General features: G+C 45.2%; 4 protein-coding genes across 5 annotated transcripts in view; 2 read left to right on the top strand and 2 right to left on the bottom strand.

Moving 5' to 3' along the window:
- The window catches only part of LOC142582774 (uncharacterized), an 8,044-nt gene extending 1,578 nt beyond the window's left edge, over nt 1-6,466 (bottom strand). Inside the window, exon 1 of the mRNA XM_075692801.1 lies at nt 6,116-6,466. Coding sequence (XP_075548916.1) covers nt 6,116-6,460 — 345 coding nt within the window. The 5' untranslated portion in view covers nt 6,461-6,466. The remainder of the gene's footprint in view (nt 1-6,115) is intronic.
- Nucleotides 6,467-44,887: 38,421 nt separating this feature from the next.
- Nucleotides 44,888-54,751, top strand: LOC142582773 (uncharacterized). Its single transcript, XM_075692800.1, has 4 exons — nt 44,888-45,074; nt 45,440-45,516; nt 46,185-46,741; nt 47,103-54,751. Exons 3-4 carry the CDS (start codon nt 46,222-46,224, stop codon nt 48,242-48,244), a joined length of 1,662 nt encoding a protein of 553 aa, XP_075548915.1. The 5' UTR covers nt 44,888-45,074; nt 45,440-45,516; nt 46,185-46,221; the 3' UTR covers nt 48,245-54,751.
- Nucleotides 54,752-68,029: 13,278 nt separating this feature from the next.
- Nucleotides 68,030-119,853, bottom strand: Nct (Nicastrin). The gene is made up of 15 exons (XM_075692799.1): nt 119,771-119,853; nt 119,356-119,469; nt 119,004-119,127; nt 118,779-118,900; nt 118,389-118,537; nt 112,124-112,271; nt 109,018-109,124; nt 105,916-106,077; nt 104,635-104,862; nt 94,239-94,417; nt 92,561-92,726; nt 90,141-90,228; nt 88,341-88,498; nt 87,362-87,470; nt 68,030-76,193 (listed from the first exon to the last, which is right to left on the bottom strand). Exons 1-15 carry the CDS (start codon nt 119,820-119,822, stop codon nt 75,988-75,990), a joined length of 2,112 nt encoding a protein of 703 aa, XP_075548914.1. The 5' UTR covers nt 119,823-119,853; the 3' UTR covers nt 68,030-75,987.
- Nucleotides 119,854-129,136: 9,283 nt separating this feature from the next.
- LOC142582771 (antizyme inhibitor 2-like) overlaps nt 129,137-144,179 on the top strand; it is a 25,653-nt gene continuing 10,610 nt past the window's right edge. The window contains exons 1-4 of one of the 2 annotated variants that reach the window (XM_075692797.1): nt 129,137-129,403; nt 131,016-131,105; nt 133,040-133,136; nt 142,990-143,066. In XM_075692797.1, the coding sequence (XP_075548912.1) occupies nt 131,022-131,105; nt 133,040-133,136; nt 142,990-143,066 (258 nt within the window). In that variant the 5' untranslated portion in view covers nt 129,137-129,403; nt 131,016-131,021. Of the gene's footprint in view, nt 129,404-131,015; nt 131,106-133,039; nt 133,137-142,989; nt 143,067-144,179 lie in introns of those variants that run through there. The other variant, XM_075692798.1, reaches the window with a different exon arrangement.

Below are 144,179 nucleotides of genomic sequence, written 5' to 3'. Positions count from 1 at the left end.
GTAGTTCGCACTTTATAAACAATCGCATCGTTGTGGCTTGTTGAAAGTACCCCAAAGCGCAGTTCACTTGCCACAAACATTCGAATTTCGTTGAAGTGGTTTTACCACATTTTTATCTGATGATGATGACGTTTATTGACATCTCCTTTGAAACGGGTCGGGACAAACAGTGACCTAGCCTGCTTGATTTAATCAGATTTTACTGCATCTATTTTTGTCTGGCCTTTTCCCTACCTCATCTCAATCTTAGCCTTGGTATTTAAAATCTCTATCACTATATTGTACTGTTACCTACTCTTGCAATGACTACGGTTCTATAAATTTCTTTCCTGCTTTTTTTTTTACCGCCAATACTTTAATCGTCTCTTACTTACTCGACCGCTGTAGAGTCAATCCTTTCGTCTTCTTTGAATTGCAATGTGTATGGAAGGCGGACACTCGCTACGGGTCTCGCTATGTGAATATTTTGGCATTCCATTACAATGTCCGATTACTGTTGCTAATTACTGTTTTACTTTATTTTCTACACAGATGTGGAAAGGGGCGCAGACCCTTGTCAAGTTGAACTGGTTTTGACTTTTTCTCTCTGCCGCCTACATCATGCATGGATGCGAAATAAATTTGACTTGATTTGATCTTGATGTGCCGAGTCGTCTCCGGGTTAATTCTTGCAGTGCACACATGCCTCGTCATGTGCCGCATATTTTCTCCGGTATGTTTTTTGTACTCGGGCAGCCAGTTCGGATACAAAGAGCAAGGCACTCCCCTTTGGGTTATCATACAAGTTTTCCTTCCTGATTTCTTTCTTGCCGTTTCTTTTTTGTAAATCTTCATGGTATTAAGTTTTGTTTCCCTCATTTGCATCCAATTTATCGTCTCTGTTTCTCTCGCTTTCCTTTTTATCATTCGTGGTAGTCTGTTTGGTTACTGCATGACCATAGAACCATCTCCAAACGCTTTCTTTTCTGAATCTTTCCTGTTAGCTGTCACGGAGAAGGAGGAGACAAAGGGGAGGAAAGACAGGGAGGTTAGCCAGTGTAAGTAACGGCTGGCTACCCTGTGCTGGGGAAAGGGGTAAAGGGAATAAAAGGGGAAAGAAGAAGGAGAGGGGAAAAATTGAAACCAGAAAATTCACACAGTAACGCGATACTACGCGCAACAACATTCAAAGGCGGTCGCACAATTCGCACGTCGTTAAAAACTTCAGCAAAACCCTTAAGGCCTTGAGTGCCGAAACCCGTCTGGACCAGTGTCCTAGAGCTTTTTCCTCTGTAAAGGGGCGATTGTCCAGTTTTTCGAGCGCGGTCGCGAGCACTTTTCTTGGCACTTTGTGACGGGGACACTCACAAAGGACGTGCCCAGTCGTCTCCTCGCGGCCGCAGGTGTCACAAATAGGGCTGTCGGCCATACCAATGCGGAATGAACAGGAGTTCCTGAATGCCACGCCGAGCCACAGACGACACAGAAGTGTTGCTTCCGCTCGTTGTAACCCTCGTGGTAGACGGAGTTGCAGACGTGGATCCAATCTGTGCAGACGTGCGTTCGTGAATTCACTAGTGCTCCACAGATTCTGCGTAAGCTCGCGGGCGAGGGAGCGAAGACTTGTGGCTGCATCTGTTCTTGACAGCGGTATGGGTATAATCTGGGCACCATCATGGTCCCACCGGGCAGCGTCAGCCGCACTGTCATTTCCCGAAATTCCGTAGTGACCCGGTATCCACTGGTATGATGTTGTGTCCCTTGTTGATTGCGTGATGGTGGAGTAGTCGAATGTCTGCGACTAGTTGCACATTTGGTCCGTGGTTGAAAGGGGACATCAGACACTGGAGAGTTGCCTTTGAGTCACATAAGATGGACCATGAATGTGATGATTTGTGAACAATAAACTCCAGAGCAACACGGATAGCTGCGAGTTCTGCAGCCGTCGATGATGTAATGTGAGATGTCTTGAACTTGAGGGTGACAGACTCTGTGAGAATCACCACTGCTCCAGCTGAACTTTTAGACGTTTAGAGGAGACAGAATCGTCCGTGTAAACGTGGATGCGTCCTTTGTGCTTGTCATGTAGCACTGAAACCACGGTTTGTTTGAGGACGAAAGTTGACATCTCCGTTTTCTTTTTGATACCGGGAATAACAAGAAGGACCTGGAGTGGATGCAGGCACCACAGTGGTAGAGATGGTCGTGATGCAGGCGTGAAGTTTGACGGTAAAGTTCCATGGTTGGCGGCAATTATCTTGCTAAACGCTGAACGAGGTCGAGCGGCAGGGAGGGAGGCGAGATTATGCGATGGAAGTCGGGCGAAGTGCCTGATATGCATCCTTAAAGTGTCGACTTGAAGATACGTATTGATGGGGTGGTCATGCGCGATGGCTATTGTTGCTGCCGTGGATGCACATCTGGGAAGACCAAGGTAAATTCGCAGAGCTTGAGCTTGTACAGACTGGAGGGCACGGAGGTTGGTCTTACCGGTCCCACCCAGTATAGGTAAGCTATAGCGCAGGAGACCGAGGAACAGTGCGTTATAGAGTTGGAGCATCGCACTCACAGACGCACCCCATGATTTTCCCGCAAGAAATCTGAGCACGTGGGTTATCATGACTAATTTCCTTTTTAGGTAGGAGATACGAGGACTCCAGGAAAGGTCTCGATCTATTATCACTCCTAGAAAGCGATGCGTCTTCTCGTAGGCAATTGGCTGTCCATTAATTCTGATAACGTACGGTTTTATTGCTTTGCGCGTGAAAGCGACTATAGAACACTTCTCGGAGGACACCTCCAGACCTCGCGCTCGAAGATGACCTGATGTTAGTGTGCCCACTTTTGGAAATCTGGCTCGCACCTGGGGGCGCGTCGCTCCTGATGACCAAGTGCATATATCGTCTGCATAGATCGACACATGGACGGATTGCGGAAGGGTATGAACCAGGTCGATGAGCACGAGGTTAAATAGAGTGGGGCTCAAGACTCCGCCTTGTGATACACTATGGTAGGTGTTGGGTTGTGATGACGCACCATCCTCTGTTTGCACAAAGAATGACCTGTCCTTCAAGAAGCTGGATATCCACCGAAAAACAAGGCCGCCTAGGCCGACATCGCCCAAGGCGTCCAGGATGGCTTGATGGGTTACGTTGTCATAAGCGCCTTTAACATCTAGGAACATCGCCACTGATAGCCTCCTGAGGCTTTTCTCGTGCTGAACAGACGAGACAAGATCTATGACGTTGTCTACAGAAGAGCGTCCGCGTCGAAAGCCTGCCATAGCGTCAGGGTATAACTTGTAGTGTTCTAGATATCACTCTAGACGCGTCAGCACCATTCTCTCCATCACAACTGGCCAGAGCAATGGGACGATAAGACGCCACGTCTAGGGGCTGATTTATCTGGTTTTAGCAGAGGCACAAGGCGGCTGGACTTCCATGCAGCAGGAACTAGTCCTTCACGCCATGAATTATTGTACACGTCTATAAGTGCATGCTGGGCTGTTTGACCGAGGTTTCTAAGAGCTGCGTATGTCACCCCGTCAGGCCCAGGCGATGAGGAACGTCTGCACGCTGCCAACGCCGCCTGCAACTCCTCGATGGAAAACAGATTGTCCATACGAGAATCCCGCGAGATTGGAACATCACGGGGATCACGTGTAGCGAACGATGGCGGTAGACCAGCAACCTTGAAATAGAAGTCCTCCGCAACGTCGATCTCTCTGCGACCTTGGGAGAGAGCCAGGCATTGGAAGGGGTGGCGTTGTTGCGGTGATATTCGAAGACCACGCACTGTTCTCCATATATGTGACATGAGTTTATACGGATCAAGGGAATCACAGAAGGTTTTCCATCTTAGAGACTACAGGGAGTTGATCCGACGCTGGATCTTCTTCTGTATGCGTCTCGCCTCCCTTAGGTCGCAGATGGACTTGGTGCGCCTGTACCTTCGTTCCGCGCGACAGCGGATTGCTCGAAGCCGCTCCAGTTCTGCTTCGAATTCAGAAAATTTAGGAATAGGCCTAAAAGATCTTGTGGCTTCTTGAGCAGTGGCGTCAATTAGCTTCTCGATGTTGCCAGGTAGACAGTCTTGGATCTCTTGGCAATTCTGCTCCATGAGCAACGTGTATTTAGGCCAGTCGATGTGATGAAGAACTGTAGTAGTGTGTGACTTGCGTATGCCGTCGATTTTAACATATGTTGAAACGTGGTCACTACCATGCGTTTCTTTGTCCGTGAACCATTTCACACTGGCACTGAGGCATCTTGAAACAAAAGTTAAGTCCAGGCAGCTGCTGTATGTCAATCCCCGCAGAAAAGTGGGACTGCCATCATTTAGGCAGGAGAGTTCATGGTGCGACGCGAAGGATAGTACACGTCTTCCTCGACACTCCATCTTTAAGCGTCCCCGTAGCGGGTGATGCGCATTGAAGTCGGCGGTAATAACCCATGGTCCGGGTGTCGCTGTTAAAATTGTACCTATTCTTGCGTTGTCAAATCGACTCGAAGGGGAAATGTAGGCACTTACGAGCGTGAGTGCGACGTTCTTGCATTTTATAGTCAAACATACGTACTGATTGTCGTCATAAGGCGCCACTGGGTGTAAAACATACGTGAAATCGCATCTGATATAAACGATGACTTTGCTGTGGTCGCTACAGGTGGCAGACATGAAAGCTTCATATCCTGATAGGCGGATGGCGCTCTCAACGTTTGGTTAACGAATCACGATTATTGACGATTAGCTGTCACGGAGCTTCGCACAGCGCTTTATGTAGCGTTTCTGTTCAATGCGCTCCGTCAGGTTTTTGTTTGCTTGTTTGTTTGTTTGTTTGTTTTCCCACTGACATAGGAACATGACATTACTCAACACAACCATGTGAGTGAAGATCATGTCTCTTCCGGACTGAACACATCACGGAACCCTCCTCCACGCTGCGCGTGCGGCTATGTTGCGCACGTTAATTTCCCCCTAAAATAAAGGCGATCAGAATGTTAAGGCAGACCTCACGCTCCATTGCGGTGAGCAATTTATTTTCCGGCATTTGACGAGAGCCGTCGCGATTCCCGGCACAGTAGAGAGCAGCTAAACATTCCGTGACTGATAAAGCCCAAGTTATGCTTTGCCAAAGTGAGTGCGAGCAGGGAGTGTGCCAGCCAGCCATGGTGATGGCAGCGCGCTGTTTTCGCAGCTAGAACCGATTCGCCCCCGTGGACCTCAGGGCGATGTGTGCCATCGCAAGACTTCACCTAGAATAGCGCCATGCACTGCCTAAAAGAAGCGTCTTATTAAACACAGAGGCGCATATTTTGAAGTGGAGACAAAATTAGGAGACACGTGTGGCACTACGAGTTGAAATGCAGAAACAAACAGCAGAACTTTGCAGAATCACAGCCCAATTTCCAGGCCATATTCATTAGGAATTTCAGTTGCAAAGGTAGTTGGGTGCTGAAGCTCCCACTCAATAGACCATTCCAGTGGATTTACAAAGAAATCTAACACTGTCATTGAGAATCATTACCAATAATTTCTATACCGCAGTGTAAAAAAAAGCAAGCGTTGGGCATATTCTTTTCAAATTTAATGCGTATTCATTGCAAAATTTTGCAATTATAGTGCAATATTCTGTGAGAGATGACTGTTTTACAAAGTCGTAAGGTCACAAAGTCACAAAGCCACAGGAAAAGTTCAGGCAAATATGTGTACGACATGATGGTTGAACCACTGTAAATATTTACACCACCTCATACAAAAATTTCTTACTAAATTACCAGACATTATTCTAGTAAATTTAGCAGGAAAACTATCTATAGAACTATGCAGTTGACATTATCAAGAAGTAATGGAGTTGGGCAGGCCATGTAATACGTGTGGCGTATAAGTGACGGTCTATTATAAAGTTATAGAATGGGTACCAAGAGAAGGGAAGTGCAGTAGGGGCCTGCAAAGAATTAGACGGTGCAATAAAGTTAGCAAATTCGCATGCGTGATATGGGGTCAGCTTGTGTAAGATAGGGGCAATTGGAGATCGCAGGGAGAGGCCTTCGCCCTGCAGTGAACTTAAGAAATAGGCTGGTGATGATTATAATCAGGATGACGTGAAAAAAAAGTTCATTGCGCGTTATATACTTACCGCCAAGCTGGCCTTGCGCCTATCCAGACATGCGCGGTTCCTATCATTCGAGTCGCCCACCGGCCAGTTCTCGTACTCGTAGTTCGGCACGTACTCAAAGTAGTTCAAGCTCGGGTGGGGCTCTTCAGGATCGTCGTACCGCTGCCACTCCTCGGCATCGAACTCCTGAGCACCGTGGTAGGCGCACAGGTGCGCGGTGACCAGGCCTTCGCCAGGCACGTAGTGGGAACGACATTCGCAGTAGCCGTTCTTCGGTGAAACCACTGAGGGATCCGCCGCGGCAGCTTGCACGCAGCCGTAGCAAGGTTGGTTAATCGGGTGTGCACCGGGTGCAGCGGTCGCCATTATGACTTTTCTTCTTTGCCGTTGTGTGCAGATGATGATGATAATTACTTCGACAAGGGCGCCATGCCACGGCGAGTGGATAGGCCAACAACCGAGTGGTATTGTGATAACAAAAATATAGGTCAAAGTAGGAAAGAAATGAATTATAAATAAAGTAATATGCTGAGCAGTGGAGTAGTGAGCTATGCAATAACAAGAGATAAAAAATAACTTTGAAAATTAACAATATGTATGGTAAAGAAATAGACTGAAGCCAAGATTGACGCAAAAGGTAACTCAGATTTTGAACTATTCTTTCATTTGTCTTCTTGGCATTTGAGTGTTATAGTTTGATGATGAAGAAGAAAGAAACCTGTACTCCTTTTTACGTTTCCATCCCGAGACTGCGCTATCGTTTTCTTTTTCTTTTCTTTTCAGTGTAAAAAATTGGACAGGTAAGCCTCTCAATATTCCGGCTATACCGAAATCCCAAATACGCTATTCAAGCAAGATTAATGAAGAAAATAATTAGAGGACACCTAAGCATTTATGATTTGTAAATGCGAAAGCATTAATGTCTATTTGAACGCCGCTGAGCAGTCGTTGGAGTCAAGAACTCCTCACGGACAAGCAAGCACGTTGAGAAGCTTGGCCAATGCCTCCTAGAAAGCCCAAGGACGGTGCACTTCGATCCGTGACGTCATTCTACCTTGCCCGACTGCCATAGAATCCAATGAAGACGCTCCCGAGTAAGCCGGGGTGATTTTGACGCCACTGCTTTCGTCACGCCGGGCTTGACAGCAGAAATTTCAATCTAATTAGCATGATGTCGTAAAGCAGAGCGCACAGGCCTGCTATCTAGGAGGCGCTGGTTTAGGCCAGTGGGCAAGACACTCGGCCCCTGAGCGTGGGGTCGCAGGCTCGGAACCCACTACCGCCAACACCTTCCCTTTCGAATGTATATTCTGTTTTTTTACGCATTAATTTCCTTATAGCGATTACCGAGGTAGAGCTAGAACGCAGGTGACAGCCTGCAAGGGCAAGGAACGCGCGGATAACACAGGCCTGCGAGAGTGAGAGTGACGTGGCGTCGCGGCGGCGCCCTCTCCCCTCACGCAACAGCTGGCGCGCCAGTACTGCAGCAGATGTACCCTTTCACCCGCTGTGTTCCGTCGAGGCGTGTTTGTGACGTGGCATCGCAACCAATGGGAACCTAGGTTCTGTTTCGCTCCTACAGATGCCGGCCTTTTCGCTCCATGCGCCATTCCATGCTTTCGCATCAAAAGAAGCAAGGAAGAAAAAAAATCTCAACACGCGCTGGACACACAATCACGAGTCGCAAGCAGCACACAAATTACGCCACCACACGGGTACCAGCACCGAAAGCATAGCCCAGCACCTGGGACGTCATCCATAACACAGGAGGAGTTAGTCCACGCATGTCCCTTCATGTGCGCATATACCGAATAATATTCAATATTCATAGTTGCGCATAAACCTGAGCGCAAAGGACAACACGGCTGCCACCGCAATTCTCTAAGAAAGAAAAAAGAAAAAGGAAAAGGAGGATGAGGATGAAGAATCACAGCGCAGAACTTTCATATCAAATACTAAAAAAAATCGCGAAGGGCGCTAACGAAAGAGCTCGTCTTATCAGGACATGATCACTGTTTCCACAGGTGGACTGGTTTCCCCCTCATTATGTTCATTCTGTGGCAAGGCTGGAACAATAGATCATATCTTTTTTTGTCTTCTCGGCGTTTCTCTGCTATTCGGGGCGAGCTCCAACACTGAAAAATCTGGTGCCACCGTCGGCGGGACCTGGCATGAGGGATCACGTGGACACAGTGGCGGCGTCCGCTGCTTCGGAAGCGCCGAAGCGAGCTGAAAACAAAAGTTTAAAGCCCCAGCTGCGCTGTGGTTCTGATTAAGTGCTGAGGCTTTACCGCCTTGGGTGTCTGCTTGACAACATTTGAAATCACTATAATGGGTAGTGGCTGCCTTTGGAGGCGTGCAGCATGGTAGGCTACTGCTCGGTGCCGCAGTGCCGGACGTACTCAACGGAGCCCGGTGTCAGCCTTATTCACGCGTAGCCGCAAGACAAGGAGCTCTGTGAAGCTTGGCTCGCGAAACTTAGAACCGGCAGACAGCCATTGGCTACAACTCGGGAATGCAGCAAGCACAGTCGCGAGGAAGATTTCTGCTTCGGTGCCGGGACTGCGCGATGTTCGATGAGTGGCAGAAAACGCGCACTGAGGAGCTCGGCTGTGCCCGCAGCCCGGCTAATGTCATGACGGTTTGGTCTATGAACTTGTTGATGCTAGATACTGGCAAGTTCACTGGAATGAAAAGGGAGCGGTAAGACGCACATTTAAGAAAGGCATGACATATGGTCATGTTTGTGTTATGAATTAATGATTACGAAAAAGAAGCAGAGGGAAATCGCACGCTGAGAGGACCGATAAACATACAGTGCGACGCAACTTGAGAAATAATATTGAAATGTCCAAGAATTTAGAAGACAAATATAAGGTTGAATCGTGGCGACGACACTTCCCAGTGGCCGCAGGCGTCGAAGTCTCTATAACGAAATAATTTTTGAACAGTTCTGATAGCGTCAACGCAACAATGGTTGCTAGTGTACTGTCAAATGCTTATATGCTGGGGCCTAAAGCTCACGGCACGGTGCGAGAACGCGCTCACAGCGAAAGCAAAACATTGTGCACGGACGTGCATGCAGACGCGCAGTCGGTCGCTGCGAACCCGTGCGATCGCTGCGTTGAGGCTTCATTCTGTTATGTTCCATTTAGTTATACAGACAACCCACTATAACAACATATTTCACATAGTTTACTCTCAGCGTTTGCCTACCTTTCACGCAAGAAGCCGGTTCGGGACACTGCGTCGCGGCGACCGCGCGCAGTGGCGTTCACTGTACGCATTCGGTAAAGAAATAGCGTCATTTCAATTTGCCCAAGATTATTATGTCGACAGTGAAAAACTTCCCTCGTTTTGAGAGTACTTACACAAATGTCCAGGAGGGCTGCTGCATGGTGTTTTTATTGAGCGCCGTAAGCGAAACCTATGAGGAGCGCGCTGCGTGATCCCTCATACTACTCAAGGCAGGTGCTTCCGACAGATGGCGACTCCGTAAGTCCTCGCCCCCTATAGGAATAAAACGACCTATTACAACCCCGGCTACGGTCTTGATTTGATGTGTGCCTGTAATCCTGTCTTCGGAGACACTATTCGTGGGTTCAGCCACAGAAATATCCGCCTTCCAGGAGCGCTTGGTTTCGAAGCTCGTGGGAAGGCTAACAGGTCAGCGGTTCAGACAATCAAGAGAGGTTTAGAGCGTTGGTGGAAAAAAATTCAAAAAAACAGTGAAGAAATGGAGTTGAGGTCGTTAGATGGCATAGATAACTTTACAATATATAGAGGTTTCAATAAATACAAATAATATAAAGTAGAGATAGACAACATGCTAATCTGCAGTAGTTGTAGTAAACCCTGATTAGTTCAAGCAGGCTGATTACGCTGCCCTGTTTCGAAGAGGAAGCTATCAGAGGTCATCATCAGCGCGCCTCAGCCGAATTCTGAAGGTGCTTTGTTTCTGCGGGTATCATGGCGCCCAAGCGTTAAGCTCTTCGCGCCATAAAATGTGGTCAACAAAACAAGAAAATGAGCCGGGTCGCAATGCACACGCGATTCACTTGTGGCCAGAAGAAGACGCTTGCAGACACTGCGGGAGCCAGATAAAGTTCGACGCTCTAGTGCTACTGCAGACGACAGAGAGCGAACTTTAGCCAATGCTATAGAAGCCGATCGTGCTCGACGTTCACTGCAAGAAGGTACAAGTAATCTTAATGTCATCGCTACTCTTAACGACAGAACATGGTCAACAGAGCCACCCGTTCGCTTCAGTTGATACTTCACGAACATCAGCAAGAGCGCCCCCATATACTTGACGCTGGTTTACGATTCCGGCTTCCAATTCGGTTGGGGAGAGGCCAGGAAACACTCATCCATCGATTACGGCTCGGTGTGGCGTACACTCACCGATACCTTCACAAGATTGGACAAGCACGGGACCCTTACTGTACCGTCTGTCACACTCCAGAGACAATAAGCTCACGTACTTTGCGTGTGCCCTCAATATGTGGCCTAGCGCAGAACACTTAAGTCTAGTGTTGACTGCTTGGACTCCAGCCCCTTTTCGGAAGATAAAGATTTTAGGCGCTTGGAGAAGAGTTGACCATGCCCAACGTGCCATAAGGTCACTCTTGAACTTTCTACGTGAGACTGGTTTAGACGATCGCCTCTAGAACCTGTGAGACGTGCAGACAGTGGGAAATGTGTTTGTGCAATAACTTTTTGTGTGGACAAGATTAATCTTGCGTGTATTGTGTCCACAGCGTGCATCCACGTATTGGACAACGTGTGTGTGGTAGCTCATTGTACCAAAACATAATCACCTGCCACTTACCTTTCCCTGTATTTCCCATTTCCCCTTTCCCCAGTGAGGAGTAGCAGGCTAGGGACACGCTCTCCAGGCCGACCGCTCCTCCTTTCTCTTCATTAATATCTCCTCAGAATAGTGGCTAGCCGGGCTTGTGGGTACGAACACATTCTTTTGCAAACAGCGCGAATAGCGGGACACAGGAAGAGGCACACGACACAGGCGCTGACTTCCAACAAGTAAGCTTATAGCTCGAGCGCAGAATATATAGGCAGGGAAGTAATAATAAAAACATAAATGGCATGGAAACACGAAAAGAATGACTTGCGATTACATGTGGGCGGAGATCGGTTAAATTTGCAGATACGCGATTTCCTTGTCTAATAACTGGATGGATGGTGAACTGATGCATGAAGGACCACGTTGGGTGATGGAAAATGCTTCGATAATTTCACACGTGCGCTGGTCAGCGTGCTTTTGGGTGACAGTGACTTTTCTGAAATACGGGATGTATTTACATAACCTGCAATGCAGAGCAAGGTTGCTGCTGTAATTTTGTTTTATGTTGTTGGCTTGCTCCCGGAGGCGATCACTGAGGCAGCGTCCCGTTTGTCCTACGTAGGAGCGCCCGCACTGCAAGGGTATTTTATACACGGTACCTGTGATGTATGATAGAAGTCACCCGCATTTCTTAAGTGATTAGATAAGAGAATACTTTGACGGGAACTTGTTACACAGCCGCAAGAAACGCCGTGATTTGTGTTCAACGGCGCGATAAATGAACTTACATCATCCTTACCGCTCTAGCCCTAAAATCATCTTAAGAGAACTTCCACGCGGTAAAAAGCAATAAAAATTATGGGGTTTTACGCGCGAAAACCACTTTCTGATTATGAGGCACGCCGTAGTGGAGGACTCCGGAAATTTCGACCACCTGGGGCTCTTTAACGTGCACCTAAATCTAAGTACACGGGTGCTTTCGCATTTCGACCCCATTGAAATGCGGCCGCCGTTGCCGCATGAAACACGAACTAAGCAATGCTGCCAACATCCAAAGCCAGTTTTTCTCTAACTCATACAAAAAGTATCCCTACATTTCCGCATATTTTTGCGATATGTGGTTCCGTTTGTCAATGCGATTTCTATATCGAGGAATTTTTCTTTGTGCTACGCAAACAGAATGTAAATTTGCTAGTTTAAACGTATTTGTATGGTCGTTTTAAAATATTAAAATAATGAAGTCACTGGACACAAGCCATAATGATCTAGCAGTGAAGGTTGGTATGCTAACAACACAGCCTTGTGGTTGAAACGCTATTCACAGAAGATAGGATCGCGGAAATAATTTGTTGTTGACCAATGTTATTTTGCACCTAGACCAAAGAGCCAAGGTTAGACTGAATCTTGTTCGAAATGTAAGGAAGATGGGTGCCCCTGACTTTCTTTACAGACTGTAACAGAGCTAAAACAGTGCGTCCCTTTACGGCAACATTGTAAAAGACGTGAACAAATTTCTTTTAATGCGGCGTGCTGACTTATCACCACTACGCTTATACGCTCTTGCGTGTCCCTTGCAGCGAAGCAAGAAAATAGGCAGCCTTAATGTTTATATTTCCTACAAAGCAAAACACGCTTTAACATAGCAATTCTGGGACTCTAACCAAGGTCGTCCCGCCCATGGGTGGTTTCTGGTAAGCTTTAGTACACGCCTGCGTAGTCGGTTGTTTAGCGCCAGGCCGCATTGTCGTGCATGAAGCTAGGCATACGTGTCCGCTTACGCTCAGATTTGCAAATGCTGCTCTGTTCGGTGCTCCAGCTTACGTTTGTTTCGCCGCTTACAGATAAATATTTCATTCAGAGTGCAAATACATCGACAGCTCAGCGACAGGTAGGAGCAACAAAATCACAGTAGCAGTAATTTGTTAAAGGACTCGGGGCATCACCGCCCTGTCGTTTACTAGGCTAAATGCGTTCACTTCACTGCTGCAAGATCAGAAGTCAGAGTTCGCATGATATTGCGAAGGCAATTTGAGGTGATCGAATTTAAAAACATGTCGTCACGTCAGCGGTTTCACCTTTTTAATGACTTAACGCGCAATTCCCCTAGATCTGGACAAATTTTCCTATTTCCCCAAACAAGGCTCGAAATTCCTAGATCTAGCCAATTTTTTTCTAGAGTTGACAGCGCTGCTCAGAAGTGTCCCTGCCTATCGACCAGTACTACCTGCTTTACCAACATGCCCTGGGCAGGCACAATGTAATGATTCGATTATTTTTTTTCCCTATTCCCACTTCGTCAATGGTTCTATAGGCGCGCCACTTACGTTATCATAAGGATCGGCCGGTCGTGAGCGGTGGATGATTAAAAAAAAAGGAATAGAAACGAGTGAAAGGAATCGGTACATTATATCGGCCCAGTTGTTCTTTTTTTCCAAAGCGAATATATTTTTTTTAGATATTTCGCCCGTTTTTGTGGTGGCTGGACTGTCATTGCCGAAAAAAGAAAGGCACCGTCGCAAAGGGTTCTTGCTCTCGCGAAACCGACTTATAGAGCGCTTTTCTCGCCGAACGCCAACTATTTGATTTATTCAAAATTTATTATAAATTTTGGTTTTCCATGCTAAAATCACCATCCGATTATGAGACACGGTGTAGTGGGGAATGAGGGAGTGAGAAAACTTTATTTCGAATCAGAACGATTCGCGTCCGGCGAGTTAGTGGGCTGGGGCACCCGCCGAGGTTACGACCAAGAGTTCTTGCCTCTCGGCGGCTTCCTTGGCCCGCTGGACTGCCCAGAGTTGGTCTTCCAGGTTCGAGCTGAGCAGCGCGGCCTGCCATCGCGCGCGGAGGCTGTCGATGGAGGCTTCGCTCGCACTGTCCTGTATTAGTTCCTGGTATTCCCATAACATGTGTTCTAGCGTGGCTCTGGTGCCACACACTTCGCATCTGTCTGTTGTGTATGTGTCTGGGTAAATAGCGTGCATTAGTATGGGGCCGGTAGTGGGGAACTCCGGAATAATTTTGACCACTTGGGTTCCTTTAACGTGCACCCAATGCGCAGTACACGGGTGTCCTTTGTTTTTTTGTTTTTTTTTTTTTAATTTCGACCCTATCGAAATGAGGCCGCCGCCGCCAGGCCCGGGCTCAGCAGTGCAACACCAAAGCCACTGCGCCACGACAGTGGGTAACGACTATTAGAGTGCCTTGAATGAATGAATGAAACCCCGTTTATTCCACTTTAAAATGCGCCGAAGACACTGCGGTGGAAAGGGGAGGGGTGTTATTGCAAATGGGGAATGCTTCTCAAGGCAAATGTTATTGCCTTGAGAAGCACGTGCTGCGGCGCGAAATTTTTGGGGAATCTGAACGTCTACATGCTGATGGTGGAGCAATTGGGAAGCACAGCTCTCCTCTCCACCCACCACCCTTTCCCCCTTGTGGCGGCTGCGGTAGAGGGCTCCGTCGGCGGGAGAGGAGGACGGCAGTCGCCTTCCGCGCAGGAACTGGCACTGCTGGAGTCTACATACATATGACGGATCTGCTTATGCATATAGCCAGCTATATACTACAGCTGCAAATTTTCTGGTTAGCGGTTGTGTTCTTTACGCACTTAAGCACTAAAGCAACAAAAGCCACCAAATATTCCTTCAGGCGAGCGGCGTGAAAAGACGACCCGATACGAAGGTAAGGAAGACGACCACAGCGCTGTCTACCTTAAATTTGTTCCAAGTCTTATTGTCGTGCTGCTCGCCTCAAGAATGGAATACCAACTCCCCCCGCAAACTATCCTTCCAAATATCCACACGGCAACAAACATACCCCTTTATGCGCAACATTACTTTAATAAAGTGAACAGCTTTCTAGAAGCATTCGGCTACACGTTTGCATTTGCAATCGTTATCGAAGGTTTTCGGCACGATTTCATTTATTTATTTATTCACTTATTTATTCCTTCCTTCTTTTTGTTTCCTTTTATTTCTTTTGTTTTCTTTCGATCGCAGCGTCGTATGAACCCGGGCAAGAAACCAGAATATACATAGCGAAGGTCCGCTGTTTGCCTGCAGTCTTGATCGCTCGATTCACCCCCGGTCATTTCTGGCTCCGGCCAAGCTGGTGACCGTGCAGTCGCGTGACAAGTGGGGGGCGCCGTCAACGCCACGAACACCTTGCAGCAGGGTGCCAAGAAAGCGGTTAAGAATCAAGAGCAGAAACCCAAAGATAAAGCAAAACAAGATAAAAAAAATGACGGCACTGGAGAGAAAGAAGGTGGAGTTTGGGGATATATATATATATATATATATATATATATATATATATATATAGAGAGAGAGAGAGAGAGAGAGAGAGAGAGAGACGGATAGGGTGTAGGGCCCAAGGGGAAAAAGCAGAATAAGAACAGGAAAAAAATAATAAAACTGCGGCGCGAAGGAAGTGGTATCGGGGAAAGTGGCGAACACGGAAAGAGAGCCAAGAACAAGTTAGAAAAAAAAAAAGGAAATGACAACGGTGGCAACGAGCTGCGGGGTCACGCGCGCAGGCTGCTCGCAGACAGCCTTTAGCGCGCAGCGGCGGCCGTGGAACGCAGCCGCGCCACAGCGGCCGGGACGGCGGCGTGTTGCCGTCGCGCGGCCGCTCCGCCACGCCGTGTGCGCTCGAGTGCGCAGCGCGAGAGTCGGTCGATCGATGCGAGCAGCCAATTGCCGAAGTCGGAGAGCAGCGTGAGGAGATTGCAGCCCAGCCAAGTGCCCACGGTGCCGCCCAAGTAGGCGAGCACTTCGATGACCTGCGCAAATCGATGGACGGCGACGCTGCAGCAACAGCGGCAGCAGCAGCAACAGCAGCAGCAGCAGCAGTAGAGCTGCCGCCGCGGGCCCTGCCTGCTGCTTGCCCGGCCGAGACCGTGCACATCCGATCGGGCACACGGCTATACCCCCCCCCCCCCCCCTCCCGTCTCCACGAACTCGTTGGGCGTTTTCTGCTGTCTCGCCGGCTGTCTCTGAGCGCCGGCGCAGCGGCCCACGAGATCGCGAGGGCTTTTTTTTTTCTTTGTTGTTGTCGTTGTTGCTTTTGTTTTGTTTGTTTCTGTTCTTACCCCGACGCAGTTCTTTTGGCGTGCGTTGTGTTTTAGGCTATGGAGTAGATAGCGGCGCCCGCGAGCGGGCATGGACAAAGACGGGACTCGCGGGGCTTCTTGCGTAATTGTGTGCTCGTCTTCCTCGGCTGTGCCTCGCAACCGAAGACGGTGAGACGCATCCGAGGAGTTGTCCGCCCCTTGTTCACCGTCTCGTTCCTTTTCTTTTTCTTTTTGCGCTGCTTCACTGATCGCGATGTCAGGGAGAGCGGAATCGAGTTCGTCGTGGCGAAACCCGCATCGCGTAGACTGAGTCTGGATAAAGGGTATACACGTCCGATCGTTGCAGCATCTGCTCAATGGTTTCGTTGTCTATGCTTAGTAAACCCGCTATGCGTGGTGACGTTATACTGGGTCGTTCACTTACGTACGCATCAGAGAAAGATCCTAAAGAACTGTCCGGGCTGCCTTTTGGGCGCTTAGCACAGCGACCAGCGTGCGCCCGACTACTGGACGCGCATGCATAGACAAGGAATATGAGCAGGGGAAAAGGTTAAGTGTGTCTGGTGCACTCAAGGTAGCACTCAGATTCTTCGTTTGCCTATGGTCCTTCCTAGTTCCTTCAATCATCTTTAATTCAGACCAACCTTTTCCACGCCCCTTATTCACTTGATACTCTTTTTGTTCATCTGTGACCGAGAGATAGTTGAAGTGCCTGCAAGCCAGCATAAACAAGGGGAAGGTGGGAGATGGAAATTCAAGACGATGAGCAAGAAGAGAACAAGGTAAAAGTGCGAACGGTAAGCGACAACAAAGTAAACAAGGAAGGTAAACGAGAACAAGTAAAAGCGGCTCCCGCTTCTACCTTGTTCTCGTTTTGCTCATCGTCGTATGGAAGTTACGGCATGGAAGTTACGGTGCCCGAGGCCATAGTGTTTTCTCTTCTTTAATCCTATTATATTTCTTTCGTTTTCACATTGTCTGAGCAAATAAACAATGAATGAATGAATGAATGAATAAATGAATGAATCAATCAATCAATCAATCCTCGAGTAACTCGAAATCCTAAAGCAGCCGTGACGGCGGTGGTAGTAGCAGTGCTTTACTAGTTCACTCTTATTACGCTTCTATTTCGACGCCAAAAGAATGTGCATTGATAAAGGGCACATGTTGATAAATGGCATCAGTTAAAGAATGAATTATATGGGGAACCGAGAAATCAACAGTCTCAAAAGTGGCATATACTGCTCCCTGTAACTCTGAGTAACTGCACAAATGCATTGTTATCTTCTTCGTTATCAACTCACCGACATCATTGGGTAGTGTTCCATGAGGTCCACCGAATCAGAGGCGAACTTCAATGTGACTGCGAAGCGGTTCCTACAGAGCAAAACACGTCTATTCAGTCCAAGCCTATTTTACTTCTACGCGCATGCGTACTTACTTATCCTCCGGAGATCCAGACTGCAGAAATAGCAGGGGAAAAAAGTAGGAAAGAGAGAGATGGAGAGAGAAGGGAAGAAGGAAAGGCAGGGAAAGTAGGAAAGAGAAATGTAGAAGGTGCGGCGTAGTAAGAGCGTCCGTCATGCATTGATGGAGGCCTGTTATTGTTTCACACTTTTAATATTTCAGTCTGCGAAGAGCTAACATAAAGCACATGCGCTGTCGGTGCTTTTTTTCATTACATTCGTTTGTGGGCTGCCGTTCTCAAAATTCCGAGGAACAACTTTGTAAATAATGAAAGACAAGGTATGATAAACTTTGGTGGTAGATAGGTGGTTGGGTATGCGTAGTTCGAAATTCGGACGAAACTCTTTTTGCCGTGGCAACGTCTGACGCTGCGGAACGCCGACGCCGGATTTTCCGCAACACGGGCTCCTTAACGCTATCGCGTTAAAATGTGTACTTCTGTTGAAGTATCATGATCGAGGACAAAAAAAGTTTTAAAACTTATCAAGAATTGTAAAGCAACGCGGACAGAAAGGGAGGCATGCGCGCCTGTGTGTGCGTTTTCCTGTTATGTCCACATTTTCCCCGTTCCTTTACCGATCCTTACGACTAACCAACTAACCAGAGTGATTAAGAGTGCGATTGCAAGCACCCAGAGCTCAATTAACACATTCTTTTTCTGCAAGAGTGGAAAAAGAAGAAGGAAAAAAAAGAATGTATCGTTTCATGATTACCAATACGTGTACATACACTCCAGTAAAAAAAAAGAAAACAAGAGAGAGAGGACAATAAGAAAGCGCAGGTAGCCTATGAATACAAACACGTGTACATTCATCACTCAAGTAAAGAAAAAGAACCGTAGATGGCCTATAAATGCAAACACACGTAATTTCAGTCACGTCCACAAGGGAAAGGCGTGAGAAATATAAGATGGAAACACGCAACTAGTGGAATGCAGTGAACAGGGGTTACAGTTACCATAGAGCATGCGAGAGGTCGCAGCTGCCAGAAGAGGGTTTCTCTTCTTTGTAATATATATTTACATATGTGTGTGTGTTCGTGAGACTCTTCCATAATTTGTTTTCTTGGTACTTTCACGACACTACATTGCAGCGCATCGAGTTTGCGTTCGCGTAGTACTCACGAGATATTCGGTGTTGCTGGAAAGCCTGACATCGTAGGTTATTTCTCTGCAAGGAGTTCGCATAACGGCATAAGGTCACGGCATATGTGGCAGACTGGTAAATTTCAAAGGCGCCTTAAGATAGAAGGAAAAGCTCAGCGCATACTCGCACGGGGGTCCGCAGACGTTGAGGCAGTTGCGGTATTCGCGGGTCTGATAGACGACGTCCTTGCAGTACTCGAAACCTGCGCACAAGCCACAACATATTGATATGATTTCGCCGAGACCATACATACATAAAATCGTATCGCCAAGAAGCGATTAAGTAATGTATCAGGACATGCCAAGCACAAATGAACAAACATTGAATATTCAAATCAAATCAGTTAGTTTTTCTTGTAGAGGGTTGCTGCGTGAAAAAAACTGCTGATTTGAGAAATTTTCTGAGGCGGCAGCATCGATGCATGGTCGCAGCAAACACTTGTATAGTACAGACAGGGTGCATATTCGCGAAACGACTTTCACAAGCACAACCTACAGTCGACCGCCTCTACAACAAAATTAACTGTATAGCGAAGGAATAATTGTGACCCGGTTTCATGTTGAGCTGTGCGCTAAGCGACCTTCACAAGGAACGATTTTGGATGCTCTAAGCCCGTCGTTATAAAGGCCTTCGACAGTGTAAGGAAACGGAATAGAACATTCTAGAACAACGCATCATCATCATCATCATCATCGTTGCCGTCGTCGTCAGCAGCAGCATCATTCACCCCCGCCGGTGTCTATCGCAGCTATCGCCACGAATGAGGGAAAAATATACTCAGTTCCCACCGGCATGTAACCCGGGCACTCTCTGCGGGAGTACACTCTACCACTGCGCCACGCCGGCGCTTGCTAGCTGCCGCGGAAACATGCCCTACACAGGCGTTCTAGCGTGCGAGGACTCACGTAATGTGAGGTGCGTGCCGCGTAGCGTTGATATCTGCGCGCTTTGCATTCCAGTTGTATATTACTTACCAGGTGATACGCCGTGTAGCAATTGCATAGGTAGCAGTACAAAGTAGATAGATAAGTTTTGAGTAAGAAAAAGAAGACTAAGGAGACGTATACAGAAATGTTTGAATTATAAAGAACATGTGTAGCAAGCCTAATTAAATCAAGCAGGCTAAGTGACTATTTCTCACCGCCCCGTTTCAAAGGTAGATACCAATAAATCACCATCAGCATCCTATCGTGTCACCTGTCACGCAATGTAAGATGCGCGCCGTGTAGCGTCGATACGTGCAAACTTTGCATTGCAGTTGCGTTGTATTTCACAAGGTGTCACGACACGTGGCACTTGCATCGTATCGTCCCACGAGCCAAGGGATGCGACATGTGCACTGCGTAGTCTCTATCCACGTGTTTACTCTTCGGTGCTTGTTATGGCGCCTCCTCTCCAGGCACGCAGTGCTGCGGAAGAAGCGAGTCGTAGAGCCAGGCACGCGGCTGCAACCAGACAACGTCGGGCTTAGCAGGCCTCCGTGCTGAGAGCAGCACAAGCCGCAACTTGTCGTCAACAGCGGGCAGACAGATCAGTTCGTTCTCGTGGAAACGACGCAAAGGGACTTCGCCGTGAAGACCCTCTGGTGCGTGCTGCCGAAAATGGAGATCCTATGGAACTGCTCCTCCAGCTTACGCTGTGACTCTGCTCTGTGTGTTGCGCAGGCCTGTGGCTTCTTTATGTCCACCTCAGGACCAAGGCCCCTCCCAGCAGTTCCCTGTCTTGCGCTAGCCGATTTCAACTTGCGCCTGCAAATTTCGTCATCACCTCACCTAATTTGCTGCCGTCCTCGAATGCACTTCCCTTCCCTTGGCACCCATTCTGTAACGCTAATTGTCCACCGTTTATCTGCCCTACGCATTACATGGCTTGCCCAGCGCCAGTTCTCTTTCTTATATTCATCTAGAATATTGGCTATCACCGTTTGCTTTCACATCCACGCCGCTCTCTTCCTTTCTCTTAACATTATGTCTATTTTTTTTTGTTCCATTGCTCTTTTCGCCATCCTTAACTTATTCTCGAGCTTCTTTGTTAACCTCCAAATTTCTGCATCATATGTTAGCACCGGTTGGATGCAATGATTGTACACTTTTCTTTTCAACGACAGCGGTAAGCTCCCAGTCAGTGTTTGGTAATACCTGCCGCATGCACGCCAATTCAATTTTATTCTTCCGTAAATTGACTTCTCTTGATCAGGGTCCCCTGTGATTAATTGACCTATATAAACGTATTTCTTCGCATACTCCTCACATATATCTGCCAACAAACAGAGCTCATACTTTATCTGTGCCTATTCTTCTTGCTTTCCCCTATATTCTGCTTTTATATTCCTTTGAACCATTTCCTTACTAGGCTGCTTACCTTAACATTAGTGCGGAGATACCCGACTAGTGACTGCGATGATCTCATGTCCGTTACTATTTTTCGCGGTCTTGAACAAAAACCAATTGAGTGGTTTCAGTGAGAAAGTAAATTAGAACTCTTCCGTTTTATTTGAAATCAGATATAATTAAATAAGAAAATTCTTGAATCACATCGTGTATCAATATGCAGAGAAAACGTGCTTGCAGTTGCGAATCAAGCGCAGAATATATTTCTAAAATAGGCAAGAAATTAGGAATGTGCATTTCTTTTAACTTGGCTGGAAACTGAATGAAGAAAGCCAACATAACAGCTGAATCAAATTTTGTGCATGTAAATGTAAATGAGGTTGTATTCAAGATAGCAACAGCAGCAAGGACAACAACAAAAATTGGGCTACATTAAATGTTAAGAAAAAGCCATAATATTAATATATGCAAGAAATTAAACATGCACTTCAAGTGCTATTCAATGGCCAAAAAAGAAAATTAAAAGCACCTAAGCTATGAGTGAATTCAAACCTTGTGTGCGTTCTACGCCCATGCAAGACTGCATGCAGCTCTAAATATCAAACGAAAAATGACGCTAGAAATAGCCTTATATTGCTCACAACACGCACGAAAGCATGCTCTTTATCGCCGTCATGGTCGTAGTCATCATCATCATCGACTTGCTAATTAAGCGCACTACAAAGCGAAGGCCTCTCCAAAATATGTCAGTAGTCAATCAGGCTCACCGAATGTTTGCTGATTTCTACGTATTCTGATCTTATTGTCAGATATTCCCCTTTTTATATGCAGGGTCACTATTCGTTGAGTATCCTTTACGTCCCCGTATAAGTCGTCGACCCATCTGTCAGCTAGTTGCTGTTCAAGTTTTCCTAAATAATGAGTTTTTTCTAGTTCATATTAAACCGACCTCGTTTCCTTTGCCATCAGAGCCCATTTTTATTGCTTTGCCACTAAAACTGTTCTTGTATCTTCTTATTAACTTAAAAAATAATCTCATTGCTTCCTCGTAAACTTTTTTATGGAATGTCAGAGACCTCGGCCGCTACGACGAAGTAGTCGTTTCAAGTTTATCACTTTAGTCTATCTCATTTTTACATCTATCTAACTGCGCTTCCCATTGGTTGAAATATGTATATTTACTCAAGCGGCCAGTTAGCTGCTGCACGGATTATAGGCGGCATAAATGTGACAATAATTTAAACGGACACCGGCCTCGGAAGCTTATAAAAGTAATGTGTAAATGTAAATGCGCAAGTGAAGGGCCCAATGCTGAATTATATGAGATAATACTAGATATCAAGGTGTAACGTTGAAGCGATCCACATTTAACTAGCTTGCTGCAAAAGTAAACTACTCCTCAAATTACCAACGACCGGTTCAGCATATCTCGCTCTTCGCAGAATTTGCTAGAATAGCTAAAATTTTCTCTTGGAGTCCCCTTAATGGAAGATGATCTTTCTTGTGATTTCTTTTTCAATGCGTGAGCATTTCAATGCCTACCCAAAGAGGAAACCTGTCTCTCTGCCACGTAAGACGATCGCTTTCAAGATAGGGCCCGCAGCAGCGAGCGAATTGACCTTCGTGCTGCCTCTCGTTTTAACGCGAACTAAGCGGCGAGAAAACAGCGCACACGAAGCTATCAGAACTCGGCGAACTCTGTCCCCATTACCAACGACCGGTTCGTCCGTACAACAGTCTCCCCCCTTGCAGCACGCTTCAGCATGTCTCGCTGTTCGCAGAATTTGCTAGAATAGCTAAAGTTTTCTCTTGGAGTCCGCTTAATGGAAGATAATGTTTCTTATGATTTCTTTTTCAATACGTGAGCATTTCAATGCCTGCCCAACGAGGAAACCTGTCTGTCTGCCACGTAAGACGATCGCTTTCAAGATAGGGCCCGCAGCAGCGAGCGAATTGACCTTCGTGCTGCCTCTCGCTTCAACGTGAACTAAGCGGTGAGAACACAGCGCACACGAAGCTATCAGCACTCGGAGAACTCTGTCCCCATCGCAGATCGTTTCCAAGATACGCACCCGCCCTCGGAGTGCGGTTGATCACGGCTGATAATGGCTCGCATAGAGAGGAGGCAGCGTCATCGACCACGTCTACGTGCGACGTCTACCGAACGTGACAACGTTCAGTTACACCGCGTACTACAGCAGGCGTCGGCCAGTGTTCACCTTCCACAAAGCAGTGGCATCATCCAAACGCACAATCATATAATGATGATGATAATGGTGAACCACCATCGCATAACATGAATGAACATTGCTACTGCTCGCCTCTTCTTCGTAGTCTCATGCTGGTCTCAGTTAACATTTCGGTTTTGCAACCGCGCTTCTCCGTTTCACGACTCTTTCGCGTTGTTTCCCGCAATCCTACCAAACAGAGCAGCATACGACGACGAACCAGCAGGTTATTGGCAGCATATGCTTACGCGCCATTTAGATAACACCCACAGGAGATTCTACGCGTAATTCCTTAATGGTGAGCATCCACCGCCTTGTGGAGACCTCACCATTTCCAGTTCCAATGAAGGCAGTAGTCCGGGCACTCGGCCATAAAATAATATTCCAAATGAAATAAAATAGTAAATTCTTATAAGAATTCAGCCATAAAAACTATTCACTTCATGTTAAAGATCAAGAATACTTGCTTACCCATGCTCAGTATATTCATGCTACCGGTACAGCTCCGCATTATTGCGCATCTCATTCCCCAACTAGGCAAGAAACTGTGTCGCTCAAAAACACCCGATATCACTCATTTGGCCTGCATGTGCACGCTGAATGGTAAATTATTTTTTGTTCTAAACTAGCGGCGCGTGTATTGCACGAGCACCCGCCATGGCTTATTAGTGACCATATGGTGTTGTGTTGCTAAGCACAAGATCGCAGCGTCGGATCCCGCCCACGGCGGCCGCATTTAGATGGTGGCGAAATGTAAAAAATACCCGTGCAGTCAGATTTAAGCGCACGTTGAAGAACCCCAGATGGTCCAAAGTGTTCCGGAGCCCCCCACTACAGCGTGCCTCATAATCAGATCGTGATTTTGGCGCTTAAAAGCCCACATTTCTTTTAACTGAAAGAGCGCGGCCTCAAGACGCATGCATGTGTTCATCTCGATGTCGCCCTTTCGATTTGCATTGTTGCTTTTGTCCTGTAAAGCGGTTTTTCTTGCATTAAGAGTCATAGTGCAAAGAAGCACGCGGTCACACCAAGCGGGATCGTAAACGTATCTGTCAAGGTTGTGCCATTTCTCGCTGAGCACAGCGTCAACGTCAGGGGCGCTGACGAAAGCTGGTGGCTGTGCGCCGGGGGCAGCTGGATATCTGTGGAAGTGGGCGATGACTGCAAGGGCTCACTAGAACCGACGGGCAGGGCACTTAATGGAGTCGAAGCTGGCAATGTGCTGGTGCTGTCCCAGTACAGGCGCCCAAATCTTTAACTGGCGCGCGCGAGCGGCGACTTTTCCGTGCGTCAGCGCCGTATGACGGGGCGCGGCTGCAAAGAGTCTGAGGCTAAGTGCATACGGACAAAGCGCGCTCAGCTGGGCCCATCTTCTGCTAAGCTGTTTCCAGCCTCGCCCCGTCATACGGCGCTGACGCACGGAAAAGTCGCCGCTCGCGCACGCCAGTTAAAGATTTGGGCGCCTGTACGCCTGTTGTGAGATGGTGAGCTGTGACCTGCTTGAGCAACGATAGATGGCTTGAAGGTAATTGGCAGCACTACTTCGCGTGGATAATTATGAATGTCGGGTCCTGGCGGCGTCCGCAGAGAATTATTCTGCTACACAAGTTTGAATTCAAGTAACAATTGATGGTCAGTTGGCTGTGTAAAACATTGATATTTCAAGACCATTGGAAGCGTCGCGTATATTTCTTAGCTTATTGTGTAAATCTGTGTTTGTCTTTATAGAATGAATTTTTGTAGTTCACGCTTCCCAAACCGGCTGCTTAAAGACTGACTCAGGTGACAGCCTACTACCAAACGTACATACCTGGTGGAATTCATCGGCGAAGCACTGAAAGGCACAGCCAGCGAAGGATTCGTCTAAGGCAGTCGGAAACCCGTCATCATCAACAAACGTTTACTACTACTACAGGCAGTAATCCCTGTCTAAGACAACATGAATCGTATTGAACAATTGCCACAAGCCTACGCATTACTTGTCTTGAGACTGTACAGCCAATGGGAGGGCCTTGCGCAACCAAAATTTGCACGGACATGGGGGATTTCGGGAAGCGGTCAGGTTAACGGAACCTGATGTTTAAGTTCACCACATATAAAAACAATGGCCATGAAAAGAGTCGCAAGGTTGCCCAAAGAAAGAGTGCAGTGCTTTCTGACTTGAAAAACGAAGTAGGTGAACGCATAAATTATGCTCGCAATTATTAGGAAAATACACCGAAGTAATGCAAGCGTACGAATCTGAGATAACGCGAATATTCAATTTGTACCAGCGGTGAGATAAGTTCCGTTCTAATTCTGGCACGAAAATGCAATGGGACCTACTTGCAAGGAGATTTCGTATTTAAAAGGAACTCCCCAGCACGAGACCAGACATAACGAAATGATGAATAAGTGAACAGACGTACGAGATGTAAGGCAAAGGAAAGGTACAAGGAGAGAACGGTTGGGGAAAAAGCGTCGACGAGGTACCAAGGTGCCCTCGAGATGGCGAGGCACTGGCAGGCAGGCTCGCTTGTCCAATGTGTCACGGCGCATATGAATCTGTCGGCACAGCGCACCTACTGCGGAAGTGCCCTGGAACTGAAGACATCACAAGACACCTTCTTCGACGACAGATCTCGCCTGGTGAGGAGGATGGCCGGCGAGTACGGGTGTCTGTGGTACTCACCATACCTCGCTCCTCTCCTACGTCATGGAGTCTGGCCTGGATTATATGTTGTAGGAGGTGGAGCCTGAAGCAGGCCTTGAAGCCACTTCTGAATAAAGATATTTATACCGCAACCACATAGCTGCAACACCGAAACTGCAACAATACGCGGTTGAGAAGCAGTCTTCGGTAGACTTCGCTTTTTAAAATCTTTCTCATTTATTCAACTCTATGTCAGCGATTAAGAAAGTTGGTACGAAGCCACCGCGTCATAATAGGCATCCGCATTGATTAGATGACAGTGCTTTGAACATGTATGTGCTATTTGCTAAAATGAAGTGCAGGTATAAATTAAAGCACAATTGAAGTGTTACCTGGAAATTCACCGTGGCGCATTATTTGCCTAGACATTAGAGAGTTTTAGAATAGGGGCCCCAATAGTTTGGGGCCCCAAAGAGCTTTGCGGGTGTTAGCGTTGGGGCACGTAGGAGTGAAGAGTTTTAGAATAGGGTTTTACATTTGCGGATAGCGTCTTGCGCTGACAGCGCCACTACTGCTACTGCGTCAAAGAAAAGCTATTAGAAATAATTAAATAAAAAATACCATTTTATGATAGGAATAATAATTTTGACTTTCGTGTATTCGCATTTAATTACAATTTAGAGGTTATTCTGTAAGCAGCAAACAATTAGTTGCGCTTAGTTTTGAGCAAACCAACTTTACTAGCCTTCACCAGCCAAGCTTAGCCGTGTTAGGCCTACGAGCCATAAAATCCACAATCGAATTCAAAATCAGCGGCGTCTAATGAGTCAATCTTCATAACACACGCTAGTTGAGAGAAAGCGATAACCGCAGTCACTTCTCCTAGCTTGCGAACTTCACGCGTTACCGCGAATCGAACCCAGTTTGGTGCTAGGTTAGAGCCGTCGCTTCGATGGGTGCCGCCATGTTTGCTGACGCAAAGCTTTTGCGGCCGCTATTTGGGCTCCCGCTAAATCGGCGGAATAGCGTTCCGAACACAAAACCCAAAGGCAGTTTGCGTCTTGCGCGTGCGCAGTGGCTTCGACGCTATTTCTTTGGGGCCCCAAAACGTTTGGGGCCCCTATTCTAAAACTCTATATTCTCTATTGCACAGTAACAGTATGATATACCGGGCACGTTCGCACGAAAGTTGTAGAGACCAGCAAGGGGATGCCCCTGACATCCTCTAGGGATGGCCCTCGCTTTCCAAACGCAGAAGCGGCCAGCAAAACATAATCGCTGAAGAACGTCTTTACCTTTAGCAAAGTCCACGCAAACAGGACGGTTTGCGAACTCGGCAAACTCGTGCGTGAAGGTGATGCAACCGCAGACAGCCATTTCCACTTTCATTTGGCACTCTTGCACGCAAGACTAAGAAGAGAAAAAATCATGCATGCAGCTATAGAAAAACAATAGCGTCAAAACAACATTGCTCGTGCTACAAACAGGCCACGCTTAACTTGTGTACTCTGATGCGGGCAGCCACCAATTTAAGCGATCAGCGGACGCCTCACCTCGAGCGTGTGGTATCCCAGAAAATTCGCCTGCAAGCCTCTCGCCGTGTAGTTGAGGCAGCGAGACCGAAACGGTGAGGGAAGCCGTTTCATCATGTGCTGCAATAAAGGGCGGGATCTGGACAAACAAACAGACAGACAGACAGACAGACAGACAGACAGACAGACAGACAGACAGACAGACAGACAGACAGACAGACAGACGGACGGACGGACGGACGGACGGACGGACGGACGGACGGACGGACGGACGGACGGACGGACGGACGGACGGACAGATAGATAGATAGATAGATAGATAGATAGATAGATAGATAGATAGATAGATAGATAGATAGATAGATAGATAGATAGTGAACAATCCTTACGTATAACACAAGAATGAGACGGGAACATAATAAAAATTGACAGTCACTTTAGCATACGCCAGAGAGGGTGAAGGCGAAAGCCTGCGTGCTCAAGAGACATTTATTAAATTATTTGACATTCTCATTAGAATGCGTTGTTACTTCTTATTACTTCTTTTTTCCCACCAAAGGTCATGGATTCGACTGTGCCTTAATTGACTGTGCCTTAATTGCTTCTACCCTAATTAACACCAAAGGTCGTGGGTTCGACTCCCACCTAAGGTTGATGGTGCGACTCCCACTAAAGGTCGTGGATTCTAGTGCCTTAATTAAACCTATAGTAATTAACTCTGCCTTCATTTACTTCGACTTAACACAAAAGGTCTTGGCTTTGACTTCCACATAAGCTCGAGGGTTTGACTCCCATCGAGGGTCGTGGGCTTGAGTGCCTGAATTAACTCTGAGTTTCTTTTCCTTTTGGCATGATGAGCGATATCGTAGCCAGCTGTAGAAGAAGACGACGACGAACACGCGAGCAGTGGCTAGAGCCTGTGTCTGCGCGAGGCGAGCTCACATGACTTTCTGTACCGCACAAAGCGTTTTCCAAACCATCGTGTTCGACGAAAACCCGTCTGGCGAGGAACCATATTGGAGCCCAAAAACGTGCACTCGCGAGTGCACGTTTTTTGGCACCAATCGGGAGCATGAGCCACTTAAGGCTTTTGCCTTGAAATTATTTGGTCGCGAGCGGAACATATTCAGTGGGGTAGTTTCCATGACAACACTGGGGTAGAAATCTCAAGTGTGATATTTCGTCACTAAGTGTTCTCTTCTTTGTATTCAAAACAAAGCGTCGACAGTGTAGTACTCCAATAACACGGCTACGAATACATGCACACTAGAAGACAGCCAAAGCCGGAATCCTAACTGTATTTCGTGTTTTGATATTATGGTTCAATGTACAACACAGCAAACCTCACAAAGACAAACATTGTGTGCAGGCTATGTGCTATGCGTGTAAGATATCTTAGCGCTGCCGTGCTCTTGTTTTAACAGCGGAGCTGTTCTAAGAAGAGCCTTCACCGTCTGGCGTCCGATGTCACGCACGAAGGCAGGTTCCGGAGCTCACCGCCAGAGGGCGCGCCCAGGTTGGAGCTGTGCTGGGGGATATGGACTGGACTAGTTTTGATGTGAGCGAAGCTCGCAGTAAAATTGAGTATGAAGAACGGCTGAGTAATATGGAAGAAAGTAAATGGGCTGGGAGAATGTTCAAGTATGTGTACAGGGAAAACATTGATTTACAGTGGAGGAAAAGAACTAGGAAGATAACCAGCAAGTATGCGGCCTGTAGGGTGGGCAACACAGCAACAAAGAAGATCAAGCGGACAGTCAGAGAGGCTGAAATAATCTCATGGGTGGCGGCAATGGAAAAGAAACCTACCATGAGTAACTACTTAAGGGGAAAATAATCAGGAAAAAAACCATTTATGATAACTCAAGGGGAAGCTCATTACTTTTCGAAGCGAGATCGATATGCCTTAGAACACGCAGCTATAAAGCGAGATATAAGAAGGAAGAAGAAGCATGTGCTTGCTGCGGTAAAGCTAGGGAAACAACGGAGCATGTTTTATTAGAATGTGAAGGCGTCTACCCAGCGGCGAATTTAGGCACCACTGGCTTCCTTGAAGTCCTTGGGTTCAGCGGGAGCAGTGGTAAAGCAAACATTCCGCAATAGGCATCAGTAAGAGGCGACTGGAGGATTGGTGGAAGAAAAGTAGGGAAACGACAAAAGACGGAGACGTACAAAAGCACAGTTCGCAATAGGGGATCAGAAAATTTGGGCGTGGTAGGTCATAGGGTTTTTTTTTTGTTCTTTTTTCATTGTTTAACCTAGGTCGGACATTAGGCAGTGTAATGGAAAGAGCTTGGTGGAGCCACCCGCCGCCCCGTTCCAAAGGGGACGCTCATAACATCCATCCATCCATCCATCCATCCATCCGGGGAAGAAGGAAGAAGAGTGTTCTTGCTGCGGTAAAGCTAGGGAAACGACTGACTGACTGAATAAACTTTATTGAAACCAGCAAGAGGTGGTGGCTGGGCCTAGGCCTCCCACGTGGGGAGGTCGAGGTGTTGCCTCTTCGCGGCCTCGCAGGCTTGCTGAGTCGCACAGAGTTAGTCGTCAAGGTTGGAACTACGCAAGGGCACCGTGCGATCTCGACGAGAGGGTCGTGGGGGTTAGTGTCGGGGTATTGTTGTGTACAGTGCCAAAGCATGTGTCGTAGTGTGGCTGGCTGTGTCTTGCAGATGTGGCCCGTGGGATTGGGGTAAATGTCTGGGTAGATCTTGTTGTAAAGTTGTAACGAGGGGTAAGTATTGGTTTGTAGCAGGCGGAAAGGTGTAGCCTGCGCTCGGGATAGTTTGTTGAGTGGGCCTGGGAAGGTTCTACGCTCTAAGTAGAAAGACTTCACAAGATCATTGTAGCGTGTCAGGCGATCCCTACCGGTGGGGGCAGCCTCCCCGTCTCCCGCGCGGTTAACTAGGCCTCGCGCTAGAGAGTGGGTAACCTAGAGCTCGTTGAGGTTGGGGAGGTGCGGGTGGACGGTGCCTACATGAGCTGGGAACCAGACGAGTGTAACCTGATGGTCGGTTGAGCGGGGCGCTTGTTGCAAGATGCGCAAGGCTTGGTGTGAAATAGGGACGTTGATATAGCTGAGAACTTCAGAGCGGGAGTCAGAGACGATGGTATGGCATGTTAGGTCTAGTGTGGCTAGCGCGATGGCCACTTCTTCAGCTTCCTCAGCGTGTGGGGTTACTAGGCTGATAGCATGGTGGAGAAAGCCTTCACGCGTGGTGACGTCTGCAAAGCGGGTACCGTAGGGATATTCGGCGGCGATGGAGCATGTTTTATTATAATGTGAAGATATCTGCCCAGCGGTCGATTTAGGCACCTCCGGCCTCCTTGAAACCCTTGAGTTCCGCGAGAGCAGGGCCAAAGTAAACATGTCCGCAACAGGGTTAAGTAAAAGGTGATTGGAAGATTGGTGGAAGAAAAGTAGAGAAGCAACAAACAATTGAGGCGTACAAAAACAAAGTTCTCTGTAGGGGTTAAGAAAGTTTGGTTATGGGAATTTATCGTGGATTTCTTTCCTTTTCTTTTTCCTTTTTTTTTCTGAACATAGGTAGTACATTAATCACTATAATAACAAGAGCTTGGTGGCGCAACCCACCATCCCGTTCCAAAGGGGACGCTCATAGCATGAATCCGTCCATCTGGGTCCCCGTCGGGATGGGGGCGGACCAATCAGAGGTCGCGCCGGGGAGGGGGGGGGGGGGGAGTAGAGAGGTAGAGGAGCAGATGTCCCGCCGGTGCGCGCCCTTTCGCCCCGTGGATGCCGCTCGGCGCGAGCGGCAGCGCCGACGTCGCGCAAATACCGAGCTTCGAGAGCGAGAAGCGCAAGCAAAGCGTCAGTAGATGGAAGCCACTACCGCCGAGGGTCGAGAACGGGAAGCGCAAACCAAGCGCCGTTGGAGGCAAGCCAACCTCCACTTTCAAGAGAAGGCAACCCAAGCCAAGCGCTAGCAGAGGCAAACTAACCCCCAACTTCGAGAGTAGGCGGCCGAGCAGAGACACCAACGCAGAGAGATTCCTCCCACGGAGGCTGCCGATGGACGGTTCAAGACAGAATTCCTCGACCGTGAGTGTGGCCACAGCTGCAAGGTGTGTGGTAGACTGTGGTTTGATCACAACCTCACGCAAGTGAAAAGTGTGCACAATCCGGAACCGAAGCTCGAATCTTGCAAAATGACGACAACGAGACAGAACACTTTCATGAAAATCGCCCTAAACACGAGTTCAAACTTGAGAAAACAATCACCAGCTTCGCTCTTTTGACAGCTTTCAGTGAGTGGAATCGGTATTTAATTTTCTTATTCTTCGACCACGAGTTTTAAGAACGTATCCACGTTTTGCAGCTTCCATTCTTAATTTTCCATGCTTCCTGCTGTGTCTGCTTCACTCGAGTGAACATAACCTTTGCCGACGTCCAACTTCAGTTGTCACCTCACGGGTGGAATCCTCACATGCAGGAGAGTAGAGGCATCGAGCTTAAACTTCGCAGATGTGTTTTAAGTAGACCTACTGTAAATGCCGCAGGAACCATTAAAGATTGTACGGTGAAACACTGAAGCCAAAATTAGGTAACAAGGTTGAGATGAGGAAGATTAAGGGCTTCGAGGTTAAACTTCGCAGATGTGTTTTAAGTAGACCTACTGTCAATGCCGCAGAAACCATTAAAAATTGTACGGTAAAAAGCTGAAGCCAAAATTAGGTAACAAGGTTGATATGAAGAAAATTAAAGGCTTCGAGGTTAAAGTTCGCATACTGAGTATGTCAGTACTGTTATCATATGTCCTTCAAGAATTTCTGAAATTAATAGTTAGTTCACAAATTTGCAGTGAAACCTTAGTGAAACCTTGCGAACAGCCGACGCTCTTCTTGACACCTGTCAAGAAATTGCATAGATATCCTGAAGCATTTATTATTGCTATACCAATTATACGGACACGCCAGGCTCATTTCTACCGTGAACGTCGCCGTCGCCGTCGCTGTGAGGTTCCGTATAAAGTCCAAGGGCAATAATATCGTCGTCGCGCGCCGTATGCTGCATGTGCGAGTGAAAGCGTGCGTAGGTGCGCCAGCGAACGCAGCTCAATCTCGCCTGCGCGAGCGAGGAAGGCGGGCCGGAATCGCGCTGTCTCCTGTCGCGTGCTAGGCACGCGGGTGAGGCAAGGGAGGAGGGGGAGGGAGGAGCGTTTTTTCTCAGGTGGCTGCAGCTTACGGCCTCCGTGCGAGAGCCGTATCTTGAAAGCGATCTGCGACGTTGCCAAAGTGTGCGCCCGCGCGTGCCTGATCTTCAAAGCGCTCTGCGATGTTTGCAGGGTGCGTGCTGGTAGCTTCGTATGCGCTCTGCTTTCGACGTTTCGTTCGCGTTGAAGCGAGAAATGCACGAAGGTCAATTCGCTCGCTGCTGCTTCCGCGATTGCTCACTGCAGCGTTTTGACAGTAAGTTTCCGCGGTTATCATGCGAGATGTGTTCATTGCATCAACTGAAGTCATAGCGCTGGATTGACAGGGACATGAAAGACGGCAGGACGTGCGCTACTTTCATGTCCCTGTCAATACAGCGCTACGACTTCAATTGATGCAACGAACCAACTAGCCCAACAATCTGCACTCCTGGAGATGTGTTCATGCTTACCTGTGCGCGCGCGACACCGTGCTTGTTAGTTTAGGTAGTAAGCGAATGTTTACAAGTTTATAGAGCCAATAAATCTACCATCCTTACTATCTACTAACTTGCTATCGCAATCGAAGCTCCGCCTTTCGGGTAAAAGTGCAAGTTTCTTTTTTCTATGCGGTTTTTGTCAGTCGTCTGTGCACTAGTGAACGTTCGTTTGTCTAAGCGTGAACAAATTTATCGGGGAGCCAACGCCTCGTTGCTCTGTTTGTACGTGCCTTGTGTCGCTTCGTATCTAGGTCACGTTTACCAAATCGTCCACATCAACACACCCTGCTAAGTTACAGAGACAAAACATCACGAATGACAGCGGTGCCCTCTGGTGTTTGTGCGCTCTCGAAGACCCCTCGTGCCGACGAAAAACAGTTTGAGGAACACGGACCTGCTTCACGGTGACTGTGATGTCACGTCTCATCTGCACCGCAATCTGGGTCAGCGTATCGAATGGTGCCGTGGACGGTGCCTTGACTATCAGCGGGAACAGGTCTGTGCGCATGAATACCAGGCTGTTGCTTGCGTTCAGCTTAGACTCCAGGCGAAGTTCTGTGCATACATGGTTGTTGACATCCAATGTCACAGTTTTCGTCACCGTCGAAGGCTCGCAAAACTCGCGACTAAGTGCTTATAACGTGCATTTCTCGGCCATGTTCCGAGACGAATAATATATTGGTTTGCCGAACATGCATCACAGAGGCTTCACAAAGGGTAACCGGGAATGTCGTATACTGCAGTGGAATTCAGCATAATTGCGTTCATCGACACCACATGACAACAGTGATGAATTGTCGTTGTCGTCACAAGGAGCTCCTTTTTAAACACACTGAGTCGTCTAGCTTGTGTTTGATGCGCCGCGGTAGCGTAGTGGCTATGGCACTGCGTAGCTAAGCTCAAAGTCACGGGTTCGATCCCTGCCGCGGCGGCCGCATTTAGATGGGACGGAATACAAAAACGCTCATGTGCTTAGATTTAGGCCCACGCTAAAGAGCTCGAGATGATCAAAATTAATCCGAAGACCCAAACTACGGCGTGACTCATAATTAAATCGTGCCGCTGGCACGTAAAGCCCATGAATTTAATCTAATCTATCTCGTGTTTTAAAGTACAGTCACTCGCTCTTGCAGAGTAAAGTACTTTACTGCTTTGTCCTCTGTAATTGGAAGAAGTTAGTCTTAACATAAAGGAACAAGAAAGGAACTGCTCAAGTCGCTAAAGGGTAGGTGTCCACAGCTTTGAAGACGTCAACATGTTTAACTTACCAGCTGGACATAAGCAAACATTAGCTGGGAGACTTAATAGGTTGAAGTAAATAAAGATGGGCTAGTAAGTTATAAGTATCGTGATACAAAATTTAGCGGCGCGCCATCTCTAATTTCAGTGTCAACGCATTATGAATCATGAGGACAGGATTTAAGCAACGTCACCCCAATTCCACTGTTCCTTGCACAGCAGTGCCTGCTCGTTCTTCTCGGCGGGTTGGCTCAGGTCCAACGTGTAGCACTTCTGCAAAGGTCTTCGAAATAATGTCCTCTTCATCCTGCAGACAGATTATGCGTCACACGTACTGTGATCCTTGGTGTCAAGGAAAGCTCTAATCACGTGGGCTGAGATACACGCGTGCGTCAAAGAATATGGAGTGGTCAAAAACAGCTCGGAGCTCTGAGTAACTTTTACACTGCAATCCATATTCAATTAGGCTCAACGACTCTAACTATAATGAAGGGCTCCAGATAGTTTAGTAACGCGCTCATCAATGACTAATTATTCCATAACTTATCCAGAGCCCCCTCATGTAATGACCCCAGCTTCAGGCGAAAAAAAAAACTATAGCTTCTTTCATTAAGCGGAGGGTTTCAGCGCAATTTTAACAGTGCTTGATTACAACCTACAAAAGCTACGTGTCAAAAAAAGAAAGAAAAAAACACCGAATACCGTGTTCCTCGTAGCTCATGCGAAGCTTGGGCGCATTGAGCACAACAATATAATCAGTGAATGAATGAATCAAAAATTACGTGCGTGTTTTCAGCATGCGATAAGCGCGGAATGTCTCAGGCACCCAACTTTCTCACTCTCTTATCTCGTTGTAGGGTAAGATTCTAGCAGCGCACGTTTCATAGCTACCTTGGCAGCCAAACATTTGTGTTTTGTGGCTCGACATGCGCGACGTTAAATAGAATTTCACGCACATGCGTGAACAGTCGAAGTCGCTGCAGCCCGCTTTTGAGTGCATTTTGCAGCTGAAGAGTTCATGAGGCTCGAACGCCGTCTTGTTCCTGAGCTCAAGGTCGAACGACTGGATAAAGCCGCCTACGACGACTTTCTGAAAAACAAGCAAACAAGAATAAACACACTTCACTGGGGCTTCATTCGTCTCCAGTGAATTTCCCAGCACTAAATGCCAAGGACATTGACAGAAAAGGCACGCTCCACGTTTATACGAGAGTCCATGGGCGTTGGAAGTTCAGCAGAGTGTGTTTTTCTTCTCGTGTCTCTGTTTTGTTTTTAGCATAATGCAACATGAACTATACAAGCACCGTATGCTAACGGTGGATGACATTAAATTAAAGAAAGGTTTGCCTTTATTGAGCTTCTATACCCATTAATTGGGCTCGTCACCACTGCCAGCAGTGAAGATTCTTCTCTTCAGAACATTCTCAAGTTATTCCCGCCGGCTAACTAGCCTCAAGTTATGTGCTGATGCGCGAACTTTGGCTCTTGTAAACGTTTTATTGTGAAAAATTGGGTGTCGATAGCCCACCGCGAGAAAAAAAAAAACAACAACGGAATTCTGTTGTTTAGCATGATCGTACTGTAAGGTTATGTTCGTCGCAGAAAATGTTGTACTTTAGCTGCGGCCAACCTCGTGTAGCTGCCTCAAATCACTCTGCTTAAGGCTTCTTCCCTTCTTTAATCTTTCACAGCGGTAGGTGCAACTGACTTTTTGGGATGTATATAAGCCCGAACGTATGTACGCACGTTCAGGTACACGGCGAGAGCGGATGACAGAGACAGTATGACACACTCTGACACCCACAAAAGGGCTTCAAGTGTCTCATACCATGTCCTCCAGGCTATGGTCACATCGTCTTTAGCTCACCGTCCATCCGCGCTAACTTGTGAATATACAAAATCACCTTGCCCAAACTTCAATATGTACGTACAAAACAATTCAATGCACCTACACCAGCATTCTTTGACCCCATCAATACAGCAGGTAATCTTTAAAATAACGGCAATCGCATAAATGGAAACGGGTACTCGCTGTCAGTACGCTTTGCGTGCGTTAATTCCTTCCCCCCTACCCCCCCCCAATCCCCTGATGCCTGCCTTGCCTCAAGCGCGTACAATTACCAACAGTGTTAGCGGAAATTTATTTCGAAATGGAACATCACATTTCCGTTTTCCTTTTCAAGCAATCATCGCCCGTGAAAGCTGGATTCGAACCTGACATTGTGAATATGCAGTAGGCAGCTTTTCCATTGAACAGCTTCTATGTAAACAGTTCTATGCTCAACGTATTTGTTAAATCGCTGGCCTCAAAAACGTTAATCTGGGTGCCCGGTGTCATATTGCTCACGGGTGTATTTTGCTTCGCTTTTACCTGCTTATCCTTATAAGACAGGCACAGGAGTGAAATGCATGTACGTTGAACCTATCACAGTAAAAAAAAAAAAAAAACGACATTGAAATTTCAGATGTATGGAACGGGTGTTACTGCCACTCTAAGTGAAGGGCAATTAAAGAAAAGATGACGCGAGAAAGGAATGGGCAGTCAACTCACCATAGACGATCTGGTACATTTTCCTTTGACCTCGCAAAGTCTTGTCTTGTTCGTCCTTATGCCACGAGTAAGACAAGTACAGAAAAATGAAAAGGAAAGGAAAAGCAACGAAAAGCAAGGAAAAGAAAAGGAAAAGCAACGTAAGTAAGAAACAGTAAGGTACGTGTGGGAAACCTTTGCTTAAGAGGAAGCTTTAGCTCGAGAGCTCCTATCTACCACGGATAAATTGTTTTTTTCTCAGCAACCACTGCACCAAACTTAATGAGGTTTGTTGCACTTGAACGAAAAAGTTAGAATCTAGTTATTGTAGGCAGTATATTTCTTTTTAATCTGTCGTTTATTTAAGAAAGGTATAGGAAGATAGCAAAAAGAAACAAACTCATCTATTTAGTTTGCAACTCTGTAACTCAGCAGTGAAAAACTACATCGAAATTCTGTAAACTGCGCCTAATAATAAATTTAAAGCGGGAATAATTGGTTTTTATACACTACTCTGAAATATATCATAAATATATGAGTTGGACTTATGCAAAACGTTCGTCAACATTGTAATAATTCCATGTTAAGCTGCAAATTCATATATCAAATTCGTCAGTTTTAGATGCTTTAAAGGTTGCAGTTTACATTACTACGAAATCTGTTTCCTGTGCGATGATGCGGTTTTGTAGACATCGTGCTTCAATTCTGTTTGAACTTACTGATATTAAGGAATTTTCGATAGAACGAATTCCAGGCCCTAAATGAAAATCTTGCGTTCTAGAGTAACTAGCATTTAACTATTGCCTCTTAAATGCAACAGATTTCATTCAAATCGACCCAGCGGTTGTCGCACAAGAGCATCTCTGCGTTTTATATTTACTGAAATAAGAAAATCGGAATTGACCTCGAGCTAAAGCTTACTCTTAGCTGTGCGGCCAGTTTTAACCTAACTCTAACAACTTGATCTCCAGTGTATCATAATTAATGCTGAAAAAAGCAACGCTGATGCAGTTAACAGGCACAAGCTAGTTGTAAACGAAGGCCGACTTGCGGCCATCTCGGCAAAACACGTTGGCTGGAATCTTTATACTCATAGTGCGCATTCACTTTGTTTGAACAGCATCCAAAGTATCATAGCGAATTGCTTACGTGCTTGGCATTCCTCAATACTTCCATGACACAATGGTCAATGCTTATCAAACTTGCGTACTCTCATTTTATTGTACGTATCGTGATACGTGCGATAAAGTGCTCTCGCAGTTGTGCTTCTTAAAATTTCACGTTTATCGCACCTTCAAGTAAAAGAAAGCAGACTCCCTTTTTTTTATCGTATCCAATTTCGCGCAAATGCCAGTAAACAACTGCACTTGTTTACTATAATAGAGAAATGTAGACATTGCAGGCTGTGACACATGTGCCACAGCGTGCAAGGAGTACATTTTTTTTTTAGACGACACAATACCATATTATTAGGAGCTTTAACGACCAGTGCATATTTGTGTGGCAGGGAATAAGAGCGAGTTTTTTCTTTTTTTTCATGAGCCGTGTTAGGCTGTCTTCATCAACTGAGCAACTCACCACGCATCCACACAAATTGTGACGGAGGGAAAGACTATCCCCTGGCGAGCAACATCCGAAGTTACGACAGATGAGCCATGATCAAAGTACGACTGGATAATCTTCGACGACTGAAGCACGCAACCGGTGAAGCAGCCAACCTTTATGAGCAGCTGGAGCAGTCTTCGCACGAGCGGTGTCCCAGAGCTGCATGTTAATCGTGAAGGTGTTGTCAGAGTGTTAGCGAGTTCATCATAAAGAAGTCACAACTGTGCGTTTACAAAATGCTCGGACGGCAGGAGATGAAACATTAGAAGCATGTTTGCAAGTGTTCGGCGACAGGATCTAGGCAGCACTTTTTTAGTCAACTTGAGAGGCCACGTTCTAGAGAGCTAGAGCAACTCGCCATCTTGCTCACTTTGTGCTGCTTTTCAAAAGGCAAACAGGAGCACATGGAAATGATGGAAGCATGCTCTCTCCAGAGCTCACGCAAGGGGTGGAGGCACCAGAGAAGCTTGAGCGACCACATGCGAGAACGCGTTTAGAGCACTTCCAAGTGACTGGCCAATCCATAGGAAGGGGGCACTGAGCGTGTGTATATATATATATATATATATATATATATATATATATATATATATATATATATATATATATATATATGAGCGTGTGTGCGTGTCGACGAAAGCGTACGTGGCATACCACATGGCGACCATGCATGTTCCCGCTCGACCGTGCACATTTCCACCCGTCTCCTCCTGTCAAGTCACGAATGGGCCGGGAACGTTTCTTTAGCTTGAAGACCAAACTGATGTATTAACTGCAGTAAACACCTAGACTATGTATTAAAATCTGCACACAGCGATGTACCCGCGCAACACTCAAAAACAGTTAAATTGTTTTTTCATTACACTTATTTTTTGTTCATTTTTAAGTCTCTGTCATTCATTGCGTTGCGAGCCAACGAGAACTGGTAGAAAAGCAAGCTTTTTTTTTTTTTGGCTCAACGAAAAGGCGCCTTCGTGGACAAACCAAATCAAATTTTATTAGTTAGAAATTAGTTGTTCACGAGAAAGAACCTAAATAAGAGGGTCCCATAGTGAGCAAGTGCATCGCCGCCATTTGGCCTACGCGTTTCCCGAACGTTATACAGGATGCTACATGCGCCTCTCGTATTTTTTCAACTAGATTCTTTTCACTGACACTGCACAAAAACTGGTCATGGTAGAGAAACAGCGAGAACACGGGAAGGTGTTTTTTTCACCGGTATAAGACACCACAGAGCGTACTTCGCCGGAAACGTACAGTGACGTTCATATGTTATCTCCGCGGAACATCAGACAGCCACATTCGCACAGTGTGCCATTTCTGTATTGGGAGAACTCACGTGACCTCACGCACATAATGCGCAATGTCCAATATGCGAAGCTTCCTTGGTGATGATAGGTCGGGGCAAGGCACAGTTTTTCCCTTTGCTATAGCTGAACAGAATAGTAACGACCGCGACGACATCAGTACATAACCACGTTGGAGATCTCATCGTTACTTTGAATCTTGCCGCTGATTGGCTGCTCAAGACAAAGATTTTCTATGAGCAGGTCACTGAAATATGTGAAGAGCTTTCTGCAGACTATTCTCGCCGTGTGGTCAAAATTAAGCCTGGAAATTCTCCACGACGACGTATAGGTGTTGCGTCGGGACGTCTAAACATAAACATTTTTTTAACCGTATTCCTACACGTTAACATTTTCACTACAATAGAAGCCCGAGATATTACCTTGTGGTGCCGCAATACAGGGCTTTCATGACGATGGAGACCAAACAGCCAGCCTTGTCGCGTTTTTAAGGATCTAGCCTATTGTGGTTTACCACAAGTTGCATGCATTCGTGAATGATTGAAAAGATGGCCGACTGAGAACTACGCATGACGACACAAATAAAATTAGAATGGGGGCACTGCTTGTGCATACACGACAATCGAGCTTATTAACATGCGAAGCACGGTCTCCAGCATTTCACATAACACGCGCATTCGTGGATCCTCTCTGCAGCTGGATTGAATTTGCAGAATCGATCCGCTAGACTTCAGTTCAATGCACACCAAACGCACAGATTACCTTGTTGTACAAGCGGCCGATAACGACAAACACGTCCAGACGAGTGCGCGACAACGGCACCAGCCCTAAATTTGCATCCGCTTTTGCCACTGCACGGACGGAACGTGCATATGTTGGAAAGCCTTCATCCCAGTGCCGGCGTACTATGCGTAGGCGCAGTCCGGCATATCTGCCGGCGTAGAGGGGAGCAACAGCGCGGGTGACTACATCTCGTGACGGTTGTGCTCAATCGCTGTTCGTCGCCAGCGGTTTATATCAGCTGCGGAATAATTATCCCAAAAGTATGTCTGGCTCCGCTCTCCCTTCCCCTTACACTTTATTTATACATTTACGAAGAGAAGGGTCGTGTAACACAAGGGCCTTCGTAAGGCATTATAACATTATAACTGATCACAGCGCCACGACACGCCGCCACCGCCGCTGCTGTTCCGGACACGTTTTTTTTTCTTTTTCTTTTTGTTATCACGGTAGAGTTAGGATGCTATAATAACTCTATGTGTCACGACATATAGACCTCTTGCGGCGAGCAGTCTGCGCACCGCGCCCCAGAGGCCGCCACAAACGCGCCGCCATTGAACGCCTTCTAAATCGGGAGCAACAGCAGGCCTTAACCGCCGCTGGCAACTCCAGCAACGTTCTGCCAAGGCCAGGGATCAGTGGCTAGCCAGAAATTTTTGTAGGGGGGGGGGGAGGTCTGGTGGTCTGGCCAGGCCGCACACTAACACAGATATTTCGGGGGGGGGGGGTAGCACGTGGCCGGTGTTAGCGCCCCCCCCCCTATCGGCTACGCCAGTGCCGGGGATCGCTTTCTATTTACTTAAGATGTGGAAGAGCAGAAGGCAGACGTGCTCTGTCGTGAACTGCGAGAACTGAGACCGACTGTGTGAGAACTCCATCCACCTCAGCTGCACAGTGCCAGTGTTTACAACCGTTCGTCGTGCACGCCTTCCCTCAAGGAGAGCACAATAAGCTCAACCGCCAGCGCTGGATAGTGCAATAGAGAAAGAATTTTGAGTCTGAAAAGAGCCTGAAAAACACTCTGGAAAATAGTTTAGCAGGTGATATAGCATTTTCCGTGAGCAAATTGCATATTCTTCCACACATGCAGACATGTTTCCTCGACATATCAGCCGCAGTCTCCGCATCACCAGGATCAACCGCATCACCAGGATAGGCCCACATTTTTGTTTATGCAGAAAAAAAATTCACGGAACAGTCACCATAAACAGCTTCGCTGTAAAAAGATGTCGCTGCACGCCGCTTGGCTTAACAAAGTAAATAACTCCCTCTCCATGAGGCACGAGATTATTTGAGAGAACTGGCATGAGGCGCAAGCCAGCGCAGCCAAGTAAATCGAATGCGCCACGTTAGGAAGCAGAATCAGAAAAGTATTTTTTTTTTATTTCGAAGCATTTCTCTGCCTAGTCGGAGCCAAGGTCAAACGCAAAGCCGTCCAAGGTCACAGAGTTTGTCGTCGATGCGCGTGCACCCCCATGCGCCCGCTCGTTGGCCCCTCCTTTCTCCACGCGCATGTGCGCGCTCTCCCACGCGCCAGCTCGCACGTCGCTACTGGCTTGGCGCCTCCCCTCGCTCGTACAGGTGTGCGCGACACAAATAGACGTGACTCGGTTGCGCTATGTAGCGCGTAGTCCTTGCAGATACAGCAATGTGACCTCGAAAGCACCAAGCGTAAGAGTGCAAAGGCTCTGCAAAGACTACAGAGGTATATATACGATAAGTATCGAAGCGGCGAGGTAGGAGGTGAAGCGACGGGCCGATGGGATACGCGCAGCCTTGGAGCGCGAGCAACAAGAGAAGCGACGTGCAGCCGAACGTGGAGGAAGGGGAAAAAAAAGGAGGGACCGTACTGCAACGCGATTGAAGCCAAGCCTGGTGGGTCAGTGGTGGCCCAACACGTGATGGCACGTCAAAGTACTCGGTTGGATTTAGTGTTCCCGTTCTGCAGGCAGAGCCACGGCAGGGCAGCTGAACAAAACTTTTCGTTTTGCTTCGTTATATTCTCGAGTGACGGCCCGCCGCGACGCTGGCAGATCCTCGGAACCATATATCCGTGATATCGGTTAGATAAGGTACAAAATAAAATAATGCGATACAGCGCCACAAGAAATATGAATGTCACCCGTTACCTCGTCTGGTTTTTCCCTCATTGTACAGCACTTTTCGCGCAAAATTGGCAACTGGAAACAAGAGTCGCAAGGAGTTGAGAAATTGAGTGATCTACTAAGGGAGAGAGCCGATCGAGTCAAAAGCGAAACAGGAAGGAGAAGCGGAAATTAGCAAATTTAGCCGTTGTTTGCGAAAATATTTCTGGAACAACATCTTTTCATTTAAAAAGGAAGCAGAGAAAACGCCACCGGAAGTGGAGAATGATTCCGTGTGTTCTGAATGACGCTTCTACAGTTATCAGTCGAGCCGCCTGGCATAAACAAATATCTGCTGTGCTTATGTGGGTGTTTTTCTAACCTTCCCCCGTGGGCATAGTAGGTCTAGAACCGCAGCGTCCTGCGCTCTACGCGGTTGTACGGGACTGGCGGCCACGCATCGTTACCCAACTTCCCAAATAACAATACGAGTCAGTTTTGGCACTTGGTAGAACAGTAAGCGATGTATCCAAAATAACTGTTATTGTTCAGCAAATATGTACTTCTCTACAATTCTTTCAGAGCTAATTCAGGAAAACGCAACTAGAAATCTTTATTTTACACTTTCGCTTGTTTACTTGTTCTTGGCATTGTTCTTCCTGAGCTCCTTTCCTGCGCGAATCTATTTGACGTGGTTCCTTGTTTGCCAAATAAAGGAGAGGTGTACCTCACAGGCGTACCTGTGAGATACACTTTATTTCATTTCTCTTTTGCAGGTTCACGCGTCTTTGTGGCGAACGGTGGCCATTATTCACATTTGTACTAGTACAGACACACCACCACCCCCTCATTTGCATAGAAAAGTTACGTTGGTTTGCCCCCTCCCCCCCCCCGGCCCCCTCCCCGAACAAAAATCCTGGGTACGTGCCTGACTGAAAACCGCGAGCTATCGAGGGCTCAGGTAATAGAAAGTCCGTCATATATATACTGAATACTTGTATTTCCATTGTCTTTATGCTCGCCAAAGTCAGCTTTCATGCACACGACCGTCGCCATGCACTGACCGTGCCGTCCACGTCATGAAACTCAATGAACTCACAAATGTGTAGTACAGTGGGGTTGTACGGGGATCCTTTGACCTACGTGCCCGAATCCTTAAATTGAGTCAAATGACGTTCTCTCTCTCTCCTCTTTTATCCGAGAAGTATTAGAATGAAGACACTACGCATGCACCTGACATCGGTGGCGTGGAATATAGTGAGAAGCCCAAACGCTCGAAGGTGAGCTGAACCGTGTCATTGACGGTACACAGTAAAACTGTTAATTGAAGCTTCGACTGTGGCGTGAGTTAATCATTTCAAAGTAAAGCCGTGGGATCGTTTGTGCCTCTCGAACACGTCGCGTGTTCGAGGTTTACGCCATTGCATCACCTGACGAAGTTGTGACGCCTTTACATATGTGGTATGCATTCACTGCAGCGTGGCGCACGTGCTCGCTGTGCACTCGTCCCCCGCCTCCCTGGTTTCGCACCTTTTCGTGCCCTCTCTTGACTGAGCTCGTTAATCCTCACTTTTCAACTCTCCTCCGGATTCACTTATTCAAACTGCCGTTCAACTCGTCTATTTCTTAACACCTGTTCGCAGTATACAGAGTTTTGTTTGTGACTGAAAAAAGTGAAGGTAGACATCGCCTGCTAAGGGCACGCACGTTCTTTCAAGGGCCTGCAGGGCTCGTTTCCACATGTGAGGTAAGCAAAAAAAAAAAAAAAAAAAAAAAAAGAAAGAAAGGAAGAAAGAAAGAAAGAAAAGGAAATAAAAAAAACGACACATGTAAACTCGACCACTGGATAGCGCGAACGGCGTGCGCCGAGATTGTATGCGAATTTTGTAAAATTTATGATTTAATTGCTGCCAAAACATTTGAAGGTCTCCGATCAAGCTAGCAAAACAAACAACGTTGCTAGGAAGATCGCTCGACTCTCTTGCTCTATTGATTTAAAGAGTCAAGAGGAAGATACAGCAGGTGGTGTTCCTTTCGGAGGGTTCAGGCCTGATCAATAAATGTGAGCATTACGAGGAAGGGTTAGGTGATAATGCTGCAAGTATCTGAAAGAGAGCTCATTTGGACAGTCTTGAGCGGTCAAACTAAGCTCAGTCAGATAGGTTCACTGCACGGCCTGGAAGCACGACTGTACCGAACGGCTGAGATGGATTGAGTTTTGAAGAAAAATAAAGAGAAGCTTTTTGGGCATCCGTTGTCCGCAGCAGCGAATTCATAAACGCGCGGGTAAGCGCACTAGTCAGTTTCGTTTTCGATGAGGGAGTCAATTTTCGTTACCATGCGGCACGAGTGCGCGGCGCGAGGGGGCGCTGCAGGCAGTTGTCATGGCGATCAGACGCGCTGACGATTGAATTAGATCTGCTTTGGCTTTCACCCTTTCTCTGAAACGAAAAATTTCCAACATGTTTTGCCTACAACTTCCAATGAGTTTTAGATAAAACGCATGTTGTTCTTAGGGTGCGGTGACAGCGCCACCACGTCGCAGCGTCCTAAAAGCAAGAAAAAAAATTGTGAGTCAGGCTCCCCACGTCCTTTTTTTCTTCCCTTTTTCTGCTGCGCTTTTCCTTTTTCTTTTCCTATGCGTCTCCCTTGAGCCGTTTTTTTTTTTTATTCGTTGCAGGAGCGGGGATCAGGCGTCTAGCGCGTCATTTCTTTCTCTGTGATATTGGCCCGTCGGCATGTTCTTTTCAACAGTGATTTGTCCCTGTTCTTATCTCTAAGTTTCGGAAGATAAGATAGAAATCGCGCAAAGGCAACGAAACTGTGCCGCTTTCGTGCCTCGAGAAATACTTGCTATTGGTGTCAGGCTGCGAGAAAAACGCGTCGAAAATTTGGGTTCGGATCCTCAACTCCGACCTTTCTTGTCCATTTCCAGTGTCGCATTGAAGCGAACGATAGGATGAAACTCCATTCCGACTCGAACTTGGCGGATTTTCTTCCAGTACATGTCAGGTAAGCGCAGCCGTCTTTGTGCTGATTTGTCCCTCTCGTCGCTGGCGTACATCGATTCGATGCGCGTTGGCTGCCGTGATTGGTTTAGTGATCGCCGGCGATCTTGCTGGCGCATGTGACCGATTCGTTTGTGTCAGCCGCTTGACGGGCCGCGCGGAGTTGGACTTTGATGAGTTGTTTTTAAAGCAAATACGTGGCGCGTTCTTGTGTTGCCTGGTGGTTATCTTGTGCGCGGTAACCATTTTGAATGGTTTGCCGTGATACCATGGGAAGTGCACTGTACCTCTTTAGCTGTGTAGCGTAAGCACCGGGAAAATGCCGCTTTATTAAATTTTTTTCGCTGCCTTCCACCGTTACCTCTCGAGTGTTGAGGCACGCATTGCAAATGTATATGCTTGAGCAGTTATGAGAAAATCTTTACAACAGTAGTAATTAAGTAATGCATACTAGATATGCGTACAGTAGCACATACTGCCTTTGCTGTTGTCTTTTTTCTTTCTTCTTTTTCTCATTAGAAAATCTAGAGTGCTCAAGTGGGCTTTACTACTGGCACTATGCAGATTAAATGGCAATCTACTTGAATTCAGCCAAATGCTTCTGCTGCACTTACATGAGAAAGCATAAACACCACTTACTCACTTTTCTTTTGCATTACGCCTTCTCTCCAGGAGAAAGCTGAGGCACTCCAGCCCACCTTAGCGTGCGATGGAAGACCTGAGCACCTCAATGCTCCCACCATCTCCAGTCGACGAGCTCAATGGCGACCAGGAAGAAAGTTACCTTTGTCCATTGTGCTTGTATTCCACCACAAGTGCAGCCATTCTTTTTCGGCACCTATTCATACACACTGGCATCAAGCCATATTGCTGCTTTGAGTGTGGAGAACGCTTTGCCATCCCCGAGACTCTCCGAAGTCACGTGACGGAGAAGCACACACGGAAGCTTCCACTTCACTGTGATCGATGCAAGAGTGACTTTCGCTTTCGCCTAGAGCTCTGCCAACACGAAGTTGTGACGTCTTTGGAGACCCTGCACTACTGCTACTACTGTGGAAAAGGTTTCCTCTCTGCATCAGATGTCCTCCAGCATGCACGGACATCTCACTTGCCTTCCAGGAAGCACGAGTGTGATGTCTGTGGCCGCTTCTTTCCAACTTTTGAGAGCATCAGCATTCACAGCGTCTTTCATTTGCGGCATGGTGGCCCTTATCGTCAAGCAGCTATTGGTGAGTGCTTTCAAACTTAAAAGAGGTACATGAGTTCATGCAAGTTTTTACGGAAATTTTATTTCTTTGTGCTCACAACACAGTCTTGTCGGTGGCTACAGAAGATCATCACACAGCCTTTATAGTTAGTTTACCCCAGAAAGGAAGTGTGAAATTTGCTTTGTGCACAATATCAGATGCATCCCATAGCAGTTGAGTTTTAACCCTGAGTGCATTGAATGTTGTTGCTACTAGCTCTGATTGTTCAAAGCTAGAACATTTTTCTGCAAAACCTTCAATCATGTACTAGGATGCTCCACAGCTTGTGCTGTACAGTTTCTCATGTTCACCATTTTCGTTGTCAATGCTGTCTCAATTTCAGGGTCGAGGAAGTACACAAAATTCCATCGGAAACGACGACCACACCGTTGCCTTTTCTGCCCAAGGCACTTCCTGTACTTGGAATCCCTGAAGAGGCACCAGCTCACACATAAGCTCGAAAACAGTTCCCTGTGTCGCATCTGTGACCGACCCTTCACACTTCCTTGCTCAGTACAGGGCCACCTCAAGGAGCACGAAGAGGAGCTCCGGCTGTATGCAGAAGAGTTGCCACATGGCATCAACCCCTCAGAGCCACCGCACGAGTGTGAGCTCTGTGGCAAGACCTATTCCACGAGCAACAGTTTGCGAGCCCACCGGAAGACGCACAGCTCTGATCGGCCACACAAGTGCGATGTTTGTCAGAAGCAGTTCCTGCGCTCTTATGACCTCAAGCGCCACCTACGAATCCACACAGGCGAGCGGCCCTTTGTCTGTGACGTCTGTGGCCAGGGCTTTTTCCAGTCATCAGCCATGCGTAATCACTTGCGCACCCATACAGGCGAGCGTCCCTTTTCCTGCGATGTCTGTGGCAAGGACTTTACTCTAGCATCCACATTGCGGGGCCACATGAAGATCCACACAGGCGAGCGGCCACACCGCTGTGCCCTGTGTGCCAAGTCCTTTTCGCGCCCCTACGAGCTCAAAACGCACATGCGCATCCACACAGGCGAACGTCCCTTCGCTTGCGGTGTGTGCGGCCTTGGCTTTGCCCAGGCCTCAACGCTGCGGACTCACGTCAAGATTCACGAGCAAGGGGGGGCGGCGTCCTTTGCCTGTCGTTTGTGCGGTGAGGCCTTTGCGCAGGCGGCGGATCTCGAGGCGCACTCCAAGATCCACCTCGGTGAGCTGTCCCCACAGCCGCCAGAGCCTGCGCTGCCATTCCGCTGCAGCATCTGCTCAAAGACCTTCACGCGACAGACGCATCTGCGCAACCACATGAAGCTGCACCTGGGTCCCGAACCCTTCAAATGTGAGGTGTGTGGCCAGGCATTTTCGCAGTTTTCTACCCTAAAGAGCCACCTCAAGGCACACATGGGTGAGCCATCATACTCGTGCTCGGCATGTGGCCAGCACTTCCTGCAGTTTGCAGCGCTCAAGGCACACATGGCACTGCACAGCAACGAGAAGGCACTCGTTGACTAGGCACCATTCCCACTGATGCTTGCTGCGTGACTGTGGCACATTTGAGCTCTTATTCTTTTTGAAGATAGCTCACCAATTAGTCAAAGTAGGAATGTACTGTATTTACCCAGGTGTAATTCAACTCAAAGTGAAATAGTCCTGCTCGCTCCTTCATAATGCTGTAAAAGGGAATATGTTAACAAATGTGTAAATGAACTCTAGAAAAATTCTACTCTGGATCTTCTTAATAAATTGGCCATAAGTTCTTGGAGTTATGCTGGTGCAACTTTTATCATTGAGCTTATTCATTAGCCAATTAACCAAAGTAAAGAAATACTTTAAACGTCAACTGAAAGGCAAGTTTTCTTGCTTGTGACACTGGTGAGAGACAAAATGTTAGCAGAACTGAAGCCAATTTGTAAAATAATTATGCTGCTTGTAGAAACTCTATTTGGCTGATTCAAGGCTGGTGATGGAAGGCCTCCATAATGCCTATTAACTTTACTCTTAGAAATTGAGGCATTACTCGCTCTATGTAGAAAGGTGACTGCCACTCTTTTGGCATCATGTTGAATAAGTCTATAGATAACTGCAGTGGAATAGAACATTAAGACAAACCAGTATTTTATTTATTTTGTAATCATAGGCTATCAGTAACACAGAACAATTGACTACTTTGCTTTGGCTGGTTGCTGAAACTCAAGGCAAATTACATGTAAATATAATGATGTAGTTGAGTTGGTTGTTTCTGTGCAGGTTGTGCGTGTCGCTGCTGTACTGTAGTGGACATTTGAATTTAGTTACATTTTCTCAAGGTCTTGGCAAACAATGTGGAAAGGCTTACTTGTAGCTTACTTGTGGGTCGTTGGTTGCATCAGCATTCTTAACTTACTCAGGCTCTATGTGTTTGCAATTACTTCTATGTGCACTATGCGGACTCAGTTTGATTTTGCTATAAGGTCTTTCTTTTGTTTTGGAACTATATGTACTTTCCTTTTGGCTGGCAGTCACACTCAGTTATTGACAAAATTGCATCATAGAGCGGAACTCATGAAAGTTATGAATGTTTACTCATTCACAACCATTTTGCTACTTGCACAAATAAGGCTAGCTCATGTAAGTTAAAATTCCCTTGTTGGAAGCTATGCAACAAATGAACCAAAAATGCTTATAGGTTTACTTTCTGTAAATGCTTTGCAAAACATAAAAGTCTCAAATTTTGTTTGTGATAATATTTCATGAACATTACAAACAACCCGTCATAAGTTTCAAACAGTAGGGAACGCAGGCTCACCTGGACCCAGAATCCCCATGTTGACCCCCACCTCCCCAAGCCCTCGGAGATAAAAAAATTTGTCATTTGTGGGTTGATTTATATTTGGGTAAATGCAGTACATCATACTTTCTTTTCTTTCTGTAGCATAGGAGGTATGCACTGACATCACCAAGGCTGCCATATTGTTGTACAGCCAGCACGGCGAAAAGCTGCACTTCATGTCGATCCACTTAACTGTACAGTGAAAACTATGAACGGACAACAAAATGGCGCATGTGATGTCATGTGAGTACTCCCTATAGAAATGCAGTGGCAACACATAAGAAAAAATAAGAAATTAGCAACGTGTTGACACGAAGTCATCAAAAGCACTTACCTAGTCTGCTAGAGTATTTGTATTTGGCCCCCATGAATGGACTGGTGTAACTTATGAGCATGAGATGCTCCCCAGTTATGTGTCACATGTTTATGGTATTTGAACCTGTGCATCAAACATTAATGCTGTGTTATAGTATAAATGCATTCAAATCTAATATAATTTTACTTGTTTGAGAGTGTAATTGCCAAAATGTTTATGTTGTGTCAGTTAAATTACCGTTCTGTAAGCACAGATGCACTTTATAGAGGTAGTGCGCTGACAACTTCACTTTTTTCTTGTACTACCATTGATTCATTTACTGTTTAATCTTGTTTGTCGCTTCAATCTGGTCACCTAAACATGTGTGTGAATATTAACAATTAAACCTGGAATTTATTGAGCTGTGTTAAACCAAATCCTGAAGTAATGACATGAAAGTCAAGTGACTGCCTGCTGCAAATAGTGCACAGTTAGTAAACCAAAAAAATGAAATTGTGCATTCCTGAATGTGGCTTTCCTCTTAATGTGTAGATGCTTCTGGTTCAATCCAGCATTTTCACTGAGACTGCTTTTGTTACTGCTTTTGTTGAAACATCTGGAGAAAAAAAATTATGCATTGTTCCTGTTTCCACACTTTGTTAGTACAAGTGTGCTAAAAGTTTCCACACACTGCTAATACAGTCAAACCCTTGTTATGATGAAGTTTAATCTGACTTGAAAATGTATTTGCCACATCCAATATTCATTGTAAGCATATAATAATTACGCATCGATACCGGCACAAAACATTTTAGATTTACCTTGTTATCAGATAATTCATTATATCCATGTTCATGATATTGAGTTTTTGTCTGTACAAATGGCTAGCAAGAACATCTCTTCACGCAACAAAGCTTCTTTGTTGATAGAGCTCCACTGCCAGATAAAAGCAGCAGTGGCTTAAAAGAAATTAAATTACCCAAGGATTTAATCTTGTGCTCACTGCAAAGAGCACCGACTTTATTTTGCAACATAATGAAATGACCGTTGACACTGGTCCTATTAGGGAGCCAGTCAGTGCAGAAGTTATGCCACGTTACAGAAATGTGAGAGACCGTTGCGCTTGCACATTACTCAGGGTACTTTGTGTGGAAACCAGTGTTTGTTTGTCACTCTTGTTTGTCGTCGTCCTTGTGGGTGTGAATTATCCTCTCATTGAGCTGTGGAAGGCACATTAGACTGCAGTGTTGCATATTGTAAGGAACCAGGCTAAATCATACAAACTATGGAAGTAAGACAGGACATTGCACCCACTTTTGTCTGGCTTGGCACTGTGGCACCTACTGTCTGTCATCACCAGTTAGAAGCTAGTCTGCAATGTTCTTCAGCTGTTTCAGGCTGCTTTGCACAGAAGATTGACTGCAGTGTGTCAGAGAGAGAGAGAAAAAAAAAAGCAGTTTTAAAGAGAAGAACTCAGATTGCAAGTGCTAATTTTGAACTTGCAAGAAGGAAAATAGGGATTTCACATCTTTGAGTTCCTTATCTTTCGTGACTAACAATAAATGTGGCTGCTAGAGTGAGGGAAGTGGCCTTTCACAGCTCATGATTCAACATTGGATGTGATGCTTCCAAGAAGTTACGGAGGTTTTGACAAGTTTCGATGCCTGCAGCTCTGAGATTGTCTGTGCTTTCAAACGTGTCCAGAACAGTACCATCACGACAATGCCAAAACTGAGCATGACGATTGTCATAGCATGGTAGACATTGTTCTACGTCCATAGTGGGACAACTATGGGCATTGTAAGAGTGACTAAAGGGAGAGAATGGCTGTAGAGGTGTGACAAGGCTGGCGTTTGATTGCCAATGATTTTGCGTGTAAAAGTTGCATTCAATAACTTTTTGTTAAGAGAGATTGCTACACCTTTAGTGAAAAACAATGTAGGCCAGTCATAAGGGTAGCAGATCTATGTAACGAGGGCAGAGGGTAGCTTTGCTGTTCTCCATAGGATATCATGAGTCAGTCATGTAGCTTTGTCACCTTGTCTCACTGTGGACATGTAGCATAATCGCTTTACTGTGCTGCTTTCTGCTGCACTGCATGTTGGAACACGATCACAAGAGTGTAACCAGAAAGCACTTTTATCCAGCAAGGACAGCACAATGTATTTCGCTGTGACAACAGAGCAACTGTGGCTGTGTAGCTGCTTTAGTCGAGGAACTTTAACAGGTGAAGCGTAGCATACAGATTTTTGCAAAGAATAATGTTTTCATTCTGAGCCCTGGAGTACCAAATCTGGCATGATACTTGTCACATCTACTGTAACATTCTTGGGTGCTTCGCAGACACTGGAATGCCTGAATGCTCGCGAGCGTTCCAAGGAAGTGGTGTTTACATTCCACTAGCTGTACGGGTGTCCGCATTTGTGTGAACGTTCCTCTTACATAGAAGAGAAATGTGCATCCTATCCTGCCACTTGTTTTAGTGTCTTGTCTTTGTTTAATAGTAATGTGACTTGTGTCCATGTGTGTGCTAACTGTGCTGTCATATGTGTCTGTATATGTGCCAAATTTATGGCAACAAGGTTAAGGATACTGACCAAAGATACAGCTCTACCTCATGAAAGTTCCGATAAACGTGTCCCTTTTGATGCTCTAGGGATATAGTTTGCAGTGCCAAACTTATTTGCCATTTGATAGATTGTCTGTTTGCTTTCTCTGCATGACTGTTTTCTGTGAAGTGTTCTTTATTTTTCTCCGTCATATGTAGTAGTGAAGACGCTTTGTGTCACGTTTTGCATATTTACCCTGTTCACTTCTCATTTGCTAGAGAATCATTGCAAGCAGGTGGAAAATGTGATTGCTGAAGCTGCTGGAGTCATTTGCACTTTCTGAATGTCTCAGTGTTGCTAACGTCCAAAATCTCTTTACAAAAAGTTGGCAGGCACCGTGCAGTGTCGAGAAACAAATAATTATCTGCATGTGGTTAAAGATTATTTAGAGCACCAGAAATTATTTTTCAGAGAGGTGTTTCATGTTATTCTGACGGCAGTTCCAAATAGAAGGCTGTATGCAGCTGATGTACGGCCTTGTCATAATACTTCATCTGCAATATTCTAAAGATTTGATATCTAACTATACATTCGCAGGAAATAGTCACATGCTCACAAAAATTTCATTATAAAATGTAATAACCTAACATTCCCATGTTGTCGTGACCTCTCCAGATGCATGTAAGGTGTCTAAAAGTGTGTGCAAAAAAGTAAGAAGAAAGCTGAAGCCAAATCCTCCAGCAGTGTTTACACTCATTGCGACAACTATATAAAAATGTGCCTATTGTTTTGTGCGTGCACTGCACTTGTACACCATTGCAGCAGCGGCTGTGTGTTTCTGGTGGCACATAGCTGCAAAAAAAGAAAAACAAAACAAACAGAAACACTGAAATGTTCATTGCTTGCACAGATTCCACAGCTGTGGCATTCGTGGATGGCAGGCTTTTGTGTAGCCACACCTGCCCCCTCAGGGAAGTCGTGCTTTAGAGTGAAGAGGGAGAACAGTCCAGCAAGTGGACGGTTGGGTACCTATCGGATATAAAAAAAGTTCCTATGAAGTATGGTGTGCTTTTCATGCCTACTCAAACTGTAGTAGCCCTCGTGTGTGTTTAAAGATGAGTGTTTCTCTCTCTCTCTTTTCTTTTCTTGTCACCAGTGTTGGTGCAACCATGCGAGTTGGTTAAGTGCATGCTGTAGTCATGGCTCTTATATGTATTGCTACTGTAGCCTGTAATGACACCTTAGAACCCTGTCCAGTACTCTGCCTTAGCATGGTGAGAACAGTATTTGTGGATTATACCGGTTACATTAAAAAGTAGGCAGCTTCAAGCGTAACTTTTGAAAGACCAAAACGATTGGCCAGGCCGCAGGATGTCTGCTCGCTGTTAGTTCTTGCCCGTGTGTGCATTGTGGATCGATCACCTTCTTCAATGCTTTCACTTTTTCATGCGATAACATGCAATGCAATGTCTCAGTGTAGCAGGTGGCACTCATTGATGGCGTGGCGTTTGAGTTGCCCACTGCATCAGTACGCTCCATAAAATTTGCAGATTGAAAGTAAGGTTAACTTGCAAGATTGCCTGTATTCAAATTTCTCTCACACGTTTGATTAGACTACAGCATTCTATCTGCACTCTCGAAAAACATTTGGCAATTATGACCCGTATCTTCCTTTCTATTGTGCCTCCCTGCATGTGCGCTTTCCTGCAGAGGTTGTGTGGTCTTGGGTGCATGCATTGTTTACAGCCTGTCTGCAGTACACCAGACAACAGTTCAATCAGAAAATGGTTTCAGAAGATAATCCCTTTCTCAGTTAGCATCCTTGAACTCTGCAGAAGACCACAAACACTGGAAGGGGTTTATTCCTCGTAGCGTTCGCCAACATTTTCCAATGCCATTTGGTACGTGTCTTGAGTGGTCTTAAACATCATCTCAACATACTTTGAATATAGACTCTGGACTGAAGAAGAATACAGCAAAATGTTCACGGTCTACTCAGATAGTCTGATGGTGCAAAGTACATGCTTTGCATGGAGAGCGCCTAGTTTGACCCAGTGACAATTCAAGGGCAAACTGTGTACTGGCATCTACAGAAGCCGCAGGCAAGCAGCGGCCACAACATTCCATGCTTTCCATAAATTCACCCACTGAATTTGGTTGGACACGATGCTCCTTCCTACAGGTGCGGGTACTGGAATTGCTTAAATGTCCACACTGTGTAAAAGCTGTGTCCTACAATTCCGATCATTAATAGGTAACTGAGAAATAACAAAATTGGTGCATCATCTGTATCATGTGTATAGTTTGTGCATGCAAAAGTAGGCTCATCAGAATGTGTACCTTGATCAATAAACCAATAAAAAGATCGCCCTGCGTCATGTCTAACACCAAATTTTTTTTGGTACAGTTCCATGCCTGTTGCCATGTGACACTCTTCATTCCCCTACCTGGTTTGTAAACAACTGCTTCCTGTACAGTGTGATCCACTGTTAAAGGGAACACGAGCATAGGGCACGTGTAAATTTTTCCTTCTGGCAAGTATATACGGTTGCTAACTTTTTCAGCAGATTACTTATAGTTGGTGGTGCAGTCCTTTCTACATACTGGCGCAGTCTGTTGATACGGCATCAGCTGGCACTTGCAGTTAGAGTGCCAGAAAAGTGAGAGCCATGCATTGCATAGACGGCACAAGAAGTCAATTGAGCATTGTGCTTCAAACCGAAGTGCATTCATGTGTGACCCAGCATAATCCAGAAGGAATTCACAAAACCACAAGAGAGCTACAGCTTTGAGTGGGCAGGCCACACCTCTCAAACTAGGTTGTGTGCAAATGCTCTTAGACCTGTACTCTGTATTTACTTCGCCACCTGTAGTGGCTTAAGGTGCAATATTCTTTGCTCTTTGATGCATAGGTTGCAGCTTTTTGATGCTACTGTTTGTTTGCTTCATCAAGACGTTCTGAGAACAAATGGGCATGCACACCATCTTACATTAAAGACAAAGCTAGCAACAGCCAGCTGATCTTTATACTGCATTGTGATGGGGTGAATGTACTGCCGCACTCAATACGAGCTGCAACACGTGAGCCATGGCTGCAGCAACAGTCTCGAGAAAAAAGTGGAGAGGGTGTTGCCGTTTGAGCAATGCACAAACCCCCTGCTTTCCGTCTTCTGCTTTCTTTGTGGAGCAATAATACACTGGCCCACTGAGCAGCTGTCGCTTCATCACAGATAAAAAAAGGAAGAAACAATAATAATAAAAAAACAAGAATAGCTATGAAGCTAGGGCAGCATGCGCCATGATGAGGCATGCTGCGCAAAGGGCTAAGGACTTACGGGCTGCTCTGCAGGCCACTGTACTATCGCTATGTGAAAAATGCAGGCAGCGTAAAGTGGGGGTATGTGCATTTGTGGAATGGCGAAACCCTCTCCATTTTTTTTTCTCCAGAGTGTAGCTGTGGACATGGCTCGCGTGTTTGAGCTCATATTGAGTACTGCAGTACATTTGGAGTGAACATTCGTGGCACTTTGTGAATATGCTCCAAAATCTGCTGCCTTGCAGAAAAATTCAAGGCTTGCATGCATAGGTACACACGTGGGTAGAGCTATCTAAGTATAAATTTGACCCATGTTAGGGTGAGGAGTAAGAAGAGTCGCACAGATTAGTGTTGCTGGCACATATGACCATGTAAACATAGTCAACTCGTGGTAGTTCGAATGCAGGTAATTAAGAAAAATGAAAATGTGATTTCTCAACGAGTAGCTGAATAACACGATTTAACAATGCAAAGCAACACTGTGGCTATAAGAGATGCCACAGCAGTGTGTTCCGGGCTGACTTCGACCACCTGGGTTACATTAACCCTTTCCTTGCCAAGCAATATAAAATCAATCAATTTGACTTACAGGTTTTAAACCCATGGCTAAATGTTGCCTTTGAAACACTTCTACAAGCAATTCCATGCATTGTATGTATTGAAAACTGCACGTTTATTTTCAATTAGCTTTGTCACTTTGTGGCACCGGAGAAATACTGACAGGAGGTATTGTCAAAATTGGCCTCTAATGCTTTTCCAAATTTGGTTAATACAAAACATGCACTCCAGCTGGCTCAGGTTTACAATACTGAAATGGCAACAGTGGTGAAGACTCTGCATATCCTGTCAGATTTGCCAAGTTTTCACTCAACTGCTATGCTGCTTTAACAATGTCTTAAGCTATGGCCCATGCTCTGGAGTTCGCATTGTTTTTATCCTTACATTCCAGTAATATTGCATGCAATCTTATTTTCCCTCTCATTGGGTCACTCTTATTAATTAATGTTTCAACAGCGCATGTAAAACACATAATAGATGCTTCCTGTCACATGGTGTCCTTTAAAAAAAAACTGACAAGAGTAAGCGAGAAGAAAGGGGTTAACCAACGGGCCCAGTTTTTATTAGTCATATCATGAGAAGCCAACAAACACTGACACCAAGGACAACATAGGGGAAATTACTTGTGCTTAATAAACAAATTAAACGATAAATTAACGTAAATGAAAGTGGATGAAAAAACTTTCTGCAGGTGGGGAACGATCCCAAAACCTTCGCATGGGTAGGTACTTTTCCGAGTCACCTTCCACAGCAGCTCGGCTAGGGGTTTAGTCTGTTACTGCATTAACACGGCTCATGAGAATGGACTTGTATTTAACCAGGAATACCAAACACGGCACATGAACTCTCCGATGCTAGTTCAAGGAGCATGGACAGGCGAGATTGCTTTCAGAGAGGCTCTGACCAAGTATGTTCATTTGAGTACAAGGGAAGCAGCAGATATTCTTCGCACGGATAATCATTACTGTAAAAGCGTTACAGAAAGCAGGAAAAAAGGAGCCACGAGCCTGCTACTACAAGTCCAATCGTGCAACTTCTGCACAATTTGTGGCGTGTTCCTGTCCACATTTACAGAGAGACACCTTTCCTGCGTAGCATGGGCATCACTTCCGCTAACGTCGGTCATAAATGTTTTTCTTGTGGTATAGTTTGGATGAGTTGGTAAACCATAGGCAAGGCAACTATTTTATGTCTTATTTTATTCTCAGTACTTTTAGGTAAAATTACAAAATTATTCTTGTTCACACTTTTTGGAAGCTACAAGATTGTCACAGGAATTCCGATTTAAAAAAAAAAAATGTGCAATCAAATTTGTTTTGCTTCCATCAATATTGCAATGAATAAGCTAAAGTTTGATATACAATAGTATGTCTTGTGAGTAGTATTTATTGAAATAAAAGGAAATACCAAAGCACTGAAAATGGCCCCATTTCCAGCAACGAGAGAAGGTATAAGTCTAGAGCATTAAGGTATTTTTCCTTGTGTTTCCATCACAAGAATCTAAAAAAATTTTTGCTCGCCTTCCATGTTTATTGTTAATGCATTCTGAAGCAATGAATTGTGGGTATCATTTGGTTAATAGTACAAACATTTCAGCTTCTCAGTGCACAGCACCACAGCCAAAAAATGGTTTAGAGGGACACTGAAGAGAAACAATAGGTTCAGGCCTATTCAGTTTTCTATCAAAACTTTATTTTCTTTAATATGAAAACTAAATTTCTACTTTTGTAATTTTGCTCTGAAACCCCCTGTGCCAGTATGTCAGCGCGACTTCACATTTAGAAGATAGTGATATCATCGGCATATATTGCATGCCTGATTTTTGGTATTGCGTTGAGCTTGTTAGGTAATTTCACCCTAGCAATGTTGAAAAGGGTGGGTGATAGAGCACCAGCACCTTGTGGGGTTCCTTTGTTGCGGGTAGGTAACGTCGGGGTTCTGAGTGAGCCAATGCCTATTGTGGCCGTGTGGTTGCTTAGAAAGGTGCATATGTAATTGTAAGTATTACAACCACAGTTCGTAAGACTTGGGTTTGTAAGGATGGTATGGTGAGCCACCACTGGTTCTGAAGGGGAGAAACAAGACGCCCTCCAACAAGCGACCAATGTCGTTCAGCAATATGCGAAAACATGTGGTCTCCGATGCTCCCCTGAGAAGTCGGAACTATTAGTTGTTCGGCAGAAATCATGAAGAAAACTCAATGAAAAGCCCCACATCACACTCGCCCTCAACAGCAAAGAAATACCTGTAGTATACCACGTCCGCATCCTCGGCCACCACATGCAACAAGATGGCAGAGGCGAATACGCCATCCAATGTCTCAAGCAGACCACCTTCCAAATCATGTGAATGGTCAGCCACTTCACCACCAACCAATACGGACTGAAAGAAGACGACATAACACAGCTCGTCCAGGCTCTGATGATCAGCCGCATTGCCTACGCTGACCCGTACTTGCCCCTCATTCCCAAGGAGAAAGATCAATTAGACGTACTTCTGCAGAAAGCATACAAGCAAGCACTCGGCCTATCATCCGGAGCAGCCACACTCAAACTCGAAGCCCTAGGAGTCCATAACACAATAAGAGAAATCATAGACACCCACCTCACAAGCCAACAAGAATGCCTAGCCTTCACACCAACAGATAGAACAGTCCTAGAGTGCCTAGGCTACCCCACACATGGCAAAGGCAGCAAAGAAGCAATATATCTGGCCCCCAACATCTGGGAGAACATTAAGGTAGCCCCCTATCCCCAGAAGCATGCACCCGGAACGTCATGCCGGTCGTCGCCAAGCTCGCACAAAGACTCTACAGACAAAATATGGCAGTCTCCCCACCACACTATATAGACAGATATACACAGATGCCGTGCAGTACCCCCAAAAAGCAGCCATGATGGCCAGCATTGTCGACCATAACCTTCAAGAGGTGGTCTCGATGACGGTCTGCACTGCCAGCGCCCTCGTAACGGAGGAGACAGCCATCGCCTTGGCCATCGCCTCTAGTCTAACCAACGAGCATGTCACAATTATCGCTGACTCGCTGGCAGGTTGCCATAGCTATGCGAGAGGCAGAATATCTTCCATTACCCACTGACTCCTCAAACAAGCCTCCCAATTCCTGGACGTTAAAATAGTATGGATTCCAGGACATGAGTCCCTCCGTGGAAATCAGCGTGCGCACGGTGTAGACTGAGCTCATGCCTCCCGGGCGCCACAAGAGAGAAATATGGCCGCATCTATGAAGCCCATACCTTTATAATACAATGCCATACTACAACACCAGAGATTGAACAGACGACAATACCCACCTCCACTCAAGACCCTCTCACACGAAGACGCCGTAGCATGGTGACAATTACAAACCAACACATACCCCCATTTAGGCAGACTACACGCAATACACCCTACACTCTAAGGTGGCTTTGCTACTCGGTTTTCCTTTTATTTGCATCTTTTCTGGCTCATCAAGCCTCCTCTCACGGCAAGAGTAGCTTTCTTGGCTTTGTAGAATAGTAATTGCTTGTATACAGCCCAACTTAATTTTATCTTTAGGGTACCATCAAAAAGGGGAAAGTTATAAGTATGGAGGAGTTGTACTGCTGTGTATGTTCAGACATCTCCAAGAGGGAGCGCCAAGAGCAGTTTCATTAGTGTCCCTGTATACCACTTCTCTTATGGTTACAGGTGGGCAAATGCCCTATTTTTTTGTTCTCCTCCCTTCATACCAAACTCTAGTCCCTCACCTTGAAAAATTTACCTGCCTTCACATGCCCTCACCCTTACTACACTTTTCTCCCACCCACAACCCAACTAGCAAGAATTTCACCCCTTGCCCTTAATTTTCTGCATTTGAATAAACAGTTTACTGTTTAGCAAATGAAAAACTGCAGTTGTGCTCAACTCAAATACAGATAAGGTAGGGCGAAGTAGAATGCATTCTTTAATTTCGGCGTTCAGCAATTCGTGTAATGCCGGCATGAATTCGACTTGGGCACTTAGTGCGAGGCCTACACCATTTTTGGTGATTGGATAAATAGTGGTGCAAGATCATGCTCTTGGGTTATTACTTGCAAAAGATCTTGTACTTAGTCACTTCTTGTTTGCATTTCATTTGTCCATGACTGTACATGCACCTTGACATTGGTAAATTGGCATAAATGAGAAAATCTCTGGGTATGGGTTAGGGGTATGCGAATAGCGATTTCTGGGACCGAATTGAATATGAATAGAATCGTGCCAGAAGCAAATCGAATTGAATGCTTTTTGAATAATGAACAGCCGATAAGATGTTCACATCCCAGCACTCTTAAGGTTAGCAAGTTTCTGTCATTACATAGTATGTTATGAAGCATTGTAAAAGCACAAATGAATCATTAGGAGAAAAGTTTTTTCGCATGCAAAGGTCTCTTCAGAGAGTGCCTATGATAGCATGATAATGGCTACCTAATGGCTACTAATGATAAGTATGGCTACCTAAGTGACATAGCCAGCTCCATAGCGCAAGTTCTCATGTTTTGTCTGTACTATGCCCACGGGGGGTGAAAATTTACCAAACTTTTGCTCCAATTTTATGTTTATTTGGGCACAGTTCACATTCCGAAATATTAGAAAAGTATTAGAAAAAATATTCACGTTTACTAATAGTGACTATTCAATTTGAAGACCGAATCAGATAAGACTCTATTCGATTCCCTATTCGAAAGTTTTGAATATTTGTATGCCCTCAGTGTGGGTAAGTGTAGAGTTATGAACTAAGGGGCGGTTATGATGCCCTAACGATTTTCTTCGTGCTAGTCAACTTCAGGTAACTCCCAACTCCCAATATTAAAAAAAAAAAGAATTATATAGCTCCTACACACATGGACAACTTTTAGAGACTTGTGTGTTTTTGAGATGCCTAGTGGATACATTATAAGCTCATATCTTATGTTGTGATTTATGATTTACTCAAAACAAAGGTGCCCTTACTGGCATTGCATTGCTTATCAAAATTCTGCAATGAAGGAAAACCTACGGAGGCAAAGTGAGCAAGTGAGAGCGCTTCTATATATACAGGGTGTCACAGCGAACACTTTCAAAAATTTTATTTAGCTTGCCTGTGGCAAGCAGCACAATTATAGTCCATGAACTAGTCTACTTGAAGAAAATTGAAATGCATAATTGACTAATTAACAAGAATTCACTAATTCAGTTCTTAACTAATTACCTTATGGCACACACTCCAATTTACCAATTCTAGCAGGTCAGACTAAGGCATATCTGCTTGAAATGAATTGTGTGGATGACATCATTTATGAGATATGCACCGTCAAACTTGCGATAAAAATGCACTGTTGTTGCACTTACTTAAAGGGACCCTGAAACGATTTTGTACAAACGTACTGAGTTGTTAGAGTAGGTCCTTCTGATCATTAATTGACACATCTAAGTGGTCAATGTAAAGCGTGTAATATATTGCAAGGTTTTAAAAATTTACATCGCTGCTGATTGCAGCACACTTATCGGCGGAATTTTCAGCCGCCCCTAGCCACATGACGTAAATCATCCAATTGACGTCAGTAGGGCGAGCTATCCGATTGGCTGCCCAGGACGCGTCATCGTTAATTTTTCCACCTTTACGGTGAACGAATGATGTTTGTAATAGTTGGAATGTTAGTTAATTTGTTTCTATAAAAATAAAGTAACAGAAAGAGAATGCACAAGAACAATTTCTCACTGAAGCACTTCTGGCACACAGCAAGTGTCATCTGCTTGTGTTATAACATGCTTCATTTTGATGAGAGCTCTGCAGTCAGAGTCGGTCTCAGTCTTTTCGCGAGCACTATGATTCGACGTTGCGTTGTGGACTGCAAATGTAGCGACTGGCAGTATGTCAAACTGCGACATCGTGTCCCTCTGCAAGGCAGAAGACGAGGTGACTGGCTGCAGCGCATCATACTGCCGCTTTCCGATCAGTGCCAAGATTTGTGTGTTTGCGGCCGTCACTTTACAGTGGAACATTACATATGCAATAGCGTTTTGCGAGTCTGGTATTAGGGTAAACGCAAGCGCAAGGGGACAGGGCCTAGCTGCTTGACCGTACCGTTTCACAGGACGAGCATAACCGCAAATGTGAATGGTTTGCATGGTGCAGCCACCAGGTGGCACAGAGCTCAACCACACAAAGTTGCAATAATGAAATGTATTCTTCTTTGCTGCTGGTGTAAATTTTTCGCAGGAGCGTGATCATTAACACATTGTTTTTGAAATGTTTAAGATGTTTTACACTTGGTTAGAGCAATGTAGCTCTTTGTTTGGCTGGTTAAGCTCTGCACCAACGGGTGGCTGGACCGTGTAGACCTATCGGGCAGCTCACGTACGTCTACGCTAAAGTTCCTTCATCAGCTTGAGTTTATGCCTCTACCATTCCGTCAAAACGCCCACATCAGATCTCCTGAAGTTACCAGAATACCAGACAAGTTCAGCGCTGCAACAGAATGCTCGCAACGCACACTGCTTCGATAGCTCTCGCTTGAGGTCGACTGCCAAGCAGCTGGCGGAGAGTTCGGAGAGGCTTCATGCGCTCGCTCCTAGAGAACCGGAAGTCAACGACATGACGTGCCATCATGACGCAGAGCCAGTGAAGGCAGAGCTTAGCCCCGATTACTCTGCGAACGTGTTGAGGGGAAAATGCGACTATGGAGTAGGGTAACTTGTAATCGTCCGTAGCTCTCTTAATATGAGGCGTTTCACTCAAATTGTGATGTGAATTATTAACTTTAGCTGTACCCCATGCATCTACCAAACTTGTCCGAACCGTTTCAGGGGCCCTTTAAGAGAACATAGTTTTATGCGTTGAAGCACAAAAACTAACTGCAACACCACAGCATTTCTTTGCCGACTTCTGGAATTAATATCTCGAAACGTGCCATTCTGAGAATTCATTTCAAGTGGATCCACCTTGCGAATTTCCCAGCTAGAATTTGTAAATTGCAACATGTGCCATAAGGTAATTAGTTAAAAACTGCCTTAGTGATTTTTTGTTAATAAATCAATTATGCATTTTCAATTCTTTGTGCAAGTGATGTTCACCTCTTCAAGTAGGCCAGCTCATGGACTCGAATTGTGCTATATGCCACAGGATTTTTATTTAAATGTTGAAAGTGTTTGCTGCAAAACTTGGTGTGTGCGTGCGATATATGTATATATATATATATATATATATATATATATATATATATATATATATATATATATATATATATATATATATATATATATATCCACTCGAAAGGTCCCACATTTTTATATATATGCATTAGTTCAAGGAAGGGAAATGAAAACACATCTTATTTACAACAGAAAAATAAGACAAAACACACAACTGAGCGCTAAATTTCACTTATATTGCTACTTTTCTCGTCAGCATCTGGGCAAACGTGAAACAGTCGCATGTGTAAGCTACCCTGACTCGGTACCTGCTACAAAGAACCCAAAGTTTTGTCAAACGCTGCCATGCTATCTGGCACAGTAACACATGCGCACAAGCTTCACCCCCCTAGCTTTCCTTTCATTGCCACAGAACAGTGTCTGTGAGTATAGACCTTTTCATCGGCCGAGGAGGAAAAGGGCGTGCGGAGAGCCTTTCCTCCTCTCTGGCTTGTGCGATCCAGAATGGCGCTGCTTGAAAGTATTGCTGTCGCGTGCTGCAGAACGATTTCAAGACGTTTTAGATCGTACTTTGTGAAATTTACACAATGTACATTCATATAAGGCCGTCAGTGAAGCCTCTCGGTGCATCGGTAACTACAGCATGCGGAAATATTGCTCGGGTGGGCACAAACACGTGATGCGCATGATCAGCCGCGGTTTTAATTCAATGAAGAGAACCGGTGTCTCTGTGTTACCAGCATGACAGGGTAAATCTGCTTACTATCTGATCACTTGGTGTAGGGACTAAAACATAAGAGATACGAGCGCATGCTCGTGTATGGCCAACCTAAGGCAACCACGAAACATCTAAGTGGCAGGCGCTATCAAATATTTGTGACACACCGGAGTTGTTCTCGCGCATTTCAAGTCTAGTAAACTTGAAATCACTATATGTCTACGCTAGCTTTCCTGTGTGAGGCCGATGGCGCTGATCAACACAGCGATCACTGCGGCTGGTGAACCAGCATGATACATATATAAGCTATGTGCTTTGGCATAGCCTTTTTGCCCTGTAAAGCCATAATATTGTTACGCAAACACAGGATTGGACTGGAGACTATTTACAAAGTATATTTACAAGAGGTAACTGCAGTGCTGACCAGTTTAACCAACAGCTCGAGAGCCAGAGAGCGTTCATCGTCTTCGTCGGGGTGCCCACGTGCATCGGCCACAAGAAACACGCAATACGCATGTATAATTACCCCCGGCAGCAGAAGCGACGTCCCGGAGCATATAAATGTCATCACTGGCAGGGTGATACTGCTTCAGTTGTGTAACGTGCACGATTTCACTGGACTGGGAAGTAGGTGGGACGTCAGGGGGATCTCGTAGGTGACGGGAGTCATGGCACAAAGCACTCGGTATGGGCCTGTGTAACGAGACAGCAGTTTTTCGGACAGACCTAAGCGACAGAGACCATAGAAGCACCAAAGAACAAGGGGGAAAGTGCACGTCTCAGTGTTGCCAGTCGTACAAACGCCTTTGACTCTCTTGGGATTTCAGAAGGCGGTCACAGGCAATTTCCCTTGCGTGGGCACAGCGGGCGATGGCATCAAATGCATATTCACTGGTTGGTGCCGCGTGAACAGGGAGGGTTGTGTCGAGGGGCAGTGCTGGTTCTTGTCCAAACCGAGGGAAAATTGGGGGAATAACCGGCCGTGTCGTGACGCGAGGAAGTATAAGCAAATGTGACAAACCATAGAGCGAGGTCCCAGTCAGTGTGGTCTGAAGAGACATATTTCTGGGCAGCTGCTGGGGTGAGGAACTTCTTTAAACGTCTACGTAGGCTAGCACTCATCCCCGATACATGAGCTCCAGTGTCAATGAGTGCTTGGACAGGTATGCCGTATATTTTAACGTCTATTACACTTCTCCTTGTGGGCACAAACAGAGGATTTGCTGTGGTAGTAGGTAATGCAGCACCACCTCCGAGGGCTGCATTTCTTAGTTTTCTGAAAGGGTGTGGCCAAACGCCACAGGGGATGAAAGTCGACGTGGCTGTGGCGAACGAGAAGATGGGCGATGTGTTTGCGGTGAACGAGACTGGTGTCTGCGTGGCGATGGTGAGCGGCTGTACCCCATGTTACTAGCAGAGTTGTCGGCGCTGTTAGGCAAAACATTGCGGGAATTTCCATCTAAACGGCTCAGGTTGGTCGGCGTGCGAGGTGATGAGGGCTACAAGTTGTGACATGACCAATGTGGTGACAGGTGAAACATATAGGCTGGTCATCCACAGTTCTCCACTCAGTCGGGATGCGATAAAGCGGAGAGAAACGTCGAGGTAGAGTGAAAATAGTAGAAGGGCGTCTCTGGAATGGGCGACAGCACACACAGAATGTAAACCGATGTTTTCAAGTTAATGGCGAACGATGGCTTGTACGAGAGGAACTGAAAATGTGGTAACATCAGGGCTAAGCGAACAGAAAGCTGCGGGCGCCATCACATCCAGTTCATGTCTAACAATTCGCACCACGTCCTCTGATGGCGATGCGTGCTGCTGTGCGGGTTGATCTTCACACGTCAACGTTGCGGCAGTATAGGGAAGTCTGGTGAATGGTTGCAAGACGCGTCAGCTTTTGGCCTGCTCGAATTGTCTGCACTCTTTAATGATTGCATCAATTGTAGAGCAGCTTTTGCACATGAGCAGATTAAACGCATTGTCAGCAATGCCCTTAAGCACGTGCCCGACCTTCTCAGCTTCTGTCATGTCGTGATTGGCCGGCTGGTTTGCCAAACAACTCTCAATTTCTCTTTGCATTGGTCCCAGCTGGTTAGCTCCTCTTCATAGTTTTCGTACCACACCTTTGCTGTGCCTCTTGGGTAGAACTACAGGTTAGCTAGCATAAGCGTAGGGTCCCATCTGTTGATTCCACTCACGCGTTCATGCATGGCCACCCACTCAACGTCGGCGCCATCAGTCCCGCAGAAATTTGCAGGATCCTTGGGTTGCACGACAACCGAAGGTGACAGCGACGCAGCATGCGACGAGGACGTAGGAGGCGGCAACGACGTATATCCCGAGTGCTCACTGTCATTTATGGTGCGGATGGTGATACGACGTCCACTGCGGAGCTCCGTTTCCAGCCATGGTACCCTGCACCTCTCACCAATATGTTACGGGGATGTTCGGAGTATAGAAGATTATATTTATAACATATATACAAAATGAGTCTGAGTAGTTAACATGGCTGACCACCAACAACCCGTAGCAGCCAGTGTCTTGTGATCTTCTTCTTCCTCTCTTTGTTCATCCTTCCATAACAGTATATTTAAAAGAGGTAACTGCAGCGCTGGCCAGTTCAGCCAACAACTCGAGAGCCAGAGAGCATTCGTCATCTTCGTCGGGGCGCCCACATGCATCGGCCACAAGAAACACGCAATATGCATGTATCAATATATTAGAGGGATCGCATAAAAAGGATGCGATGGCTATTTATGAGAACAATATTTACGTAATACGTTGAGTGCATCGTAGAGAATGGAATGTACACAACTGAAAAAAAAAAATTTGGTTATCGTTTTTCTCGAAAAAGGAAGAGAAAGCGGGCTAATGCCGCAATACGAGCTCGCGTAGTCACACCACACATCGTTTATAGATGTATAAACGTTGATGCCGTATGCTTGGACCATGTGCTATATAATCACTGTAATCACTGCTTAGGACGCTCGCACAGTTGGTAAACGGTCGCTTTGCTGGACAAGCTTAATCCACACTGTAAGGTGGATTTTGTTTTGGGTGGAAACCTCATCCATCGAACCAAGTAGTCACGCAATGCAATATGCAGCTAACAGTTTGAACGCTTGTGAAAGTATAGCAGCACAGCTCCTATCGTAGCAGAACGGTACCCCCACTGTTACGATCATTGTGTACGTTTCATTGCTCCTAAACTGCAGCTTAGAACTAGAGGATAATACTGTAATAAGGTCACGTTAGTGAATGGAACATTCAGAAATACAGAGTTGATCTCCGAGGCTGATTGTAGGCTCAAATATGAGCGCACACATCGCGCTGCGTGCTCCATCAGCGTCATCGCCAGTGAAAGTCCGGCCGTAACGACTTAAACCACTTCAGTACGTCTCACAGAACTGTGCACCAGGTAGAAGACGTACGTCATAATAAATAGACCGCACGAGCGCGAAAACAAGCACCAGGAATTACTGCCGAGCATAAATCTGCCATGCAAGATGGAGCGCTCGCCCAAGCCAGCATGCCGACTGCCCATAGATGGCCCGTGCCACTGCGTAGCAATATGGTGTTGCCCATGAAAAAACGGTGTATAGGAGTTTGAAGGAATGTGAGCCAACCGTACAGGTAAGGTCAAAACTGGAATGTCAGTAAAGTTTTAGCTAGCAGCCATTAAAACAGTACAACAATATGCCAGTTGGAGACACTAGTACATGTAGCACATTTGAAATCTAGGCTGCATGCCCGGGCAAGGGAAATATTCTTTTTCTTACATCCCGTAAACTTGACCTTGGCTGTACAAAAAAAAAAAAAAGCAAGCAAATATAATTGTAGCACTCACTCTGCGTGTAACAGTTACAGCATGTGGTGAAGTCATCAGAGTACACAACATGGTTTTTCAAGCAAGTTTAATACAAAGCGAGGTGAGCAAAACAGCACTGCAGTTTGTGAACAAGCTTGTTCAACAAGCATTTTCACACAGTAGAAGTAAAGCCACATGCGAGCCATGACTGCATTCATTAACACAGATACAATCATACACTTCAGCAATAATGTGCCCTATATTTGCAAATGCAACTATGGACAAAAAAATAAAAGACTGTTGCTTCACAGCAGAAATGTGCAGCCATTCCGGCCTGCAACTTCACATGGTAATTACACAAAGGACTTTACTGTACAGCATGCCGCATAAGGTGAAAGTAACGCCTAATTTCACTGTTATAAAAAATGTATCATGCTATCTGCACCTTGCAGCTTTTTGCAATCTTGGTGAAATTGTAGCACAAGAGGAAATGTGGTATGTGCTTAAATTTTTGCTCGCTTTCGAGAACTGGACACATTCACAGCCACGTCTTCATGTGAAAGGCTTGAAATAGCTTCCAATAACTGATCATTCATAGCACATTTGATCACCTATTTTATTAAGTACATTAAGGAATACTGTCAAAAGTCCAGTGATCCTCGGTAATATCTCCATTATTATACTACATGCATTACATGTATCTATAGACCAGCTAAAAATGTATCCCTATAAGCATTTATAGGATCCATTTTATCAGCACAATCACAAGTACAGTTGAACAGCATATAATAGTTATATACAGTTTTTAATTTATAGAAGTGCACTCCATCACATGTAATCAAGCTCTTGAATAAAACAGCTAAACCTATTCCCTATTCTTAAAGAACCTTGCATATGTACAAATTGCACCCAAGGTTATTGGTGCACAGGGTGATGAAAAAAAAAAGATTATGTTTCAATTGTTGCTGTTTTAGTTACATCATTAGTGCAACATTGTACTAGATTGGTTTAATTGTATATGTCTGCACTCACCACAAACAAAATTTTGTTGTAACTGAGCGTCTTTCTGAATACTTTTCTATGTGTCATTCTTTTAACATCACCATGCTCTGTAGCTGGCCAACATCTAGAAGAAATGGTCAATGAGGGTTAGTAGAATCTGACCATCTCCTGATGCAAGGACTGGTGGCCTTACCAGGCCTAATGAAGTGAATTAAAGAAGCTCTTTCTAATACACAATGGCTGAAGAAACCAATAAAATGTGCAAATGTGCACTGTAATGGTTCATAAAGACACCAGTGTTAAGAGCTCTCAATAACTCGAATGTGGGCAGGAAGAATGTAGCGATTCCTCTGGCTCAATTCGATTCCTTTCATAGTTTCAATGCAGGCAGAGCCCTGCTCGGATCAGTGACAAAGTGCGGAAAGAAAAAAAAAAAAAGAATTGTTGCGTTATCCTGGCTCTAATGTACAGGTCCCTCTGGCGAAGCAATCATAACTCTAGTATTGCAGCTCTGTTACTTTTGCAACCCTCCTTTGGGCTGTGACATGATCGCAGGTTTGTAAATCGGCTGCAAGGTGCAACATTTCAAGTTTTCATCCAATCAGTGCAGCCTGAAAACAAGTGCCCAGGAAAGCATGAAATAGTAAAATATGTCCACATTTGTGTTTTGTTTTCCCTATATGTGATATGCAAAGCACAGATCAAAACAGTGCACACCAAGTGATTTGCCATAAAGCCATAAAACACATTAGAGGAACATTAAACAGACAAAATCATTTTATGACTGGTACGCTGCTAGTACGAAACTCTGTTAGCATTTCTTCAGCCGAGGACTTGTAGCAGTCCAAATGAAGGCAAATTTTTTTTCTTGCTAGACTTCATGCCAGGAGATGACTAAATCTTTGTGTCACTAAATGTCACTAAATCTTTGTGTATTCGGGCTCTATTTGGTGGAAGAAATGTTTATGAGATTAATTTGGTTGTGTTTTTCTCAGTTTTCCTATTCAGTATGTACAATCCTGTTACTGGTAAACAATTAGTTAGCCCTGACGAGTGATGCTACTACGAAATTTTAAGAGCAGCTGGAATGAAAATTTCTAGGTGCACATATCACTGCCTCTTCCTTGGCTTTAGCGTTTTTTCTGACATGTGATGCCTCATTGCACTGTATGACTCATTGTCATCAGCCTGTTTTACGTTGACTGCATGATGAAGGCCTTTCCCAGCAATCTCCAGTAACTGATATGCTTAAATACACTGCTTGAGAAACCAGCAATCTTTCCTTTGTAAACTGGAGCATGGCAACATCAAAAGCAAGGGTGAATGCTGCTCTTCTGTGTTTGCGTCACTGCAGCAGCACATACCAGCAGTAAGGACCAATACGAAAGGGAACACATGAATTGCAATCAAGACAGCACATTACTGCAGTCGATCTCGCAACACTCATAGTGCACCCGCATATGTAATGACAGCACTTTGACACCCTAAAGTACTCATTGCTTTTACGCTGTACTTGGGCTTGAGGCAAGCAGAGTTATAACCAAAGCCAGCTGCATTGCAATTTTTACAAGTGAATTCTGATGGCGTGTTGGTGCAAGTACAGCAATAAACCACAAGTTAAAATAAGTAACTCATGCTATGATCGCCCAGCCATGGATGCCATTCAGTTTGCTAAGCACTACCATTACTGGCATCCACAACTAGTGATAACATAGTGGAGCTCACTGTGAGAACAGATTGGTTTCTTGTCCTTGTCTCTGCAGTGAAACCAAGAAGCTGTGAAAGGACAGGTTCTTGAAGATAAGCTATTCAGCAGGCAATACCGAGTGAGGTTTGCAGCCGCACTTCTGAAATAATTCCACTTCAGTGCCGAGAGGTGTTCACTTTCATATTGGCACACCATGTTGCCTCTTTGCAAAGTGCCTAAAGAAGCTTCAGTGCACAAGCTCCGTACTCACAGAAAGTAGCGAGCACTGTAGAGAAAATTTGGTAATAGCAACTTAACAATTGATCTTGGTAATGTGAAAAAGAAACATCTATGATAGTTAATTTATTCATTTAAAGCAGAATTACAGAACCGTGGCTGTGAATATGGTTCTGAATACAGTGAAACCTCAATATAACAAAGTGGGTCATAACAACTTATTGTATATAATGGATTAATCTTGTAATTAGCCTTAAACTTCCTAGAGAAACCCGTACATAGAAAGCCTTGTTTCAGTGAAGCAAAGGTTCCCTATAATTGGATGTAATAAATCTTTCTTTGGTTCATAATGAAGATTTAATGACCATCTTGTACTGATTAGGATTAAATCTGGTGGTGCAAGATGCTGCTGATACAACTCGTTTGATGCAACAGTTTGACTACCGCAAGTTGTCAGTGACCTGGCACTGTACAAAACTGGCCGCGCTGCCAAGTTAGCAGCCCTGCCCGCACTCTACCATTGTCACCTTGCCATTGCACTTGCCTGTGCTCTGTGGAGGGCTCTGTAGATGCAACATGCTGTGCACTGGTTGAGGTTCATAATCATGAACTATTACCCTGAAATTACCCTGTCTCACTGCGTGAGCAGTGAGACACGTGGCTAGAAGTACATGGATCAAAGATGCTTGGTGCACGTTACACAATCTAACCGCGGCCATGATAAAAACCACTGTGCACACACAGCCAGGAGGTTTTTCGCATCCTGGGGCTGCATTGTCTAATGATCCACTTCTTACCACGCCTTGTTATGGTTTCAGAGGAAGTCGCACTGTTATCCTCGGGATAAGCAACCAGGCCTGGCAAATGATACCAATGAAAAATGAAATGGATCGTTACAAAATACAAATTATGGTCTTGTGTTCTCGGTGATTGCAAGGCAGGTTCAGAATTTTGTGAATGCAACAGCAGAGTGCTGCAAGCCTCCAATTTCGTGCACTGATAGACTTGTTGTACCACTACTTCTGGGCATCTGACAATGGTGGCGGTGGACTAGCATTGACAGCCGCACGGAAGAATGCATAACCTCACGGACGAAGCTGTGGCAGAAAAACAATCTATCGCAGTTATCGGCAATGCTCTGCGAGCTTTTGTATCGTCTTCGGCTTACGCAGTCATAAGTGACCACACCCCGCCTTGGGCAATGATGTTGGCTGTGAGGGCGGACAACAGATATAACAGAGTAATGGATATAATGAATTTGAGTAGACCCTTCGAGTTTCTTATATCGAGGTTTTGCTGTACACTGGTGAAGAAATCTGCAACTGCAAACAGTTGCAAGCCTTACAAAAATTGTTTCAAAAATGAAGAGTTGCGGGTGAATTTTCCAGGACTAGACTATTACACATACTCTAGGACAAGCACACATCAGCAACAAACACATGGTTGTGTCAACAACGTGACTACAAAAATAAGAGGCGACGGGAAAAGTTACATGAAAGCAGCAAGATTTATAAGCAATTCCAGACACATTAACTTAAGTCTCACATGCTACATATTAAAACATAGCTTTCTTTGTGATTTCAATTTCTTGAAACACAGTCTAGACTGCTTCAAGTACAGCAGTGCGCTTCACTTCCATTTTGAACATGGTATACTAAGAACTCCACATGCAGGGATTTTTTCCAATAAATATCACACTTTATCATCATGCTACATATATGCACTTCTGGAAGAGAAATTAATATAGTGTATAATATAATACACTTTATACATAGCATCAAACACACCCGCATGTCCTAGAATAAAAAAAGACTCATACACTTCTAAAGGATGCACACTTCAAAATGGATTTAAAAAATTACATGTACCTCCTCAATGGAGGACAGTTTGTGATGATCACTGCACCTACACAAGTGATGCAATGATTTCATGGAATGGACTTCACACAATGAGCTTTGTTTGCTCAGTCGCATCTTGTTGGCATTTCAAGAGTTTCACACAAATCACAGTAGTTTGGCAGACAAAGGCACTTTTTTTCTCTGCCCAGTTCTCCCACACCTGACGAGAACGATCAGCAGCAGCAGTGGTCATTTAACGAGAAACCCCTTCTACAGTCTACTATTATTTTTTTGGTGTCTGAGAAAAGCTATCAGTTGCCACTTTCGTCCTCACTCCTTGAAGACAAGCCATAATGATGCCACATCCAGCACACAAATACTTTCGTTAAATCCAATACTCGTTACAGGCTTGTATTCATTACAGGCTGGTATAGGAAAGAAACATTTTAGATTCTTTTTTGTGCAAGATAATTTGCTATATCCAAGTTCACTGTATCAAGGTTCACCTGGAGTTGTCATCCGGGAGCAAAACACTGCTGTAACCAATCGCTGTCAAAATGTGCAAGGAGATGCCCTGGGTCAGCAGCTTTGAGCCCAAGCACGGCAGGAATAAAAGCCCACGTTCCCCCATGCTGACACAGGCACATTCATAGGCAACCCCCTATGGACAAACACTCTTGATTAGAAAGAAAAAATATATATTTTTTGGCCGTAGCACACAGTGTGATGCGAGATGTTGCGAGACGCAAACAGTTTCACGACATCCCACAAAAAGGGTCGCATGTGGGACCATTCTGATGAGAGAGAGAGAAAAAAAAACTATCAACAAAACAGTGCGAGCAAGGAGAGGTCATCAAAGCAATGGGAATAAAGTTTTACCGATGCAGCATTGCTTATTAATACTGTTTGTTGGCCTGACAGGACATTTGAATGTGAAGATAAACGAAGGTCTGCAGTTGCCCCCCCCGTAACACCAGTTAAAACACACCCACTCTGCAACACACAACTTGCACCTGCTTGTTAGCAGGTGTGGCAACCACACTAATGTAGGCACTCAGACGTGCAGCACTGATTTATTCTTTCGAGCTTGTTTCTGTTGCAAAGCCACAGCCACAGTGCCATGCTATGAGAATTGACAAACATAACAGATGCAACAGTCGGAAGATGCTACAGCATTTGCTTCACTAATTTTGGTGAAAGCTCAAGTTGCATAAGCAATACCAGCGTCCACAAAACAGAATAACCTAGGCTCAAGTGTGGAGTGAGTCCAAGTCAATGAACTATTACTGAGTCGGCATCAAGTTAATGTCCATGCACTTTGTTCACAGCTTTAACCAAAAAGGTATTTCATTGTTTGCAACTGCAGGTGATTCATGGCTTACCACCAATACCAACTTCTGCACTAACTTTCTTCCTATTCTTCCTACATTCATGCAATAATTGTGCCACTAATCAAATGACAGGAACTCATCTGCATAGAACAAAGCAATGCAGAAATGCGTGCGCCAAAGTACCATACATTTAACATTCTTATGCACCAGTTGTCAATGTAGTCCTAAAGCAAAAGAGCAAGCAAGCCTATAAAAATAAGGCTTCGCTCCCTGTGCTTTGAGCTATTAATTAATTTGCAATTGCAGTACTATTGGCTAACCTCCTTGTCAGCTCTATATAGCAAATGCCAAAAAAGTGGTGGTATCAGATTTGATTCCTGGAACCATCAAATTTCAAATGGAAAGCTTTCTTTCTAAAGGAAGTCTAGCAGTTAGCCCAACTGCAAAATTAGCTGGTTGTGTAACAATGCCCACTATACAGCCGATTCTGTTGGGCTATTGTTTGCTGCAGAAAGAGCCACAATAACCACACTGCAAACAGTGTGCAATTGGCATTTGTTCTCTGAGCAGCAGTGCATCGCTTAACAGCTGCTCACTGTACCTAGATGGCAAACATAGAGAAAGCTGCATTTCAACTGTTTTGACTAGCACCTGGTGGCTTCATTGAGACAGTGAAGTTTAAAAAGCAAACACATATACACAGAAACTGCACATACACAATATCTCTGTCTGTAAAGCTGTGAAGTTGGTTCTATAGATGACATAGCATATGTTTGTTCACGTAAGCCGTACCACGAATTAAAAAACAAAACAACAAACGTCAAGGTGGGAATGAATGCACATAACATTTCTGCTGATATGGAACCCAAAACCCCTTTACACATGCTTTGATACTTCACAAGTTGTAGAATTAAAGCTTAACAGACAATAAATAAAGCTGCCAAGATGTGATCTTGAACTGGATTTACTTGACTGATGTGCACATCGAGGCAGCTGTAATAAAATATGCAAAACAAGCATGACATGAAAAACAATCTTGCACTGCCCACTTACTTTGAAGCAGCAAGAAAAGAATACCAGGTGCTGAAGTGCAACTCATGCAATGCTGCTAATTCTTCTGTTATACCCAGAGCTCAAGCTGCTAGCAAATTTCATGTTTTTTTTTTGAGAAATGATATTGACGATGGCTACATCTATATTCAAGTTTTTTAAAAGGCATTTTGTGGACTGCTACAAGAAACCAAAGAGCTTACAAAATATGCACTATCCCATATGGTAGCATTGTAATACTGCGACTTTGGCTACAAGCATTATTCCTCGACTTCGTACTCATTGTCAACTCTCTGTGCTTTTGTTTTTTGGCATGTGGTCCAGAGGTGTTAATCTGTGCAAGCAGAAATTGCAGAAAAACTGCCTTCTTACAAAAAATTAATTATATCAGTCATAACAGAAATGAAGCTTAAAAGCCTGCTAACCACACAAAGGCATTTAGAATGACAGAAAGCTGAGAAACTTAGTAGGAGTTCATGGTTTGAAAATAAATGCATGCGAAACAGGGACACAAGACGTGTGCCTTTTGCACACAGACAGAAACAGACCCATAAACAAGTGACAAGCGACACCCAATGTCAAAAGTTTTAAACAACGACAACTTTCCTGAAGTGCTTCCACAGCTTTATGCAATGCGACGCATAATGAGCTAACCATCTCACACAAAATACTTTTTAAGTCAGAACGGCACCACAATTAAAACACAGAACTAGAAAGTAACAAAGGGCAATTAATGAACTTAATAAACAAGTGTAGAGGGGGGCGGGGGTCAATTTTCTTAATAACTGTCCTGGGGTGGTTGCATGCCTTTAGAGTTCAGCAGGGGGTGGCAGATGACCACTATTGTCGCCTGCCTGGTAGCTTGTCCAGTCGGCCAAAGCAATGTGATTTGTGTCGCTTCCCTAGATGCCCACCAGGGCGCGTGGCGTGAACAGCACTAGGGCCTTCTGGTTCAGGCAGTGCACGGTGAGCAGGGAGACGAGGAACACGGCGATGCCGCCGATGAGGACGGACACCTCCTGCCGAAAGCTGGGCATGAGGAACACCTGCAGCGACGCCTCCTCCCATACGCTCTCAGTCCATGTTGAGTACTCCCGTGTGCTCCAGTCTGTATATCAGGGTGTGGCGGAGTTGTGAAGAAAAAAAAAAAGAAGAAAAGGCACAGCGATAAGCAACACCAAGAGTACAAACAAATGGCATCACAAGGACAAAGAAGTTTCACCGGGTGATGTCCAGAGATGATGGTTTCAGGCACAGAGCCGTGTGCATTGCATGTGGTGACGGTCAATGCAGGCACAGTCTGTGCTGAACTCTGGACACACTTGATTGGACACCTCGAAAGCGTTCACCAAAAGAACACAGCAGAGACATTCCTGTGCCCTGGTGGGAGCCTTTTGAAACCTCAGTCTCAGATACTGACGGGTCGCTACTACCACGCCCTGGACATCGTCCTCCCCAACACCACTGAATGCTTCAATACATTTCACCATCACCTCTCCAATTTCACTTTAGCTGCTGCCCTTCATGATAAGAGGCGATGTTGGTCTACATTCCGAGATTTTCATGAAACTTTGTCATCATCATATTATTTTTTCAATCTTCACACATAACCGACAGGGACATGAACACACACAAAAAAAGAAGGATTGCAGTGATTAAACAAATGACTGAACATTTCACTAGCTCACTCTTGTTCCTTTGTGTTCATGTTCTTGTGTTATTATGCTAGCACAAGAATCATGGAACCTCACAAGCTAGCCTAGTGTTAGACATTTTTGAAGGCCCCCACACTTTTATTCTTCAAGAACAATTTTCTGCATTGTCTGAAGTTTAACTAATTTGAAGCTACGGCAAAAGGTAACAAATTTGCAGTCGTGGTTTGCATCAATGCTGAACTGTGACTCATCGCTTTTGTGTCAAATGACATACAGTGGAACCCCGATTATGACTTTCTCGGGGACCGCGAAAAAGCGTCGTAAAATGCAAGCACCGTAAAATCCGAACATAAATTAAGGCTATAAAAATACTACTTATTTCACGCGACAGATTTACGAGAAATTTCAATGTAAACTACTAACATACTCTGCAGGGCTTGGAAACCCAAATTACCAAAAAAGTAAAAGCGATAAGAATTAATGCTGCAGTACAGGTACCAATCATGCTTTATTCAAACGAACCTTTACGGCACTCCACTGCCCACTGCCGCGATTCTCGCCAGCCTGTGCGAACTTTAAAAAAAGTCGCTAAGTTTATTTTGGATCTTGTTTGACTCGTAAACAAAGAGCTTTCGCTCGAGTTGGGCAACGTGTAAAAGGAGGTCCTCGGCGGCGGTGCGTGAACAGATGAAGTTCCGGATGCTGTCTATCTGCTGTAGCACCTCGGCGAATGTGGTAGGCACAGGCACGGCATCTGTGGCGTCGTTGTTGTCCTCATCCGATGTCGCAGCGGTGTCGGCACTAGGCAAAGCCTCCTCGATGGTGTCATCCAGCAACACCTCGCCGCAGCTCGCAACGTTGTTGTCGGCCTCCACGTACTCGGCGAAGGTCGTGGTGAGGTTTAAACCCTCGAAACCATTGCTGGTGAAGCCTGCATTGGCCTCGAGCGGCATCGAGGTTGTTGCGTCCCCAGCAGAGGAGGCAGTCTCTCGCTGAAAGCCACAGTGCTTGAACAAGTTACCGATTGTGCTTCGGGACACTGTGTTCCATGAACTGGCACTAAAATGCATGGCGTCGAGCACAGTCATCTTTTTTTTTTCGACTCGCTGCGCTCCATAGCCGCCAGCCGATGCTGCACAAACCGCTTCTGGTACCCTTGCTTGACGCACTTAATGATGCCGGCATCCAGCGGCTGCAGCCGACTTGTGCCGTTGGGAAAAAAAAAAGAAGACCTTTGTGTTCCTTAGGCTGGACGTATCGGGTAGGTGGCTCGGTACGTTGTCCACGAAAAGCAATATTTTCCTCGCCATAGCACCCATTTTGTTATCCAGCTGCTGCAAAAGATTGCTGAAGAGCGAAGACGTCATCCACGCCTTTTTGTTGAAGTTGTAGCTGCACGGCAGTGTCTTAAGGTTCTTAAAGCACCATGGCTTTGCAAACTTTCCAACAACAAGCACGGGCAGCCTCTCGGAACCGTCCTCGTTAGCACAGGATAGTGCCTTCACACGCTCTTTACTACGCTTGCCATCATGACAGCTGTCACCCTTAAACGCAAGGGTTTGCTCGGGCTGTATATGGTCAAAAATACTGCTCTCATCAGCGTTGAAAACGTTGCAGGCCTTGTATGCAGCAATCATCTCCGGCAGCGACTCCATCCACTCGTTCACCGTCAAAACGTCCACGGAAACGCTTTCTCTGCAGAAGCGGCTGTACACAATCCTGTTTCATTTTATAAAGGCGATCCAGCCACCCGTTCGATGCCTGAAAGTCGTCAATGCCCAGACGCAATGCCACAAGGTCCGCCTTATCTTTTAGAATGGCGCCGTCAATGTTGATAGCAGAGCTCCGTGCTTCATGCAGCCACTTGACGAGAACTTTTTCTAACTTCTCATGCTGTCCTTTTTTTGCCGTTTTCCACTTGAGCCCAAACTTGTTGGCATTCTGTAATATCACCGCTTTCTTTGCCAGGACCGTCTTAAGTGAAGATTCGAGTATCTTAAGGCCGAGGGCAATGCTGGCTTTTGTGGCTCCATGCCGCTTTTGCACTTCCTCGATAATATTCAGCTTATCGCCGAGTGACAGAACTGTCCGCTTTCTGGACATTGTGCGTTGCGTTAATCCACACAACTCAAAACCTCCGCTGAACGCTGGTCGCTAGGATTACGACGAAGAATACGTGCGATAAACCTAGGCCTCTCCGCGCTACCTACCTTGTCAGCAATCTGCTGCTGGGAAACTGGAAGGAGAGAAACGCCTCCCCAACACGACGAGAGGAGATGCCGCCGAGAAGAGAGGGAGAAAGCGATTGTGGAGAAGAAAAGGCGATATTTCAGCACTGCGGGCGGCTGCTGGTGGGGGAGATTGAAACGAACGATGAGACGAGGCAGAGAAGAAAGCAGAGTGAACTGGTCGAGCAGTGTCAAGCACTCCGCATGCGGAGAGACGGAGCGAGGAAAGAGACCCGTGGCACTTTTCTTTCATCCGCTGTTCCGTCCCGCGCTTCGCGAGGGTCGTCGTATAACGCGGGTCAGACGTAAAATTGCATCGGATAACCAGGGTTTTTAATGCATTGCTTCTATGTTACGATCGGCCTGCAGGGGTACTGAACTGCAAACTTGTCACGGCCTGCTGCAGTTTCGATCGACCTGCGGTGCTAGCGATCTTCGGAGAAGCAACCTTCGAACCTTTCCCAACCCGCTGCAACGACTCGCTTTGTAAAGCAGACAATGCGCCTCCTGCAGACAGCCAGCGGTGCCAGCGAGTCTAGCCACGTCCGGCGGACCGAGTATTATTAGTTGATTCGCTGTCGCCTTCATGGTCTACTTGGAGCAAGAGAACTCCTGGAACAGGGTGTTTTGCGGTGCTTTCTCACGGGCCCCAGAAGACGTCACAGTCATGGACAGATGCGGCGGTTAGCTGCGGGGTCAGCTCTGGGATCAAGAGGCGCCTGCTTGGGTCAAGCGTATCAACCTGTCAATGACGACCCACTCCCCTCGGTGTGTTCAGTGAAACCAAAGTGCAGAAGTGAGTGTGTGAAAGGCGGATCGACTACAATGACTTTGGATGGTCCCATTGGACGAAGGTTGAAAGGCAGTTTTTCCTCACCTTGAGATCTAGGAAGAACAGAGGGTTTTTAAGCAGCCGTTTTCGGCTGTTCGGTGTGCTTTCTCTTTCAGTCATGCTAGACTGATGAAATGTAACGTTCTCCACCCTTCATGTAGATATTGTAAATAAATCCCATATTCCACATTCTTGATGAGAACAAGTCCCTCCCTTCAACAACGTCCTCAACCTGGATGAGTTGGATGACGGCATGGGCCAGCTACCACTTATTTCATGCCCGACCCCAAACCTTACAACATATAACCGGGGTTCCACTGTACTATGTCATGTGCAGCAGCTGACTGATTTTACAGACTTCTATTTTTTTGGGCAAGCTTTATGATTCAGACTGTTGCAGCAGCCACATGAGCTCCATAGCACCAGTTTATAGTGGTGATTGAGAATTCGGGTGTGATTGATGGTTTGTTATATATTTCAGACATAGTGCACTCCATATTGCACCATGAATAATAACACATAACAATATCATTGTTCAAACAATGGCACCACCGATGTCGTTACCTCTATCTTGCCGGGGCTAGCGAAATCAACTGAACTATCCGGCAGGTTAAACTAAACACGCAGAAAAGATGCCCAAACACATGGCTGCTTCACTTAGCAGTATTTGCCCTGAATTGAATGTGCAGTGAGTTCTTATGGGTTCGAAGTAGATAACTAACATAGAAATGTCATTAGAGCTCCTCAACAAACTCAAAATCTAATTGCATCTAGTTTTTTAACAAGAAAAATGCATAACAGCAATAAATTTGGCTAGTTGGTGTAAGTTCATTTTTCTTGCGCTATGTATAGCCCACATTAATGGGGAAAAGAGGAACATTGTCTAGGTAAGAAAATATAAGCTGACACGAAGAAGCATAATACTTCGTGTCAGTTTACGTTTTCCTGCCTAGTCGGTGTTCCTCTTGTTCCCATTATTGTGGGCTGTACATAGCGCAAGAACAATGAATGAAGAAAAATGTAGCAAGCCTCTGTTTCCAGCAATAAGATGAAATGTGCAGAGTTTACCTTTACAGAATGGAAACTCATTTACCCTAAATTGCCCATCATTGTTAATCTCAAACAGCCTTTTATAAGTTTCTATGGATTACATGTTGGCCCATTCATGCGATACGTTGAATCTGCTATTCTGTATTTCCTAGGCCCCTGCACTACAGTCGCAAATCGGATAGTGGGACCCAGTTAGGCTAAAGACTTGCTTATTTGTCCTGCAACTCATGCAGTTGTCAGGAACGCTGAAAACACCTGGTGCGACTTTGTTGGCACTAGTTTAGCATGTCAAATAACTCATTTTTTATTGAGCTTCTGTAATGAAAGGCTGAAGGCAGTGTGTTGTCGTTGGCATATTGTGCGAGAACTTGTTCCGTCGCCATCTTGTGATGACAACGGCTATGACTCTGGCTCTGACAGCAAACTGTTGGGAAGGCCATGAATGTGGTTTCATTTCTGATTGCAAGATGCAGACAATTTTCACACCAATTTTCCTGGGAAAAATGTGCATTAGAAAGAGGTAAATATGGTAATCATTTACTGTGAGCTGCTATTTTCACTCTAAGGTTTTTATTGGGCAGGCTGAAAACAGGCGCCTTTTGGTGGAAGATACGTCTTTGACACAAGTTAGTTCTGCCACTTGTGCCGCCAAAACAGACACTGAAGCCATTAGGGCCAAAGAGTTTCTTACAATAGACTAGAGGGAACAAAGGCGCTGCAGTTGTTGACCCACCATGGGAGTGATGGGAAGTACATGGATTTGTGGATTTGTGGAATGCTTGTGGATTCAGATGTTCTTGTGGCTTTGTATATTACGCTTTATATGCCTTCATTGTCGTAAATTTCAGGACAATCTACACCCTTTGAAGTGCAGACGACACTGTGAACACGCACTATCATTATTAACTGCGCAAATGAGCTAGTCGAGGCGGCCAAATTGAAATGCGCCAAGCATCTCAAGGCATTGGCATGCCCGTGATAAATTCATAAGGGTGTTTCACATTGCCTATCGATGCAGATGTCCGTGGCTTAACAGTTTGAAGGTTTTTGTCGTACATGTACGGCGGTGGTTTTCTGTCTCGCAAGGTCTTTGCCATACGAGTACGGTTTCGGCCCTCCATTTGAAATTTCGCGCCATTATGACGATGCATGCTCACTGGAAGGTGTTGCCACCTCTTAGGACTTACAAGAAGCGTTTGAAATTTGTGCTACCTTCTTGCGGAGATAAACAGAACTGATTTCTAGCTTCAGCGCGTTGCGCAGACTGTGGCAACAACCATTTTGCGGTTTCGGTTCCGCCGCGTGATCGCAACGGAGGCCCGCGAAACTTGATCTTTCTCTTTGTCGGCACTCTCTTGCAGAGGTTGCGGAACTTGATTTCTATCTTGACTGGTGCTGCTCTTAGCTTGTTTATCATCGGTGCTGGCAAGGTATTCTCGCTCTCAGCGGCAACGCGCTTTCACGATTTCGGTTCCGCCGCATGATCGCAACGGAGGCCCGCGAAACTTGATCTTTCTCTTTGTCGGCACTCTCTTGCAGAGGTTGCGGAACTTGATTTCTATCTTGACTGGTGCTGCTCTTAGCTTGTTTATCATCGGCGCTGGCAAGGTATTCTCGCTCTCAGCGGCAACGCGCTTTCACGATTTCGGTTCCGCCGCGTGATCACAACGAAAGCGCGCGAAACGTGATTTTTCTCTTTGTCGGCACTCTCTTGCAGGGGCGGCGGAAGTTGATTTCCATCTCGATTGGCACTGCTCTTCGTTTGTTTATCACTGCCACTCACGAGGTATTCTCGCTCTCTGCGGCAACGCGCTTATGCAAGAGGGTGCCTAAGACCACTGCCCAAGGCAGCCACACGCAGAGATGCTGTGCGTGCCAACACAACTCGTCGCTCCAAGAGGAGAACAGACACGCATTTTAGGTGTACAGACTGCGATAAGGCGCTGTGCGTAGACCCGTTTTTCAAGGAGTACCACACTCTGAAATACTATTGAACATATTGCAGTTCTGAGTAATGCCGACACCAAAATACTGTTCCTAATTTTTTTTTTACTATTTATTCCCGACTTTATACGTTTTGTACATTCAAGATCCGCAATAAAGTAATTTGACCACCTGGAAAAGTTTTTTTCAAAATATTTCGACCCTCGAAGGGTTAACGGTTTCAATATGAGGCCTGTATTCAAATCCTGCCGTCGGATCCTGCCGTCACTTTGATAATGTTTATTTAATCATTTATTATGCAGTACATTGTTGGAAACGATGAGTGTACAAAGTCACAAAGCCATTTGAAGCCAGAATGATGAAATTTAGGCAAATCCATGTACTTCCCATAATTCCCATGCTGGTACAACCGCTCGCATTCCAGCTCCTGTAGACACTAGTGCCGGAGTTCCTTCTAGTAATTATTGCATGAAACTCTATGATTAGGGCCACGGTTGGAGTCACCATTTGGGTCAGGTGTGCGTGCTCTTGTTCATCAGTAAAGTTACTTTGAATTATCTAGTAAATGAATAAATGGATAGATGGAGTAAATTATCCAGTAAAGTTCAAAGTAAACTTTCAATTATCCAGTGAGGGCTCATTTCAGGAGTAAAATAACAAAAGTTTCGGTCTCTATGAGGGCCGGCCGGGAGCTTTGGTTAGGATTAAATTATCCAAAAAATTTAATTAGCCGGAGTTGAATTAATCAGTCAACTGCACAAGCTACATTTCTTATGGTAGGTTGGTTTGCTGACCTTCTGAGTGTTCGTTGGCTGCAAAGCCTAATCCTCAAGTGATTTTGGTTGAATTGATACTAAGAGTGATAACTTCTGATTGTGTCTAGTATCAACAGCTTGACAATTTCTTTAGGAAGTTGTGTGCTAGTTCGTGAGCCAAAATTATTACGACAGTGAGCGTACCTTCTGTACTCCAGCGGTGCTCCAGCAGCCAGTAGTGCCTGTTATCCATCGCACCACTGGCTGTTTCGAAAGATTAAGTTGCAGATAATGTGCAAGCATGCTTGTCTAGCAGCAGCAGCAGTAGTGGTTTATCAGAAACTATATGTAGCTGACACAGCCTACCACTAGCAGCAAATGTATTTGCTTGTATGTTTTAGCTAGGAGTATGCTAATATGGGATAGCACATTTTGAATCGAATATTGAATCGATCAAGAATAAAAAGCTAAATATCGAATAGAATATAAGAAAATTTATCACCAAGTCTACAAGTTTTGTGCAAGAAAACACAGTGCTACAAATGCTTGGGAGTTTACTATGTAGCATTGCATAACAAGAATACTGCAAGCTAGCAGTAACTTAGGTACCTAGAAATAAAGATGTACAGTATGGTCTACATTTATTAAAGGGAACACCAAATTAGTATGCAGCCCTGATTAAAGCTGAGTTCGAATGGAGGTCTAGAAAATATTTTTTTTTATCAATAGACTGTCTGTTGAATAGAACCAAGTGTTTCTTCCCCTCGGAAGCTGAAGTTATAGTATGTTATGTTGTACCGATACCAACAAGGTTTTCAGTTTAACCCCTTGCTGCATGTACTGTATATGTTTTTCTTCCGAAAGAAGTTAGGCAAAACATTCTTCATTCCAGAAATATCAAAACAAACTTCTTTTCCTAAAGAAATGCTTGGTTGCAATTTTATGAACGGAAATTGTCACGTATCACATATTATGCGTGACAATTTATACACGTGATACGTGATCATCATTAACTGGCTGGCAGCACGCTGGCCTACAGTTCAAGTGTGCTGATGTAAGCATGCCGAGTTTGTGAGTTTGCCAAACGCAAAATTGCTTGCTCATCACACACATGTGCCCATGCGTTGTGGCAATAGCTGATCACCACGCTGCTGCGGGCCACATTCAACGAGCCGAACTATGCAGGGGGAAATTTTAGACTATCCTGACATTGCCGGTGTGAAGTGTCCTACTTTGCTGGCCGCTGCCTGGAATGCTTAAAATGCCGGACTATATCTGCGCCAAGCAATGGATGCTCCGAACTCGCATTGAAAAGATTCCTAACATTACGAGATTCGACCATGATGGCGACACACCTTGAAAGTGCGCAACTTGGGAAGTGAAGGACCTGTTCCAGTCAGATGTTGGCGTTCGGGCTGCACCTGGAGTAGTACACTATACCTGGAGCCACATAATCTACAGAGACCAAGCAAGTCATGCGGTTGTCTTCATAGAGCCACAGCGAGCTCAGTAAGTCGGCTCGTCACGGCACCCCTTGGTGGCCATAGTATCTACATCACGCAGCAGGATGCAGCTACATGCAACTGCAGTGGCCAAGTGTAGTGTGTATGACAGGGCCGGAGTGCACGCTCCTGCTTGACCAATGAGTAGTAGCCACATCCAAATTGCGCATTTTGAAGCGTTACTGAACCACACTACAAAGCTCTGCTTTCCAGGGCATCTAGCCAGGAGTGGCCAAGAGTGGCCAGGAGTGAGCGCACACTGGCAAGCCTACATGTGGTCTGACCTTAAGTTCTGCATGGTTAGAGGCTAGTTGAGTGTTCAAAACTAATAGAAATTAGCATGACTCGATGACTACAATGCCAATAATCAGTGTGGCCAAAGTTTAATTTATATGTGGGTAGGCGTAGCTGAGTGTGAGCAGGTTATAGTCGGCTTCTCGCGGATGTACATAATTCTTACTGAATTTTGAAATGCAGATTCTCACTTACTTCATCCTGTTTAACAAACTGCAGTAAAAAAGTGCATATAGTAACAGCAGGAAAAAGCACACTGACCAGAACACGCTTTTGACTGATGTCAACTATTGGGAAAATGGCAGTGTTCTATGGGAATCTGCCCACTGACGTCAAGAGGCAGCCACTGACAGCCCCAAAAGGGCGAGGAAAAGGCGACTTCGTGCTCCGCCAGTGAGCGCCACACGCCATGCACAAGCGCAAAATTTGGCTGAGAGGTTCACAGAACCGTAAACTATTCGCAGAATGTGTTTTTTCATCAAGCCCGAGGGATGGTTCAGCGCCCTTTTAATGGACTGACCCTGTGAGGTCTTATAAGTGAACAAGTGACAGTGAGTGCCCCCCTGTCTCTCTTTCAACTCGCTAGGCTGAGAGCACATGCCGTTTCTCTTGGTGCGACAAGTTGCCTTCCCTCCCCCAAGTCTGGCCACCGTCATACCACCAACTATGAAAATGGCCAAAGGAGTCAAAGAAAGCTATTTGCTTTAAATACCATTGGAAGACTGGTGCGCTTTTGAGAAACTATCGTGGTGCTCTCTCACAGCACCATGCTACTCAAGTGCTTAGCAGCTGAAATGGCCAGTTGAGTATCATTCAGAACCCACTTTCTGCGGTGCCACTGTGACACCATTGCGCCAGGCTTGCTGAAAGCTTTGTGACCTCAGCTGCAATTAGTGCAACTATACCAGTGCTTTGCTACGGGGACATGGGTCTTAAGGTGATCTTTATTTCTGAACCAAATTTGATAAAAGCATGCATGTTTAGTTTCTTCTTTTAAATAGTCTAAATATTTAATTCTTTTTATCTCTAAGATCATTTCTTCATGAGATAACTTTAAAAAGTTCCCTTTTGTTATTAGAACAATGGGCTTAACCGCTGCATAAAAATATACAAATGCCACATGGATCAATACTAGAAAGCATAAGGCACACAATGGTGGAAGACCGTTTACGATTGGGTTATTATTTCTTACTTTATAATACAATGAGCTCTAGTATACTGAACATGGCCATGCAGTGGTCACACAAAAGACAAATTTTAAAACCTTTAAAACAACATGTTTTAATGTCTCCTCCCAATATTGTGTGTGCTAAATATCTAGCTTCATGCAGCAAAAGTAGTTATCCTATATGCAATAGGTACTGATGTATCCCACTAAAAGGTTTGCTGGGTGTGCAAAACTATCTTGAGAAAATGAAGACACAAACAAATCACCTAACCTATAGTTTTACAATTAATCTATCATTGCTGAAATATCGACATACGAGATAAGCAAGTAAGCAGATAAAGAGAATAAAGGATGCAGATTCCAAAATGCAATATTACAAAACTCAATTTAGTATTTGATAATTTTTAGGCCTAAAGATCTGTTTCCCTCATTTGACCACGTAGGATCCAAGCAGAATGCATCCAAAGCCTGCAAACATGCACACATGCTCCAGCGTACAAGTGATAAGCTGTAAAGTTAAAGCACCTTTGTTTACCAGTGTCAGCACCCTTTTGTTGAGCTGAACTACTTACAAGAAGAACAGACTTCCAAGTTCCCTTTACAGGCGTTAATGTGGGCGAACCATATTAGAAAAAATTTGTTACGACCAAGAATTTACATTCATTCAACTACGTAGTTTCACGAGCCTGTTTCAACAAAGCAATTTCACTTTTTTATTTGACAGTACAAGGAACACTTATAATCTGCACTATATTTGCTCATAATGTGCACAAGTAATGGCTCTAGTGGCTTAAGTTAGCCATTTGAGGATGGTTGATGAGGCCACTGAAACTATATGTGACACTAACCTTTGAGTTCATGTGCTGGGGAACGTGCCAGTGTCATCATTGTGGTGGACCGCACACACAAGCCTGTTTCGTTTGTATCTGGGCCATCCATCCAGATGTACTGGTGGAGCTGTAAACCAAGATATCTGTGAGTTGACATCAACATACGGTATTTACTATCACCACGGACACACTCATTTTTTTCAGAAGAATCGATGCGCTACTCAGAGGCATGTCCACTACGCAGAGCAAACTTTCTAGAATACATAGTTTGTACACTTTATAATCACATAGGCACTGAATATGGCAAATCAGTTCTGTGGAAGCCCGCAAGGTGGAGGAAAGTTCACAAAAGGAAAACACTGTCATCCGCCTGACTGTAGCACGAAGCTACAAAGGAAGATCCCTCAGGCAGCATGACCTTCTGATGAAGCACTGTCAGTGCTCTCACTGCTGTTGTTGGGGGGCATGAGAGATTGTAGGTTCTGCAAGATTGTAGGTTGTGCAGCACATCACTTCCCTTGGAAGGGAAGTGATGTGCTGATAACTCACTTGAACAGCACAAACCAAGGATGTGCATAGAACACCCTAGAACTTGCAGGTCCATTTCCGAGAACAGTTTTTGCAACCTGTGCGTACATATCAACATGCTCAACCCGTTAGTCTTCTAGGGCATTAGAAAAAGGCCAGAAATACCTTTTCCAACAATTATGCACGCGTGGTGCTAAAGCTAGACATATTCCTCACTTTGCGAGCACACTTGGAAGATCGTATTTGCTCCTAGTGTTGCGACACAAGTCGACAGCAGCTCTGTAATGTCCGAAAGATTGTTCAAAGCCAAAAGATTTAGACAATTCTAAATCTTCGTTTGCACAATGGATGAAGTGCTGTGCTCACAGCATGTGCCAACCCATCAATGACAAATTTCCTCTATTACCCTTAGTACGGCATGCTACACAAAAGAGGCAACAAAATCTCATCTCCACATTCGAAGGCTCACCTTGTCTGAATCAGCAAGGGAGCTGCAGTTCTCCTTGGTGACCTTCTTGAGGTGCTCCCCCGTGAGGTAGGCCATGACCAGCCGGGTCAAGACGGTGGACGGATTGATTGTGCGGCCGTTTGGATCCACACTCACATACAAAGGGAACGGTTTGCTTCCTGGGTGAAAAGTGGGAAAAAAATGTGGTCAAGGCTCCCACATTTGCATGGACTGCTTTCTGTTTCAAGAGGAAGCTTTAGCTCAGATACAACTGCAATGCCGCTTATTCAAATACATGTAAAACGTATAAATGTTTTTCCGAGATAATCCCTGGACTGGTTTTAATAAAACTTGCTGCATTTAAGAGAGAAAGCCAAATTCTAGTGACTATTGGAAGCAGAATTTAGGTTTAGGACGTGAATTAAGAAAGAAATATATTGCCGAAAATTGGTAAGCTTGAAAAAAGAAACACAAAGTTTACAAATCATAACTCTGCACAGAAAACAGATACCATATATATGTACTCGCATAATGATCGCACTTTCTTGTAAAAAAAAATTGACGCAAATTCAGGGGTGTAATCATTACGTGGGTTAAATTTCCCGTAAACAGAAACAACGATACCTTGATTTGGGCGAGTTGGTTCATCTTGACGGTTTTCATAAAGAAAGTGCTAAAGACGAAGACGAAGTCGAAGGAACACAAAGCGCCAGTCTTGTCGTATGTGTTCCTTCGACTTCATCTTTAGCACTTTTTTTATGAAAACCGTCAAAAAGAAACAGTTTCTTTTTTCATCCTGCATTTGCTGCGGGATGACAACGGGTCAACAAGCAGGTGGCTACCGCTGTCAGCACGGGACACCAAAACAAAGATGGTGGCCGGCGGAGCAAGCCAAATGCACCGAACGCAATTATTTTTCTTCTCGTGAGTACATTACGCGCATTGAAACAGTTTCTTCCATATCAGTAATGAATAATATCGTTGATATCGGCAAGTTTGGAACAATAACACAGCCATGTCCACTTTGAGGGACAGAAACAGAGATGGGCGCGCTTAGCTGCCAGTGACATGGAAACGCTTGGCGGGCATGCTGCGAAAGCTGCGGCATTTGTCTTCACTGCTATCCTAATACGGCATGTTTACGTTAAGGGTGGGCGAATATCTTAGCTGCGTTACAAGCATCGGTGAATGAATAGGGTACACTTCTAACGTATCAGTGTAAACGTGGCCACTATCGTTGCTGCTCGCGATTTGTTTCATGCGCACAAGTGCAGATGAGAAGAATCGAAAGGCGCCTTTTATTTTGTTGTTGTTGACCAAAACCATTATGAAGCTTACAAATAATAGAGCTGAGGCAAGTTTTGTTGTAGCTTTTTTCTTTTCATGGAAGTGCGGAAAGTGATGAAAGGAATGAAATGGGGCATCTGCTTAAGATTGTTAGGTGGGTGCAGACCGCTTGGTAAGTCTTCAAGAGTTGTTCGCATAGCATTCGACAGATGATAAGTGCGATCATCATTAGCTAGACTTGGCACACGACATATTTCTGCGACAAGTTCAGGGTGCGATCATTACACAGGAAAGAAACAAAATCTAATTTTGACGACAAAATTCAAGGGTGTGACCATTACGCGAGTGCGATCAATATGCGAGTAGATACGGTATTGCAGTCCTGCAAATTGCACCCAACAGAATATTCAAAGCAGAAAAATTTGATATACACAAATTTATATTTACCACATACCATAAGCTTACGTGTTTCTCGGCACATGTTGCAAAAGCAAAAGTTGTTGAGGCAGAGTGATGTAAGAAGTTTAGACTCACTCATAGCTGACACAGATGCTTTGTTTGTGACTTCACCGAACAGGGCGCACGAAGCATTCAGAACGTAACACTCCAGGAGTTCCACCGTCTGCATAAAAATAAAAGTGAAGAATGCAGTTAGAGTCACGCATTATTCATCCATGAAGTGAGACACATTTCCCAACTCCGATGGCCACAAGCACTGCCCTATATAGGTCCACAAGTAAAAATTTGGTGGCAGTCTCGAAACCTCCAAAGCAGCCATATGAGTTATCTTTCTGTAGGCGAAATGCTCTGGCGAGCTGTGTAGACAGCACGACAGAGTGAATGGTACTGGCCCAAATGAAATGGATTGGAGGGAGAAAATAGCAGCTTGCCAGATTTTATGAGTGAATATCCCAGAAGCTGGTTGCCATCTAAAGACAGCATTATGAAGTCATTCTGGATTAGCTCAACTTGCCCAACTTTCAGTACACCTACGAAATGAATGCTATAAAACAAAATATGTGATATGTACAATTGTCCTCATTGTCTTCCTACACAATGCGTGAACGTTCCTTCATGTTTTGAGTTGCATGTGCGTGATGTATCATGCTAGCATTTGCAATTTATTGCTGATAAGCTTGCACCTACTGCTTTGCTTATTTCATATGCCCCTCCAAGGTGACAGACAATATAAAAACAGTGCCAGCAGCTTGGATAAGAGGCATGTTCCTTATCATCAACAGGAAGTATACACAAATGCTCAGTGGTTTTCAGTAGCTGCAGGCACAACTTTTAGATTCCGATGAAAAAAAATATCACCACTGCTGTGAAATCCACAGAACATTCACAGAGATAGCTGAAGCCTTAACCCTTTGAGGGTTGATTTTTTTCGCCATATGCGACCGGCCAGGGTCGATTTTTTATTGCAATTTTTCTTAAGACTTATTTCGAAAAAAAAAAAAATTACCATAATTTTTCTAGAGTGACCATAAAGTGAGAAAAAGATATTTTGCGTTGGTATATATGTACTCTTCATTTATTTATTCATTCATTCATTGGTGGTGGTTTGGGTTTTGTTCCGCAGGCTGTTTCAGCTTCTTGTGCTTGCAAAACTGATGGCTATCTTGTTACTAATCGTTCAAAGGGCGATCGCTTGTTTCTTGTTCGTTTAGTGCTCACAGGGGTGCGTATAGGAAGGATGCTGCCATGTATGTGTTTCCGTTGTTCTTCTTGTTTTGTTTTTTGAGACTCTCGAAAACTAGTTGCCTCTGGTTGGCGATAAGATGAAGATTAGCAGAATTTTTTCACATTTTGCTTTTTTGATGGGCACACAACCACACAGTTTTCTTGAGTGCGTGCATCTACGCAGTTCGATTACGCTATGCATGTACATATTAGTGTAAGAGCAGGAACATTTGAGTCTTGCGAAATATTCTCGTGTGCACATTTTCAAAGCCTTGAACTATGTGTATAACAATGCATCAGATTTTTAGTTCTTATAAGTTTATTTCCTTTTATATTGTTGTTATTCATGAATGAACTAAAAATCCGATCCATTGTTATACACATAGTTCAAGGCTTTGAAAATGTGCCCACGAGAATATCTGCCAACTGACTTGCGAGGGTCAGCCGATGATCGCGGCTCAATATCACACAAGTGCAAGGGAGGAAGACGGCACGGAAAAGCGTCGTCTTCTTTCATGTGCGAGGCAAGGGGGGGGAAAGGCGAGAGAGAGAGAGGGGTTCTACTCCAGCGGCTGCTGCTTCCGGCGCGGCCGCCATATCCTGAAAGTGATCTATGATGTGGACAAAATGTGCGCCCGCGCGTGCGCTGTACCTTTAAAGTGATCTGCGCTGTGAATAAAGTGCACTCTCTGGCAGGCTTAGCTTCAGAGCTATCTATGATGTGGACAAAAAGGGTCCAGTGCTGGTACTTTTGTATGTGCTGTGCTTTCGGTGTTTAGTCCGCGTTGAAGCGAGAGACAGTGCGAAGGTCAATTCGCTCGCTGCTGTTGCCACGCTTTCTTGCTTAATTTGCTATCATAATCGATGCTTCACCTTTCAGATGAAACTGTGAATGTGTTTTTGTTTGTTTTTTACTTTGGACGATCGTCACTCATTCTTTGCAATAAAGTCTTTAGACATCACGTCGAAAGTTTTGGAGAGAGACGTTTCGGATATTACGGACTTTGGATAAAAAGGAAGGTTTTGTTGGATTATCAGGGTTCATTGTAACGAGAGTCGACTATCTTGAGCTGCCGAGTGTCTAATTATTTGCTTCACAACAAACAATATTGCATTGTATCTAGCATTCTTCATTTCATTATAGGAATACATGCCCAATGAAATAAACTATGGCCAACTGCATTGTTTACTTCACTGTATCCCATAATCCGTTATACCACGGTTTGACTGCATTCACACAGGCATTGAGGAGTGCTCAACATGACACCTACCCTGAACTTGTCCAAGGTGAGGCCTTTGGCATCCTCCCCTGTGATGACCTTAAAGACAGCAGAGGCCACAGCTGCAGCCAGTTTGGTCAGTTGTTTTGCCACTGCCTGCAGGTCCCACCCAGTAGAGTTCAGGTTTTCCCAGGTGTCAAGGTAGCTGTTGTAGTACCTGTGATGACAGTGAGGAGATGCTACAAAGTTTTGCCATTCCTAACCCTAACACCCCCCCCCCCCCCCAATTCCAATATAGTGGCTTAGTTCAACAGCCAATGCTAGAATCCAAAAAGATTGTGCATCCTCTTGAGTGTCCATGTTTCAACCAGCAAAGAGTAGCGCTCTCCTCCACACTAGACCAGCTAGATAATCGACCACTTCCAGAAAGCTAAATTTTTGGATACTGGTTTAGACGGACATGAGCGCAAGCCACGAGAGAGGCGTTGATGGGCCACCTAACCGACACTGGATTGTGTGACAATTGCAACTGTGTACTGTGAGACGCATGTCCCTGTGGGACGTTGACACTGTGCAAGACTATGAGACACTTTTGCAGACAGTGTGACAGTGCCCACACAGACAGTTTTACATTCTTCATTCTTCCCCACTTTTTCTCTCATTCTTCGTACCTCTTCCGAGTGCAGATCTTTATGCACTGAATTCTGAACCATGTTATACACACTAAGTTTTAGGCAAGTGTAAGCACTTTTGTGCATTTGACATGGAAAAGTGGCTTGGCAATTTGCACCATAAGACCATTCGTTCACAGTGGGTTTAACATTTCCATCAAATATCAGAAGCTCCGTGTTATAGTTAAAGAGGGCCGAGGAAAGAAAATAACAACAGGTTAAATAACAATGTTGCTTCCATGCAACTGGAAGCAACATTTTGTTGCTACCAGCTACTACCTGTTTTAGTGTTGAGTAATTTTCTTATTGCAGTTTATGATTAGCATTCTTTTGCTGCATGTAAACAACTAAATACACAAATTTCAAGTACACCACTGAATGACTGAGTTCTTGCGTATGCTCCTGCAGTTGTGTTTCGTGCTGGCTGTGTCCCAGATGGGAAACAGCAAACATGTAGTGCACCTGAAGCAGCAACATGAATTACCAAAAAAGAAGCCCCGGATTAGCCTAAACCATCATGCTGCCCTCATAAAACTTCGAACACATTTTTTCACTGAAAGAAAATGCCTATTAGCCTAGAAAATCAACTTCTTACATCATCTTTCTTCTTATTTCATGCAAAAACCACTGCATGATGATGTCCCTGTGAAATCACAGATCTCATATATATGTGTTAAGCCTTTTTTCTGGAAAAAGTTCACAAATGTTGCTAAGTTGGTAAACTTTGCTAATGTAAATGCTATGCAATTTTTTTCCACTGGTAATAGTCAACCAGCTAGCCTTTGCCAAACAAGCACAACCTAGTGCTTGATCTGGTGCATGATATAAAGGTCGTGTTGCCAGCCATCTTTCGTCTAGTGTAGAAAGTCAGTGCTGATCTTGAGACCAACCTGCTCACAGTTCCAGAGGCGTAATAAACAAATCAAGTTTACTTTTAATACTTTGCTTCAGCACGTGAAGGGCACAATTTGCAGCAGACAGGATTTGTTGAAGTGCATACAAATCACGGAACACGAGTCCTTCTGCATTTTGCCCACCTTCAACATGAGCTCAGGTACCTGTTTATGAACTGCTTGTTGTGGTTGGTGATGACCACAGAAGCTATGTTTCTGTCCTTCTTCAGAAAGCGCTGTACTGATGACGGAGGCAATGGCTGCTCGTGGGGCGATGCTTCTACACTGAGCTCCAGAGGCTGGGCTTCTGCTGCCCTCTTGATCTGCTCAACCAGGTCCTTCACCTGATCACAAGGAATGCACAAACATTGCCATACCTTATCACATGTGAACTTTAAGGTTCTTAAAGATACCACAGACACAACACCGGAAGGGGGGAGAATGGGGGAATAGCACACATGTTTATAAACGTTTGTCCTGACCATGCATCTCTTTTGCGATACACGGGTATATTATTAACAATGATTTACGTACAGACGCAGCACACAAGCAGCCACAAACTTTGAACAGCACAATTTGACAAGCAACACACTATTTTCCGATCACAGTGACTCCTTAAGTGACTTCGCTGGTGCCGATCTTGTCTGCTTCAAGAACTTGTTTGAATAAACTTGCTCGAAGCACAATCAGGACAAAAAATTTTAACGCTATGGTTGGAGACTGATAAACAAGATCTTATAGTGAAGAGAATTTATTTTTCGTAGAACACGACAAAACATTAATAAAACTGTACAAAAAGCCCAAATTTGTAAAATTTATAGAAAATTTGGGAGAGTTGGTAGGTATGCATTATGCATGTGGCAGCAAGGTTGGAAATTGTGGCTTCTTGGATCCTTGACTTAGTTCCCTATGAGACTCGTGTCCCAGCGTCCAAAGGATTTGTGCTGCTTCTATCTCGGTGTTGTTCAAGACCTGAAGTGCTGCCTTTCCGATCCTTCCGTTCACATGCCTTCTGCATGCTTCTTGCGAGTCCATCACCACGGTAACCAGGGTCTTCTTGTACATTGCGATGGCCAGGGCTATGTCAAGCTCTTCTGCTGTGCTCGGGTCCTTGGCACGTATAGATGTGGCTGTAAGTTGTTCGCCCTTCTCGTCGGCCACGCTGATTGCAAATCAGTCGTTTGTTCTGCACGCAGCTGCATCCGTGTATCTCACATTTTCTTCTTTGCTGTTGGTGTGTTCGAATATGTGCTTGAGCGCCTGTATTCTTGCATATTTCCTTTCCTTGTTGTACTCGGGATGCATGTTTCTGGGAATGGTACTTATGTGTAGCTTGTCTCTTATCTCGTGTGGGATACGCTGAGGTAGGTGCCTCTCGATCATCCTCGACTTGGTAGCCCAGATCTCGGAGCAGGGCTCTTACAGTCTTTGTCAGCCTTAGTCTCTCCAGTTGGTTGACGTTGTGTGCTTCCACGAGCTCCTCCCACATGTTGTGGACTCCAATTTTGTGTAGTTTTGCTGTGGACGTGGAGGGGGACAGGCCCAACACAATTTTGTGGGATTTTCTGAAGAGGGCGTTTACTTTGTCTCGTTGACTGTTCTTCATGTCCACGTATGAGGTCCTGTACGTGGCGATGCTCGTGAGCAGCGCTTGTATCATTCTCGTGCAGTCTTCTTCCTTGAGTTCGTGACTTTTGCTCATCACTCGTTTGATAAGGTGGGTTATTTGTTGCACTGTTCTCTGAATTTTCCCCAACTCTGCTCCCCCGGCCCCGTCCTTTTGAATCAGGAGTCCAATGATGCGGAGCATCGTAACCTGTGGAATCATGATGCCTCCCAGCTTTACTTCCGGGTCTGGTATCTGCTGCGGTTGTCGGCCTCTTGTGTGTTTTCTTAGCACCAAGAGCTCTGACTTTTCTGGTGCACATGTCAGTCTACATGCTTCCATTTACTTTTCCGTTGTGTCAACCACTTCTTGCAGAGCGTCTTGCTGTTTACCTGTCGACCCTCCGGTAGTCCAGATGGTGAGGTCGTCAGCATATATTGTGTGATCAATCTCTTTTATTTGCTTCAGTTGTTTGAGTAGTGAACTCATTGCCTGAATGAATAGCATCGGTGAAATGACGGAGCCTTGTGGCGTTTCCTTTTGCGGTATGTCACATTTTTGAGAGCGTAAGTTGCCTGTCCCCACTGTGGCTGTCCATTCTTTCAGAAAAGCGTTGATGTAAATATATATATTTTCCCCGCAGTTATATACGTTGAGGTGTTGCAGTATGGCTTTGTGTGACATGTTGTCGAAAGCCCCTTTCACGTCAAGTGTGAGGATGGCTCTTTTGCTGTGCGTGACCAGTTTGTCGATGACTTTTTCTTTGATCTGCAGTAACACGCCTTGCGTGGACAGGTGAGCTCTAAATCCGTACATGGTGTTTGGGACATGTCCATTGTCTTTGAGATGTTCGATCATGCGGTTGTGCGCAATGTGCTCGTAGAGTTTTCCAGCACACGAGGTGAGGGATATAGGTCGAAGGTTCTGCACGCTGATGGGCTTGTTGGGTTTAGGTATCATGGCTACCTCGGCATGTTTCTATTCCAGTGGTACTTCACCGTGTTCTCAGCACTCGTTGATGTACTTAAAGAGTGCGTCTACAGAGGGTTCATCAAGGTTCCGGAGTGTCTTGTTGTTTATTCTGTTGTACACCCCGGCACCGTGTTGTGGGTGAGCTTGCTCAAGGCCCTCTCGATTTCTGCTTCTGTGAAAGGGCGATCCAGTTCTACATTTGGGTTGCCTCGATACTCGTCAAAGTGCAAACGTACAGCTATGTTCCGCTCCGTACCGAGGAACTTCCCCTTCACTTCTTTGATAATGTCTTCCTCTTTATCCGGGTGGTTGTGTATGGGTCTCTGCACTTTCTGTTTTGCGGCGTTCATGTTGTCCTTCTTTGATAGGAGAGCCTTGAGCACTGCCCAAGTGAGCTTGCTGCTTAAGGTCCCTTGAAGCTTGTTACATGTTTCGAGCCAGTTCTTTCAAGTTGTTCAGAGCACTCTTGCATTTCCTTGATCAGCTTGGAGATTCGAATTTTGAGTTTCCGGTTGCACTTGTTACGCTGCCAGTGTTTCGCGAGTCTCCTCTGTGCCTCCCACAGGTGGAGTAAGTGGGGATCGACCATGGGAGGGTGTCTTGTGACATTTGGATTGTCCTCATATGCCTCTCGGCTCTTTCCATGACTCCTCTGATCCATAGTTCTATGTCGTCTACCGTCGCATTAATGGCGCTCTCGTCATTGCGAAAAGCCTGCCAGTTCGTTATCTTGGCTTTCCCGATCTTCATCGTCGCTTTGTGGTGCGGGATGATCGTTTGCACTATATAATGGTCGCTACCAAGATTCTCGTCCATGCAGCTCCACTCATACTGCTTGAGTCCATGTACGAAGATTATTATAAGTATTATTATTATTACTGTAAAAACCTGCATATAATGCGAGGTTTTTTTCCCTATTATTAGGATCCCAAATTTCTGCCTCGTATCTTATGCAGATCCGAATGGAGCAAAAATTTCAGTCAGAAAGTTGGGCTCGAAGTTTTGGTTTCGTTATTGATGCATGGCTATGGCTTGGCTTCATTATTGCTGCGTGGCTACGATTCAACTTCGTTATTGCTGCGTGGCTACGGCTTGGTTTCATTATTTCTGTGTGGCTACGGCATTGTTTCTTTATTTTTGTGAGCGCACCTTGGCAGCTTGCATGTAAAAGATGCTTTGCGAAGTGCATCTTTTTTATTCCACAGTGAAGGAGCAAGATGACAGGGCCACGGAAACAGTACTCGGCTGCTTTCAAGAGAAAGGCGATTTTAGCCGCACTGGACATCAGCAACAGTGCGGTCAGGAGCCAGTTAGGCATCAACGAGGGAACCATTCGCGGATGGTGACGACAGAAGGAAGCCCTATTCAAGTGCAGCAGAACGCAAAAAAGCTTTTGCAGCCTGAAGAATGGTACATTCCCAGAAATCGAACTCGCCCTGACAGAGTTTCTATGCCAACAGCGAGCCGCGCATCTAGCTGTGAGTGTGGAGCTTATGCAGGTGAAAGCTAGGGAGCCTGCAAGAGAAAAAGGGCTACTGAGCTTCGCCTTCTAAGCGAGCAAGCACCGAGTTTATTGTTACATGTGCCGCCGTACTGGATTTTCCTTATGCCGCCGGACTTCGATTTCGCAAAAGCTGCCCGAATCGTTTGAAGAGCTGCTTGTGGCTTTGCAGAGCCACATTATTTTGCTGCGCAAGTCGAAGAACTTCCAGCTAGGGCAAATTGGCAATGCTGACCAAATGCTGGTTTATCTGCACATGCCATCGTCTCTCACCGTGCACAAAAAGGGCTCTGAACAAGTTTATGTCCGGTCCACTGGCAATGAGAAGATGTGAGTTACTGTTATGTTGTCATGAACGGCAGATGGCCACAAGCTCCCGCCCTATGTCGTCTTCAAGCGCAAGACAGTGCCGAAAGGTGAGGAGCTGCCAAAAAATGTAGTCATGAGATGCCATGAGAAAGGCTGGATGAACGAGGATCTTGTGCTCGACTGGATAAAGTCCGTGTGGTGTAGGCAGCCTGGTGCACTGCTGTTGTTCCTGACCATCCTCATGCTGGATGCGTTCTGTTGCCATTTGGCCGACTCAATGAAGAGGCTGTAGTGCGAATCCCAGGTGGGATGGCGCCTCAGCTGCAGCCTCTAGGTGTTTGCGTGAACAAGCCGTTCAAGGAAGCGGTCAAGCGGTACTATGCAGAGTGGATGCGCTCAGGTGAGCCTGCAGTGACGCCGATCGGGCGGCTGAAGCGGGCATCGCCAACCACACTATGCAAGTGGAGTGTGGATGCATGGATGAGCATACCAGAGGATCTTGTGCATTGCGCCTTCAAGTGCGGCATCTCAAATGCACTCGGTGGTACAGAGGATGAGTACCTCTGGGAAGATATGTCCGACAAGGAACTATCCGAAGAAAGCGCAGCTAAGGAAGACAGTGATTGAAATGCGGAGTGCAATTAAAATAAGTGTTTTCATCGACTTTTCCTCACTTGTACTATATGCGGATAAAACATTTTTTTTTCCCATTTTGTGTTCCAAAAGTTTCACCTCGTATTATATGGGGGATCGTATTATATGTGCATTTTTACGGTATTATTCCTCTGGCTACATAATGCATTTTGAAAATCTCAGTACAACAGCATTTTATACTCTGCACCTCACTTAAATGTGGCCACAGCAACCAAAAACAAAGCCTGCTAACTCATGCATAATATAATCTAAAAGTATATAACTAATCTTTTATGCACCTATGCATAACAGCAGTTTATAACAGTTGCTTCCATGTTCACTGCCTGTTCATCCACTCTTTATTTAAGGATGGTAACAATGCTTACTTTAACTTTTAACCCTAGTTTTAGCCTTTTGGCCCTATCTTGGGGCTACAGCCATCAAAGTTTACACTTGGAGTGTTGACACCATGGCCATAAGAGAAGAACTGCTGAAAAGCTAACTGCTTGTGAACTCAGGATAAGTTGATTTCAAATCTCGGATCACCCCTCCATAGCTCTGATCTCTATACAACAATGAAAACGAAAAAAGAAAAAAAAAAGAGAAAAGGAAGGGGACATATAGAATGTGAGTTTTGACAAATATGCTGAATATGCCTTGTTGAACTCGCAGCCCCTGCTGTTGCTTCCTGCAATAATAGTGGGCTTCACAAGGCTTGCTACAATTCCCAATTGTGACACAGCCATCAATGTCACTGCCATTAGCGCTTTCTTGAAAGACCAGCTCTGATGACAACTATATAGAGCAGTTTGCAAATGCCTCATGAACTATGCTATCTGATTACTGCACCCCAGATAATTTACCTACAACATCCAAATGTCACGCTTTGCACACCCGATTGGAGTTTCTCAAGGTGCTGGAAATTTCCTGCATCACTAGGTTATTTACTGTTTCAGACAGCATTACTGCTATGTATTGTCAACCAAAAAAGTTTACGAACCCCGGGATCTCAGATCCAAGACATTTCGAGTTTCGAGATCCATGAGATCGAGGGCGTTTCTTATTTGTTTTTTTTTTTGGTCACGGAAAACGGGTGCGCGTTACAATCGAGGGCATGTTAGAATCCTGTAAATACGATACTCCCAATACACTAAAGTTGCAATAAATACAGAAAGCCGCAGTTTTGCCTGAAAGGTGAAGCACCGATTATGATAGCAAATTAGTAGACAGCTATATGAAAAGTAAAGATAGTAGTTTTATTGGCCGTATAAACTTTTAAAGATTCACTTACTAACTAAATTAACAAGCATGGTGTCTCGCGCACACAAGCAAACATGAACATGTTTCACTCAATGACCGTGGAAACTCTTTAAACGCTGGAGTGAGGAAGTGCGGTAGCAGGAGTGAGGAAGTGCGGTAGCAGGAGTGAGGGAATTGACCTCTGTTCGGCTCCCTGCTTCGACGCGAACTAAGCGATGAGAACACAGCATGGTGCGCTAAGATGCGTAGACTCTTGTCTCAGTCGCAGATCGCTTTTAAGATAGTGGCCACGCGGCTGCGCTATACGTCGCAGCCGCAGGCGTGGTACGCCTCTCCTGTTTGCACCAGTCCCACACGTAAGTTTTGGGAACTCCGAATCCCTGTGATGCGTCCCGATTTCTGTCCGTCTCCGCACACGTGATTCCCTTTCCTTTTAATTGAGGCACTGTCATGAGCTCAGCATGTCTTTGCAGTCGGCACTTCCATGCTGATAGAGCAAATGCAGAAAAGGGGAAGACAGACGCTGCACTAACCTACGCCAAAGGAAGCACTGCCTAAGCCATTGCCTAAGCACACATACTACATCCAGCACATGGAGAAAGCGACAGCAGCTAGGCTCGAAGCACCTACGAGGTGGCCATTTTGAAATGCCGATGGAGGTATGGTAACGCAGATTTAGGGTCGTAATTGATTCTAACGCGCACCCAATTTTTGGACCCGTTTTATGGGAAAAGGAGTGTGCGTTAGATTCGAGTAAATATGGTGTTTTTTATTTTCCAAATGAGAGAAAGTTGTATTTCTGTATTAATGAATGAAGTGCGCAGTATTGTAAAGGCAGGTCACGGCAAACGGGTGTGAGGGCATTTTCCCCCCCCTTTTTTTGGCCATGGAAAACGGATGCATGTTACAATCGAGGGCACGTTAGAATCGAGTAAATATGGTAGGCTAATTCTGCATGTAAGTTGGCCCCTCAATTTGATTTATTTCTTAAGAAGGTCAACATACATGACATACGGTAGCTCCGGCTAGTGCCATCCCCTCCCCTCTGACAATCTCTTGCAGACTATAATGTGCCCCCTGATAATTATTTCATGTCACTGTCAGTTCATGTTTGTTCTGTCCATGTCATCTTACACCCTACTCCTTTCTACACAACTGAAGTGTTTCTGCTGCATGGTTCTTTTGCTATGTGATTATTCTTCCAGCAGTCCCCTCCAGCTGTTGTACAAATTCCACGTAACAAAATGCCAACTTGCACATGGCCCAACCGTCTGCAGAAAACGGAACACAATACCGTATTTATTCGCGTATAACCCGCACCAAAATGTGAAAAAACGCGTTTAAAAAGTGGGGGTGCGGGTTATCTGCGAATTTTTTCCTTGGGAGAGGGGGGGGGGTCGGCTTCACCGCAATGTGCGGCGGCCTCCCCGTGTAGTCCGCCATCCCCATCGTCATCGACGCTTGTCAAGCCGATGAAGGGCCAACGAAAGGCCAGCATTGTTGAGCCTCGCGTTAGGCGCTGTTTAGTGTACTTACCCCAGTTTGCACTGTTTGCCTGCTTTGTTTTGGCATCATGAGTGCGACTCGACGGCAGTGTTTCACAGCGAAAGAGAAGCTAAAGATTATAGCCGCTGCCGAAGAAATCGGCAACAGAGCTGCTGCAAGACAGCATGACGTCGACGAGTCGTGCATTCGCGACTGGAGGAAGAAAAAAAGAGAGTCTCGAAGCAACGAACCGGAACAGGCGAGCGTTTCGGGGTCCGAAGACTGGCGCGTACCCCCACCTCGAGACGCAGCTTGCGAAGTTCATTGAGGAGCAGAGAAGTCGTGGCCACGCTGTTTCGACTGAGATGGCGCAAATGGAAGCCCTGAAGTTGGCCCGGGAATTGAACATTTCACGTGAGTTTCGTGCAAGCCGTGGATGGCTTCAGCGCTTCATGCGAAGACATGGATTTTCTATGCGGCGGCGAACAACCATGTGCCAGCGGCTTCCTGAAGCCTACGAGGAAAAGTTGTTGAACTTTCAACGATATGTGATCGCACTTCGGAAGGAGCACAGCTATTTGCTGTCTCAGGTGGGAAATGCCGATCAAACACCTGTGTACTTTGAGATGCCGATGGACACGACCATGGAAAAAAAGGGCTCCAAATCAGTCAGCGTGCTGACCGGCGGAAATGCCAAGCTGCGCTGCACAGTCATGCTATGCGCTTTGGCTGACGGCACGAAACTGCGCCCGTATGTGATTTTCAAACGCAAGACGCTACCTGGCATTCCACTGCCCCCAGGAATCGTTGTGCGTGCGGAAGAAAATTCGTGGATGAACAGTGGCCTAGTCGGTGACTGGCTTCGAGTAATCTGGGAGCGAAGACCAGGTGCCTTGCTGGCACGCCGGTCGATGCTCGTACTAGATTCCTTCAGAGGCCACTGCACTGATGCGGTGAAGGCTCGCCTTGCCGAGACCAGCACCGACCTCGTCATAATACCTGGCGGCATGACGTCCATGCTACAGCCACTCGACGTGTGCCTGAACAAGCCGTTCAAGGCACACGTGAAGCGGCTGTATGCCCAGTGGATGGCCGACGGCATGTACGCCCTCACACCGACGGGACGCGTGCGAAGGCCTGATATTCCATTGCTGTGCCAGTGGATCGTGGATGCGTGGAAAGCGATACCGGCCGATTTGGTGCGCAAAAGCTTTAAAAAATGTGCGATCAGTAATAGTCTGGATGGTTCCGAGGACGACTACGTCTTTGAGAGTGGCGATGAAGCCTCGGATGGCAGTAGTGAGAGCGGCGACGATTAAGAATCGGATAACCAGTGACGTGGTGGCGGTCGTTTGAATAAATGTTCTGAAAACGAAATGATCACTGAGTGTGAGTTGCATCTTTCTAGCGCTCATTTTTTTTTTTTCAGGTAAACGTGCGGGTTATACGCGAGTTTTTTTTTTTTTTTTTTCCGCCGAGTTCAAAGTTAGGGGTGCGGGTTATACGCAGGGGCGGGTTATACGCGGGTAAATACGGTATATACAGCAAACCCCCGTTAACTCGAAGGTGCAAAAACAAGAAAAAATGTTGAGAGACGAGGAGTTTCGAGATCAGCGAAATCACTAAACCAGAAGCCTGCTGGCCATGGCAAGACCACATGGAGTTTAAGGCTATTAGCGCAGCTCAGGACGAGCAAAAAAGGAAAGAGGTAGGGGTAATCAAAGGGAGCGGAAAACAGGGTTGATTACCCCTACCTCTTTCCTTTTTTGCTCGTCCTGAGCTGCGCTAATAGCCTTAAACAGTTATGACATACCAACTCGCCCAAACTGCCACGCTTTTGACCACATGGAGCTTTCCAAAATGCCGCCAATAAAAATATTGATCACTTTTGCATGTGCTGGCCCCAGACACGTTGGTATTTATCGGCAATGGCATCACTGAAACTGTGCCAAGACAGCCATGCATGGCACAGAGTCAAGACAACTGATCCTAATGCAATGTTTGAAGCCAGTCATCTGAGCATGACTGGTTCCAGACATCCAAAAATGCGACACTGTTACTTTCTGCATAGTACTGAATTCAGGACAATTTCACTCTTAAAATCGAAACTAAACTGCAGAATAGTGCAAATGTCTTGCCTTTAGCAGACACCCGTGAATTACACGGCATTTACACCTCACCATCACGCAACCATGAAGCAAGTGTCCTCATCAAGCCACCATCTCGCTGAAATGCTATGGGCTTGCATGCAGACTTCTGGGCATAGTGCTTAGGCTAATCGCACCTGCTCAAAAGTGCTGATCATCTTGCTCAAAGTCACAAATAATAAGCTGCGACCGTTCTTGCATTTTCATGTGTTTTTGAGAGTGTCCTAAAGGAGAGGAAAAAGAAAAAGCTTCCCGATTACCGGCTCAAGATTGCTGCACGAGGCCACAACAAAGAGGCAGTGAGCAGCCGAGTAAAGGCGCGAGAGCAGTGATAGGCAGATAGATGGGGGAAACAAGTCGGGAGTGCAGTTGGGCACAGCATCTGGCTCAGTTAGTGAGCTGCTGTCAGGTGAAAATTGAGTGCAAGCTATTCTGCCAACACTGCCACGCTGCCTTTCCCTATAAGTCGAGCTCTTGAGACATTCAGAGTTCAGTGCAGAAGCTTTTCGTGATAAAGTGAAAAACACCTGGGTTGACACCCACGGCCGGCAAAAAATTTCCACTTGAATAATATTTTGGGATTTTAAAGTTTGAGTCAATGAAGGTTTACTGTACATAATAAACATCCATCAAAATAATAATGCCTACCGTCTGGTTCACTTCGGCAGAGCCTGTCGAGACAGGATCTGTGTGCAGGTAAATGGTGCTGGACTCTCCCAGTGGCGCCACCTGGCTGAGCTCCACAAAGTGAGAGATGTGCTTCAGGGCCAGATTTGCCGGCTGCACCTTGGCCGACCCCGACTGGTTGACAAGAGGGAACTGGCCCTTTTCCATGTCGTACACGATTCGACTAGAGCCAATGTAGTCAAAGGCTTCCTGGAATCGACAACAGTGGATGATAGAGTGCAGTGTTCAAAACTACACAGGACCTGAACAGAAAAACACTTTCACTTCTAATGGCAGCAACAAGCCGAAATGGATGCTTCACTGAAAGAAGAGGACAACTGCACTACGAAGCTAAATGAAGTGTAAAAAAATTTAGAAGGTATCTCGGCAGCCAAACTGCAGATATGATTAGCTCATCTCAGACATGTAATTTGCATTATGAGCCCCAAAGGAAGGTTACTAACAAGGTTTGGCTGCACACAAAACCATATAAAGCCTATACCAAAAGAACATGAAGTGCTAACCTGTGCATTGGAGTGTTGTATTATTAATGACTTTCCAGCATTGATGCCAAGGATAAAATTAAAAACGAATGATATGCTGATGTCTTATGGCTCCTATGGCATTGTTGCTGGCAAAGTTATTCTTGCTTGAAAATTATAACCAATCAGTGAAATGCAACAATGGGGCTCTCCTTCTGAAAACATTAGCTGCGAGGTTTGTTTGGAAAGTTTATCTGAACTTACTTTGAGGACGACCCTTATATATGTATTTAGGAGTAAATGTATATGTATTTAAGAGTAAAATATGATTTGATATATAAACAAATTTACAAGCTTATAACACCAGGACCACACATATATGCCACAAAATACAAGCAAAATTTTATAAACGGGGTCTGGCAACGAGCCATGATCCCTTGGCTTAAACCGAGACATGCACATATACCTACATAGCTGATGCTGTTGCTAACACAAGATCATGACATTTTAGGAAAAAGTTCTTCATGCAAGCCATATCTTGATTATCTGGACTTAGTGAGCTTGTTTTCAGCTACTTCATAGCAGATTTCACATCATTTCAGTAATACTTTACCCTAGAAAACAAGAGGTTTTAATTAAATATTCCCACCCTAGTTAGGCTATCTTAATATGCATAAAAAATGTGAGCCAACAAAATTCAGAGATATAGCTCTACTAGAATTGTTTTATCCGTGAGTGTATTACATTATAAGCTGGATGCAGTGACTGTGACAGTACTTACTCCATTAAACAAAACAAAGAGGACATTGTTCTTCACAAACTCTGGTTTCTGGGCCACCTTCAGTTGGTTAAGCATCTGGGCCGCCACGAGCAATGTGACAAAACTTGATACGGACGAGTGAGCTCCGGGTGCGAGGCCATCGAACATTGAGAAGGTGTCCAGCTGCAAGAACAAAACAGGGAACAGACAAATTGTAGTAAACAATATATGACATCGGTGGATAATTCCTTCCGCTACAAACAGTGACTTACTGCAGGTGAAAATTTTGTATTTTTCCCCTTTGTACAACCAGTGTACAATGGTTGCAACATGCTTGAACCAGTGTGCATTCGAGACAGACAGCGCCAAAAAAAAAAAAAAAAAAAAGACGATGAACGAGGAGAGAAGACTAGCGTCACCTTTTATGCCATCTGTTCTTTTTGCATTATCCGTCATGAATGTCTACTTGTGGGTTCAGTTTTCTACAATGCCATGCTATTATGCAACATGAACACAAATAGCATTAAAGGAACACTAAAAAGAAACCCTAAATCAGTTTAAACAGATACAAGTGTTCTTTCAAAACTATCCTTTTTGTTAATTGCTTGGTTATCATTAAAAAAAAAATGAAGGTCGAATTCCCACATTATAAGTTTCATGCTGAAACACCGCTGATCACAAATCTCAAATTATTTTCTATTTGAACCATTGCAGCTCAGTACAAATTCTTGAAACTTGCTAAGTTTAATCTTGGGCTCATTTGGATGTGATGTAGTCCATATTCAGCGATTAAAATTGAAATAGGCCCATGCAGATGGCATCATAATCAGCCTCGTGTGCCTCTCTCCCACCGTCTTTCCACCCCTCCGAACATGAATGGGCTGCACCCATAGCTCTCTGTCACACCACCATCCGAAACACGAATGGAGTGTGCCAATTGTGCTAAGAGCGCTGTTCTCAGATTGCTCAGTGGCCTTTCGTTCTGCACAGTTCTGCCAATATATTAAACTCTTTTTGTTGGTTGTGTCGAAGTCGTTCCTGGCCATGTGGTTTCTCAGCCTCATTTGGCTTGCTGCCAAAATGGAAGATGGCTCTTCCACCCCCTGATCATGGGCAATCCACAACATTGTCGGTGAAAAAGAAAGCGCACTGCTACAGATTTTGAAACAAAGTGCTTCTAACTGAAGAGGCAATCGTTGTGAATGTGCTTGCATGGGAGAGCGATGGCGGCATTGACGGTGACGACAGCAGCAATGATGTGGTTGGGCAGGCTGCCTAAATGTTGTCCTTGCAGGAGGCCCTGCAGATCATTCAGTCCCTCTGGGGCTTCATTATCGCGAGGAACCTCGTTGTACTACATGGAGCCCCCGGATGCCTTGGAGAAGGATGTTGGCAAGCTTCACGTAAAGCAAGCAAGGCTGACAAACATGGTGTTTTCTTGTGCAAGCCAGTGAGAAGCACACGGTGAGATGCTTGTGGCGATCTCACCCCACTGTTTCTTCTAGATTTTTCCAGCTGAGAGGCTGCCACGGCAATCTTCTTGCATTTTTTAAAAGGTCGCTTTTTGGGCCACCAAAGCGATGCCTCAGCCGAGTTTACATTTCACTTGGTGCCCATGACCCCTCTTTGCAGTTGTTATTAGCCCCGAGAACGAACTACAGGGGCACTCTTGTTCCCTCTGCTTGTATACTTATGCCAATCATCTCAAATATATTTATGAGATATCTTCGTTCGCGAAAATTTATTCAAAGAGCTTATTTCTTAGACGACAATACAGTTCTAAAAGGCAACACTACAGTGCCAGCCGAAGGAGCTCACACCATGCTACTGCGGGTTTTTCATGCGCGGATAAACAACCGCAATAACATGACATATAAGAATCCAGTTATGATACCATACCTGCCACGGTGCAACAAGTATGTCACAAATGCTGGCTATATATGAGTTCCTTCTGAAACATTGCTGTTGCACATGCTGCTGCGGCATAATGTGACATGCCATTGCATTGCATCCACATGATTCCCTGATCATCAAATTTGGCAGGCAAGCCTTCATTACTTGCCTGCCAGTTTGCTACTGTGCAAGATAAATTAGGCAAGTTTTGCCACCTTGCAGAAATATCTTAACCGAAATGAACAAACGTTTTCACAAGCAGTATCCATTCAAAACGTAGCGCTTTGCAACTTCACTGTGATGAATAGCTATCCATTACTGAGCGATGAAGATTTAAAAATTTTTCTGACACGCAGTAAATGGACACATAGCTATACCTGTGTGAATAGGATCTCAAAATTTCAACACAAACTGCATGCTTATGTTCGAATTGATGTATTCAATTAGTACAGCACTTGTATTTAAAGAATTTTTTTGATTATGGCTGAATATACAAGCACTGAACTGAACTCTGGGGTTTTACATGCCAAAACCACGACATAATTAGAAAGCACACTGTAATGCGGGACTTCGGAATAATTTGGACCACCTGGGGTTCTTTTACGTGCACCCAATGCACGGTACATGGGCATTTTTGCATTGCGCCTCCACCAAGTGTGGCCGCCACGGCCGAGATATCATACTGCGCCTTTGAATAAACAAGTCCTACTAAGATTATTGCAGTCCGCCTGTGGCAGAAAGTGTTCTATGCACGAGGTACACTGACCATCTTGAGAAGCCTCTGAAGCCAACGGTGGACTGTGGTGATCACTCTCTTCTTGTTCATTTACAAGCTACTGAGTTGAATAGACTTGTAAACAGCTTTCCATAAACTGAAGAGAATAATACAACCTTTATTGTGACCTCTTGTCTTTTTGCTTCTCTTTGTACATATAGGAGCAAAAAAAAAAATTGCATACAAATAGATATTCAGAACCCTTACTTTAAAACAACTACACCATATTCAATGAGAAAATTTTACCATCTATACTAGAAGCATTGAAAGCAAGGCTAACGTAAGCCTAAGATTAGTCTCCATTGGCCAAACACTGGACTGACGTTTCCAACATTTAGCCACCTTAGCACTACAATGGACGACAGTGGACAGTCATTTGGCCCCACTTTTAGTGCGACACGGGTAAACTTTTCAAATACACACAAACTGTCTGGAGGAGTGCAAATTTTCCTTACCCTTGCCCCGACGACAACCACAGAACGGTCGCTCACTGGCTTTTCATTGGATGTGGGGTACAGTGTAGAGATAACATTTCTATCTGTGAGAGGATCACAGTAGCGCACTGTAAAGAGAAGGAAAGTGTGGAAGAGGCAAAAAGGATTATTAGCCTTGTTACAAGAGTCTGGGACGTGATCACGGTACACAAGCATTTTGCATTTCGCATTCATCAAAATGCGGCTGCTGCAGCCAGAATTGGAAATTGCAGCCTTGTGTTCTGATTGAACCACATTCTGATTATGAGGCATGCTGTAGTGGGGGACTCTGGAAATTTAGACCACCTGGGGTTCTTTAACGTGCACCTAAATCTAAGTACATGGGTGTTTTCGCATTTCGCCCACATCGAAATGCAGCCGCCGTGGCCAGGATTCAATGCCGCGACCTCGTGCTTAGCAGCTCAACACTATAGCCGCTAAGCAGGTTTCTATATAGACTGTTTTCATGCTTACAAACAGAGTTGCCAGAAGACTTCCGGTTGAGCCCTCAATAGCGGTATATGTTACAATAGCCTATAAACTTATAGGACCCTCGAGCTGGCACCAGTTTTGCTGCAGAGTTGGAACGTTTGACAGGTGAATTGTAGTGTTAAGTGCAACAAAAAAAGCCCCTACATGAGCTTGATGTTCAGCGCGCGTTGCTTATATCTGAAAACACCAAGCATATGTGCCTGGAGTATACTATGCGACAAAATACTTCTTTTTTCTTGGCTAACTGGACTGTCGAAAATGGCTGACCGGAAGTTACCTGGGGTCATGAACGCACTGCTGCCACGTCGCGGATGCAAAAGGTCTATATACTAGATGGAACCATAGCATTAGGTGTTGGCCACTCGTCTTCCACATGGAACATGCTACTAAAAGGTTTACCGAGTACACAAGTACAGTGTGGTGACAGTCATTTTACATGCGTTTATGTAAGCAGCAGAAACGTCTGCTTTATCTCTGACATGTGCTCCCACGAGGGCAAGCATTGCAACACAGTAACAGCCACCGTGTTTGCCATCATAAACATTCTGAAACAGTATATTGCACCAATTAATTTCATTTTGCTTTCTTATTTTCATATCTGTTGCTCAGAGTAGCCAATGCCGCTGATGATGGTGGTGCATAAATTTCTGAGCCAATGACAAAGAACAAAAAGGAAAGTAAATGGCTTTCTATTTTACTTCAATAATTGCTATATGAATAGAAGCAATCGTCACCGTTGAAAGGTGACTAAATCTTTATTCTGCAACTGTCAACAACAACAATAATAATCAGAACCAAGGAAGTGAACAGTACCATCTCACTGCAAAGCATCGAAGAACACAGCTTAAATGTGTAAAGCAGTGACCACAGTTATACCATGCTGCGCATGCCCATGTGTTTTGTACTTGCTGCTGTTAAACTTATTTGAATTTCTATGGAAGTTCATTTTTGTGAAGACAAACATACTACCTTTAATAAAGAAATACTGAGATGGTGAAACACTCTAGATTTTGCATTTTCAATTTCTTTAAAAGCTTCATCCCAAATTTCTTTAAAAAAAGAAACTTCATGTATTGGTCATTTCCTTTATTGTAAAGCTGTCTTTTCTGCAAGGCAGATTGCCTGAATAGCAGCTACTTAGTCCCTTTGAAATCCATGCTTATGTGCAGAGTTTCTGCATTTTTTTTAGATGGAATACGTAATGTGGCTATAGATGAATTTTATCTGCAACAAATAAGCATTGGCATGCACAGGCAAGGGAAACTGTGATTTAGGAAGAAGGTCTATATTGCACAAGTCTACAAAGTAGTACAGATATGCACATAAAAACCATGCTGCAGCCATAGCATATTAAAACAATATATATGCAGATCCCACGTACTGTGGGAATCAATGTAAGCAAAGCTTTCTGTGCCATTTGCTTTGACTGACGATAATTAGCAGTGGTGTTGATGGCAAATGCTTAATTTCCTCAGCATTGTCCAACACGAGAGTAATGAGTTGATGTTAAACATTATGCGTGCACCTCAGCGGTTTGTCTGTGTGTGGCATACAGAACACACAGAGGGATGTGATTGCTTGAGGCATTGCGTGCCCCACTTCATAACCTCCGAGAGGGTTGAGCATATTCATTGCCTTACATGACATCGCATCGTAGCAGAAGTATTCGACCTTAATTGAATTATGAGGCTGTGAGTGCCAAAACCACAATCAGATTTTGAGGCACGTTGTAGTGGCGGACTCCGGATTAATTCTGACACTGTGGTGTTCTTTAATGTGTCCCTAAATCTAAGTGCATGAGCATTTTTTATTTCACCCCATTGAAATGTGGCTGCCGCAGATAGGATTAAACCTGCGATTTTGAGAAATGCCATAGCCGCAAAGCTACTGCGGTGGGCACAGCAGTGTTGATTTGATGTGTGACTGCTTCCGTAGCGTTGCCTAGACCATACAGTGCACTTTAATGCGGCTCTGCTTCTCATGCTCAGTGCAAGTTTTCCACTGCTAGGGCTTATTTGTCAGAAATAGCAGAAATGTACCATACCATACCTTGAATTAACTTTACCCCGTTTGTTTGCAACTACTGTCATGTTTATAGAAGCAGCGTCTCCTTGCCTTCTCGCGTCACCTTTTCCCTATACCTCTCCCCTTGTATGGAAATTGCAAGCGAAGAGTGGCAATGTTGCTATTTACTTGTTTCGTGACTGCATCGCTTCTACCCATTCTCTGCCTCCATTCCCCCTTCCTGCCTACGATTCTATCTAGCTTCCCTCTGGACTTGCACATTAGTAGAAAGGTAAGCGCTGCGATTTCTGCAATGCTTTTGTGTAGGGTCACGGATAATTCCAGCTGCGAGGCTAAGGTGGCAACACCCAAGGAGCTCCAGAGGACATTGTGCAAAGCTTCCAAATGAGTTTCTTACATCGTCTTTCCTCTCTGCTGCGCTCCTGCCATGTATACACACGCTTTCAACCACTCCCCGACGTAGTGTGCCAGACAGTGGTAGCAGCAGCAGTCGGAAAGTTGAAGGAAGAGGCAAAGAAATTGTCACTTTAAAAAGGCCAGGATAACTATTCTAATGAAGACAGCCACTCACAAGGGTTCATGGTCACCAAGTTCTCACTCCGCCTAATGCAGGTGACACTGTCTTTGGCTGCGCTCATCCTGCTTCTAAGCTGGGCTGCACACAGGGGCCACTTGCGCTCATGCGTGCCTTTCGCGGGCAGGTTGTAGCTATTGAAACACTGGAAGAAACGCATACAAAGAATTACCATTGGCATCATGAAATGTCACATCACTATGCCCGCTAGCAGGATCAGTGTACTACCAATGTGACTGTTTTTGGGAACACAAGTCTTTCTCAACAAATGAAACAAATGCTGAACTGAAGTTACAAATCTAAGACTCTAAATCTAAATCTAAGAATCTAATCTAAGAATCTAATCTAAATCTAAGTAACCTCTCAAGCAACAACTTTTGGCCCTGGTGCGAACAGTGGCGGATTGCACTACACAATAGAGACTTTTAGCGTGTCTGGTATTCCGGCAAGCGCGGGCGGTTTGCCGGTTTAGCGGGGGCGTAAACGTGAGCGGCCACATTGGTGGCGCCAGCTTGTGGCGCAAAGCTCAACCACACAAACACAAAGCTAATCACTATATTCTGCTTAGCTGCTGGTGTAAATTTTTGACAGTGGCGTAATCGTGTGCACTCAAGTGCACAGTAAGCAAATAAACCCCCAAAAGGCCTCGTTTCAAGGAAATCACCAATTACTTTGAAGCAAACAATGTCAGGATTTTACAGGCAGATAAGGGCAGTGGATTTGTAGTGCTGCAAAAAGGAGTGTTTCATGACAAGATACTTAAAGGTGTTGAAAAGAACTTCAAGTGCATTTCATTTGACTTAAAGGAGTGTAAAAAGAACATTGGCCGCACAAAATTTAGCAGACCTACCTTTGGATGGCTTAAAGAAAGCAGCGGAAAAAACTGACACTAGGTTTTTGGAAATCTGCCCTTTACGTGCTATTGTTTCAGAAAAACGCATGTAGCAGAATATCACCACTTGTTTCCTTCAGCATCACCTTGGATCTTTACCCAGCGATGATTCCTTTTGTGTTGGTAGTAAATTGCTAGTCCTGTTTTTATATGTATCCTTGTCCTCCATCTTTTCACACTGTTTAATGTTTCAATATGTTGCACCAGCTTGCCCAAACTGAACTGCTCCTCATGATCATGAAGTTCAAGCAACACAGGAGTTCATGCAAGTTTCTTAATTTCATGTTGGGTTACCTACCAAGGTCAAGGCATGTTAAAAAAAATACAGCACAAGGAAAAAAAATTGCAGTTTCACCCAATGTGGAGTATTTCATAAAATGACTACTTTGTGAGGCACTGCTTCTCTTCGTGCTCACACTTCTGTTGAGAAGGTGATCGGCTAGCGCATCGCTTTCCTGAACAAGTAGCCCCATGTCCTGAGCCAGCTGAGTTGAGTTCTTTTTATCAATTTGTTTATTCAGATACTATTCACTTCAATACTCATTACTGCAATGACAACACACTAATCATCATGTCAAGTTACACTGCTGACCACCAAGCAGAGATCAAGCCAAAAGGGTTGTTCTAACTGGCTTTGACAGGTGATAAAAGATTGCGTGACTAAGCTTTTGGGGAAATATTATGGTGATGATAATGCTCTAAATGCAACTGAGAAGTGCTTATGGCAGCATATGTGGTGGTCAGCCATCCAGAATGGTAAGATGAGATGACCAAAATAACAATTAAGCTACACTCCTCCTAAACAAACAACCTCTTTCTAAGACTTCATTGACTGCAACTGCTTGAGGGACAGACAAAATAATCACAACTTAATGGTTCTGCTAACAGCACAGATGTAGAAGGCTCATTGCTATACAATCCATCCCACAGTAATTTTTATTACTGATGTTTTCTTTTCTTTTTGTTTTGACCGAAAGGAATACATTTCACAGAGACATGCTGAGAACAGGGACACTCAAGCATCATAATGGTTGCTTCGGCCTAAACTAGTTGTACAGCAACCAAACGACACCAATGTACTTTAAAATAAACCAGCAATTTAATAATGAACAAGGTTGCCTGCACCCAGATTTGAGGAATGATGTACACTCTATAAATACTATATACACAGTCCCTCAATGGATCTATACTCTGTTTCACAATGTTTGACTGACTGATTGGATTCAACATAGCAAAGCAACACAGGGGCTATAAAATGGAAGGTTCAGGTTAATTTTGACCACCTGGAGTCCTTTGACGTGCACCTAAACGCATGGCCCACAAGCTTTCTTGCATTTTTCTACTATTAGAATCCGCCACCATGATTGGGAATCAAAGCTGCAACTCTGGCCTCAGCCACAGAATGCCATAGCCGACAAGCTACATTGGTTGGCATTTTGGAATTAAAAGGAAGTTTTGCTACGGCATGAATACAGTCGAACACCTCTACAACAGATGCCTTTATTAGGAAATGACATGTATAACAAATGATTCGGCATGTCCCGCCCAAATTCCTATCTTTCATATCTATCTTAAAGATCAGTACAGTGAAACCCCATCCCACAAAACTGCCTCCACAAGGAGGAAACTAAGGCATCCTGGAGGACTGATTCGTTGCTTTACAATGAATGCACATAGTGGCGCTGCCAATTCCCTCTATAGCCGCCATTTATTTGCAATACACAAAGGGCCGGTCGAACCCAAAACAAGGACCATGTGGGAAGGCCCTGGCTCGGCGGTAAGTATGATAGCAATCAATTCCACTGTTCTCCACTCACTCTCCAACCATGTGATGATTTCCTCAAAACTGATTATCGACAACATAGTCAAAACCACAAGAAAAAGGCAAACGTTGACAAAGGCAGCGAAGAGCCTGCAGACGAATGCAGGATTTTGAAAAGGGAGGCAACAGAGCCAATCGACATTCTGCAGATATACCTTGCATCATTCCCGGGTTTCGTGACGGAGCAGACTGTGAACCTCAATGCCATAAGGTCAACTGCTGTCTCACATTCAGTTTCACTTTATTTCTTTCATAAGCGGAATACATGCTTGTATAAGTATACAGAAGGAGGTCCGAGAGCATGTGGCTGAAAGGGGACCTCCTGTCCCAAAATATATACATTTGTGCAAGAATACAGCATAAAACAGCAATGTAGAAGTCACTAAACGGAATATTATACAAAGTAAATGTAGTACAAACTGCAAATATTATAAAGTCAATAACTAGTAGTAGAATTAAAACAGCAGTTAAGGCTTTCAGAACAGAACAAACCAAAAATGTTTATAAAGCCTATAAATGAAAAAACTAGAAAAAAAGAAAAACAAAAAAGAAATGAGCAGGAGTGGAGTGAATAGTTTAGACATGTGGATAATTTTGGATATCTAGTAGGAAAGTGAATAATGTTTTCTTGAAGAGCCCTAAACAACAGCGCTTGACATCTAGTGGGAGGCTGTTCCAAATAGATAATGCTGCGAAATTAGCAGACTGTTTTCCATGCAAATAAGAAATTATTGTTAGCTGCAAATCTTGTGTGGTTTAAGCTAACCAAAGTAGCCTCAGAAAATATATTTATTGGGGAGGATTTCATGTTCTTTTAAATAACATTACGGCTAACATACATTTAACTAGATTATTTACTGAAAGTATTCTGTGGTTGCGAAACATATCAGAAGCACTGTAGTAGAATTAGCTGAATGATAATATACGGGTGGCCTGATTCTGTAAATGCTGTAGTGGTGCTATATGTGTCGCATATGTGTTACCCCACATTGTAATGCTATAATTGAGATGGCTGTGAATAAAAGAATAATACAAGCTTTGCAATGTTGGTTTGCTAAAATAATACCTAACTTTGTCTAAGTAAAATTCGAATACCGGGAGCAATATTGCACTTCACATAGGCAATATGCCGTGTAAATTTTGAGTTTGAGTCTAGAATTATACCAAGAAATGAGCATCCATTAACTGCACTGATGACAAGAGAGTTTAGGCTGACAGTGGGACTAAATTCTGGTGTCCTATGATTCGAATGAAAAAGCATAAAGGACGTTTTGGTAGGATTCATTCTTAGCGAGTTAAGGTGCCTCCACATTAAAATATTTTTCAGATCAGTGTTTAGCTTAGTAGCCGGAGAAGTTAGTGAATGATCGGTTGCAAGTAATGTGGTGTCGTCAGTGTAAAGGAAGGCCTCAGTTTCTGATAAACAACCGGATGAATCATTTATATAAAGCAGGAATAGTAGTGGGCCAAGTATAGACCCTTGTGGGGCCTCTTTATTGGTTATTCTAAAATGAGAAAGTGAGGAACTAAAATACACAGCCTGTTGTCTATCTGTTAGGTAAGCTTTTTATAAGTGCTAATACTGGGCCATTGATGCCTACTGCCCGTAGTTTAGCAAGTAAGATGACATGGTTTATGGAATCAAATGGTTTGGATAGATCGATAAAAACTGATCTCGCATCGGAAGCAGTATCTATAGCACTTTCTATTTTATCTGTGAAATAAAGTATAGCACAACCAGTTGAGGAACCTACCCTTAAGCCAAATTGATTTGGCAAAATAATGCTAAATTTAGAGAAGTATCTGTTAAGCACTTTTGAATAAATTTTTCAATAACCTTGCTACAGAAAGGAAGAATAGCAATAGGGCGATAATTAGAAATGTAGGAGTGGTCACCCTTATTAAATAATGGAATAATTTTTGCTTTTTTTTAGTTGACTTGGAAATATTTCAGTCCTAAAGACCAAATTCGTAACATGAGATAACGGGTGGGTGATAAGATCAGCTACTAATTTAATATTAATGGAACTGATTTTGTCCAGACCTGCTCCTGTAACCTTTAAATCATGTCTGACATTGATTATTTCATCTGGGCCAGTGGAAAATAAGTAAAATGATTGTAAGCATCGCTAAAATGACAGTTGAGCATCATTGGTATGATTAAAGGCATGGCGGCAGAAAAACTCATGAAATGCCTTTGCGATGTCTACTGGTTTTTTATAAATAGTGTCTGATGAATGAAACTTACTTATTGGTTTATCCCGACTGGGTCGGTTCAAGAAGAAATTTATTATTTGCTACTGTCGTTTTGAATACGTGCCGGCTTGGGCTATTCCAAATTTGCAATAATTTTTTTTGGCTATCCGTCGGATGAAGTGGGCAGACAAAAATTATAAAATTATTTCACTAAGTATTTCTTTAATTCATTGCTGAAAAAAAAGGTTTTCTTTTGCTGAATGTGCTTTACCAGCTCTGTTGGAATGGCATGGTGCGCAATCATTAAAATGAAGTGACCGGTATAACAAAGGATTTTGGAGGCCCCAAGCACTTCGTTGTAAAGGCATTTCACTATACATGGGAAAGAATAAATAGTTTTTCTTGACAACCACTGCATTAATTTTGATGAGGTTTGTTGCATTTAAAAAGAAAGGTTAAAATGTAGTAGCGGTAGCAAGTTTCATTACATGTCGCCAACACTTTTTAGAAAAATTCTTGAAACCTGCAAAATTTAAAAATGAACTCAAGTATCAATTTTACAACTCTGACACTCAGAAATAAAAAACGATATCACAATTCTGTAAAGTACACGTAATAATACATATTATACTAATTTGTGAGTAGGACTTTTGCAAAATCCTTTTAAACATTGGAACAATTTTATGTAAGCTGTCAATTCATATATCAAATTTGTCTGCTTTAGATGCTGTAACAGATGCAGTTTACAGAACTGCAGTATCTGTTTTTGATTTAGAGTTAACGGATTTGTAAACCTTGCGCTTCAACATTTTTAAACTTGCAAATTTTCAGAAAGTTTTCTTAAAAATTCCAGGGCCTAAATCGACAGCCTGCTTCCTAGAGTCACTAGAATTCAACTTTTCCTGTCAAATGCAACAAGCTTAATTCAAATTGGTTTGGTAGTTTTCTCATAAAGGCATTTCTGCATTTTTCATGTCTCTGAATAGGGCAATCGGATTTGGCCCCAAGCTAGAGCTAATAGTAAAAGTTCTCAGGAGCCCAACTGTAAGAACATACATGTCCCTGCCCTCTGTATTTCTCTCAGAAGAAGCTTTGGCTGCTCAGTCTCCTGCACTAGAACATGTACTGTGGCTTCTCCAGAGATTTCACATTATTGTGAAGTTGAGTGAAGACGAAGTCAGTAGTACAGAAAATGTTTTGATACAAAAGCAACAAAAGCAGTGGTGTAGTGCCGACCATGTCAACGAATACAACTCAATATAAAGACCATTAAGATACTAAGACATCTGTGCGTCAAGTTTTCTGAAAACAAAGTATGCAGCAAAAACCTCAGTGGAACAGCAAACACTCACCTTATTAACGATAATGTCAATACTTGTCTCATTGTCGACCAAGAAGATTGGAAAGTTCCAGCGAGTGAAAAACATGTCTGTACCCGGATTCTTGGCATTCCAGGAAACCTTTTTACAACCAGAGTACTGGTTGTGGTCACTGTACAGGCCTGAAATACAGCGCTACGTTAGGTGGTTGCCATACACAAGAACATCTCGGCCAAACAAGCTTTGTTGCAAGTACAAAGACCTAGACTGTAGCTTAGGCTGTCACTCTGTCACTATACACTTACCTACAGTGAGGCACAGACAAAGTAGTGAGCTGCTTTGTCTACACCAAGCTACTGTAAAGCTAGCATTAGAGCAATATTAGAGGCATGCAGATTACTAAACAGCGTACAATAAGCTTACCAAAGCCATCATTTGGACATGTGCTGTCTGGCGAAAAGCCTTCTTCTGGGAGGTCTTGCCTACTCCGTAGGACAATCACACCGGTAACCAGGCCAGAGTCTTGGAGCTTTGTCATGTTACCCCTGAAAAGAGAAAACGTAAATTGTGTGGTACATCTTACCTTACGGAGGCGGCCCCGAACACTACACTGAGAACACACAGCAAATGAAAATTGCCGCAACTTACATGTTGAAGAAATCCGTGCGGAGAGCAGCAATGTATTTGACGCCGCTGTCATCATCAAGAATAAACTGGACATCCTCTTCGGCCGACACAACGTGAATTACGCCAACGTTCCCGCTCCTCTCAGCTGCAGAGCATAAAGAACCGGGTAGAAGTAGATGAAACTAAAGTAACCGGGTAGAAGTAGATGAAACTAAAGTAGATGTTAGATAACGTTCGTTATCGCGGGCGATGCGCACGAGTCGTAGGCGTATCCGCCAACTACGACACACAGCTGAGCAGAGCAAGCGTCAAACTTGTTTAATTGAGAACAATGTCCAATGTTTCAGTGCAAATCAATGAAAAGTTTGCTTACACGAACATCCAAATTCGTGTGTCCCGTTAAGTCTACGGAAACAGTAGAATTCGGCCTGGATAGGTTGATATATCTTCAGGCTCGTCCTATCCGGCAAAACTTGATCAATGATGGCTGAAACAAAACAACAAAATGCATTCAAATGATGAAAATTTTAAAGGCAATAGCTTAGTCCCTTCCGTATAAGCCACAATGAGCGCTGTCGAAGACAGCTCATCGCTCAATCGTCACATGAAACATAAAAAAAGAGTATTGACAAGAGTACGATCGGCAGCGCCAAGTCATGCCGCGAACGAAGGCTGCTTGCTTTTGAGGGTTCCCGTTTCATGCAGCGGTGACCCAAAGCACGGTTTTATGCTTCTCCAATGCATTAATAACTCGGCAAGCAGACCAGTAGTATAAAACGTGTACTTACATACAAATAAAACTTGTATTAGAAATATTCTTATCCGATATGACAGCGCCATATTTTGGCAGCAGCGCCGTCTGGCGATTCTGAGCGGAAACGACGACATGCACGAATGCTTAGCCAGAGAGGCAGCCAAAGCAAAACCACTCACAGAATACTAAATAGAGTCAAAATTTATTATACATGTATAGTGTTTTCAACAGTTTTGAGATTAACTACAATTAACCTTCATTTTTTGCATAGAGCACTTTGTGTTTCGGTTTCTACTAAAAGTACGATCATCAGCCGCGCTTTTCAAGTGCACCGTGGCCGGCGCGTTGGGCTGAAGGCACTTCAATGTGCCCAACTTCTTGTGCGTCTGATGTTGTGCAGCTCCAAGGTTAGTTAAAATGGCTAAAATACACGACGACGACCATACCTGAAATGAAAACACAACATACGGGATCAACGTAGGCGGTCCCCGAGGTATTCCAACTTCAAGAACTGAAGCCACGCACGTGTCACTTTCTGAGCTGTCAATGTATCAGGCACATACCTTTGTCGCTGAGAATATACTCGAGTCCTGATGATCTGACACGGTGCGGAGCAGAAGGCGCGGGTCGTCGTAGCGGTATCAGCAGGGTGTCAGCATCAGTAGGGAAAAGGAGGTGCTCGGCTGACTCATCGCACTCGCATGAAAGAGAGAAAGAAAGCAAGAAGAGGAAAGGTAGGGAGGCCAACCAGACGGTTTGCTACTTATACACTGAAGATATGGGAAAGCTCGCAGAAACGCAATCATTTCGTTTAGAAAAGAACAAGCCATTGTGAGCCATTGTGTGTTTTTGCATCGCAGCGGGAGAGGCTTTGTGGCAGCTGCAGCGACACGGAACGGCTGCAGCGACACGAAAGGAGTTCCTAGCTGTCAGCGTGGCGCCACCAGCCAGTGAACTGGCTCGTGACGCCACCGACGCCACGCTGACAGCTTGAAAGTGCCCGTGTGTCACTGTGGACGTACCGGGCGGCACCGTCAGCGAAGTCATTACCAACTACGCTGCAAGGACTCGGCTTCACTGAATAACGATATGGTGCCCCTTACCAGGATCGCTATGGTGTGCCTTCCGAGTCCCAGTCTCGAAGATGGCAATAAGTTCCGCGACGTAGACTCGACAGCAGACTATGATAAGCTGACTTGGAATCACAAAAGACAGCCTATTTTCTCGGCAGCACGTGCGTGACATGAGTTATCGCGGTTAGGAAGCCAGCAAGCTCAGTCGCCGTACACGTCGTCACGTGGGACAATGCGCACTAAATGGCGACTAATTTATCCCGAGTGAGACTGGCGCCTGATCGAGCTCACCATCGCCGCCATCATAATCATCATCATCATCATCATCATCATTACTATGCCCACTGCAGGGCAAATGCCTCTCCCATACTTCTCCAAATACCCCGGTCATGTGCTAATTGTGCATGGCCATGTTGCCCTTGCAAACTTCTTAATCTCATCCGTCCACCTAACTTTCTGCCGCCCCCTGCTACACTTCCCTTCTCTTCCCTTCACGCTTCCCTTCTCTCCGTAACCCTTAATGACCATCGGTTATCTTCCCTCCTCATTACATGCCCTGTCCATGTCCCCCCCCCCCGCCCTCCCATTTATTTTTCTTCATTTCAACTAAGATGTCATTAACTCGCTTTTTGCCTCACCCAATCTGCTTTTTTCTTATCTCTTAACGTTACACCCATCATTCTTCTTTCCATAGCTCGTTGCGTCGTCCTCAATTTGAGTAGAACCCTTTTCGTAAGCCTCCAGGTTTTCATCCTGTAGGTGAGTACTGGTTAGACACAGCTGTTATTTTTTCTCTTGAGGGATAATGGCAACCTGCTGTTCATGATCTGAGAATGCCTGCCAAACGCACCCCAGCCCATTCTTATTCTTCTGATTATTTCAGTCTCATGATCAAGATCCGCGGTCACTACTTGCCCTAAGTAGATGTATTCCCTTACCACTTCCAGTGCTTCGCTACCTATCGTAAACTGCTGTTCTCTTCCGAGACTATTAAACAATACTTTAGTTTTCTGCAGATGAATTTTCCACCCTTCTGCTTTACCTGTCCAAGGCAGTGAGCATGCATTGCAATTGGTCCCCTGAGTTACTAAGCAAGGCAATATCATCAGCGAATCGCAAATTATTAAGGCATTCTCCATTAACTCTTATCCCCAATTCTTCCCAATCCAGGTCTCTGAATACCTCCTGTAAACACGCTGTGAATAGCATTAGAGAGATCGTATCTCCCTGCCTGACGCCTTTATTTATTGGGTTTTTGTTGCTTTCTTTATGCATGGAGGACTACGGTAGCGGTGGAGCGGCTATAGATATCTTTCAGCATTTTTACATATGGCTCGTCTACACCCTGATTCCGTAATGCCTGCATGACTGCTGAGGTTTCGACTGAATCAAACGCTTTCTCGTAATCAATGAAAGCTATATATAAGGGTTGGTTATATTCCGCACATTTCTCTATCACCTAATTGATAGTGTGAATATGGTCTATTGTTGAGTAGCATTTACGAAATCCTGCTTGGTCCTTTGGTTGACAGTCTAAGGTGTTCCTGATTCTATTTTCGATTACCTCAGTAAATACTTTGTAGGCAACGGACAGTAAGCTGATCGGTTTATAATTTTTCAAGTCTTTGGCGTCCCCTTTCTTATGGATTATGTTGGCGTTCTCCCAAGGTTCCGGTACGCTCGAGGTCATGAGGCATTGCGTATACAGGGTGGCCAGTTTTTGTAGAACAATCTGCCCACCATCCTTCAACAAATCTGCTGTTACCTGATCCTCCCCAGCTGCCTTCCCCCTTTGGATAGCTCCTAAGGCTTTCTTTACTTCTTCCGGCGTTACTTGCGGGATGTCAAATTCCTCTAGACTTTTCCCTCTTCCATTATCGTCATGGTTGCCACTGGTACTGCATACATCTCTATAGAACGTACTCCTCAGCCACTTGAACTATCTTATGCATATTAGTAATGATATTGCCGGCTTTGTCTCTTAAAGCATACATCTGATTCTTGCCTATTCCTAGTTTCTTCTTCACTGCTTTTAGGCTTCCTCCGTTACTGAGAGCATGTTCAATTTTATCCATATTATACTTCTTTATGTCAGCTATCTTACATTTGTTGATTAACTTCGAAAGTTCTGCCAGTTTCATTCTAGCTGTAGGGTCAGAGGCTTTCACATGTTGGCGTTTCTTAATCAGATCTTTCGTCTCCTGCTATAGCTTACCGGCATCCTGTCTAACGAAGCTACCACCGACTTCTATTGCACACTCCTTAATGATGCCCATAAAATTTTCATTCATTGCTTGAACACTATGGTCCTCTTCCTGAGTTAAAGCCGAATACCTGTTCTGTACCTTGATTCGGAATTCCTCTTTTTTCCCTCTTACCCCTAACTCATTGGTCGGCTTCTTAGGTACCAGTTTCTTCCGTTCCCTCCTCAAGTCTAGGCTAATTCGAGTTCTTACCATCCTATGGTCGCTGCAGTGCACCTTGCCGAGCACGTCCACATCTTGTATGATGCCAGGCGCAGAGTATAAGGTCTATTTTATTTCTAGTCTCGCCATTCGGGCTCCTCTATGTTCCCCTTTCGGCTATCCCGTTTGCGGAAGAAGGTATTCATTACCCGCACATTCTTCTGTTCTGCAAGCTCTACTAATAACTCTCCCCTGCTATTCCTAGAGCCTATGCCATATTCTCCCACTGACTTGTCTCCAGCCTGCTTCTTGTCTCCCCTGGCATTGAAGTCGCCCATCAGTATAGTGTACTTTGTTTTGACTTTACCCATCGCCGATTCCACGTCTTCATAAAAGCTTTCGACTTCCTGGTCATCATGACTGGATGTAGGCGTATAGACCTTACGACCTTCAATTTGTACCTGTTGTAGAGTTTCACAACAAGACCTGCCACCCTCTCGTTAATGCTATAGAATTCCTGTATGTTACCTGCTATATTTTTATTAATGAAGAATCCGACTCCTAGTTCTCGTCTCTCCGCTACGCCTCGGTAGCACAGGACGTGCCCGCTTTTTAGCACTGTATATATGCTTCATTTGTCCTCATAACCTCACTGAGCCCTATTATATCCCATTTAATTCCCGCTAATTCCTCCAATAGCACTGCTAGACTTGCCTCACTAGATAACGTTCTAGCGTTAAACGTTACCAGGTTCAGATTCCAATGGCGGCCTGTCCGGATCCAGATATTCTTAGCACCCTTTGCTGCGTCACAGATCTGACCCCCGCCGTGGTCAGTTGCTTCACAGCTGCTGGGGACTGAGGGCCGAGGTTTGATTGTTGTATTCATGTAAGAGTTTGTGGCCAAGTACTGCACCAGGGTGAGGGAGTGCATTACCGGTACTGGTGACCGGGATCCGGCCGCACTCCAAACCTGTTTATGGAATTTCATCAACACGCGGATGCTTTTTTTTTTGTAATCCGGTGGAAAACTGCGCGGCACCGGGATTCGAGCCACGGTCCTTTTGCACGCGAGTCAGATGCTCTACCTCTACGCCATCGCTGCGGGTCGCTGCTTACGGATAAAAGAGTCGTTGGTCTGTGTGGGCATGCCGCCACCATACGCTCTTTGCAGCAAGAGAAAAACTAATTTGTCTAAAAGCCAAATCACACAGCTTGGCCATATATACGATGCTTGGAGTGGTGACGTGCACTAAGGCTATGCGATGTGGGGATGCGCGATTCTCACGCGGCCCCTGATATTTTGTTTTTCCCCGCATTCCCGCGTTTGCCGTAATCCGGCTTCTCCGCGTAGCTTGGTGCCGGCGGCGGTCGGTCTGGTTGCAGCGCATTACGAGAGATGGCGCGGATGAATGGATGGATGATGCTATGAGCGTCCCCTTTGGAATGGGGCGGTGGGTAGCGCCACTAATCTTTTGCTATTATACTGCCTAATGTCCTATCTAGGTTAAAAAAAGAAAATGAAAAAGAAAACCCACGATGAATAACCAAATTTTATGAACCCCTATTGCGAACTTTGTTCTTGTACATCTATTTTTTTTTGTCATTTCCCTACTTTTCTTCCACCAATCTTCCAATCGCCTATTACTAATCTCTATTGCCGACATGTTTACTTTCCCTCTGCTCTCGCTGAACCCAAGGGTTTCAAGGAGGTTAGTGGTGCCTAAGTCGACCGCCGGGCAGATATCTTCGCATTATAATAAAACATGTTCCATCGTTTCCCTAGCTTTACCGCAGCAAGCACATGCTTCTTGTTCCTTCTTATATTTCGCTTTATAGGTGCGTGTTCTAAGGCATCCTGATCTCGCTTCGAAAAGTAACGAGCTTCCCTTTGAATTATCATAAGTTGTTTCTTTCCTGATGTCATTTTTTTCTTTATTAGTTACTCATGCCTGGCTTCTTTTCCGTTGACGCCACTCATGAGATTATTTGAGCCTCTCTGACTTTCCGCTTGACATTCTTTGTTGCTGTGTTGCTCAACCTACAGGCCGCATAGTTGCTGGCATGCTTGCTAGTTATTTCCCTCCACTGTGAATCAATGTTTTTTCCTGTACAAATACCTCAACACTCTCCCAGATCATTTACTTTTTTCCATATTCATCGGTCGTTTTTCATAATCAATTTTACTGTGAGCTTCTCTCACTCCAAAACTTGTACAGTCCATATCACCCTGCTTCATTTGTAGTCTTCCAGTGAGCGCCCAATGCGAGGCGCCCCACTGACCTTTGGTTGCCATCGAGTCCTGATTGTACCCCTGATTTCAAGCAAACAACCGCATTTCCAAATGTAAGTCCTGGAACCATTACCCCTTTCCACATACGCCGGAGCATCTCGTGTTTCATTATGGCTGCATTTCTCTTCCCGTCTACTGCTATAGTTTATCCTGTGTTTCTATATATCTATTGCCTTCGTTTATCCAGTGTGGCGCTGCTAGCGCCACCTAACGGCAGGGTTGGTCGGGCGCGATAGGGAGTAGGCTCTTCCCATTTGGCTCGAGGATCGGCAAGCGGCGCGGACGTACCGCGCGTGCGCCGATCCATGCCTCTGCGAGACCGTGTCCCGTGGCCTAGGAGCGGGACACCGGAATGGACGAACATGATCGTTCGAACGCGCCACCGTTCGCATGACCGTACAAGCGAACGACCAGGCGTTGGTGTCCAGCATGGAGCGAACATATTCGCTCCTTATCCGGTCGCGGTGAGTCGGACTTCTTCGATATGTCTCTCGCCCATCGGCATGTTTTGTGGATAGCAACTCGGCTAGCAGGCAAGTCTATGAAAGGTGCAATAAATGCTCTTGTGATTGTTTGCACTACTGTGTTGTCGTTCCTTTGTCCCAAGAGCACGGGCGAAACCCCCACAGCGAGCACCACAAAGGAGGCACTGGTCTTGCCGTGGTTAAATAGCTTTTTTTCAGAAGAGAAGCTCGATGATCTGCAATATAACGCGAGTGTACGTTGCACGTGGTCTCTTTGACAATAAGGGAGCAAGGTGGTGGTTTGGTACATTTGAAAAATGGCCAATGTGCAGCACCTCAAAGGGCTAATTGGTGCTGATAAACTTCGTGACTGAATGATCGAGGCAATGGCTATCGTGGCAGCCATTTGATAACCACTGAAAAACCACTAAGTATGTCCAGAAGACATACTTGGGCAGTATGTCCAGAAGACTAAGTATGTCCAGCCCTAAGTATGTCCAGAAGGCCTAGGCCTAAGTAAGTATGTCCAGAAGACATACTTTGGCCCTGTACAGTCTCAAGAGCACGAAAATTGGGCTTGGATATACAGGGTGTTTTAGCGAACGCTTTCAAAAAATGTTTAAATATAGCCTGTGGCAGATAGCACAAGTGTAGTCCATGAGCCGGTCTGCTTGAAGAGGCGGACATTAATTGCACAAAAAATTAAAAAAGAATGATCGTTAATTAACAAATACTAACTTAATAAGTTTTAACTAATTTTCTTATGGCACATATCGCAACGTACAACTACTAGCGGGTTGAACTGCAAGGCGTATCTACTAGAAAGAAATTGTGTGGATGGCACCGCTTACGAGATATGCGCCGTCAAACATGCGGCAAAAATGCACTATCGTCCCACTTACTATCTTAACAAAACGTCGTTTATGCACTAAAGCACAAAAGTAACCGGAACATCAATACATTTCTCCACAATGTTCGGGAATTAATATCTCAAAACTGATGTCATCCTGAGGATTCGTTCTAAGTGGATCGGCCTTGCGAAATCCTCGACTAGAATTTGTGAATTGCAATACGTTCCATAAGGTAATTTAGTTAAAAACTCAATTAGTCAATTTTTTTCAATTAGTCGATTATGCATTCCAATTTCTTATGCAACTAATGCCCGCCTCTTCGAATAGACCAGCTCATGGACTACCCGAGGTTCCGACACATGACCATTGCAGTGCTTAGAATTCACATGCGGCGCTTATACGCGTCCAACGCCAGAACAAATTGACAATGCTGTGAATAACGGCAAAGCAAAAATGTTTGTAGTACATGGACCATCAATGCGTTATCATTAAGAGTGTCAAAGTGGAAAAAAAGTTTATGTGTGTGAAGCGTGGTAAGCCGGTCGCGTGGTAGAAATATACAGCAGGTGTTTTATTTTAACTTTAACATACATTTTAAAAATCTCCTGTTGCATATAGAACAAATCTGCTTAATGACCAAGAATACCTGAATAGGTATGCATTACTTTCAGTGGAAAGCAATACTCACAATGAATGATTAACAAAATTTAACTAATTAACTTGTAAACTAATTACTTTAGCGTCCATATTGCAATACACAAATTCAAGGCATTGATTTCACAATGCCTTTGCATTTCATATGGACTTAATTGCAACGAATTTTGAAACAAGCACCAAATTTGAGATACGCGCAGTAAAACTTGCCAGTAAAAATGGACTGCTATTCCACTTAGTTTTTTTTTTAACTAGACGTACCTTAATGCATCGAAGCTCAAAAGCTACTGGAACGCCAGTGCATTTGGTCGCACAATTTGGCAAATGGAACAATTTGGGTCACTGGCCATGTGGCACTTATGTGTGCCGGTGTTCAGTGCGTGCCGGTGCCTGTGCTCAACCTTTATGATGCGACCCGTGGTAACAGTGTGCGAGTGGGTCGGCACAGAACTTGAATAAACCTCCTTGACTTGAACTTGTGTGACTAGGCATGTGCAAATAGGTATGTACAGCTCTTCAATGAACTTCTTTGACGCCAACTCAGGTCACTGGGCATATGCACCTCGTCTGTGAAACCACTTCGATACCACTTCGGTATCACTGGATATGTGCGAATAGGTATGTGCCGTTCTTCGGAGAACCGCTTTGATGACAACTTGGGTCACTGGTCGTGTGCCGTTCTTCAATGACAAATAAAAAAAAACAGAACCCAACTTTCGAAACTCTGCGGTGTTGGGCGGATCTGAACCCGCATCACATATGTTCCGACACTCTTCTCTGAATATGTATTCATACACGCGCCACACATGGACTTATTGGTGGTGCTGCTAGGTGGCACCAAATAAGAAGCGCGATTAGAGGTGCCAGGCTGCAGGCACGCCTCATGCATGATGAGGCGTGCCTGCCTCATTATTGCCGTTTCGGTGGTGCTACTACGGTGTGTCACTACATTGCTTCACTGCTAATCGCATTAACGTCCTTCATCGCATTACCCCCCATTTATATATATATATAGTGGCTGCGCAACATTAGACAGAAAGAAAGAGACATCCATTACAATATGCAATGTTTTATGATATCCTGAAAGTACAGCGGTGTTGTAACATGGTTGTTTCGTAGTTTCTTTACGATGATTTACGTGGAAATAATTTACGTAGTGATATTTGCAGATATGAGAATTGGCAGGGATGGAGCAATAAGAGAATGTTGTTCTCATAGAACGATGATTGCAAGTGTACTGCTATGTATGTTTGAAGATCTCCGTATCATTGAAAGGAAGAATGACTCTCGAGGAGCAACTACAGCGAACAAGCAACGTCTAAAAATGGTATGCATGCAAAAGGAAAATTCCGTGGCTGAAACATAACGTGGGCTATCTAAGGCGACATGAGCCACGTAATTAGAAAAATACCATTCAATTTAATCAACAACCAGCGTATAAGAAATTAACAAAAGAAAATCATTTCATCATAACATGGAATAGAAAGAACCAGAACAAAGCGTAAGCACGGAGCCAGCTGTTAGCATTAGATCAGCACTGAGCCTGAAGCTGGAAATAGAGGGAGAGAGAGAGAGAGAGAAAGAGAGACTAACCCGCCAGTAGCGCCTTCTGCGCGTCGGCACATTTCCACGATATTTCACAGGAAACCAAACCTTCAGTTCCATATAACAGCTGTGCGGTGTTTCTGTTGGCCTGCGAGCACGTGTTCATAAAAAAAAACAAGAAAGAAAAAGAAAGCAAATTGATCAAACATAGGGACGATGATAAAATCCAAAACAAAGCGTTTCCTGAGATACGTCGCCGAACCACTACTAGGTGCATCGTCGCTTCATCGCGCAGTACGGCGGAAGTGGCAGTAACGAGGGACCTGGAAGCCATAGAGCTGTCGAGAAGTCACTCTCAGGAGCAACAGGCGAATCTCGGAAAGGTGAGACAACGATCGGTCTCTCACTAACGTGTTTAAAGACAGGTAGGATAATGCAACGAAGATTTTACATACACGCGGAGTTCCAATGGTGCAATGAAAACTTTAACGGAAGGCTATACATGTTAGCTGCACTAGCTCGCTGAAGACACTTAGAAGAGGGGACTGGGGAAATTGTACGGCAGGCCATTCAAGAAGGAATCCCATGAAGAAAGTACACGCGGACTATATGTTCACATGGAGAGGTTTTTGCAGACCACGCACTAGGTCTCACCGAGCACTCACAAGGTGTCCCGACGGCAGTTGCGAGTGGAAGGCGGAAACACGGCTGCAGATTTTGAAAATAGAAATGTCCGTTTGATAGACGCGTCGACAAGAGTCGTCGCGTTAATCGATAATAATTGGCGCATTTAGTTTTCGCCTACGCTGATCCCTGTTCGGTCGTAAAGCACGAGCACTTACGCACAACTGCTTTTGGCAACGATCATCTCTTCCATGCGGAATGCATTTTTATGTTCATCTGCAGGCATTCTGCGATGTTCCTTAAACGGGGGATGAACACTGCCGGGTAATCTCAGTGTTCACTAACGCTACCATGCTCCAAACTCTTTCTTGGCTAAGGCGAGCGGAGGGAAATATGGTCCCTGGTCTGGTGATGATAATTTAAAATATCCTAACAGAGTGGAATAAAGATGTCAAGGTAGAACTATTAGTCAGTAAATAACTAGTAAGTTCAGCTTTTTTAGTAAGTTACTCCTAATATATGTAAAAAAAGTAAGCGACTCTTATAGTGAGAAGAGGCTTGATAAGCCAGAAAAAGCCTAAAAGCTAGAGACGGTTGGCTGCACCGCCACGCAGTTTCCTCGCCAGCCCACCATGATTTCATAGATTTTGACAATGGGCGCTCGAGGTATATAATTCATTTGTCATTGGTAAAGATGGACTAAACTGTATTAAAAAAAGTCGTAGGCTTAAGACCATGGCCCGAATACAAAACAACACGTTGAAATCTGTGACTTGACACCGACGTACCAGCGCCGGAGTTTCGATTTCAGTTTCTCTTCTAAAAATCAACATATTACCGCGAAATAATGTAACTAGTTTTAAACGAATACTTAATCAATCTAAGCTGATTTATTGTTTCGCTTTATGCAGATGCCGCCATTCGCAAATTTGCCGTGCCAGTATTGTTAGTATTAAGAGTAGGTGGCAGTTAATCATGATGAACATATTGTCAGCTTTTACGAACTCTTCCGAAGCCCGTTATTAACCAACAGACATCCGATTATTCTTATTAGAACGGCTGGACACCGCGGCAGCCCGAAGAAGGCTATGTCAAGATTTCTGTCTTCACGTAAACTTTCACAGATTTTAGTAAACCTTGTGAAGACTCGAGAGACAACTGTAGATTACAGTTGGAAATAGTTGCAGGCCTTAAAGATTCGCTGTTAACAAATGACGCTGTGTTTATTTGCATGCCCAATTTACATGTCTCGTTTGCACACCCACTCCTCTCCTCATCATTTCTTTCAAGCAAAATTTCTTACCAGTGTTTCGATGGCTCTCAACTTAATAATGTTGATAAACATAATCCCTGTGCGTGCTGTCTGCGCAGAACAAGATGGCCGCAAAGAAAGACGCAAGCTTCTTTGTTCACAGTGAAGCAACTGTTCGCGACATTGCAGCGAAGGTGGTGGAAACACAGGTATGTGTGCCAAACGTTAGTTATGCGCTGGAGGTTATATTTCTTTTTGCTATGAATCATCCCCCAGTACGTGCGCTGTTGTAGTTCTATTAATATTGATAGATAAAATTTAAACGTCCTTTTATTCAGAATATGTATAGTTTAGTGATATTACTTACTCCAACTGTTAGAAGATTTGCATCCTTGTGTCGTTTTCTCCTTTGCGATGGTTAGTCATAGCCAAAATCACGCGCAGAAAATAAATTTACAAGAAATTGCCTCCTGCACCGTTTAACGTCTCGAAATCAACACTGCTATGAGAGATGCCGTTGTGGAAGACACCGGATTAACTTTGACCACTCGAGGTCCTTTAACGCGCACCTGAATAAACGTGGTGTTTTTTTCTTATGTCGAACTTTTTTACTTATTCCCTATTATACATATCAACATTCCGTTTCAGCTGCGTTACACGAAGGACGTTAACATTTAGTTGACTAGTAGTGCGGAAGTAGCAAATAAAGAAAATCGCATTACTTAAGTTTTCAGTTATTTGCTTTAGAGCACATGTCACAGCGGCGGAGTTGTAACCCGTCAACACGCAGGACATGTTAAGTTGTAAGCAATTCTGTAATTATTACCAGTTCTGAGATAAACGAAGTCGAACTGTGCGTTTAAATGTGCTGGTGCCCTAGCTATTTTACCTCTGCAGTGCGAATACATGCAAAGCTGGAGGACAACATCGTACCGAACTTCACGGGCTGTATCATCCTCAAACAAAATTAAAATGAAATGACCTTCACATTTCACGAGCTATTCTGCAAAACGTGGCACGTATACTGAGCTTTACAGGGATATATATTTAATTGTCGGCCAGTCTGTAGGTCTTCGACATGCCCAGCACGACGGCTCTTTAACCAAGCTCTTCTATCGTGGCCCGACTGGCAAGGCTGATAGCTGTGCTTATGAAGCAGGGGGTGGTGGTGAGGTGATCATACATCTTCTTTGCGACTGCCGTGGGCTTTGTGTGCGAGGCAGATGCTTCCGTCCACTCTGGACAAGCTCGATAACTGTCCGCTTTCAGAAGGGAAGGGCTGGAATTTACTGTGAAGGGTCAAGGAAATCCTGCCCCATATTTCGAAGGCGGAGGGCGCCTGTCCGACCGGCTGTGAACATGTTATCTGTTGCATTGGCTCAGTGCTTTCGTTTTTATAATGTCTACATTTACCTGCTCACATATCCCCGCCACTGCCCTTTCTTGTAAGATGATCAGTCAGAATTGCTCTGCGGATAACTTTCCCGCTTTCTTAAAAATTCTTTTCACTTTGGTCCTATACAACAAAGTCTGACACACAATTCTGTAGTCACAGCTACCTATATCGCAGTAGCGGACACCGGCTTTTCATCTCTTTCAAACGTGAACTGAATGTGATTAGCGGAAAAAATGATGTACTATTAGCATTAAAGACAGGTGCTTGTTAAAACATATATCAATGGTTTAATGAGGTTGTTGCTACAGCGTTCGTGAAAATTGATCCTACTTCACATGGGAACATTAATTATACACCATCACCGGCGACAACAAAAACTGATGGAGTACATTTCAAATTCCACACGATGGCGCCGGAAGTTCAGAATTATAAATCAGCCCCTAAATAGGAATGCCGAGGAATAAAGGACCCTGTACGTAAAAAAGAAAAGGGCCCGATAACCTCCCCATGCCATAATTCGATGTGATCATATGAAGCGCTCCAGGAAAACTACATATTTCATAGCCATCACGTGATATTACTCTATAATGAGTCTTTGGGGCCTCCATGTTCAATATACATAGAGACATTAGGAACCACGCAAAGGCAGTCACTCCAGTGCTGCGCTAGTTATGGTCTACATTTGCTCACGTGTGTTTAAGTTCGTTCTCTCAATTCTTTCTTCTGTTTCTTTTTTAACCGCCCAAGGAGGAAGACAATTCTTTCTTTATATGTGACCTGCTTGAGCTGAAAAGTACGCTCGAGCTATGGCGCCAGCAGCTGCCAAGGGTGATTCCATATTTCGGTGAGAAAGCTCCGTACAATACGTGTATCCATAGCTAGAGTCGATGACGAGCGTTTTTCTTTTCAGATCAGATTTCACTTTTCAAAAACTGTTTAGATTCAAGCGTTGGTATAAGTGCTTTGCCACGACAACTTGTGTAAAGATGCATAAAGACGGTAAACAACGATGCTCAATGTAGCAGCTATAAGGTTCTGTTCTGGACATTTTCAAATTGCGCCATATTGTCGAATTCCTCGTCTTAATTGTCAGCTCCGTTGGCCCAGACGGCTAATACAGCCTCTCTTATTGGCTCGAAATGGCATCATTAAAGCGTTTGACAGCATGGCGAAATTCGACAATGCCCAGAATATCACCCTCAATTCATCCTGTCAGTATATATCCTACGGGATGAGTCACTGTGCAGCCTGCACTGTTTTGAACCTGTAATTAAGCATTGCAGCTGCTTTCATTTTTTTTTCGTAACGGCTTTCGCGCCGCTTGACTGCAGTCACCAATGTGACAAAATTTACTAACGCTTCATTTGCATGCGCAAAAGCCTGCGCGCTTCCGTAAGGCCCTCAATTGACGCCTAAACTTGAGCAGAAAGAAAAAGAAAGAAGAGAAAAAATATAAAAATGGAGGCTCACGTGGAATATAACGGTAAAAAAATATTTCACCGACGATTACGATACTCCCTGATGTGAATTTCACGCGCAGCTGTTTAGGTGTTTCGAATTCGCGATATATTATGGCAAATAATTTGATTCTAAAGGACAGGGTGCTCTCGGTGGCGGCGCTGAGCCTCTGCTATTTTTCATCCGTGATGTGGCAGCACTGCGTTCATGACCCCAGAGAACATCCGGTGAACCATTTACGAGAGTCATGTTAGCCAAGAAAAAAGAAGTATTTCGCCGCATACTACACTGCAGGCACATAGTCTTGATGTTTTCCCATAAAAGAACGTGCGGAATGCGTCGAACTCAGGTGCGGGCTTTTTTTTTGTTGCATTAACAATACAATTCATTGCCAAATACTCCAACTCCCCAACAAAGCTGGTGCCAGCTGGAGGGTCCTGCAAGTTTATAGGCTAGTGTAACTTCTGTTGCTCCTGACGGCTTAACCGGAAGTCTTCTGGGAACTCTGTAAGCATGAAAAAGGTGCATAGAAGTAGCGGCAGACGAAGCATCTCTACCGGTTGCGTCGATCATTGTTCAGAATGAAAGCGCGAAGACGGGAACGCGTGGCTCGCGGGGACCCACGGCAGCGCTTTGTTTCCGCGCTAGCCGCACGCGCCTGGTCGTGCCGGCACTCAGCTTTTCCCCTCACGCTTTTCGCCATACCCTCCTCCGCTTTCCGCCTCCTGGTTGCGCTGCACCCTCCTCTCCGCTTTCCTCCTCGCGTCTTTCGTTCCCCCGCTGCGCTCTGCGTTCGCTTTCATCTTTTGCTGTGCTTGTTCGCTTGGTTGGGTCGAGGCCGACGCTAACGCTCGCCACAGGAACGGACAAATAACAGCTGGGTTCTAAAATTAACCATCCGGGCCGGGAACGGTAAACAAGGCCACACGAACAAGCCTATACAATTTTTTCAGCAGGCTTCGTGGTAGACCATGCCATACTTGACTAATAAGAGATCATGGTTATATTGCGCTTAGTTTCACAGTGACGATATTAAGTGAAGGACAGGACGTGGACGTACGTAGCGCTACGTGCGTCCACTTCCTGTCCATCACTTAATATCACCACTGTGAAACTAAGCGCAATATGACCATGAACGTTCACCAACTAGCCCCCTTCATTGATTTACTAAATTGCTTTAATAAGAGATGTCCCTGTATGTTCAGCGCGGCTTCGGTACAGTAAAAATTTTCGAGGTAGCCAGAAGTAATAATAAATATGCTGCAAAGGTCGCCTGCTCCACTGTTGCGTTTCCTATTGTGTTGCGCCCTTGCGGCTAGCTAAAGTATCACGAGGGGGGCACCGTACCCGTGATTCATTGACTGATTGATTGAGTGATTGGTTGATTGATTATTTGGTTTAATATTGGGTGGTGTGTGATCCTGATTGATATCTCCAGATATTAACAGATGCACGTTTTATCACTACTCCTGTCCCTCCCTCTCGCGTATGTCCGATAACATTAATTACTGGCTCAAAAATATATAGCGTGACTGTTTGACTACACACTAAATACATTCTTTTATGGCTGCTTCCGAGTCACCCGCCGTGTTGATGCAGTGGGTTTGGCATTGCACTGCTAAGCACGAAAGCCTGCAATGCATTTCAGCCCTCTGCTGAAATGCGAAATGCAAAAGCGCCTGAGCCCCATGCATTGGGTGCACGGTAAGGAATCCACGGTGGTCAACGTTATTCCAGAGTTCCCCACTAGGGGATGCCTCGTAATAATATCGTGGTTATGGCAGGTAAAACTCCACTCTAGAATATATATATATATATATATATATATATATATATATATATATATATATATATATATATATATATATATATATATATATATATATATATATAGCCCACGCAAGAGGCAATGTTTCTACCAGAAAGCTTGCCTCCGTGCATAGCGTTCGCGGCCAGTGTTTCCAGGTAAACGTTACCGTTATATAAGCTGCAGTTGCCGGGAAGCGCGAAAAGCAGTCAGGTATCTTTGAATGCTATCGTGTCCCACTCTTAAAAGCGAAGCGTAGACGTCCTCATTTTTTCCCCCCGAAATTTCTGGCCTCTGAACTCACCTCGCGTTAGATGCGGACTCGCGATATGAATACAGCGGTATTTTGTGTGTGTATGTGTTTTGTTTGTTTGCAAGAGCTCCTTGTTGGCAGTTGCCACTGTGAATTTTCAGCCATCTCTCTTCTGATTTGCGATGCTGTTAGTGCCGCATCAATGCGATTACGGCGCATCAGTCGCAACCTTGAGCAACTCTATAGGGCTGATGTGCAGGCATGTCGATCAAGCGAGCTGACTTCAAAGTCACGCCGTGCATCGCCGCTTAATCCGCGCAAGGCTCTGCCGTGTGCGATTGTGTCACGGGAGGAGGAGGAGAAGGAGGAGGAGGAGGAGGAGAAGGAGGAGAAAAAATTCGCTCTAATTGGTTAGAAATTAGCGGTGGCAGATGTGGTCGGCCGTCTTCACGGTTTTCTTCCCCATCTGCACAGGATCGGCGCCCATATTCCAGGGCACCACTGAGGGTGGCTACTCGGTAAGCGTGCCTTACTAGCCCGTGCTGGACTTTCGGGTCGCTGCTGGAGAGCACCCTCCCGCTCTGCTCCGCACCCGGGTCTTTTATTTGAAGGAATTATTCGTTATGAACGCATTCCCATGTAATGTGATATAAGGTGGGCTTGGCGCCGCACCACAAATGTCTCTATACTGGGTGGTGTTACGACTTTGAGGTGGTCCCGTAGCGCTCGTCACCCGTTTCGTGACAGAGCGTTGGTAGCGAAGGCTCCGAGTCAGGCGTCGGTGAGAATAACGAAAGGGATTTTATACACTATATACAGGCCATTATACAGGACAAGATCGGATCGGCACTGGGGCCGAGAGCTCACAGCAAACACGACTGTTCCCGCACGGCGACGTCCGGCGAGACTCCAACGCGTGACACATCTCACTCCACTCGAGAGCGGCACTGGGCTCCCGGTGGGTCGGTGGATCCGGTTCTCCCGGCGGCGGCGTCGGGGCTTATAAAGCCCCGAGAAACGACTGTCTTTCAAACGGCCCAATACAAAGCCAGCACTCGACGGTCGTCCGAGAGGTCCAACCAGCGACCGCGCTGGCCATCCGGTTCAATGTTGCCGCGCGCGGTGACCTCCAGGCAAAAGGAAATACGGCGCCGGGCTGTCTAGCACTTTGTTGCACGTTTGGACATGTCGCTTTCCGATGCTTCTCCTTAGAACGCCCCTGCCTGACGGCTCAGCATCTTGACTTGTCAAGGGAGAATTTAGGGCGCTGTGCCTTTCGGCGCAGCCCCGGGTTTGTCCAAAGGGCGTTCGCAGGATAAACTCTGCATCTTGTAGATTCGGAATCCGGGCTGGTGGTAATGGCATAACAGCATCCCCGCCATCAGATGAGGCTCCGGGAAGACGAGTTGCATCCACGTGGCTCGGATGCCAGGCGCGCACGTTCGTCAGGCTCGTCAAAAGTTCACGTCCAGTGTCCGGACGCCAGGTAACATCACGTGCCCAGGTCCCACACGCCAGGACAGGAGCTCTGCTCACCGCGTTATCGCTAAGGCACCTCGACTAGCTCCGCTCGGGTCATTCCTAAGCCCTTGCCTATCGCCACTGGTCCCGGTTGGTCGTTCTGCAGCTTGCAAAACCGACCGGCAAAAAGGCAACACCCAACACGAACAAGTGCCCTCTGTCTCCCGTCAAACACCAGACAAGGCCATAATCCAAATCAACCTAACTAAATTGCTATCCCCCTTTTTGCTGCCGCTGCAACAAGAGGCAGGTGTACGATCTGGTATACAAGGCTCAAACAACCATTTTTCAAATTAACAACACACCAAAATATCAGGAACAACTAATAATCAGCAATAATAATGACAAATAGAATGGTCCCCTTGAAATCACTTGGACCGAAAACCAACTACTGAGGAAGCAAGTGAGGTCATTCATTTTTTTCGGCGATATTTTCGAGCAATCAGAAGCTGCTTATATTTGCGACCCTGCTTATCCGTGTAGCGGCGGTACAATAAGCCAGATTCCTCGTAAAATGAAACCCTCTTTTTTTTTCACTCCCTGTTTGACGCTCTTCCTCAGATCGGCTATTGAACAGTCTTCCTGTTGCTCGCGAATCAGAGTTTCCCTTTCAACTGCAGCCAGCTCCTGCCAGCTGGCGGAAACCAAAGCGAGTGTGGAGCCTGCGTCGCCTAAATGCGGCGTCGCGTCCATATCGCGGCTAGCACTGCACGTGTCACTCCCACTCACTTCCAGGACACGCTCGCCCAAGCCAGCCTCCGAGTTCTGCCTCTCCCGTGCCTGCTCGCCACTCAAGTTACCTTGATCGGTCCGTGTGCCGCACCGCTGTTCGCTCACCGACGGAAAGTCAAGTTCATTCGACAGCTGGCGCGCTTTGGATCGCGTGAGGGCCATGTACGCCACGTCGGCAAAGAATGATTTGCCCTGATCCTTCAGCAGCTGCTCCGAGCTATTTGAGAAGAGGTAGGGAAAGTGCTCCGGGAGGGCGGCAGACACAGCTGCTTCTGTGTTAAGTTTCCCAAACTCTTCTTCAATGATAACCGTTGCGATCGGTAAACAGACACTCTCCTCCTCGGCCACTTGCCGTATCCTAGCGCACTCTCCCGTAAAATCACTCGAGGAGACGAAAGACAGGTGGACAACGTCCATAGTTGCTGCAGAGTCCCTTAGTGCACGGCATTTTTTACCGTTTACCTTAATTTCCTGCACATATGGCTCCAATAGTCGTATGTTTTTGTGAGTTTCCTGTATTGTTGCAAAAACAATTTTCTCTTCGCAGTTCGCAGCGATGTGCCCTTGCCTTTTGCAATTGTAGCAGGTTAACGGCTTCCGTTTTTCAAAAGAACGCGTCGTATCGTTTCGCTGTTTTGTTGCAAAAGCAATTTTCTCTGGGCAGTTCGCAGCGATGTGCCCTTGCCTTTTGCAATTGTAGCAGGTTAACGGTTTCCGTTTTTCAAAAGAATGCGTCGTATCGTTTTGCTGTTTTGTTGCAAAAGCAATTTTCTCTGGGCAGTTCGCAGCGATGTGCCCTTGCCTTTTGCAATTGTAGTAGATTAACGGTTTCCGTTTTTCAAAAGAACGCGTCGTATCGTTTCGCTATTTTGTTGCAAAAGCAATTTTCTCTGGGCAGTTCGGAGCGATGTGCCCTTGCTTTTTGCAATTGTAACAAGTTAATGGCTTCCATTTTTCGGGCTTCCCGGAAAACCCATCTCTCCTATCTGCTTTTTCTACGCGCACTGCCTTGCTGTGCAAGCTGCGGCGGGTGTAATACTCTTCCGCTAACTCTGCTGCCTTGTTTAGCTTAACCTCCTTTAGCCTATCTTGCAGCCAAAGCCTGACATCCTCATCAATGCAACGGTAGAACTGCTTCAACGCGATGCATTCGACGATTTTGTCGCGGTCGTCGTAAACCTCTTCGCCCTTCAGCCATTCCACCAGGTCGGCTTTTAGACGAAACGCGAAGTCAACGTTCGACTCCCTGCCCTTTTTTGCATACCGGAACCTCTGCCGGAAAGCTTCGGGCGACAATTTGTACTTCCGCAGTAGCGCTTCCTTCACATCACTGTAGCTCTCAAACGCCTCTTTCGATAAGCAAGTTATTACGTTCGATGCCTCCCCAGGAAGCAAGGCTAACAGATTCTGTGCCCAGAGGGATCGCTCAATGCTATTCCGTTCGCACACGTGCTCAAATTTCCCGAGGTATTTGGCCATATCCTCTCCGACGACAAAGGGTGGAAGTTGATCGCGTATTCTTGGAACGTTAGAAGTGAGACTAGGCGCCGGCGCGCTCTTTCGGGTCTCCAACTCTTTCATTTTAAGCTCGTGCTCACGACTCTCCTTCTCTCTCCTTTCCTCGCGACGTTCCTTTTCTCTCCTTTCCTCCTCGCAACGTTCCTTCTCCCTCTTTCTCTCCTCGCGACGTTCCTTTTCCGCCTGCCGCTCCCGACGTTCATTGATATCCGCCCAGGCCTCTTCGGCTTCCTCAGCCGTTACGTCCCCAGTCCTCATGACCTCAAGGATCGCATTCTTTCTTTTGGCTGAGCCCAACTCAATGCCCAACTCCTCACAAATTTGGAGAAGTTCCTTGACCTTGTACTTCTCCATCGTTCACACTGTCCTCCTGCTGTTTACCCTTTTTGAATATACCTGCCGTACGCTACTATAACGCTACTAGTAAGACATCCGCAAGTATTTCACACACTGCCCTGTTTACCCCCTCAGCATCCCCTGGTTTTCAAAACTCTCTCACAGGCTTGAAACACACAAGGTTAACACAATGCAACACCAAATCCTTCCCTAAGCTACTATAACCTGTGTCAGAGAAAGTCTGGTGTTTGAGGTAAACTTCAGGCACTCACCGCGCCGAGGTGGCCGATGCCGATGCCGAAGTGGCCGATGCCGGTCAATTCCGTCGCTGCCATCCACTGTTACGACTTTGAGGTGGTCCCGTAGCGCTCGTCACCCGTTTCGTGACAGAGCGTTGGTAGCGAAGACTCCGAGTCAGGCGTCGGTGAGAATAACGAAAGGGATTTTATACACTATATACAGGTCATTATACAGGACCAGATCGGATCGGCACTGGGGCCGAGAGCTCACAGCAAACGCGACTGTTCCCGCACGGCGACGTCCGGCGAGATTCCAACGCGTGACACATCTCACTTCACTCGAGAGCGGCACTGGGCTCCCGGTGGGTCGGTGGATCCGGTTCTCCCGGCGGCGGCGTCGGGGCTTATAAAGCCCCGAGAAACGATTGTCACTCAAACGGCCCAATACAAAGCCAGCACTCGACGGTCGTCCGGGAGGTCCAACCAGCGACCGCGCTGGCCACCCGGTTCAAAGTTGCCGCGCGCGGTGACCTTCAGGCAAAAGGAAATACAGCGCCGGGCTGTCTAGCAATTTGTTGCACGTTTGGACATGTCGCTTGCCGATGCTTCTCCTCAGAACGCCCCTGCCTGACGGCTCAGCATCTTGACTTGTCAAAGGAGAGTTTAGGGCTCTGTGCCTTTCGGCGCAGCCCCGGGTTTGTCCAAATGGCGTTCGCAGGATAAATTCTGCATCTTGTAGATTCGGAATCCGGGCTGGTGGTAATGGCACAACAGTGGGAAACATATTGCTTAGTGTGTCTAGTTTTGGGTATGTTCCTGTTTGCAGCCTCCTCCAAGAGGTTGCTTCATGCTGATTTAGGCTGTTGTGGGGTGGAGGGCATTTGATTCGGACCCCCTTATAGTAATTCAGAATGTCAGAGTAGCTTGGGTTGACAATTATGGATTCCTCAGTGTCGGTGCTTGTGGCCGCTCGGTTTGCGTGCTCTCGAGCTGCCTTGTCCACCCTTAGGTTCCCTTCTATTCCAGCGTGTCCCGGTACCCAGAAAATTGTATGCCTGACTTTGTTGTTAGCCCTGCAGGAGCGGAGGATGTGAAGCGCTCTGCGTCCTATTCTTCCGTTCATGTAATTCCGACACGTAGCTTGTGAGAGAGAGAGATGCAAATGAGAGGAAGGCAGGGAGGTTAAGCAGACTTAAAACGTTCGGTTTGCTTGTGAGTCGGTGAGTATTGTTAAGGACCTTTCGGATCGGTAGCCCTCCACTGCCGCTAGAGCTACGGCTATTTCCTCAGCTTCCGTTACCGAGCTGTCCTTCATTGACGCGCTGCTGATCTCTTTGTAGTCCGGGCTTATTAGTATCGCAGCTGCCTTTACTATGAGGTTTTCCTCTTTGCTTTGCGTATACTGCAGCATCTGTGTATGCTGTTGTGTTTGTTGTGGCCAGGTTCTTTTCGACGTATTTCGCCCTTGCGTCCCTTCGCGCCGTGTGGAGGTTTGGTTCCATGTTTTTGGGTAGGGAGCTAACAGTGTATGATTTCCGATATTCATCAAAAATCCCCTCCGTTCTTTGGGTTTCTTTGATTGATTCCGCGAAGCCTAGCCTTATTAGCAGTTCCCTTCCCGTTTTGGTCTGCTGGAGTCTCATGAGCTGTGCGATACTTTGGGCTTCTTTTAGTTCTTCGAAGGTGTTGCTTAAACCAAGGGCCATTAGTTTCTCTGTCGATGTATTGTTCGGCAGGTGAAGTGCTGTTTTGTACGCTTTGCGTAAAATAGTGTCTGCTTCTTGTATTGCCTGTTTGGTGCAGTTGAAGTACGGGAGGGAATATGCGACCCTGCTGACCACCAGGTTCCCAACCAGCTTAAGTGCGTCTCCTTCTTTCATCCCACATCTCTTTCGTGAAACCCGCGTGATCATGCGTGCTATTTGGGTTGTTGACTGCTTGCGTGTTTTCAGCGTGTGGGTGCAGCGCTGGCTGGATTGCACCCACATTCCAAGGATCACGAGCATTTCTCAAGTGCTGTTTGACCCATAACCTTGGTGGAGGTCGCGGAGGACGGCGCCATTTTCGCTGACAGCGACAAAAAATGCCAGCACTCATCCTTTCACTTAATTTTGCTACGGCAGTTCGCAGTAACGATGTATAAAGCCCTGCAGGCGTCCGCTTTTACGCGTAGTTTCCTGTTTCTTTGTAGCATCACCTGACATTGTAATCGTAATTTTTTTTTCATTTTCTAAGAGGCCGAAACTTTCCCTCACGTTATATTCGTAGTCGCTTTAAAATACGTACTGTTTCAGAATCTAGAAGATTTGACCAAGCTAAAGAAATGAAGGAGCTGGACAACCTACACAGTCACATTAGCGTGATTTTAATCTGACACGTTGAGGCATAGATTACCTTATGGCTTAGTTGCCACGATCCAATACTCCTTGATAAACTTTCCAGATATTACGGTGCATCATCGTGCCATAATCGCCCTGAATAGAAACGCTTTGAATTAATCTTTAATTTAATTATGAGGTTTTACGTGCCAAAACCATTTTCGGATTAGGAGGCACGCCGTAGTAGAGGACTCCGGAAATTTTGACCACATGGGGTTCTTTAACGTGCACCTAAATCTAAGTACGAGTGTTTTCGCATTTTGCCTCCATCGAAATGCGGCCGCCGTGGCCGGGATTCGATCCCGCGACCTCGTGCTCAGCAGCATAACACCATAGCCACTGAGCAACCACGGTGGGTAGAAACGCTTTGAGCTCATTAGCACTTAATGAATGCAAATAATTAGCTTCAATATAAAAGCGATATGTTCAGCTGGTAATTTTGTTATCTTTCTCAGCGATAAAGTCTTGCACAGATCGCATCGTCATTCGAACTCTGGCGATGGAAGGAGTCAACTTTGACTGCTCGAACAAGGTAAGAAAGATATCACGAACAAAAAAAAAAAAAAGAAGAAAGGAAAGAAGTTCTGTAAGGTAGCAGGACTGTCGAGCTGGGCTGGCATTATGAAACATTGTTCCAGCGCACAATAGAACACGGACGAGAAGAGAAGGACAACAAGAACGCCGGTCTAAATTTTATTCACGGAAAACAGAGCTATGTACATGTACACAGGGGGATGAGGGGAGGGGGGCGCTATTAGTGCACCGGACCACCCAAAACATTTTTTCTTTGGTACAGGCGACAATCATCAAAGACGTCGAAACCAAAAGAAAAAGTGAAAAGAATAAAAATAAAAGCGAAAAGGTGAAAAAAGGTGATAAAACCTTTTTTTTACCATCCCTCAAGTACAATCTTGCTCATCTCCCGCCTTGCCTAGCTGAATCGACACACACGTTTGCCTTGAGATAAGTTCTTTTTTTCCCGAGCACAACAGAAGGAGTACTAACGCAGTAATCGTTCTCACTAGAGATACAAAAGGCTCCAAAAATTTCCCGGTTTTCATAATGTTTCATAATGCCAATTACAACCAACTAGCCCAGCTGTTCATACTTAGCGAACTGGGCTGACCCTTCGCGTAATATGCCCCGCTTTCTCGGACTCAAAAGTGGGACGGCGGGAAGGGGACGTCGGAGATAATTCAACATTTATCTCAAGTTACGTTTATGCGATGAAAAACTCTGTTCCAAGCTATTCAGTAAATTTGTCCTTGCGTTTCGATATTCCCCAACGTGCTTCCAACACCTCATGCGTGACAAGAAAGACAGCACGAAGGGGCCATGGCCAGTGCGCTTTGAGTTGGCTACAGCTCTTTCACCAGCGCATTTAGAATTCCATTGTAGATGGATCGAGAGAACGTACCAGCCATAAGTGATCATGCGTTCTCGGAGGGGCGCGATTTTCTATCGGTTCAGAAAACGAAGCACTCTCTTGCCCTCGCCCTTAATCAGAATAGCGCTTACACGGTGGTAAGCGAACAGTTTGCTTTCAGAACCGTTATAAGAACGCCGGGGCTGCTGCCTAACTTGCGGGAGCGTTTCGCTTTGCCCTCCGTCTCTCGAGCCCTTTTTCAAGGTAGCGCCGCCACAT

This window comes from Dermacentor variabilis, chromosome 5 (genome assembly GCF_050947875.1).
Source record: "Dermacentor variabilis isolate Ectoservices chromosome 5, ASM5094787v1, whole genome shotgun sequence".
Taxonomy (NCBI): Eukaryota; Metazoa; Arthropoda; class Arachnida; order Ixodida; family Ixodidae; genus Dermacentor; species Dermacentor variabilis.
This window is presented reverse-complemented; position numbering and strand designations above follow the sequence as displayed.

Bases quoted from the DNA above. Each gene is read 5' to 3' on its own strand.
- LOC142582773 (XM_075692800.1), top strand. From the start codon at position 46,222: ATGGAAGACCTGAGCACCTCAATGCTCCCACCATCTCCAGTCGACGAG. The intron at 46,742-47,102 runs GTGAGTGCTTTC...TCTCAATTTCAG, and splicing joins TTATCGTCAAGCAGCTATTG to GGTCGAGGAAGTACACAAAA.
- Nct (XM_075692799.1), bottom strand. From the start codon at position 119,822: ATGGCGCTGTCATATCGGATAAGAATATTTCTAATACAAGTTTTATTT. The intron at 109,125-112,123 runs GTGAGTGGCTGT...TTCTCTTTACAG, and splicing joins CTTGGTGACCATGAACCCTT to TGCGCTACTGTGATCCTCTC. The intron at 76,194-87,361 runs GTTAGTGTCACA...CCTGATATACAG, and splicing joins CCCAGCACATGAACTCAAAG to ACTGGAGCACACGGGAGTAC.